The following is a 144,179-nucleotide window of genomic DNA, read 5'->3' as shown; positions in this document are numbered from 1 at the left end:
AATGACGCTGAATGCAGGAAGATCACAGACCAGTGGGTGGAAAGTCCTGTGGATCCAGTGGCGGTGGGAGCATCTCAACACTATTGTGGGTCTCCACATGGCTCCTCCAGCTCCAGGGCTCTAGCATACCTCTGGGTGTCTTGTTAGCAGGAAAATGAAGCAGAGAGTCTATGTGTATCTGGTCTCCAGTGAGCTATATATTTCCATGGCACCTCCAAAATGAAGTCATCAAGCTGTGACCTGATTGACAGGCTAGACTCCACCCCTTCACAAGTGGACAGCTTGTGTAACTGCCACAGATGCCGAGCCCGGTGCTATCCCCAAATTGGCTATGGAGTAGACCATTGTTATCAACAGAGGTTTTGTTGGCTGACTTTGGAAGTAGATGATGAGGTCTTTCTTCTTAATCTTTCTTAGTCTATGTGTCCCCCGGTACCTGTTCAGCATCACGGTAACATGTAAGTCTTCACTGATGGATGGGTAATGGCTACATAAAGGGGATTGGCCTGGAATTGAACCTGGGTCTTAAGCGTGGAAGGTAAGAAGTCTGCCACTGAATGCTTCCCACCTATAGAATCCTATCTCAGAGTTATTGCTGGTTAGGAATAAATGAAATAATGTAACCAAGTCAGTCTGATGAACATTTTGGTTTCCCAATGCATGTCAAAGCTATGCTTACACTACACTGTATGCAGCCTATTGTAGTTGAAAGGTGCGGATCCCTGGTGGCATAGTGGGTTACAAGTTGAGTCGCTAACCACAAGGTCAGCAGCTCTAAGTCACCAGCTGCTCCGTGGGAGAAAGATGAGACTTCTAGTCCCATAAAGAGTTACAGTCGAACCGAAAAGTGGGTGAAGGGAGACATTGGACAGGGCAAGATATGACAAAATAATAATTTATAAATTATCAATGAGGGAGGGGACAGCAGGGAGGGAGGGAAAAAATGAGGAGCTGATGCCCGGGGCTTAAGTGGTGAGCAAACGTTTTGAGAATGATGAGGGCAATGAATGTACAAATGTGCTTTACACAATTGATGTATGTATGGATAGTGATGAGTTGTATGTGCCCTAATAAAATGAATAAAAAGAAATAAAATAAAAACAAAGAGTTACAGTCTCAGAAACCCACAGGGATAATTCTACCCTGTCCTGTAGGGTCCCTATGAATCAGAATGGTCTTGATGGCAGTAGGCTTGGTTTTGGAGTTTACAACAAGCTGCAAAGGCTTGTTGTAAGTCAGAAGGAGCTGTGGTGGCTTCGTGGTTGCACATTGGACTGCTAACTACAAGGTCAGCAGTTTGAAACTACCAGCTGCCCCGTGGAAGAAAGATGAGGCTTTCAGTTCCATAAAGAGTTCTACTCTTAGCACCCCGGGAACAGTGAGACCCTGTCTTACCAGAGCCACTATGAGTCAGCTCAATGGCAGTGGGTTGAGAGGTTTTCTTATGAATCGGAATCCAGTCAATGGCAGTGGACTTGTTTTTGTTCTTTTTTCTTATTGTGCAATAGCATTATGTGGGCAATAGCATTATGAAAAACTTTGAACTAATGTGAAGATTACCAAAATGTGGCATCAAATGCAAAAAAAACTAAACTCCCTGTGGTTGAGTCTATTCCGACTCACAGGGACCCTTTACGCTGGGATAGACGTGCCCCTGTGGATTTTCCAGACTGTAAATGTTTACAGAGGTGGAAAGCCTCGTTTTTCTCCTGTGGAAAGCCTGGTAGTTTCATACTTCCAACCTTAAGGCTAACAGACCACCACAGTACCTGCTACAACACAGAAAGAAACAAAATTCCAGACCCACTGGCCATCGAGTTGATGCTGACACACAGTGACCCTATAGGAGAGGGTAGAACTGCCCCCCTGTGACTTTCTGGGACTGTAACTCTTTATAGGAGTAGAAAGCCTCCTCTTTCTCCAGCTGAGCGACTGGTGGTTTCAAACTGCAGACCTTGCAGTTAGCAGCTGAACACATAACCACTGCACCACCAGGGTTCCTAAACTATGACGCCTCTGACATGAGATGATCAGAGAGCAAATGAGCACAGGCTGTTGAAGAAAGGACGTCAAAGGAGTTGCCTGACCCAGGGTTGTCACAAAGGTTCAATTTATAAAAAATGCAATGAATCAAAGCCTGTCAAACGAGGCATGCCTTCGAAAATAGCCATGTTTACCACACAAACGGGTGCCAATTAGGATGCATCCACTTCATTTGGAGAGGTCTCCTGTTTGGGTGGACACACACACACACCCCTTTTCATAAATCCTGAATGGCCCACTTTGCCCTAGGGTAAGAGTCCCTTTTGACCGATTAGCTTTCTTAGGATGTCAATGCTGAAGGTTCTGCCTGCCATTACCACACGCCACTGAATGCTGAGAAACTGAGTCACAGATCTCTGTTACGCACGAAGGACTTCTTTCATTTCCAGGATTCCGACCCAGGTGGGTACCGAGAGGAAAGTGAAAGTGCAGGGACCTAGCCCCCCAGCAGATCTAGGGTTCATCTGAGCTCAACCCCCACCTCCCGCAATCAGTGTCCGCATCTGTGGCACAGCATGAGGGCGTCTTGTAGAACACACTCACGTGATTTATGACTTAAAAAAAAATAGGACGAGCATCATTTTAGAATAAGATATTTTAAAAATACATGTGTATGAAAATATAATAAATTATAAATTATCAAGGGTTCATGAGGGAGGGAGGGGGGAAAACGAGAAGCTGATACCAAGGGCTCAAGTAGAAAGAAAATGTTTTGAGTATGATGATGGCAACAAGTGTACAAATGTGCTTGACACAATGGATTGATGGGTGGATTGTGATGAGTTGCATGAGCCCCCAATACAATGATTCTAAAAAATACCTGTTTAACCTACCTAGACTACCTAGACTGACCTAGACTACCTAGACTGACCTAGACTACCTAGACTACCTAGACTGACCTAGACTACCTAGACTACCTAGAATACCTAGACTGACCTAGACTACCTAGACTACCTAGACTGACCTAGACTACCTAGACTACCTAGATTACCTAGACTACCTAGATTACCTAGACTACCTAGACTGACCTAGACTACCTAGACTACCTAGATTACCTAGACTACCTAGATTACCTAGACTACCTAGACTGACCTAGACTACCTAGACTACCTAGACTGACCTAGACTACCTAGACTACCTAGACTACCTAGATTACCTAGACTACCTAGACTGACATAGACTACCTAGACTACCTAGACTACCTAGACTACCTAGATTACCTAGACTACCTAGACTGACCTAGACTTCCTAGACTACCTAGACTGACCTAGACTGACCTAGACTACCTAGACTACCTAGACTACCTAGACTGACCTAGACTACCTAGACTACCTAGACTGACCTAGACTACCTAGACTACCTAGATTACCTAGACTACCTAGATTACCTAGACTACCTAGACTGACCTAGACTACCTAGACTACCTAGAATACCTAGACTGACCTAGACTACCTAGACTACCTAGACTGACCTAGACTACCTAGACTACCTAGACTACCTAGATTACCTAGACTACCTAGACTGACCTAGACTACCTAGACTACCTAGACTACCTAGACTGACCTAGACTGACCTAGACTACCTAGACTACCTAGATTACCTAGACTACCTAGACTACCTAGACTACCAAGACTACCTAGACTACCTAGATTACCTAGACTGACTACTTAGACTACCTAGACCAACCCAAATGGAACAGACTCCCAGTACAAGAAGTGAAAGGCGGTGATCAAGAAAAAGACGTTATCAGTGCAATCGCTTTGGGATGTTTGACGGTGCTGTTTTTTTTTTATTTGCTTCTATGGATTTTTGTTTTCCTGCCTTCACTTTCTCTCTCTCTCTCTCCTCTCCAGTTTGTTTTCTTGCTGGTTAGCTTTTTGCTGTTATTGGTGGAGTTGGTCTTATGGAGTTTTGATTTTTGTCATATTATGGCCGCCAAAGTAAGCCGGGGTCATGCACACCTCATAGGCATGCAGCTCCTGAGCTCCTACTTAATTCCAGCCCAATCCAAGAACAGCTTGTTCTGATAACATGGCCCTGCTCAATACTCAGCTTCATGAAATGATCACTGAAGATAAGGGTGCTACAGCAAAGTGCGATGAAGAAAGCAGATGGTGCCCGGCTATCAATCAGAGTAGTGTCTAAGGTCTTAAAAAGCTTGTATTCAAACAAGCAGCCATCTAAGTAAAGAGTCGACTAAGTCCACAGGGAAGAAGCACACCATCTTGTGTGGCTCAACTATGACAGTAACAAAATTCAAATATGACGAAGGGAAACTATCAGAGCTAAAAGTATGAACCCCCTTGCTAGAAGACTACGGAGGAAGTGGGAGCCCAAACCCATCTGTAGAGTAACTGGCTAGATTAAGCTGCTGGCAGACCCCCACTAGCCACAGGCAAGGATCTCCGGCAGCCTTACTATCAGACAGAGATCATCTTAATCTTGGTGATGCTGGATCGACCTTGAGTCTTGGTCAGCTGACCTCCCTGTTGACCCAACCTGCATTTCTTCTAGGTGTCTTTCTTTCCTTTTCCATGACAACACTTTCTTCCCGGCTTTAAAATACCGAGGGTGGTATTTTCCTTCTTATCAATTATTTGCATTTTTATCGTTATGTTATTATTATTTTATCCTTACCACTTTATTTTGATTTTGTTTTTATTGTTTCTATTGGGTCGTGCAGTTTGTGAAGCACAGGAGGCGTGGATCCACAGATATAATAATAACTGGTGAAAAGGCTTACAGGGGATTTAGGGTGGAGGCGGGGAGATAGGAGGGTGAGGGGATTTGGGGAGTAAACAATACAGGTGGGAGGTGGGAAGGCGCACCAGAACGATTGTGATGACACAACGCACTTTAAAGGTAATTTGATCATGGGGGGCGGTAAATGTTCTAAAATTGACTGTGGTAATTGTGTAATTCTTTAAAAACTTTTTTAATTAAAAGGTCGTTTTATTGGGGGCTCTTCCAACTCTTATAACAATCCACACGTCAATTGTATCAAGCATATTTGTACATATGTTGCCATAATTCTTTTCTGGACATTTACTTTCAATGGAGCCCTTGGTAACAGCTCCTCTTTTTTCCCTCCCCCACCCTCATGACCCCTTGATAAATTATAAATTACTATTATTTTCATATCTTACACTGACTACTGTCTCCCTTCCCCTATAGTTTCTGTTGTTTGTCCCCCTGGAGGGGTGGCGGTGGTGGTTATGTGTCAATCATTGTCATCTGTTTCCCCCTGTCCTCTCCTCCTCTTCCCACCTTCCCCCAACCCTTCTGTTATTGCTCTTCCCATTCCTGTTCCTGGATTCCGTGTGTTGCGAGCTCTTATCTCCTGTCTCTGCCTGTGCACATGCTCCAGTCTTCTTGATACAATTGAACCATTGAGTTGTATGAGATGTGAATTGGATGCCAATAAAAATTTAAAAGAAAAGAATAACAAGAAGGAAGAAGAACTTCCTGATAAAATAATTACTGGCCCCAATGACTTTGCTGGAGATTTTTTTTGTTTTTGCTGAAGAATTTTTCCAAGCATTCAGAGCAAAGCTCACACCCATACTGCTCACTTTATTTCAGAACATAGGGAAGGAAATCACACTCCTGAATTCATTCTATGAGTCAACATCACCCTGATACCAAAGCCAGGCAAATATGTCACACAAAAAGAAAATTATAGACCAGTATTACTCATGAATATCTGTGGGAGTTTCAAAAAGTTCATGGAAAATTTGAATTAGAAGATAAACAATTTCCCTGACTATTTAGGAAAAGTCTCACAGATGCAAAAATTCTCAACAAAATTCTAGCCAAACAGACTCAACAGTATATCAATAATACTAATAAAATGTTCATAATGTAGGACCAAAATGGATTCATACCAGGCATGCAAGGATGCTTCAACATTAGAAAATCAATCACTATCCTTTACCACATAAATGAATTAAAAGGAAAGAATTATATGATCACCTTAATTGACACCAAAAAGGAATTTGATCTAATCTAACACACATTCCTGATTTTTAAAAATCACAATAAAACAGGTATCGAGGGGAATTTCCTCAGTATAATAAGGGACTATTGGTTGATGTTGGTTTTACATAAACCAACAGTCAATATTATCCTCAATAGTGGGAAACTGAAAGCATTCTAGAAATGAAACAAGGATTCCTTTATCATCATTTTCATATGATTGCACTAGAAGAACTGGAAAGCAAGGACAACAATGGACATTCAAATTGGTGAGGAGGAAGTAAAACTACTCCTTTTCATAGACATGATCCTGTGCATAGAAAACCCTAAGAAGGCCATACGAGAGTTGCTGGAACTAATAACAGGATTCAGCCAAGTAATGTGATATGAAAGTATTATAAAAAATAGCAGGTGGATTCCTCTACCCCAACAATGAGAACCTTGAAACAAAATTAGAAAAATAACATGATTTACAATAGCCACCCCCAAAGAGAAAGTACTTAGGAATAAATCTAATCAGAGACGTAAAAGACCCATCCAAAGAAAGCTACAAAACACCACGGCAAGAAAACAAGAGACCCTATAAATGGAAAAATACACCATGCCCGTAGCCTTGTGAGAATGTCAGTACTATCCAAGGTGATCTATAGATATCATGCAATCTTAAGTTAGATTCCCATAGCATTCTTTAGCAAAAGGAAAAATCTAATCTCCAACAGTATATGGGAAGAAAAAAGGCTATGAAGAACAAAATTGGAAGTCTCAACCTTGTGTCAGAATTTATGACACAGAAACTGGTCATGGTTCAACAACAGTTGCACAGAGCAATGGAACAGCGTGGAGAACCTAGTCATAAATCTATCCACCTATGGACAGCTGATCTTTCAAAAAGGGCAAAGTCCAGTAAGTGGGGAAGAAATCATTTCTTTAACAAATGGTGCCAACAAACAGGACGCCTATCTGTAGATAAATGAAACAGAGCCCATACCTCCCACACCACACGCCAAAATTAACTCAAAATGGGTCAAAGATCCAACTATACAAAATGAAACTATAACTAGATGGAAGAATAAATAGAATAGCAAACATAACCGAAAATGCAACGACAGCAGAAGATGAGCTAGATAAATGGGACCTGTGTTAGTCTGGGAGACTGCAGAAAAAAGTCCAGAGAAACTCATATGAATACAAGAGAGAGTTTTATATAAAGGGGAAGTACACATCAAGAAAGCATCCCAACCCAGTGCTGCCCAAGCCCACAAGTCCAACATTAACCCACCCATATGTCCGACACCAATCCACAAAGTCCTCCTCCATCTCACAAAACAGACGCAATGATGCCGACTGCAGGAGAAAAGCCGAATCAGTGAGCGTGTAAGCATCTCAGCGCTGGCAGGGGTCTCCACACGGCTGCTTCAGCACCCATGGCTGCATGGGGGTAGGTCCAAGTGGCTTCTCCTTGGGGATGTCTTGCAGGACGTGAGCCTTGCCAGCTGAAGCAGGGAACTGGCTAAGGCAGCTGCACCCTAGTTCGACCATCAGAAAGCAAGAGACCTGAGAACTAGAAAGGCAAAGCTCACCGAGCCATTTATCTCTCCACCCTTCAATTAATCCCACATGTGTTTATTGGCCAGGTTGACACAATAATCCCTAACTATCTCACCTCTTAAAGATTTAACACTTAGACTTATTGGAAGACTTCTCCAAAAGAGTAAAAAGAGAGTCTATGGGCTGGAGTAAACTTTGGCTACAAAACATAGCTGACAAACACCTAGTCTCCAAAATGCATAGAAAACGTCAACACCCCAACAAAAAAGGAAGCAATCTGAAGAATAGAAATCGATACTTCACCAAAGAAGACAGTGTGGCTAGCGAATACATGAAGACATGCTTGCGATCAGTAATCATTAGAGATATGCAAATCAAAATTACAGTGAGATCTCGTCGTAATCTTGACATCTCGTTTTGACACTAATGGAACCGAACAACAACTAGAATATTCCAACTGCTAGTAAGGTTGTGGGGAGCTTGGAATTCTCATACACTGTTGGTGGAAATATAAAATGGTATAAGCGCTATGAAAAATGGTATGCTGCTTCCTTAAAAGTTAGAAAATAGAACTATCTTATGATCCAGCAATCTCACCCTTAAATTTACACCCTAAAGAAATCAGAGGCTCTCTGCTCCTGATGTCCCAGCATCCTGAAGACACAATAGTGAAATTTGGAGTAAACGAATTTGGCAGCATTGGGTGTCTGGTCACGAGCTGCTATCAACTCTGTCAAAGGGCTCTGTTGCCAACAGCGACCCCCTTCGTTGACCTGAACTACATGGTCTACATGTTCCAATATGATTCCATCCACGGTGAGTTCAATGGCACCGTCAAGGTGAAGAAAGGAAAGCTTATTGTATTAGTCCGGGTAGACCACAGAAACACATTCATAGACACACTCATATGTGTATCAGAAAGAGCTTTATATGCAACAGCAATGGCATATTCAGAAAACACCCAAACCCAGTCCATATCAAATCCATAAGTCCAATATTAGCCCATATATCCAACACTAGTTCATAAATTCCTCTTTAGACTCACACAGCCATGCAATAATGCTGAATGCAGGAACACCACAGGCCAGTGAGTGGAAATTCTTGTGGATCCAGTGGCAGTGGAAGCATCTCAGTGCTGGCAGGGGTCTCCACATGGCTCCTTCAGCTCCAGGGCTCTAGCTTAGCTCCATGTTTCTTCTCAACAGGATTATCTCGCAGGGAGTGAGCGTGTGTCCCACCTCCAGTGAGCTATTCAGGTCCTTAGCACCTCCAAATGAGGTTATCAAGTTGTGACCTGACTGCAGGCTAAACTCCACCCCTTCACTCTTCTGTCTCAAACTGACAACAGATTATGTAACTACAACACTTATTGTCAATGGGAAGTCCATCTCTGTCTTCCAGGATTGAGATCCCACCAACAACACATGGGGTGAAGCTGGTGCCAAGTATGTCATAGAGACCACTGGTGTCTTCACAACCGTAGAGTACATTGGGGCTCACTTGAAGGTTGGTGCCAAAAGGGTGATCATTTCTGCCCCTTCTGCCGATGCCCCCATGCTTGTGATAGGTGTGAACCACAAGAAGTATGACAACTCCCTCAAGATGGTCACCAATGCCTCCTATACCACCAACTGCTCAGATCCCCTGATCAAGGTCATCCATGGCAATTTTAGCATCATACAGGGTCTCACGACCACAGTCCATGCCATCGCTGCCACCCAGAAGACCATGGAGGGCCCCTTGGGCATGAAAGTCCTGGGACTTCCCAGAACATCATCCCCACATCTACTGACACTGCAAAGGCTGTGGGCAAGGTTATTTCACAGCTGAATGGAAACTCACGGGCATGATCTTCCATGTCCCCACTCCCAATGTATCGGATGTGGATCTCACCTGCCACCTGAAGAAAGCTGCCAGATACAATGACATCAAGAAGTGGTGGAGCAGGTGTCAGATGGTCCCCTAAAGGACATCCTTGGGTACACTGAGGACCAGGTTGTCTCCTGTGACTTCAGCGGTGACACCCACTCTTTTACCCTTGATGCTGGGGCTGGCATTGCCCTCAACCACCACTTTGTCAAGCTCGTGTCCTGGGATGACCGTGAATATGGTTCCAGCAACTGAGTGGTGGACTTCATGATCCACATGGCCTCCAAGGAGCGAGAGCCCAACTGGACCACCAGCCCCAGCAACAGCACTGGAGGAAGAGCGAGACCCTAGGCTGCTGGGGAGTCTTTGCCCCAACTTGATCCCCCAACACATTGAGAATATCCCATCATCTCGAGTTTCCATCCAGACCCCTCAGGAAGGGAAAGGGCTTAGAGAGACCAACCTTGTCATGTTCCATCAATAAAGTACACTTCACCCAGCCCCCCTCCAAAAAAGAGCCATGGCATAAATAGGTATGTGTACATCCTTGTTCATTGCAGCATTATATTCACAATAACATGAGATGGAAAATACCTAAAGCCTATCATCAAATAAATAGATAAATGCTATGCAATGATAATGAAATGCTATGTAATGATAAAGAATATTAAAGAATCTGTAAAACATATCCGAAGATGGATGAATTTGGAGGACACTACAAACTACTCAGTCACAAAATGACAAATATTGTTTGAGACTACTGTTATTTAAAACAAAAAGCAAGAAGAGGTTTACACACAGGAGGAAATCTTTTATGACTGCCAGGGAGGTGAGGGAGGGAAAATGACTAACTAGGTAGAAAAGATAGTTGTTAATAATGGCGAAGGGAAAGGTCATACACAATGGGGGGGGGGGTGGACAGTATAACCTGACCTCGTCACATGAAGACAATGAGAGAAATACAAGAATAAAGGGCAACTACGGCGATGAAAGGTGTGCTCTGAATAATTAAGATTGAAGGAAAATTGATGTGTTCAGTTGTGGTGGTGGTGGAGAATCATGAAAGCACCATAGGCTGCCGGAAGAACAGGCAAGTCTGGCGTGACAGAAACATACCGAGAATCTGGTGAGACACCATCTCACATACGTGGGCAGAAACATACCCAGAATATGGTGAGACGCCATCTCACATACTTGGGCAGAAGCATACCGAGAATATGGTGAGACGTCATCTCACATACTTGGGACATGTATTCAGGAGAAACCAGTCCCTACAGAAGGACATCACGCTTGGCAGGGTAGAGGGCTCGAGAAAAAGAGCCCCTAGGCAATGGATTGGCCAACATGGGCTCCAACCTGACCGATGGTGTGGCGAAAGCTGTGACTTTTGTTGCTCACATGGACACTATGAGTCAAAATTGACTCAAGCGCAGCTAAACAAATATGGTAATTGCGAAACACAAAAACACTACTATTGAGTCAATAGAGTTCCCATGACTGTAAGTCTTCAATTGTCTCCTCTTTCATCCATGGAAGGACTGGTGGTTTTGAACCACCAACCTTGGGTCAGTAGTCCAACACTTACCCAACACCGCCACCAGGGTGCCACATGACAATTGCTATAACATAAACGACCTACAACAATAGTATTAACAAACAATAATGTCCTAATGGATGCATAGGCATAGATAGGCATGCTAAAGAGGTGTGGGAGTACAAAGGTGAGCATCCTTACCTGTAGGTATAGATTTGGTTGTAGCTATTTCCACACAGATCATTGCAGGCTTACTGCGTATATTAATAAGGACCATAGAGCACCCAAGGCTGGGGTGCAGTTGTAGAAACTTCTCAGACATAACCAGACACCTCACAGGGCAGAACGGCTGGGCCTAAAGGCCATAGGTGTGGGGTACAACTCCCTCAATTGGCACAACACAGTTGGACAAGACATGGCTCTGCATTTCATGGAGGCCTGGCACCAGGGGTCTGCAAAGCTCGTGAGGGTTGTCTAAAGTATAACGACCGCTCTCTTCCCGTTGAGAACAAAAGAGTGAAGAAAACCGAAGCCTCAAGGGAGCCATCAGTCCCAAGGACAAATGGACCACAGCCTACGCCACCTTGAGATGATGAAGAGCTCGATGGGGCCTGGCTGCCAAAACAGACTGGAATCGCAATAGAGGGTTCACGACACACCATGAGAAAAATGTAGGAAAACAATTCAAATTCTTACCGGTCTGACAGAGCCTGGAGACAAGCCCGAGACTGCGGCCCCAAGCCCTCCTTCAAACCCAGAAGTGAAGCCATTCCCAGAAATCACCGTTCAACCGAGTCATGACAAGCTCCGAAAATATGGACCCTGAGGGGGTCACGCTCCTTAAATCAACCAATGATGTGTGATCAACATAACATTTCACCGAAAGCTCAGATGAGAAGACAAGAAAGGGTTGGATATTTGGACAAAACGGAACTGGGAAACCCAGGTGGACATGGGGAGAGCGCTCAAACACTGGGAGAGTACAACCGGTCTCGGATATTTCAGGCACACACCCCAGAGTGGGAAACCAATTCACTCTGCCAAGTTTCACAAAGAGAACCTTTTAGTCATACATTATTTTTAAAGTTCAGAATAAAAAGGAGGGAAAACATCATAATCATTCCACTGTAGTACACCTCTTGTTGGTATTTGGTGTTCCAATCCTCCAGTTATTATTCTACCCATTTCACCTTTGTTTCAAAAATTATGAAATATTTATTTTTGAAATTTCAATAGGTACATAAAGAGTGAATGGTCCCTCATTTCTGGACCACTCAGCCTTAATACTCAGGGGTAATGCTTCCTATTCTTAAGAAACACTATATGAAATAATATTTTCCTTTTTAATTTCATAATATTTATAACAAGTATTGGACAAAAGATGAGGCTTTCTACTCCTATAAAGAGTTACAGTCTCAAAACCCCACAGGGCAGCTCTCCCTGTCCTCTCCGGTTGCCAAGAGCCAGAATCAACTTGATGGCAGTGAGTTTGGAGTTTTTTATAACAGATATTTATTATGGTTGTACAATGTTGTATTAAATAGAAACTAGGCACTTACCAATTTAGTTAGACAAGTCTAGATATTTAGATTATTCTCCTAATTGGTCACTGTTATGAATCTATAATGAACAATCTTTTTACCCATAGCTCTTATCAAGGGGTGAGTTACTCAATAAGAAGGGCAACATGTGCTTAGAGCATAAACAAAGCAATGCTCCAGAGAGGCCAAGTAGACAGAACACAAGGACAAGTGAGCACTGCCATGGCAGGGAAGTGGCAGAAAACGAAACGAAATCGACACTATCTCTAGTGTATGAGAATGTGTTGGCCAGAAATAAAGTTCACACAGGGTCATGGGTGCACCTCAGTGCAAGGTTGTTTATCCATGAGCCCCTACTACTGCAACACAATGGCACGTTTCCCATGTTCCTTGATATGTAACTGAAACTCCTTATCTCGACAGGTGTCTTGGGATACACTACTTTAAATAAACAAGAGATTGGTGTGGGCTGTCATATCCAACTCTCTACATTCACCCAACATGAAAGTGGATCCAACATCGGCAGTCACTGCCCAATTACGGAGCATCTGGAAACAGAACAGGCCCCTGACCCATTTCAAGAGAATTGTTCTTTACACCCATGTCTGCTGATCCAGCAGCACCAGCTGGGAGGGCCAGCAGGGTTCTGTGCCATGAAATAAACACAAGTATATGCTCTTGTGCATGTCCCGGTAACAACCAGTGGGAACCCTACTCCCAGATGATAGCCAAAGTGGGAAAACTCAACTAAATTGACCACTACCACTGATCGGATCAGGTTGTTTTAAATGTACAGCATTTACTTACAGGTTACACTACAAGTTTTGTGAAGAATAATGCTTACAATTTTGAACCTTAAAATATGTTTGACATACATGTGGACACAATCTAGCATACATTTAATGTATTACTAACATGGGTAATAATTTAATATGGTACTAACAAAGCAAACATTCAAAAAGCCTAGAAATATTAATATTTATATAATATAATATTTTAATTTATGTATCAAGTTTTTTATCTATTCAGCAGCACACAGTGCTTGATACTACATATATATACTAATACATAAAAGGTTAGGCCCATTAAAAGAATAAAAACAATATTTATTATGCAAAATGTTTATTTTTCAACAATAAGTGTGTTTATAAATTCATCTTTAAGGAAAGCAACAAAGGGCATTAGTCAGAGCATTTTGTTTATAGTTGATCGGAATACTTACATATTTCCATATAAGGGAATTAAACAATTCCTCAAGGAGATAATTTAAATGAATATTTAATAAAAATACACACATGTATTTTATTTTCCATTTACCTTCAGACTGATTTTCTTTTAAGAAACCGATCGATACTATTATGGCTTGAAAACCAGATTTACTTGTTAAGAAGTAGTGCTGTTACTCTGGGCTGTTTCACCAGTAGCATTCTCTACTTTACACCTCAGTTCTCGTATCCATAGTGATGGTTACACAGCACTCACAGACAAAATCCACGATTGAAATATTTATTAAGGAAGATGACAGGTTGTAATGCAAGTGAGAAATGCTCAAGATAGAGTTGTTCATCAGGTCATATCACAATGTTCAGGGCTGCCAATAGATACCCAAAGGGCATACCACTCCACTATAAGCTTCCACCTGAAGGCATTCAGCTCAAGTTCTGTGGGTCAGCGAACCCAGCTCCCAGAGGCACTCCACTCCACAAGCCAGACCCCTCTCAAAAGCACTCAGCTTTACTTGCTTGGTGGGCTGACTTGTGATTGTCAACATCACAGTTGTCAAAATTCCTGGATGGTAAACAAATAAGGTTCTGTAGCCAAATCTATGTATTTTAGGATGTAAAACTAATGGCAAAATTATAAAAGAAGTGACTACTGTATTTACCATTGGTCAGCTCTGTATATATTTTTTGTTTCCTAATTATTCAATTCTAAATCATCTCATTTTCTATTTACTATGGATGGATTCAGCAATTGGTAACTATGAACACAGTTCAATGAACAGAGATGATATATTTTCATATCTAAGCTGACATGATTTGGGCCTCATTCATGAACTCAAAACACAAATTGCTGAACATGGATGATCTTTTAGAGGAAAAAAATGTAGTGTTTTTGTGTTAGGCTAGGTTGTCTAGAGAAGCAAAATCAGAGACACATACATGTATAAGAAAGAACTTTATACCAAAAAGTAATTTTATATCAAGAAGCCACCCCAGCCCAGTCCAGCTCAAGTCCCTAGGCCCAATACTAGCAGGACCCCAATAGCTGCAGAACAATAAAGCAGAAAAGTGACGTGGGGAGCAGGGAGCTATCACAGGCTAGTGGGTGCAGAGTTGGATGGACCTTAGATCAGTGGGAACATAGCAGATGCACACAGTTCCCAGAGTCAGTGGACTACTTGGGGCCACCGATGGAGGCAGACACAGATTCCAAGCAACCAGGAGCCAAAAGAGACGAGAGGTCTCCAGGTTCTCTCTTCTAAAAGGGCCATGCCTCCAAGGAGGCATCTCCAGGCTGTGAGTTATTAATAGGTTGGACTCTATACCTATTTTCACACAGGTTCAAGTTGACATCAAATCTAACGATCACAATATGGGTTCTCACCAAAATGGAACTTTTTGGTGTTTACGTGACCTTTTTGCTCAGTTTGATGCATTTTAAGTAGGTCACATCTCAAAGTATGTTAGCACAGGAAAGGACAACCTATTGCATGTGTTTTAAACAACGTGGATCCACAAGCCATCCACACGCCCCCGTTGCTCTTCCTGCAGTCAGGGATGGAGTGATATAGTGCCCACCCCACTCCCTGCTACACCCTTAGACTTTCAGTGTGGCCCCCTTGTGAATAACCCCCCAACCAGTTCTGATGAGGTGCCAAGTAAGTACTACACCCCGAGTCAGAAGTCTATAATTGGGATTCTTCAGGGATTTTGTGGCTTTGCTCCATTTACTGGTCTGTTGCTCTCATCTCTTGGTATGCCCCGTGTGCAGGTCAGACTGGCGGCTCTCCTGAACTGCAGCCTACATGCTGTCCTTTGTAGCGCTGTCATCCAGGGAGAGGACATCATGTCTCGAGCTGAAGCTGGCCCTGCAGACCTCTCTGAACAAAATGCTCTGAGCAGGAACATCACCCTCAAGGATTGGCTCACCAAGATGAGGTCTACTCTCTCTGCCTTTCCTGAGGAGATAGAAATAATACCCTCCCACTGGGTGGATTAGTGCCCTGGTCCCCCCTTGCCATCTTGTTTCTTCTTGCACTGCTCTGCGGGCCATAAGGGGGGCAGGTGTCTTTCAGAACAGGTGCTAGCTGCATCTTATTTATTCTCTCTCTCTCTCTCCCTCCCTGGTGAGATCTGCTCCTTTGGGCTTTGTCTGGCTCTTGCTAGACTATCTGTTCCTCAGCCCAGGAACTGTGCAATATGTGGATTTTCCCATATGCCTGTTCTGCTGTTTGAACTTATCTCAATGGACTCATTTGGTAATTGTTCTTTTGTGCTCGGCTAATTTCACTCAGAATAGTATCCTCCAATTCTTTCCACGACGAGGTGCTTCATCTTTTCATCATTGTTTTTTAGGGATGCATAGTATTCCATTGCATGTATATACCAGTGTTTTTTAATCAGTTCCTTTATCGAGGGAAATCTGGTTTGTTTCCAGTTCTTTGTGATTGTGAGTTGTGCAGCAATGAACATTAGAGTGCTGAAGTCACAGCATGGTCTATTTCTTATTTCTTCTGGGTATATGCCCAATAGGGGCATTGCTGGGTCATAAGGTAACTCCATTTCCATCTGTTTTAGGTATTGTCAAATCGCTTTCCACAGTGGCTGTACCTATCTACAAGACCACCAGCAGTGAATGAGAGTTCCTATCTCACCACACCCCCTCCAACATTTGTTGCTTTCTTATTTTTTAATTGGGCTTTCTTTGAGGGTGGTATCTGATAGTTGGATATTAGTTAGCCCATGTGTCTGGTACCAATCTATAAATTCTTCTTCAGACTCATGCAACACACACAGTGATGCTGAATGCAGGAGGATCACAGGCCAGTGGGTGGAAAGTCTTGTGGCTCCAGAGGCAGTGGAAACATCTCAGCATTGGCAAGGGTCTCCATGTGGCTCCTTCAGCTCCCGGGCTCTAGCACAGCTCCATCAGGCTCATCATCAGTAATGTCTTGCAGGGAGTGAGCCTATGTAGCCCGCCTCCAGCGAGCTATTTATCTCCGTAGCGTCTCCAAATGAGGTCATCAAGCTGCAACCTGATTGACAGGCTAAACTCCACCCCTTCAGTTTCAAGTTGACAACCGATTATGTAACTACCACAGTATCAGCTTCTCTTTTTTCCTCCGTCTCCCTCTCCTACCTTCGTGAGCCCTTAATAAATTATAAATTATTATTATTTTCATATCTTACACTGACCTCTATCTCTCTTCCCTCATGGTTTCTGTTGTTCATCCCCCTTGGGGTGGGGTGTGTGTGGGGAGGTGGTTATGTGTTGATTATTGTAATGAGTTCCCCCTTCCTCCTTTCCTCAGTCCACCTTCCCTCTACCCTCCTGGTATTGCTACACCATTTCTGTTCCTGAGGGGTTTATCTAACCTGGATTCCGTGTGTTGTGAGCTCTTATCTGTAACAGTGCACATGCTCCGGTCTAGCCCAAAGTGACAGGCAGGTCAGGGGTCATGACAGTGGGGGATGAAGAAGCCTCAAGGAACCAGAGGAATATTGTGTTTCATCATTGCTATACTTCACCCTGGTTCACTCATCCCTTCCTGGTGATCCTTCTGTGAGGGGATGTCCCATTGTCTGCAGATAGGTTTGGGGTCTCTGTTCCCACCCCCTTGTTCTCAACAATATGTTCTGTTTTGTTTGTTTGTTTGTTTGTGGGTCTTCTGATGTCTGATACTTGATCCCTTCGACACATCATGATCGCACAGGCTGGTGTGCTTCTTCCATGTGGGCTTGTTGATACTCCGCTAGATGGCTGCTTGTTTACCTTTAAGACCCCAGATGCTGTATCTTCTGATAGCTGGGCACCATCAGCTTTCTTTACCACATTTGCTTATGCACCGGCTTTGTCTTCCGCCATAGTGCTGGGAGGGTGAGCATAACAGAATGCCAGGTTGTTCTTGTGTTGAGGGAGGGCTTGAGCAGAGGCCCAAAGTCCGTCTACTACCTCAGTGTATTGCCATATAAATATATGTACATAGGCCCAAATCTCTATTTTTATGAGTTACTATATTTATATAGGTGCACACATATGTTTATACCTCTATCCATAGCTGTTTCCTAGATCTGTCCTGTTTCCTTTCTCCTGTCCCCCCATCATGCTCTCCTTTCTTCTTCCTCTGAGTAATTCCTCTCATCTAGATTGCTGTTGTTCCAACACCCCCAGGATCTCTACGTCCTCCTTGTTTTTGATTTTAATTTCTTAGTTGTTCCCCTGTTTATGGTGCTGTTTGCTCACCACTCCCTTTCCCTACCTCCTCCCACCAACATCCCTCACCCCACTCCCCGGAACCGCTGGTCCCATTGCTTTCTTCTCAGCCTTGCTTCCCATGCCTATCTTATATAGGTAGACAAACCAAAAATAACGGAGACAAATAAAAAGAAAACAAAAGATTGAATAAAAAGAGGGAAAAAAGTAGCAAAAACGCCCCCGAGAAAGCATATATAATTCCATGTCTGTCCGCTGACCTTTACGACTATCTCCTGACTGGTCCTGGAGGCTTCCAGGAACTGCCCCTCCTAGCCTGACATCTATTTGTGGGATTCTTCAGAGGCTTTGTGGCTTGGCTTTGCTCCCACTGCTTATAGGTTATGTTCCCTTCTTGGTTCACCCCACTGTGGGCGGTTCAGACTGGACTCACTCCCCGCTATGTGTCCCAGTACTGTCCTCTGTTGTGGTGTGCTCCGGCAAGGGGACATCAGGTCTCGAGCTGTAGTGGGCCCTACAGTCCTTTCGTTCCTTCGCCCCTCCATGCAGGGATGTTGACCTCGGGGCTCGGTGTGCCCATGTGGGGTCCAAACCCTCACTCTCTTCTTCCTTCTTGGTTTGCTTCCGTGTGGGCGTGGCAGGCCGGCCCCTCTCCCCAGCCTGTAGGTTTAGTGTGTCCTCTGTAGCACAGACTTCAGGAGTGTGTGTGTGGGGCAGTTTGGCTCCAACTGGGGCTGGCCCTGTAGACCTCTCTGTTTGTGAGTTGCTCCATGTGGTTAAGTTGCCCTCAAGGTTTGGTGCACAGTGGGGGGTCTGCACTCACACTCCTATTTCTGTGCAGACACAATACCTCCCCCTGGGTGGGCTAATGCCCCGCTCCCCCAGTGCCATCATCTCCCTCGTTTTATTCCCCACCTTTCCTCTCCTTTATGTTGGAATGACATGTACAACCTTGGGACTGACTGCCCCCCACCCAGCTGCCTGTACCACACCCTCATAGTGTGAGATAAGTGGCGTTTCTTCTATACCTACTGTGCTGATTATACTACTGGTCCTTTTGTGATTGGCTAACATCACTTAGTATAATTTATTTTTTAAATCATTTTATTAGAGACTCATACAACTCTTATTACAATCCATCTATCCATTGTGTCAAGCACATTTGTTGCCATCATCATTTTCAAATAGTTTTCTTTCTACTTGAGCCCTTGGTATCAGCTTCTCATTTCCTCCCCCCTCCCTCCTCTACCTTCCTTCTATCATGAACCCTTGATAATTTATTAATTATTTTTTTAATGTCTTACACTGACCAATGTCTCCCTTTACCCACTTTTCTGTTGTTCATCCCCCTGGGAGAGGGTTATATGGAGATGATTGTGATCAGTTCCCCCATTCCCCCCCCACCTTTTCCTTTCTCTCCTGGTATGGCTACTCTCAATATTGGTCCTGAGGGAGTTTTATGTCATGGATTCCCTGTGTTATGAGCTCTTACCTGTACCAGTGTACAGCTCTGGTCTAGCCAGATTTGTAAGATAGAATTGGGGTCATGATAGTGGGGTGGGGGGAGAGCATGAAAGAACTACAGGAAATTTTTATGATTCATCGTTGCTATACTTCAACCTGACTGGCTCATCTCCTCCCCACAGTCCTTCTTTAAGGGGATGTCCACTTGCCTACAGATGGGTTTTGGGTCTCTACTCCACACTCCCCCTCATTCACAATGATATGAGATTTTTGTTCTTTGATACGTCATACCTGATCCCATCAAAATCTTGTGATCATGCAGGTTTTTCCCATGTGGGCTTTGTTGCTTCTCAGCTAGATGGCCACTTGTTTACCTTCAAGTCTTTAAGCCCCCAGATGCTACATATTTTGATAGCTAGGCACCATCAGCTTTCTTCACCACATTTGCTTATGTACCCGCTTTGTCTCCAGTGATCGGGTCAGGAAGGTGCGCATCATGGAATTCCAGCTTAATAGAACAAAGTGTTCTTACATTGGGGGAGTATTGAGTGGAGGCCCAATATCCATATGTTACCTTAATACTAAACCTATAAATATATACACATAGATCTATTTCCCCATCATCATATGTAAATGTGTAGATATGTACATGCCTGTATTAAACCTCTATAAATATCCTTTGCCTCCTAGTTCTTTACTCTATTTCCTTTTATTTTCCTCTTGCCCCACTATCATGTTTAGCCTTCATTTGGGCTTCAGTAATTCCTCTCAGTTACATTGTCCTTGATCAGGCCCTACCAGGCATCCTACACCTTCCTCGCCATTCAATTTTGGTCACTTGTTGTTCCCTTGTCCCTGGGTTTGTTAATACCACTTACTTTCCACCACCTCCCCAATCCCATGTCTCCCGAACCACTGTCCTGTTGTTTTCGCCTTCAGGTTGTTTATCCAACCTATCTTATCTAGATAGACCTGCAGAGATAATAATATACACAAAAAAACAAGACAGAGCAAAACAAAGCAACAAAAGAAGTGTCGGCAATGGAGATCCCCTCATAGAGGGGTTTAGGAGAGAAGATGGGTTAATTAGGGTGCGAGGTAGTACCAATGAAGAACACAGCTTTCCTCCAGATCCTGGATCCTTCCTCCCCCCAACTACCATGATCCGAATTCTACTTTGCAGGCCTGGATAGGACAGAGGTTGTACACTGGTACATATGAGGGCTGGAGGTACAGGGAATCCAGGGTGGATGATACCTTCAGGACCAAGGGTGTGAGGGACGATGCTGGGAGAGTGGAGGGTGAGTGGGTTGGAAAGGGGGAACTGATTACAAGGATCCACATGTGACCTCTTCCCTGGGAGAGGGACGGCAGAGAAGGGGGGAAGGGAGACTCCGGATAGGGCAAGATATGACAAAATAACGATGTATAAATTACCAAGGGCACATGAGGGAGTGGGGAATGGGGAGGGAGGGGGGGGGGAAAGAGGACCTGATGCAAGGGGCTTAAGTGGAGAGCAAATGCCTTGAGAATGATTGGGGCAGGGAATGTATGGATGTGCTTTATACAATTGATGTATGTATGTGTGTGGATTGTGATAAGAGTTGTATGAGTCCCTAATAAAATGTAAAAAAAGAAAAGAGGAGAAAAAAATGATTAGGGCAAAGACTGTACAGATGTGCTTTATACAATGGATGTATGTATATGTATGAACTGTGATAAGAATTGTATGAGCCCCTAATAAATTGTTTTAAAAAAAAGACAAGAAAACAATAAAAAAGTTCTCTTGCCGCATTCTTTGATTCTGTTGCCTCATCCTTTAATGCTGTACTTCCTTTTGGTATGTGGACTCTGTCTTCTCTATTATTCCATACTTTTCCTGTTTTGATTCCCTTATATCCTGCATGACCCTAAGCAGCATTCTGCAGATTGTCCTGTGGTCGTTCAAAGAGTGCTTCTTCTATGTGTGTCGTTAAGTTCAGGTCCTCCTCAGACATTGCGTTTTGCTTCTCTTGCTTTCTTACAGAGTTTGCTGATGTGGGTTGTTGTCAGTGTATCATTTTGGTGGAGTTCAGTGCCACGTTCCTGGGAGCCCACGATTCCCGAGTTTTCTCTCTTGGAGGCTAGTAAGAATGATTCTAAGGACTACCTGGAGCCAACTGCATGGTGGGATCAGACTGCCTCTCTATCTACCTCGACTTTTACTTTCTCCCTACACAGCTGGGATTACCTTTTTGGAGGACAGCTTGAGTGTCTCTTTCAGGCATCTCAGGTGGGACTGGGCAGGTCGATCACATGGGAAACTGTGGCAACACAGGGTCCAGTGGCTGGGGAAGCTGCAGCAGCAGGCGGGGGCTGGCAGCAGTGGGAAACTATGGTGGTGTGGGTGGTGTAGACTGGGGTGGCCTGGGCATCAGGCCACAGGTCATGGCAGCTCTGCTGTGCATATGGGGAAAATCAGTACCAGGCAGAAGGTCAGTCTATTGTAACTCCCAGACCCTCCCCCCCACCACTCAGCCTCCCAGCCCCCAAACCCAACAATTACTGTGGAGCTTCCAACATGGCCACCCTAACTCAGCACCATCTTCCCTGTACCAAAAGGGATCTCTGGTAGAATAGTAGTCTATTCATTGGGCTTGTAATGGCAAGGTCAGTAGTTTAAAACCACCAGTAGCACCCTGGGAGAAAGGTGAGACCTTCTGCTCCCATAATAGTGATAGTTTCAGAAATTCACAAGGGCCAGTTCTGTCCTGTCCTATAGGGTTGCTATAAGTCAAGACCAACTCAATGACAGTGAGTTTGGGTTTTTAAAATTTCAAGAGGTAGCATATGAAAATTAAGTACCAATGGTATTGAGGGAAGAAATACAAGCTGTACTAGAGGCACGGTAAAAACAAGGCTGGAGGAACTGATAAAATACCAATTGAAGTGTTTAAGAAACCAGCTGCAGTACTGAAAGTATTCACGTCACTATGCTAAAAGAAATTGGAAGTCAGCTCTCTGAGCAACTGACTGGAAGAAATCCATATTTGTGACCATTCCAAGGAAAGAGGACTTCTTAGAATGTAACTACTCCTGGCCAAGACACATTTTGATGCCTCAAACGATAGACTTGTTTGGGGGCATATTTGACTTGCTGGTTCCAAAAATGGCACAAGGTTTCTGCCATCAGATCATATGCCATATATCACTCTTCACCCTGCTTGCCCATAAAATATCAAGCTATTTTAATGTAGTGTTAGCTAGCCTGACAAAGAGGACTTTAAAAAATCATTTTTTCTGAGGGCTCATGCAACTCTTATCACAATCCATACATACATCAATTGTGTAAAGCACATTTGTACATTTGTTACCCTCATCAGTCTCAAAACATTTGCTCTCCACTTAAGCCCTCGGCATCAGCTCCTCATTTCCCCCCTCCCTCCAAGCTCCCCGCGCCCTCATGAACCCTTGATAATTTATAAATTATAATTTTGTCATATCCTACACTGTCCAACATCTCCCTTTACCCACTTTTCTGTTGTCCATCCCCCAGGGAGGAGGTTATATGTAGAGCCTTGCAATCAGTTCCCCCTTTCCACCTCACCCTCCTTCCACCCTCCCGGTATCACCACTCTCACCACTGGTCCTGAAGGGATCATCCATCCTGGAGTCCCTGTGTTTCCAGTTGCTATCTGTACCAGTGTACATCCTCTGGTCCAGCCAGATTTGTAAGGTAGAATTGGGATCATGATGGGGGGGGAGGGGAAGAAGCATTTAAGAACTAGAGGAAAGTTGTATGTTTCATCTTTGCTACACTGCACCCTGACTGACTCGTCTACTCCCTGCGACCCTTCCGTAAGGGGATGGAGAGGACTTTTAAAAAAAGTAGTTTGTGTTGTACTAAAGACAAGTTCCACATGAGCCCAATGGAGTGTTTTGGAATTCCCATTCTTCTCAAGGCTGTCCAGAGTTTGTTAGGTTAAAAATGCCGAGTTCTATTGAACCAGTTATTCCACTTTAGGGGATCTTTCCATGGTTTTATCGCATAGTCATTAAGATAGGAATAAACATTTGTTTGGTAGTCTTTGCTTTCAACCAAGATCCATCAGATATCAGCACTGCTATCTCTTGTTCCACATCCTCTTCTGGATCCCACCCGAACCTCTGCCAGCTCCCTGTCAATGTACTGCTGCAAACGTTACTGAGCGATCTTCAACACAATTTTACTTGCATGTGATATCAATAATATTGTTCTATAATTTGCATGTTCTGTTGGGTCACTTTTCTTTGGTATGGGGACAAGCATAGATCTCTTCTAGTCACTTTGGCCAACTAGCTGTCTTCCAAAATCCCTGGCCTAGACAGGTTAGTTCTCCCAATGCTTCATCAGCTTGTTAATTGTAGGAGCGCCCAAGTTGCTGAGTAAGCACGGACACTAGCAATTAGTAAGACGATTACTGCCTCTCACCAATGCTTCATCTTAGTTGATGCCCAGACAGATTCAGTGCCCATCTCTTATTTCACACTTTTTCCATCTCCAAATTCTATGTTCTGTGTTTTGTCTTCTCTCTTATTTGGCAGAACTCCACCATGAACTGTTTTCAGTGTGATGGAATGCCTGAAATAGTTTATGCTAGACAATGTCTGCCTATTGTTCTTATGCTTCAACAACCAACCTGATCAATACTACTTCATCGCCTTCTGACTTTGAATGTTGCTATGAAGTCTGAGATGCTGGCCTCTTGTAGGTGACTTCTTTTTTTTAATCGGTTTGCTGATATATAATTCACATATCATACGGTTCAATAGTTCAGTTGCATCAAGAAGAGTTGCGTAATCATACTACAATCCATTTTAGACCATTTCCTTCTTTCTTGTACTCACTGATGTTGACTTTTCATTTCCTGCAACCTCCAAGCCATGTTCCTAGGAAATTATTAATCTAGTTATTGTCTCAATACGGACTTCCTTTTTATGCCTGAAACGAAACCTAACTTTTAAGATGGAAAGCAAGAACGATTCAACTCAAGAATTACATGGCTTTGCCAAGGCCCTAGACTGGTCACTTCATCCTGAGCTCAGCTCAGTTCAGCATTCACATTCAGATCTGGCTCTACAGCCTACACCTTCCCACCCACTACACGAGGACCTGCTGGTGAAAATACATCCAGGGAGCTTGAGGGGTGGGGTGAGGCGAAACTCAGCCTCCCTTAGCCTCAACATCCTATCTTGTGATATGCCTGGGTTGGGCCACAGCCATGGCTGCCAAATAGAAGAATTTCCAATACATGTGATGTATTGAAAACATTGATTATAGAATGGAGGGCCTGAGTTTCTGAGTAAGCATGGATAGTAACAAATAAGTAAGACTGCCACTGGGTATCACCATGGTTTCAACAAAGCAGAGAACATTTTTACAGCCAAAGAAGTAGGAAGGGCATCATCTCATAATGAAAGTCTTCAAATGTAGAAAACCCACCTTTCCCAAAAGCTTATTACTTGTTTTAAACATAGGCCTCCTCTTCGACCAGGCCTTCTTCCAGGACCAACTTTTCTCTGAGCGGGATTGAAACACTGCTGGCTAGAGAACCTCGCTACAAAGCGCCTCAGCCCTCACACTCTATGACAGTATGAGCAAAGGTAAAAGGTGTCCCCATTTTCCCATGTCAAGATGACACTATCTTGATCCCTTGATCTTTAGAAAGGAATCCATCTCAATGTGAAACGTGATCCACCCAGTATGGAAGTGCGGGACAAAACTGACACAGCTGGGAATGGCAGGTGTGGAATGGTAGGAAAGATGAACCTTGTTCCTTGATTGTCCTAGTTATCGCCAGGCTAAGTATAGATCAAGCTATATATAGGTTATGAAATTATGGCGTAGTGCCCAACATGACTCTTCTCTAATGAGTGCTATCATTACCACTGTATGTTCACAGCTGCGAAGTAGTCAGAGAAAGAAGGACAGAAGACTTCATATTCCCATGTTATATGTGACAAGATATCTGCCGACCGTGACCTCTGCTGTTAGGTTGAGTAGGCTCTGGTTCATAGTGGCTTTGTGCATCCAAAAAGCTAAAAACTCATGGCCAGCGAGTCGGTACTGACTCCTAGTGATCCGATAGGACTAGGCAGCACTGCCCGTGTGAGTTTCTGAGACTGTAATTCTTTATGGGAGTAGAAAGCTCCAGCTCTCTCTCACAGAGTGGCTAGTGGTTTTGAACTGCTGACCTTGTGGATTTCAGCTGAACTTGTAACCACGTTGTGTACAGCAGGACAAAATGTTTTTCTTTCCTGCGTTGTCTTCATGATGATCAGCACGATTAAGTCTATTCTTTCGGCTATCATGTCAATCTGTTTCATTGAGGGGTTCTCCTGTTTCCACCAACCCTCTGCTTTCTTAACACAGTGCTCCTATCTCGCTGTTGGTCTTGTATCATGACGCATCCGAAGTTACCTAGCTAAGGGCGCATCATGTGTGTGAGTCTGGGTACTTTTAGAGAAACAAATCCACAGAAACGCATATGAATAAGAGTTTTATATAAAGGTTAAGTGCACATCAAGAAAACATCCCAACCCAGTGCTGCCCAAGCCCACAAGTCCAACATTAGCCCATATGTCCGACACCAATCCACAAAATCCTCCTCCATCTCACAAAACACACACTATGATGCCAACTGCAGGAGGAAAGCCGAATCAGTGAGCGTGTAAGCATCTCAGCGCTGGCAGGGGTCTCCACACGGCTGCTCCAGCACCCAGGGCTGCGTCAGGGTAGGTCTATGTGGCTACTCCTCAGGGATGTCTTGCAGGAAGTGAGCCTTGCCAGCTGAAGCAGGGAGCTGGTTCGACCATCAGAAATCAAGAGACCCGAGAACTAGAAAGGCGAGGCTCACCAAGCCACTTATCCCTCCACCCTTCAATTAACCCCACATGTGTTTATCAGCCATGTTGGCACAAATAACTACCATCATCCTCACTTCTAGACACTGGATGTCTTTCTTCGAAGACTAATCTATTTGTTCTCTGGCTGTCCCTGATGGAGTTCATATTCTTGGCTCATGTCACAGTTCAAATGTATCAATTCTCCATCTGTCTTCCCTTTTCATTGTCCAGCTTTTGTAAGCATATGGGGCGATTGAAAAAAACCATGACTTGGGTCAGGTGCACCTCAGTCATCAATGTCACAACTTTGCTGTTTTATTTTATTTTAAATTTATTTGATTTTCCACTTTGCTTTTTAAAGGTTTAATAGGGTCTTTTGTAGAAGATCTGTCCATTGAATGTGCTGTTTGAGTTCTTGACCGACTTGCTCGGAGGCTGGTGGTTGGTCCGGGTAGCATGGCTTCTTTAGGGGCATGTGCACATTATTCAGTATGTTTCATGGCACCACTGCCATTTTAGAAGCAGTCTATCACTTAAGGATGCTTCGGACAAATTTTGCCAATTAGTCCCTCAACATCCCCTAAATTAGGCATCATCATTTCTATAAAGAGGCAATGACTGATCATATTGGCTTTGAACTTTGTGAAGGTCCTGCAGCTGAGCAGCAGTTGAGGTGAGATCCAAACTGATCTCCTTCTGGTTCAAAAGCCCATCCACATCCCAAAGCCCTACAGAGCAGGTGTGGAAAGTAGTAACCACTCTCTAAGTGTCTCTGATTTGGATTACTATAAAATAAAACACAAAACAAATCAAACCTTTAAAAAATGGTTGAAGTCCTCTGATAATCAGAAATGTTTCAAAGTCGTCAAGAAACTCACAACAACTGCAGTTAACTAGTGTGTTTTTAGAACGCTGTAGTAGTCAGGCTAGGTTAAGTGACGCTGCAGTAGCAAGTGAGCCCTAAATCTCAGTTCTTCAACACAACAGGGGTTTATCTTACAGTCAAGTCCAACCTTGGTTACCTATGTCCATCTCAGGGATTCTCTCAGCCAGCACCATATTCCTAAGTCGTTCTTTTGCTGAGAAAGGATAAGAGAAGGGATAGGCCACCTGGTCGCCTGCAACGTGCCCTTGCCAGAATTGACTCATGTCACTACCATTCCCATTTCTTTGGTCAGAGCAAGTCATGTGGCTACCCCTAACCTCCGAGGGCTGGGGCAGTGCATCCTGCCGCGTGCCCTGAAGGAGAAAAGTGGAATGTAATTGTTGGACACTAGAAACCCTCCACGCTACCTGCAGACAAACGCATGGCCTGTTTCCATCTCTCGAGGCTTGCCTTCCCTAAGATGCAATATCGGTGGAATCAGAGGCATGTATGTGCGCCTGCCGCGTTTCCCTGGGCACTGTGCTTATGCAATCCGCCCGTGCGGTTGTCGGCTGCCATTGGCTCTTGTTATTGCTGACTGGTGCCTCCTGCATGGTGAGTCTGTAATCTCATTATCTGATCCTGAGGAGGAAGGCCTTTCTGGTGTACTTTAAAGTGCTTTTCCCACAGGGCCTGCTGCAGTGTTACAAGAGCTGTTTGCTGAGGACTCCTGCTCAGTTATAGGTCATCAATGGGCCTGGGCCAGGGCCTTGCACTAGGGACCACTAGCTGTGTTGATCTGCCATAAGGGCATGCTCGGCTCACCTGCTCATTCTCTGTCTTAGAGAATCCTACTGAGGGACTGAGCAGACAACGTTCATCAGGACAGCCTTGACCCCTGTCCCCGCAGCCTTGACAATGGAGAGCCCACTGGCCCCCTCAAGGAGTGAAGAGTCCATGAAGACACTTGGACAGGAAAGTGTGTGATTATTATGTAGGATCATATTATGTCAGATTATGTCATATTGTCAGTTCTTTGGATGGAAGGGGTCTTGGCCGGGCTTCTCCAGAGGAGCAAAATCACCAAAGCAGATACAAGCAAAGAGAGAAATTTACTTCAAGGAAATGGCTTATATAACGGCAAGGAAATGGCTCTCTGGAATGCGGAGGTTGCCAGGTGCCAAGTCTGTGGATTAAGAAACAGGCTCAAGATTTCTGAGGGCTCCTGTGGTTGCAGGTGTTGGTGAACCCCAAAATCTGCAGGTCAGGTGGCAGGCTGGAGGCTTCTTTTGGCTCCCAGGATTACGGGGCTGGTGAATCCAAAATCTGCAGGTCAGGCAGCGGGTCAGAGACTTCGGCAGGCTTCCATCCTAAGATCTGGAGGTCAGGTGATGAGAAGAATGCATGCCGGATAAGCTTTGCCAGGACATCTGTTTATAAACTGGAGACAGGCCAAACCCTCAAGGAAACTTCCCAATCAACTGATGGGCCGCGCACATCAGATCACAAAATGGAAGATGGTTACATAACACCTAAACCAAACCCACTGCAGTTCAGTTGATGCGAATGCCAAGAGAGCCTCTTCTAGGCACAGTAGAACTGCACATAGGGTTTCCAAGGCTGTGCATCTTTATGGAAGCAGACTGCCACATCTTTCTCTCTTGGAGTGGCTGGTGGGTTTGAACTGCTAACCTTTCAGTTAGCAGCCAAGGACGTAACCACTGTCTGCCAACCCCCTGAGAACCATAGCTTAGCCAAGGTGAGGCATAGCATTAAGCATCAGAGCAGGGCACGGCGCAGAGACATTTGGAGAGAAAGGAGACAGAACCTTAGTTGGTTGCAGCTGCAAACGAGAAGGTTTCCTTCATAGCTGCACAGGAGTTTGCACCGGGAGACAGGGCAGCAGCAAGCTGGGGGGCAGATGGTGGCTTCAGTGTGGCAGACAGGATAGGGTTAGCTACACTTGGTGGCTCTCCTGTGGCGGGGGGAGGATAGATTTTGTAATCATTTCACTGTCCCTAGTTGTTTGTGCACCTGGGCCTGGAGTGTGAGGACTTGGTAATTGATGAGCTCATAAAAGCAGAACCAACCAACCTCGCTCCAGGAACTCAAATCTAGATTCAGACAGCATTTCAAAAATAAACAAACAAATAAATAAGTAAATAAATGTGGTCACTAACAAGTCAGCATTGAAATAACAGTTATCAGCCCTGAAATCACCTTTTCTTCTCTTGGTATACCCATCCACCACCCAACCACCCAAATATTCCCAAGTTCACTGCCATTACGTGGATTCTGATTCAGGGACCCTATGGACAGAGTAGAACTGCCCCCGTGGCTCTTTACAGAAGTAAAGCCTCATCTTTCTCCCACAGGGTGGCTGGTGAGTTCCAACTGCTGACGTTGGGGTTGGCAGTCCAACACATGTCACACTATGGCCCCTGTGCACTTGCTCCCCCCCACCCCCCAAGCCAGGGCTCCTTTCTTTCTGTATGGGGGAGGGATCTATTAAAGAGAACAACTATCTGTATGCTTCTTTGTAATTCACACGATGACTTCTCCCTTTTGATCTTCATGACAAACTCTTCAAGGCAACAAGTATTACCTCGCTTGACCCATCAGGGCACCAGGGAGCCAGGCAGACACCTACCTTTCACATCACAACCCTGGGCAAAGCATAAATATTATTTTTTGAAATGCTGTCTGAATCTCTCCATAAAAAGGGTAGAGCGTCTCCGTACCAGCTGTCAGAGCCCAGGTCTTGTAATGTTGCAGGGGTTTATGAGGGCAATAAAAAATGAACATTCACATCTTTATTCCTGCAGTTGCTCTTATCTCTTTCTGATCCGAAGTTCATGCTCCCCGAGTCAGGCAGCTGCATGATACTGTAATCTAGTTCAGGACACTGACAGCTGCCCCCGTCCTTCAGTATTCAGTGCAGGTCTCTAGCCTGCACAACCTGTGTCCTGAACCCCTGGCTTTCATTAGTTCCCAGGAAACTGAGCACTGTTGAAGTCTTTTAAGTCCAAAGGTCGAAAGAAGCATGAGGTGGAGGCTCGGCAATGCCAGCCAGCTCCCGGGCAGCTGGTCAATGGGCAGAAGGCCTTGCCTGCTGTTCCTGGTAATGACAGGATGACCACAGCCTTCGGCAGAGGCCAGTACTGGGCTCCTGCCAAGATCTCAGGTAACTGCAGGGTTGTGTAGATCTGAGTGGGAAGGAGCTGAGTTGGGAGAGGAGAGCTGCTGGTGATCTCCCATCAGCACTGTGGGACGGGCTGCATCCCCAATCTAAGCTGCCACCATGCCCAAGTCTGCCATTGTTGGCCGCCTCTAGGGCCAAGGTTATGGACATAAAACATCTCAGAGGCTTGGCTCGTAGATGCAAGACAGCGCCACCAACAGAACCAATACCTAGCCAGGCAGCAACGAGGATTCACCACTGTAAATGCAAGGAAGGCCCACCTTCCACAGTCACAAAGTTCCAGATGCTCTCCATCACAGAGCAGAGGTACACTGGCTTCCCCTGCTCCCCCGACACGTCAAGAGTTGGCACAGGGTGGCAGTGGGGGATGTCTGGAGGGACATTTTCAGTCTCTGAATCAGCTACTGACACCCTCCAACCCAGAGAGAGAGAGAGAGAAACACGTAATCAAAAGCAGGTGATAGCCCTGAATCAGTCATTTCATCCATGACGTCTGTCTACCTGCCCATCCACCCATCAGATCTGCACTTCCTCATTGTACTTGGCACTGAGGATATGGAATGGACTTGAGCCTCTCTGCACAGTGAACAGGTTCAGGGAGAGCCATTGGTGGCGACAAACCACCCAGAGGCTCCTGGGAAGAACGGCCTGGTGATCAATTCCCAGGGGTCTAGCCCCGAGGTCTGCACAGAGCACAGTTCTTCTGAGACCCTCTTGGAGTCGCCATGAGTCACAGTTGGCTCGGCAGCACCTGGTTGGTTGGTGGCTGCCTGCATTCACCCTGCAGGGACGCACCGTCTGCTTGGCTGGTCCTGTGACACCTCTTAAAGGACAATTTGTTGGCCTCTGGCCTGGTGTGTTTATTACTCAGAGAAAACACACACGCTGAAAATGATATTACCTTTATTGCATCATGTTACTGACTAGAACGCCAGACTTACAGTGGATGTGTATAAAAAATAACCACATTCTTACAAATAATACTTCGCTGCTACAGTACTGAATAATTAGTGGAGGTTGCAAGTATAGTACAACTTTAAATAACACTCTCGTAGTGGACTGAAACACAATCAGCCAGGGGCTACACTTGAAAGGTCGACAGAGAGAAACGGGGACAGTTCATATGCCAGCGATATGCTTCATGTAGGCATAACTCCAGCAACCCAAACACTAACAAAGCAAACAGCAACCCATGACGACAGGATCCATTTTCCGTTACAATAGGCCAAGGTGAGGCTGGAAAACCAGAGAGTGAAGCAATTGTCTGGAGGACGTTGGTTTGATCCCATCCCGACCCTGTCCTGTCCTGCCTACCCAAGAACCCTGCCCTTGAAGTGCGCGTCTGTCCGTGCGGGCGCCCTGCACACTGCGGAAGGACCCACGCCCCAGCCCTCGCCAGTCTCACCACCGGAAACGCATCAGATGCACCCCCAAAACTCGACTCCCTGGAATGTCCTCTTTCCAGCCGCTATTTTCAGCCGTCCGTTGACCCCTTTGGTCTCGCTGGCTTGTCTATGACAGTTGAGACCTTGTGTGCTGGTTGGAAACACTCTGAAGGGAGACTTTACAGGAGCCACGAAGGGGCATGTAATGGTCTCATGACCCTCGTATGTTAACACATGACCCTCGTATGTTAGTTAACAGGCCTCCTTTCCAGGGGGAAAAGAACCATGAGTGAACCCCTCACCAAAGACAAATCCCACTACCAAGTCCTGCCTCGGTTCCCAAACAGGCCAGGAGGCCCTCAGAGGGACACGTGGCCAAGGAGGGCGTGCCCCCCTCACCCGTGCGGAAGCCGCTCGACAGAAAAGCCCCTCTTGGGGTGAGGGCAGTCTAAAACAAGGTGCAACACTGTGAAACCGTCTCTCCCCTCAAACCTGGAGTAGCACAAGGGGTCACAACCCGTTTGGGCTATCAAGCTCAACACCCCCCCGCCCCCGACAGCTCTGGCTTCTGGTTGTTGGAGGCCAGGCAGAGGGCAGGGCACCTGGGCAGCTGCAGGTGGGCAAGCGGCTGCAGAGGGGCACCACCCAGCCACGTGGGAGGAGCGCTCCTGTGGCTGCCTGGGCCTTTTCCTGGGCAGCTCCCAAGACTCACGGTCTAAGGAAAGCACCCTTCCCTCTGGGGATGTGCCCGCAAGCCGACTTTTAAGGGTGACCGCTTCAAAGACCTTCCTAGGCGCACCTTCTACAACCTCAAGCCCTGCCGCTAGCGTGACACCATCCTTCTAGCAGTTTGGCTCTCCATGCCTCAACTGCTTCTGAAAACAAGCGTCCTCTCACAGGCGGAGGACGTGGCAGCATTTAAAACATCCCACTGGACTCTGCTCCCAACCCCGCCGGGAATGGTTCATAAACCTTTGTCTCCGTAGCTTTCTGAGGGAACCCGAGGGCCGGAGCCTTCCGGCCACGTTTCTAGAAAAGCCCGCCAACATCTCACACCTCCTGTGCCCGAAGCCACGTTACCCGACACTTCGACTCAGCACAGGCCAACCACTGTTTTCTTAACCACGACCACCGGTGTCAACAGCACGTGCAAAACCCAACCCGAAGGGCTTTTCCCCAAAAGGAGATTCAAGAAACGTTTTTCCTGCGCTTCATGCCATTCGGTTGGCTATTGCCTGGCGATTGAAAGTCCACTCTCTCTTGTCCTCCTTGGACGGCGTGTGCCTAGAGGACGAGGCAGGGAGGGGGAGAGGGAAGTGCAGTAGCGTGTCAGGCGGACTGGGTTTTGAACCCGTGGCTCTGACTTCTCTGAGGGTTTCTGTCTGAGAAATGGGCTCCCGTCAGCCTCCCTCTCTCGCATGGCGCTGCCCCATGACAGGGGCATGAGGGGTGTTAGCTGTATCCTTGTGGTGCCCTGCGCTGGCTCATGAGGGAAAGAAGAGAAGTCAGTCCCGATGGAGCATACATGCCCCGTGCTCCCTGGGCGGTACAAACAGTTCATATGCTCGGCTGCTAACCAGGTTGAAAGTTGGGAGTCCACCCACAGGCACTTTGGAAGAAAGGCCTGGCGATCCACTTCCCAAGGGCCCCAAACTTGTAAACCCTGTGGAGCCCCGTTCTGCTCCGACATGCGTGGGGCTGCATGACTCGGAGCTGGCTCTACGGCAACTGGTGGCGGTGGAGCTCACATCCACCCTCCCACACTGGGAGGGCAGAGGGTGCGTGTCTCTGCTGATAATCAGGGTGCCCCCCCCACACACGGTGCTCTTCCAGGCAGAAGCTTCAGCGTTCCAGGGATAGGTAACAGCCATTCCGCCCCTTCCCCCACCTTCTACTACAGTAAGGCCCCCACTCTACCTGAGTCACACATTCCATGCAGCGCCAGAGAGGAGAGTTCCCTGCTAGCTGTTAGCCCAGCCAGGCTGTGGGTCCACAGGAGGCTGCTGCTCAACAGGCCGTTCCCCTTGGCCTGGGCAGGCTCCTCCTGGAGGGGTGAGCCACTGCCCTTCCTCCCACAGCGGGCAGCTAGTGCTGGGAAGCTGGGGACACAGGAAACTGCTTACCTGCACTCTGGGACCCTCCTGACTCTCAAGATGTACCTCCGCTCCCTCTCACTGTCGCCCGACTGTGGGCGCTACGTCCGCCCAGCATGGCCCATGCTTCAGTCTTTCACAATTGAAAACGCACTACACTCTGAGCCTGCTCCACATGGACCAAACCTAGTAGCACGGAGGCATTCCTGGAACTCACAGGGCCCCTCCCCGGGCTGGGATTTTTCTCAAAGATGCTTTTGTGATAGAACGCTTCACTGTGTGGCATGGACAGGCTCCGAGCCCCTAGGCAGGGGTGACGGCATGCTCGCCTGCGTGTGTGTGTATGTGTGTGCGTGTGTAAACCACTTCAGCTGTGATGTCCGCTGAAGGAAGTGGGAGTGTGTGCCCGGGAACGAATCCCACACCTGGGCTTTCCTATAGCCGTGGGTCCTGGGAGGAAACAAGGTTTCACAGAAAGTGCCAACAAACTGGGTGGCCTCACAAAGGCGTCAAGTCGGTGAGCTGCAGAGAGCCGCCCAGGTGAGGGGATTAAGCAGAGAGGCAAGGTCTATGGTCTCCACGAGGTGGAATGCCACTCTGAGAGGTTCGCTTGGCATGGATGGGCACAGACAGGATTCTGTGAGTCCACTCCACAAGCTGAGTGCATCTCAGCACCAAGATGCCTGGCGCCCGACAGGCTTTCCTGCGCACAGGGTGGGTGGTGAGCAGAGGAGGCCATGCTGCCCAGGCAGGACATGCTCACATGGGAATGGCAACCTTGTCCTCACTGACAAGGCTGGAGATCTGTTCCCAAGAGCCGGACTGTGGTGAGCCACGCCTCACCCAGCCTCCGTGTGGGAAGGATTCTTTTTCCTCTGGGGTCTCTTGATTTCATTCCCACGCCAGGATGTCCTCCAAGTAGGTGGGGACTGACAATAAACAAGGAGCCCTGGGTAGACCTCCCCACCCCAGTCCACCCCACCCCACCCCACCAGTGTAGCATCCACCTCACAGGTATAAGGCCTAAGACCTGTGGAACGTCCTTCCAAGAGGCAACCTCTCAGCTCTCTAACTGGCCCGAAGCCTAAGTCATTAGTCCTGCGGTGCTGACCTGACTCATAACCCTGGTTCTATGGGGGGGTGACACAGTAGTACAAAGACGTCCAATTGTGGCTGACACGAGTGATTTCTTCCATGAACAAACAGCTCTGAGCAGTTGACAGCTGGTGCACGGGACTATGGGTACAAGCAACACCAGCAGGGAAGCAAACTCCTGCAGGGCTTTGCCCAAGCTCCTGTCCTTCCTCAGAATGCCCGCGGCTTGCCGTCCACCTCTCTAACCACCTTCCACAGCAGGACGCTCAACGGCTCTTCCCAGTTCAGACACCACCTGCAGATGCACATGCACCTGCACCCCAAGCTCCATTTCATCCACGGCAGCTCTGGCTTCCAAGGTGGGGGGCAGACTCCCGGGTCCCAGGCAACGCCCTCACTGCTAGAAAACTCCTCCCTACGTTCCAGCTCGCGAGGCCATCCACCAGGGCCAGACCCCCAGGCGCGTCTCTGTTGGCTCACCACAGGCCGGCTGGGCACCTCAAACCCAAACCCGATAGAAGATGCGGTTGTGCCCCAAGCCAGACTCACTTGCAGAAGGCTGATTTCACTGCAGAGGGAAAGAAACGACTTCAAGTAAACATGCTGGCTGGATGCCAGCACGTGGGGCCGTGCGCTGCGCCTCACCCACTCCCAGCCCCACGCACCGCGGCTGGGAAACGGTGGCATCCTCAGACCCAGAAACTATTAAAATGCCGCCCGTTAAGCTGCAGCATCTTCAAACCTGCGCCGTCCGGTTCGCATCAATGGTCGTTCCGCATGCAGGCACCAGGCAGGAAGCCACCGGAGTCAGGATTTTGCTTTCCAATTAAATCACCAAATTGCAATGACTCCAGGGTGGGAGGGGAAGAGGCCCTTTAGGATCCCGTCTGGACAGAGATCCGAAAGGAGCCCTCCCCCAGGCCCCCTCCAGGAAGCTTCGGGGTTTGCCTCAACGAACAGTCGTCTCGCGGGCGAGTGGCCACGTCGGAGTTACTCTGCGTGGGAAACGCTCTTTGTATTGGCCCAAGTTCACATTCACAGCAGCCAGGAAGGTCCCAGATGGGCAGCCCGCGGTGCCACGTCCTCAGGCCCCACCTGTGCCCTTCCACTGCGGTCACTCCCCTCACGCCTGTCCCGCTTTCTGCTTGCCACTGGAGGGTGGCTCGCACGAGTCCCCGGAGCGGCCAATGTGGCGCAGGCGCCAGGCCCTCCCGGCTCTTCTGTTCTCAGAAGTAGTCTCTCCGCCTGCTCTCGTCACTGACGAACAAGGGGTTACACTGCCCGGGGAAAATGCAAGAGTGCCGGGAGCCCGGCAGTCCAGTGTAGGCCGGGTAGAGTCCGTTTCGTTCAAGTTCAGGATTCCTTACACCCGGGGGCTGGAGGCCAAAGAGAAAAAAAGAGCTGTCAGCGGGTTAATCTTGGCTTTCAAGGCATCGTTAGAAAAGCATGCGACCTTTTCAGAGCGGCAGAGGAAAGCAGACAGAAATGGCAACGGCATGGCACGGCCGGAGCGAGCAGCCTGGCTCCTCATGGGCCTGTCTCTGGACGGAACCGGGGGTAGATGCCTTGCCAGTATTTCCAAGGAGACCTGAAGGGATATGGAGCAGGGGCAGCCCTGAGACTCCGGAGCACTGTAGGCAAAGACCCGAATTATTCCTGTGTGATGGTGGGGACAGGGATTCCCATCCTCTGACCCAAAGTAGCCTTCTTTGGAGGAAGCAGCCTTCTGACGGCCTCAAGCCGTAAGCCCCGGGCTCTGCTTCTAAGACAGCTGAGCCTCCTAATTCTGGTAAGTGAAGACTGAGTTCATTTAAGTCCTCGACTATATCTCTTTTACAGCAACTTTCTAGCTCGCACCATGGAAACATGCCGCTAAGGTGGGGCCTAGGATGCAGGTGCTGCTGAGCGCCTGGGCTGACAGTAGGGCTCAGGGGGGCCAGTGGAGGAGGGAACGTGTGTGTACACGTGAGTCAGATACCTGCTCAGCGATGCCTTCAGTAACGAGGCCTTTGTCCGGGAGCAGAAATGTCAGGGACAATACTTGAACGAGAGCTGAGTTGGGGTCTACACAAATGCTTTTCCCATTTTTCCACCAGATTCCATTTTTTCAAAACGAGTCCATCGAATCGAACAGCGCCTTGGTATAAAACTCTGCCCTCCAGTTTCAAGTGTGAGGCCGCATCATTAGTCCCCATAGCGACTGGAGGGATTGAGGCAGCCCAGGGGATTACCCAGAGCTATAAAGTCCCTAGGGGACAAAGTTCCCTGTTTACTGTTTTAGTTCAAACAGCTCTGCAGGGCATGGGACGTCCCCTCCCAGCCATTTACTCTGCAGCTCAGATAGCACCATGCCTGCTCGCCTTCAGGTTGCCGCAAGGTGAAGGGAGGTGAACTGGGCAGAGAAGGAGCAGAAGAAACAGGCATGAGACAGTGGGAATGGGCGCATCAAAGCTCCGAGGATCCGCTGCACAGAGGAAAGCGGAAGCTCTTGGAAATGTATGAATAAATGTGTGTTTGTGCTCAAATCCTGAGCACTAAGTTTACAGTGAAAGCCCTCTAGCCATTTTTTTGAGTCTCCACCTAAATCCAGTCTCCATCCAATAGCTTTGCTCTCGGGTCGAGTGAGTTTTCAAAGTGGAGGACTATTTCCCTCCCAGCCTGCTCAGGGAAGGGCAACCTGGTCCAGCTGGAGGACTTTCCTGGGTGTGCCCTGGATGGGGCAGTGTAGTGGAGCCCTGGTGGTGTACCGGTTACGGCAGGATCAGCAGTTCGAAACCACTGGCAGCTCCGCAGGAGAAAGCCTGGGCTTTTTCTCCGAAACCCACAGGAGATCGCTATGGGTCAGCATTGGCTCGATGACAGCGAGTTTAGATTTTTAGAGTGGATTATCAATTGGGCTGCTAACTGCAAGGTCAGCAGTTCAAAAACAATCAGCTTCCCCCAGGAGAAAGATGAGGCTTCCTACTCCCACACAGAATTACAGTCTCAGAAACCCACCGAGCGCACTACCCTGTCCTCATGGCTCCGCTAGTTGGAATTGGCTCCATGGCGGTGCGGTCACAAGCCTTACACAGACTGCCTGTGTGAAGGGCCCGAGGGAGCCTGTATGCTGTTCTATGCATCTCAGTCACGGGCCCTTCCCGCCGACAATGGTCATCATTTTGTGATAGCTCCTTTGGTACTTCATATCTGTGGCAGTTACATAATCATCCCTGCCAACTTGTGAAGGGGTGGGTCTAGCCTGTCAATCAGATTGCAGCTCGATGACCTCATTTTGGAGGCTCTAGGAGATAAATAGCTCACTGGAGGCCAGACACACACACACACTCTCTCTCTCTCTCTCTCTCTCTCTCTCTCTCTCTCTCTCTCTCTCTCTCTCTCTCTCTCTCTCGCTGCTTCATCTTCCTACTGACATGACACATGGAGCTGTGCTAGAGCCCTGGAGCTGGAGGAGCCACGTGGAGACCCCTGCCAGCGCTGAGATGCCTCTACTGCCACTGGATCCACAAGACTTTCCACCCTGTGATCTTCCTGCACTCAGCATCATTGCATGTATTGTTTGAGTCTGAAGAGGAATTTAGAGACTGGTATCAGGCATATGGGTTAATATTGGACTTACGGACTTGATCTGGACTGGGATGTTTTCTTAAGGTACAATTACTCTTTGATAGAAAGCTCTTTCTTAGACACATAGGAGTGTCTATGAATTTGTTTCTCTAGTCCACCTGGACTCACACAGTATCCTATGTAAGTGGTTGAGTGTCTATGAATCCCTGGACACCATCATGGCTTGGCTCCCCTCATCCAGATGAGGTGGCTTTGTCTGGGTTAAGCCTTCATAACGTATGTACCTCCATAAATTTTATCTGAGTTTGAAATCTCTTCCGCTCCCTGCCCTGACAACAATGGTACTGGCCCGGCATGATCAGGAAGGAGCCCTGGTGCCTGAGGTCCAGTGCTTGGGTGCTGCCTGAAAGGGAGGCAGGTTGAACACAGCAGCCACCCTGTCCAGCAGAAAGATGCGGCAGTCCTCGGAGACCACAGCCTGGGAAGCCAGCAGGGGGTCCTGATGCGTCTACAGGGCTGCTGTCGGCTGGAGTGGACTCAATGACTAGGGCCTCGGTTGCTTTGGGAGCGGGTCCTTGTCTAAAGCCCCGGCTGATGACTGCATCGAATTGTACTCTACGACACCGTCCAGGCTCCCAATGTTAACTGCTCACCCATGGGAGGTCAAGCACAGCTCTGGAGGCTTTCTGCTTCTCAGTTTCTCCTCCTATAATTTAGAAGCAGGATTGGCAACAAGGGGATGATTGCCCCGTGCTGTCGGAGGACTGTGTGTCTAGATGCACATACTCGTGGGGAAACCCCACAGTCTTCTCATTCCATCCTTCCAGTCTCCCAGGAATTCTTCCAAGGCCCCAGGTGCCCTTCACACCCCAAAGCCACAACTGGCAAATATGATGCAAATAGAAAGGCACGGAATGTGAAAACACGTAAATAAGAGATAGGAAGCTGCTCCTCTCCTTAAGGTTCCGCTCACTGGGACGCTCTGACTCTCACTGGCCCCAGCTGCGCATGCCCACCGAGTAGTAAACACCTGCATGCCCACCGAGTAGTAAGCATCTGCGTATACCCACCGAGTAGTATGCATCTGGCATCTGCAGCAGGTTTTTGGTACTTCCATTCTCGTGCATTTCAATAGCTTCTCGTCCCCACTCTTGTGAGCGAGGGTTCTTGGGATACTCGGCATAGGGGGACATTTGGAAATCCCCACTTTTGAAGATGAGCTTGCTTATGTCGTTCTTACTCTTTCTGTGGAGGAAGAGAAACATTGGGAACAGTCCGTGAGGGTGTTCTGTAAAGAAACAGTGCCCGGAGAGCCCCCACAGCCCAGTTATGGAGTGCGTTGGGCCCAACACGAATGGTGCCCCGGAGGTGGAGTAGCTAAGCATTGGCTGCGATTCCATCCGCATGGTCAGCAGCTCCGCGGGAGACAGACTGGGTTTTCTACTCCCATGTCAACAGCCACAGTCTCATAAACCCACAGGGTTCACTGTGAGCACTGACCCGATGGCAGGGAGTTAGAGTTTTGAGTAGGTGCAAGGAAAAATGAAAAACCATCCTTCAACCCAAGAGGCCTAGGTGAGGAAGGCGGAGCAAGGAAGTAGAAAGCTGGCTGGGAAGTACACTTAGATCAGTCATGGGGACAGGGGTAACTGGGCTTGGGGTGGCCAGGAAAACAAGTCATCACACCAGCAATGCTGGAGCCAGAGGGCCCTTGGACTCTGTATCTACCCCCATTATTCCCAACCCATCTGAGCATCAGAATTCACATGGAGCTTCTGCAGATCACCCCAAGTTCATGAATGAGGATCTCTGTGGGAGGGACAAGTCTGGTCCAGCGAGGAGAGGGGAGCTGTTCCCTGGGCCACATTCTGCTACAAGCAGAGCTGGGACCAGAACTCAGGCCCCACAATGCCCCAGACAGTGCTCTTTCTACCCTGAGATGTCGTGTTTACCAAACTCCCCATGTCCGCATCTATCTAGATAGAGTCTCATCTCAGCAGACGAGGATGACTTTGAGCTAGGCTTTCTACTGGGGAAATTTCACCGGTGTCGTATCTATGCTGGGCCTTGGATTATAAATTTCTAACGACATTGGCCTTCTACCTTAAAGGGAAGACACAATGTGACCCTGGGTCATAAAACCAAATAGCTGGAAAGCACTTGGCTTCTGCGTTGGCATTTCCTACAAGTCTGAAACAGACCTGCCACTGTTTTGATTCCTGGAGGATGGGTGTCTGATCTCAAACAATAACTTACTCATTTACAATTACCAACCCTTCCCAGTAGCCAATGGTCACAGGCTCCTTCTCCCACAGCTAAAGTCAGTCTACAGTGATGTCCTGAGCACTCATTCCAGCTAACTGGTATAGCCTGAGAGGCACAGTAGCTGAGTGAATCAACGACACACTGGCAGTGGGCGCCTGTCAGCAACTAGAGGGAGAGTCATGTGGCCATCTGCTTCCATAAAGACTAGAGTCTTGGGGACTCTTTGGGGGCAGTTGTACTGTGCTCTATTGGGTCACTATGAGTTGGAATTGACTCGACAGCAGATTTGGCTTGGGTAACTGCTTCTTGCTTCATGGCCAGAATTTTAGGAAACAATGGGGAAAGGCTTGGTGTGCTGAGAGGCATTTGCTCCTGAGTGGGTTGTTGCTGGTGCCGTGAGGTGTCATTGACTTGGTTCTAACTCACAGGGTCCCCGTGTCTTCTAAGATAGACCGGGTTGTCTTATTAGCACCCCACGGCACTTTCAATATTCATCTTCGCCACAATAAATCCATCAAGTCTTCTTCGGTTTTCCTTATTCAGACACCTCGTTGATTCTGACCCACAGCGACCTTCTGTGTCAATCCATTCGGTGGCTGCGACAGTGTACCCAAACACGGGGCCAATCGTGAGAGTGGTGCAGGACCGCGCAATGTTGCATTCTGTTGTGCAGAAAGTCGCTATGGGTTGGCATCGACTTGATGGCACCTGGCAACAACCTAATTCAAATGCATTTTCTTTATGAACTGTCCAACGTCTGAAGGTAGATGAGGTGATGAAAACAACATGGTTTGGGTCAGGTGCACCCTCGTCTTCAAAATGACATCTTTGCTCTCTAGTACTTCCAAGAGGTATTTGGTAAAGGAAGCTATCCCACCAGCAGATACTCCCAATGCAACATGCCATTTGGTTTCTTGACTGCAGTTTCTGTGAGCATCGACTGATTGTGGATCCTTGTAAAATTAAATCCTTGACACCTTCGATATTTCCTCTATCACGATGTTGCTTATTGGTTCTGTTGTGAGCACTTCTCGTGTCTTAGTATTGAGTTGTAATCTACATGGGAAGATGTAGTCTTTGATCTTCATCAGTAAGTGCTTCGAGTCCTCTTCATTTCAGCAAGCCATCAATATGTCATCTGCATATTGTAGGCGGCTAATGAGCCTTCCTCATCTGCATATTGTAGGCTGCTAATGAGCCTTCCTCCGATTTTGATGCTACCTTCTTCTTCATATAGTCCAGTGTCTCGGAGCATTTGTTTAAGTATATTGACTGAATGAGGAGGGTGGTTAGGGCAAACTGAGCCAAATCTCTAGCCTGACTCTCCATGGCCTCATCAGAGAGAGCTGTTAACTTGGAAGGTTGGTGGCAGAAAAGGGAACTTGATATTTTGGTAGGTTCCCTGAAGTCGATTCCTTCTATTTGTTAAGTCCTGGTAATCCCTATTTATTATCATCTACAAGGAACCCTGGTGGTGTAGTGGTTATGGGTTGGGCTGCGATCTGAAAGGTCAGCAGTTCAAAGCCACCAGCTGCTCCATGAGAGAAAGACAGGGTTTTCTACTCCCATAAACAGTTCTAGTCTTGGAAGCTCACGGGGAAGTTCTACCCTGTTCTATAGGGTCGCCATGAGTCAACCTCGATTTGATGGCAGTGAGTTTATTATCTATTATTTTTAAACCCAAGGGTCTAACTTTCCCTTACCTCAATAATCAGCGGGAAGGGAGACTAATCTCTCCTTCTCCTTTCCTTCTCCATACACGGTTGGGTTCCAGAAAGCCTAGAGCCAATTTTACTGTTCAATAGCCACTCACTTTAACTCCCATAATATTGTTATTATTTACAGTAGCTTATTGAGATGCAATTCCCACACCATAAAATTCATGCATTTAATGTGTGTAATGGCTTTTAGTCTGTTCACAAAGTTGTGCAACCACTGTAACAATTAAATTTAGAATACTTTAATTACCTCCCAAAGATACCTGGTACCCCTGAGTCACCACTTCCAATCATCTTCCCTTAGAATGCTAGCCCGCCCCCCCGCCCCCACCAGCCAGGCAGTCCTGCTCTATGACTCTAGATTTTCCTGTTTTATATAGGCCACGTAAATGGGATCTTGCAGGGGGTGCTCTTTCATGACTAGCAGTCATCTTCACTCGGTGTTAAGGCGTTTAAGGTGCATACAATTTGGCGGCCTGTATCACTGCTTCATTTGCTCCGATGGCCCAACAATAACCCTTGGCATGGCTATGCCACATTGTGCTTATCCATATCGTAGGTGACAGACATTGAGTTCTTTCTACCTTTTGGCTCATATGAGTAACTTGGCTAGGAACATTCGCATACATGTTTTTGTGTGGACGTATGTTTTATTTTTTGGGAGGGTATGTGCTCAGGAGGGCCTGGTCGGCCACAGGACCACTCTGTCTCATCACTGCAAACAGTACCAGGTGGTTTTCCGCAGCAGCTGCTCTTCTGTGTAATTGACCAGGAGGGCCGGAGCATTTCCATCTCTCCACATCCTCACTTGCCATTCTCTTTCTTCCCTTTTGTTTCCACAGACTGAACACTCGGAAACCACAGTGGGTGTGCAGCGGTGCCCCTGTGCTTCTGATTTGCATTTCGCGATGGCTCATCCCATCCAGCGTCCTTCAACTCGGAGCCCAGGCCCAATTTTGGGATCGGGGTGTCTTTGAGTTGCAAGAGTTCATTCTATTTTTTAGAAACAAGCCCCTCGTCGGATGCACGGATTGCAGGCATTTCCCCCATCTGGAGCGGTCTTTTCACCTGCTTACCAGTGTCCTTTCAAGCACAAATGTTTTTCATTTCACTGAAGGTCAGTCCAGCCCCCTTCTCTTCCTCCTTTTCTTTTTCTTCTTGTGTTTTGGACATTCGTTTTGAATAAAGAAAAACACAGTCTCCGAAGGGAGACGTCGGACAGTACAAGATATGACAAAATAATAATTTACAAATTATCAAGGATTAATGAGGGAGGGGGAAATATGAGGAGCCGATGCCAGGGGCTTAGGTGGAGAGCAAATGTTTTTTGAATAATGAGGACAATGAATGTACAAATGTGCTTTACACAATTGATATATGTATGGATTGTGATAAGAGTTGTAAGAGCCCTAATAAAACGATTAAAAAAAAGTCTCATTTGCCTCCCTTTCCTGTCCCCGCAGGCACCAACTGTCCTGAATTTCCTCTTCTCCTTTCTGTCAAACATGATGATTTAACACTGTAACTCCACGCCCCCCAGCTCCCTTTACAAGAGTCAAAAAACGGGCCCTTGCACAGTATAGGCAAAGACAGAGTTAAAGAGTGCGTGTGAGCTCTCCCCACTCACCTGCAACAGGTAACAATCAGGGCGATGCCCAGGATGAGGAGAAGCCCACCTCCGGCTGCTGCGATCACCACCGTGATGAGCTGATACGCTAAACAGTGTCATAGAAACAAAACAAGAAGGATGAGGATCGGTACTAAGCACTGTAGTGAGGCCTATGTACAGAAGAATGGGCCCCTCAGCCAATCCCAGTGCACACACACACACACAGACACACACACCCCACCCCACCCCACCCCCCTACCGCCTCAGCTGCTGAGCTCACTTTCCGCCTTCTGGGTCCCATCTAGGTGCATGCACATTGCTGAGCGTGACTGTGGAGTTGGTCTCGATGCCCAGCAGTTTGTGGGACAGAACAGAACTGCCCCTCGGGAGTTTTCCAGGCTGTTAACTTAACGGAAGTGGATCACCCCATCTTTCTGCCACCTCGCCTCGGAGCACTTCAAACAGCCAGCCTTTCGGTTAGCAGCCAGGTGCCTCACTGCTGAGCCACCACGGCACCTTATGCTGACGTACAGAGCAGACAGATCTGTAGCTGAGCGGACCAGAGGGGCAGCGGTCGAGAGAGAAGGCTGCCGGCTTCAATAAGGTTCAGAAACCTTATGGGTCGGAGTGGACTGGACCGCAGGGTCAGTTGTTGGTAACACCTCCAGGGGGTAGTGTCTAAACATCCCCAGCCGGACATGGAGAACCCCTACAGGCTTGTCCTCATCCCTTCACTGACCTAATCCTCAGTCTCTCCCGTTTCCTCCATTCTATCTTCAGCCACGGAGCCCTGGTGAGGTAGTAGTTACGCCTTGGGCTGTGGGCTGCAAGGTCCACAGTTCAAAACCACCAGCCACTCATAGGAGAAAGACAAGATTTTCTACTCCCAGCAGCAGTTACAGTCTGGGCAAGTCACAGGGGCAGTCCTGCCCTGTCCTGTAGGGTTGCACTGAGTCCGCTTGGTTTGGTTTTTAGTATTGAGTTAAAGTTTATTGTGTCAACCTGGCCGATAAACACATGTGGGGTTAACTGAAGGGCAGAGAGATAAATAGCTTGGTGAGCCTCGCCTTTCTAGTTCTCGGGTCTCTTGCTTTGTGATGGTCGGACCAGGGTGAGCTGCCTTAGCCAGTTCCCTGCTTCAGCTGGCAAGGCTCACTACCTGCAAGACATCCCCGAGGAGAAGCTGCATGAAGCTACCCCGATGTAGCCCTGGGTGCTGGAGCAGCCGTGTGGAGACCTCTGCCAGCGCTGAGATGCTTACACGTTCACTGACTTGGCTTTCCTCCTGCAGTCGGGATCACTGCGTGTGTTTCGTGGGACAGAGGAGGACTTTGTGAATTGGCGTCAGACATATGGGCTAATGTTGGACTTGTGGGCTTGGGCAGCACTGGGTTGGGATGTTTTCTTGATGTGCACTTAACCTTTATATAAAACTCTCTCTTATACATGAGTTTCTGTGTATTTGTTTCCCTAGTTTGCCCAGCCTAACCCAAGTATGCTCAGCCACATTCATCCAAACACCTCCCCCGGGTCCATATTTGACGTTAATGTGCTCCCTCTCCCCACACCTCACACTTTATTGTATTAACACTTGGGGAGACCACTGACACCCACTCACTTCACTGCTGACAAGCTGGTCAGTTCTTAGTAACCCGAGAGGGCAGAGAGGGTGGCAGACCTTACGGCAGCCAGCTGCCTCATATTTCTCCTCTGGAGCAGCTGGTGGATTTGAACTGCCAACCAGGGCACAAAGTTGCTTAGGAATGTGCGTATCTTCCCTACCAGGTCCTAAGGCCCTAAAGAGTGCTAATCAAGTCCATAACTTTGTTTTGCCCCACACCACCTAGCACCCAAGGGTGGGGGGTGAATGCAGGAGTCCTGGGGGGTACAAAAGGGACCAAGCCCAGCCCAGTGAGGCGCTAACATTTTGTAAACTTACGGTTTCCACAGTTGAGACCACCGAGGCCGAAGGGGCAACTGCAAGACAGCAAGCACACAACAAAGGACAAGAATCAATTTCCACTCTCAAAAGAAGGGAGGCAATTTACCGACGCCATTGCCAAAGGTGTGCCACGGCGGTAATAAACGCAGGGATGCCTACCTCATACAGGTTTTGTTCTCTAGCCTGTAGCCGTCTTCACAGGCTGAAAGAGAGAGGGGGAATCCATGAGAGGGTCTCGTGGCCCCCCTCTGCTCGAACGCTCAGTTAATTCAACGCCAGCTAGTCTCCCTGAGGTCTGCCAGCCCATTCTAGAATCAGAAGCCCACAGACGGCTTTAGGATTATCTACACCCTGCTGAAACACTGCTAACTGGCCCAACTCTTTCACAAGAAAACGCTCTGCACTTCCTTGTGGCTCAGTTTCCCCTCTGTAAAAAGAGGGGAATAGTAATGGTATCTACCTGATCAGGTTTCTGGGTGGGGATTAAGTGGGACAGACAGACAAATGGCTTAGCGGAACATCCGGCACTGGGTAAGCACCAAATAAATGTCCGACGTTGACAATTCCTACCCAGTAAGCGCAGCTCTTCATGTGTCCTCTGCTGACGGAGCCCGCCCTCCATGTGAACGCCTTCCTCACATGCAGGCGCTTATCCTGCCCACGGAGCCTGTGGCCCCGCTTCCGTGGGGGGGACAGGAGCACCAGGGGCATCATGTGCGCCAACGCCCGGGTTTTCATGAGCGGATTCTCTCCCCGTGGTCTGCGCAGGGGAGTGTGGGCAGAGCGGCACGTGCCTGAGAAAACGTGCTGCTCGCTGGCCGGGCCGCTCCCTGGGCGCTGCGTCACTAAGGGGTGACCGGGGAGCCATCCCCCTGGGTCAGCAGTGCCCGGTTAACTGGATGACAGGATCCTGTCAGCACTGTAAGAAGCTGACAGAACCCCCACAAATAGAAGATGTGCTTGGGCGACAAGATCATGCAACACAGCCTCGCAGACAACGTCACTGCTGTAAGGAATGGCACCAATTTGGTTGACGATGAAGGCAAGCAAACTCTGGAGGTACTGCGGGCTCCGATCCAGACCCGCAATAAAGCCAGTTCTAAAGAACTAATAAACAAGGCGAGGCCAGCAGCAAAGCTTCCCAGTGCGTGTGAACACATATCTACCTTGTCCTAGCGCCTCTGAAGCATGCAAGGACCCGGAAAACCTCACATTGCCAGCGGTGCCGAGATGTAACAAAGATGCAAAGTGAACCCAGGCTGTTGGGGAAAACAGAGCCCGCTGAATTATGGCTCAGTCGGGGAAACCATAAACCTTTCATTTATCAAAAGCACAAGCTGACTATGTGCAATAAAACAAGGTGTGCCCGTACTCAATACAGCCTGCGGGAACGAGCGCCTTTTGTACACCTGTAGGCCCCATGGTGTGTCTTGTGTGTGTGCTTTCTTTTGTATCCCTTAGGCTTGCCCAAGGCATACCAGTCTCTTCCTGAGGGTGGGGCGCACCGTTGTGTGTGAGTAATGCCGACACCTGGCAGCAGGCCTCCTTGGCTTTGCCTCCTTCGGCCAGGTCTAAGATCTGGCCTGAGCTGGTACAGGTATGGCCATGGCTGTGAAATGGAAATGTGGGTGTTCCCAGAACGGTACCGGCAATGGGGCCAGTTCAGGGTCTGAGCTGCGGGGTGTGAGACCGGAGGCAGGAGACACAATTCTCGCCACGGCCATGGAGAGCAACACATTCAAAGCATCACCATCTTTGAGCCGGGCACTGGACGCTTCCCAACGCTGCCCAGGGGTGGAGGAGGGGGTAAGGGGGTGGGGGGAATAAGTTTCCAGCAGGGTGATGATCTGTAATTTTGCCCATTTTGGTACACCTACATGTTATAGGCTTTGTTAGCCATCCATGGCTGACCCAGGAAGAACCAGCTCATGGCCCTGTTTCCAGCCCAGATGTGAGACTATCAAGAGGAACAAAGATGCCTAATGTCAAGTACAAACCCTGAGCAGACAACATGGGTGGGCGGCACGTGCAGCGAGGACCCCGCGGGCAGGTCTGCACTCTCCCTGCAGACATCCTGCATCCTCCATGGTGACAGCTGCTTGCTGTCCTTAGTGGGTGATCGGCCCCGACTCACGATGACCTCATGTGCAGCAGGCCAGAACTGTGCCCGGCCCCATCCCCAGACCAGAGGGATCCAGTCCTTAACTGGAGAAATGGATCCCCAGGCTGTCTTGGTCGAGGTTGTAACCATTTATGGGAGTAGAAAGCTCTGTCTTTCTCCTGTGGTTTTGAACTGCCAACCTTGTGGATCACAGCCCAACATCCAATACATGTTGTGGTTGTTAGATGTCAGGGTCAGCACCGACCCATAGCGCCCCTGTGCACAACAGAGGCAGCACTGCACGTCCTGTGCTGTCCTCACAGTGGCTCCTATCCCTGAGTCCACTGGAGCAGCCAGGGGGAGGAACTTACTATTTCTGTATGTGTTGGATTGTTATGGGCTCTGTGGAAGCTCCCTAACTTTCTGTGAACGAGTCTGAAGCACACTAAGCAAGTATTTGGAGAACTCTATGCAGTGGTCAGCTTCTCTCGGGCAGAAGGATGGTTAAGAAGCTGGGGCTGAGACTGCACAGTGCTTTGCTTTGGCTCCACAGAGTCCCATTGTCTAAGGGACGGTCTCTTTCTTGCAGCGACTTGCGACAAGAATCAGGAGCCCCTGGGTGATGCCAACGGTTAAGCGCTGGACCACTAGCTGAAAGGCTGGCGGTCGGAACCCACCCAGAAGCACCGTGGCACAGGGGTCTGGTGAGCTGCTTCCCAAAGGTCACCGGCTAGAAAGCCCACAGGAAGCCGCTCTGCCTGGCACACCTGGCGTTACCATGAGTCAGAAGTGACTCAACAGCAGTGAAACTCCCTCTGGTATTTATTGCAGGGCCGTCAGGGGCCAGACTGCCACACTATCGCCCATTCATCGCCGAATGAGATATCCCTGGGGCCTTGGCAGGCATTCCTGGTATGGGCCTTGACTCTCCTCCAGTTCTGGTTTCCCTCTTGGCCCAAGGGCCAAAGACGCTCAGAATTGGAATGGGTGCCTACCTTTAGCAAACACGCATGGTCTGATGGCGCTCCCCGCACACTCGTTTTTCTCCCCAGCCCCACCCACTTCTGTCCCCTTCAGGCACATGTGCCTATGAAACACTGCACAACCTTGTTTAATAGCAAGTTCCTTTCTTTTTTTTCATGAGGTGCCTCACACCCTCTTTTGGCAATGAGATTGTGCCTGTATAACTGCATCTCACTTAGGGATGGGGTAACAAGCCCCCCACCCCATCACTGACACCTTCTGGGTCCTCCACTGGCTGCCTGACCAGCCAGAGCCTTCTCTGAGTGCCCTGCCTCTCCTCCCACCACGCCTCTCTGCCTGTGCTAGGGCAGGGCATAGGGATCATGGGAGCAGGAAGAGCTATCCCTGGTGACACCTGGCCTCCATCTCGGGGCAGCTGCACAGGACCCCCTTCTCCAGGGACCAACCCGGGCATTGCAGCAGGCTGGTGTTAAGCCAGTCTGTTCTATCCTTCCTGAAAATGCTTCTCCAACGAAGCTGCCCACCCGCCCTCATCCATTAAGGGGGAAGTTGCCACTGCACGGCTGTCATCCAGCCAGGTCCAGCTGCGGTCCTTTAGCTTCCAAAGTGACCAGGCTCTCTGGTGTCATGATATTTCTTTTCAATGTGCTCAATGGGCTTCAAAGACCGCGGGCCACTCTGTGCCTGGTGCTGCTCTGAGAACTTACTGAGGGAGACTCAGCTCCTTGGCCCACACTACAGGGACATCAGGACGCTGGCGATGGCACAGGTGTGGCAATAGCCAGCAGGTATGCCCAACCTGGCATCCAACAAAACTAAACTAAATTAAGCTAAAAGCTCTTGTCTCCTTGCAGGTAGCCTGTCTCAAGAAATTGAAACTACAGCCAAGCTTTCCTGCCACTCATTCGTTCTCATGACAAACATCTGTTGAACCCTATGACATGCTAAATGCTATTTGAGATGCCGTGTCAGCTCTGACGTCTGCTAAGAGAAAGAGGAAGTAGGATTTATCTTGATGCTGGCTGGCCAGGTGGAAAGAAGTTAAAATCTTGCAGGAAGTCACCTCCTTGACTTTCGTATGGAGCTTTGAAAGCCTCCTAAGGAGACGAGGAATCATGTGTGCGAGTGTGCACACACACACACACACGAGAGTGAGAACGAATGCTATTGAGCCAAGAAACCCAGAGACAAGGGAGCAATCAGAGATCTAAAATCAGTGAGAAGGTATAGGACGCCTGGTGGGGTTTGATCAAGTGAAATGTAGCCAAGAGATTACTGAGAGTTGAATGAAGGTCAAACATGATAGTGGGACAGGAAGAAAGTAAAAGGAAATCGAGGAAAGAACTAGGAGGCAAAGACATTTATAGAAGTATAAACATAAGATTGTACATGTATAAATATGTTAACATATGACGATAGGGATACAGGTCTATGTGCATATATTTATAGGTTAAGTATCAAGGTAGCAGACGGACATTGGGCCTCCAGTCAAGTACTTCCTCAATGCAAGAACACTTTGTTCTAGTAACTTGGCATTTCATGATACTCGCCTTCCCAACATGATTTCTGAATTCAAAATGGGTGCATAAGCAAATGTGGTGAAGAAAGCTGATGGTGCTCGGCTATTAGAAGATATAGCATCTGGGGGTCTTAAAGGCTTGAAGTTAAACAAGCGGCCATCTAGCACGGAGGCAACAAAGCCCACATGGAAGAAGCACACCAGCCTGTGTGATCATAAGACGTCGATGGGATCAGTATCAAGGCAACAGAAGATCCAAAACAAACCATCATATCGGTGTGAACAAGAGGGCTTGGAGTGGAGACCCAAAAGCCCATCTGTAGACAGTTGGGCATCCCCTCACAGAAGGGCCACAAGGAAGGGACGAACCAGCCAGGGTGCAATATAGCACCGATAAAATAAAGAACTTTTCTCTAGTTCTTTAATGCTTCCACCCCACTCCACTATCGTGACCCCATTTCTACCTTAAAATCTGGCTCAACCAAAGCATGTACACTGGTACAGAGAAGCGTTCTCGACACACAGAATCCAAGACAGATAAACTCTCAGGTATAATGATGGGAGGGAGTAGTGATACTATGAGGGTAAGGAGAAGGGAGGGGGAGAGGGGGGTCCCATCGCGATGATCAGCATATAACACCCCCCCATCCAGGGGGACGAACAACAGAAACACAGGTGAAGGGAGACAGTAGATGGTGTAAGATATGAAAATAATTTATAGTTCATGACCGTGGGGGGTGGGGGAGGGAAGGAAAAAAGAGGAGCTGATACCAAGGGCTCAAGTAGAAAAAAAGATGTTTTTAAAATGATGATGGCAACCTATGTACAAATGTGCTGGATACAATTGATGTGTGGATTGTTAAAGCGCCCCCAATGAAATGATTTATTAAAAAACAAACAAACACAACTTGCCCGTGTACCCAGCTTGATACTTGCCCTCATGAAGACAACCCTGAAGGTGAGGGAGTTACAGCAGTGTGAGGAACGAAGCAGAAGGTGCCGGGCTACCAGAAAGAATAGTGTCTGGGGTCTTAAAAGACTTGTCTTAAAATAAGCAGGCATCTAAGTGAGATGACTGCTAAGTCCACATGGAAGAAGCACACCAGAGTGTGTTACAATCTAAGGATTGTCAACAATAAAACCCAAGTCCAGAGAAAGTAACAGTATCGGAATGGAAATTCTGAGCACCGTTTTTGGAAGGCTATGGATGACAGTGAAAGCCCCCAGTCCATTTGCAGGGTCCTCCCTTAAACTAAGCTTCCCGTGAATCCCCTCCGACCATCGACCAGGGAGGTGCACAGGCTTGCTGGCAGAGTATGTTGGACAGTGGACAAGTACAGATGCGGCCTATCATTTGTGTAGCTTATCAAGTGATGTACCTACCTTATCATTTGTTCCCCCTTCTGACCCATCTTACATTTGCTCTGGTTTTTATGATTTTCTGTTATCTTTTCAACCGATATTTTCCTATGCTATATTATGCTATTGGTTTGTTGTTAGCTATTTGCTTTTGTCTACATAAAATCCAGGATCGGTAAATGTATGGAGACAGTAAGTGGAGTCAGAGAGTCTTGGGGGTCATGGCAGGGGAAGTGGAAGTGGGATAGGAGGTAAGACTCATGAGTGCAAAATGACCATGCTCCCAAGGTGACCGTAGTGACAGCTACACGGCTCGTCGAGATGGTTCAACTACTGAACGGTGTGGTTTGTGAACTGTGTTGCTGTCGTCAGGTGCCCGCCAGTCCGTTCCAATCCATTGTGACCTGATGCACAACAGAGTCAAGCACGGCCCAGTCCAGCACCGATCTTACACTTTTACTGTGCCCACTGGGGCAGCCCCAGCGTCGCCTCATCTCCTCCAGGAGATGTCGCCTTCTTTGTCACCGCTCCTCTACTTTACCAAACATGAGATCCTTCCCCGGGGACTGGTCTCTCCCAACACAGCCGCACCATCTGTCTCTGAGGAGCAGCCCTGCTGGCTGCGCTTCTTCCGACAGCCCGAGGTGTCCTTTTGGCGGGCCAGAGTGCTTTCAGTATTCTTCTCCAGCACCGCAGTTCAGAAGCATGAATTCTTCTTCAGTCTTCTTTATTCACTGTCCAACTTTCCCATGCAGACGAGGCAAGCGGCAACAGCATGGCTTGGGTCAGATGCCTCCCAGTCCTCAAATGAACACCCTTGTTCTTCGATACTCCACAAGGCGATCCCTTGCAGCAGATTTGCATAGTGCGGCTCATCCTCTGATCTCTTGACTGCGGCTTCCGTGAGCATTGATTGTGGACCCACGCAGCTTCAACCCTTTCTGCATTTGTCACGATGTTACCAATCGGTCCAGTTGTGAGGGCTCTGGTCCTTTCTCGCTCACACCGTGATCCACGCGGAAGGCTGAAATCCTTAATCTCCACCAGTAGCAAGTGCTTCAGGCCTCCCACGCTTTCAGCAAACAAGCTTGTGTCGTCTGCATATCGTAGTTGTTCATAAGCCTTCCTCCAATCCGATACCACATTCTTCTTCATGTAAGCCGGCGAACGATGTGTCAACGAAACTGTCAACGATTCGACAAAAACAGACCTGACAGTGTAAAGCCACGACGGCGGTGCTCTATAGCAGACGTGCGTGTGTGTGTGTGTGTGTGTGTGCGGGCCTACAGGAGACTGACCCTGGGGTGGAGCTGCACAAACGAGAAGCTTCCTGTGCGCGCTCCAGCACCAATGGCCACAAGAGGTCACTGGTGACCCAGCACAGAACTCTGATCGCTGTGGACTGGACACCTAACCAACAAGGCTGCCTCTGAGCAGCAGCAGGCCCCAAAGCAAAGAGCCCACGGGTCCTTTAGACGGTTAGGGAGCTTTGCGGGGTTCCAGAGCGGGCTGCTAGTGGCTTTGTCATTGGCGTTTGGCAGATCGGCAGCTCGTGCTAACCTGTACGTGAGACGGTGCCGGAGTGGGTGCTTTGGAAGTTCAGAGGGCAGTCTCTCGGGCCACCTCAGCCGTAGGATTCTCGCCTTCCACAAGGGAGGCCCAGGTTCAATTCCGGGTCAGTGCGCCTCAAGCCCCACCATCCCCTGCCCGTTGGCGGAGGTTTGTGGGCTGCTGGGAAGCTGGCTGGAGTTCAGCAGTTTCCAGACTAAGGTGGTCTAGGAAGAAAGGCCTGGCAGTCTACGCCTGAAAACTGGCCAATAAGCCCCCATGGAGGACGAAGGTCTGGCCCACACGGAGTGGATGGGTGCAGGACCGAGCGGGGCATTCTTTCACTGTGACGAGACGGCACCAGGAATCGAGGGCTGGCTCGATGGCAGCTCATAAGGACAACGGCGGCTCAGGGCACCCAGGAGCAAAGATGGCAGGCGGGGTGGTTCTGAAGGCCCGCAGACACCCCGGGGAAAATGCTTCCAGGGACCAGCACTCCCACGCATGCACCCCTCCTGCTCAGTCCACCTTTCCCTCCTCACACACATGGATTTCAGAGCGGCCACCTTCCCACGGGAAACAGGGCTCAACCCCCCAGTTTCTAAGCAGGGCCAGAAACACTCTGTATTAAGCCACGTAAGGCGAGATTGGAGGCATTATCGCCTTGTGGTGAAGCGGGGACAGTTTTCCCTCCTCCCCACCCCCCTCCTCACGTAGCCAGTATATCCAGGGTCAAGGTCACCGCAAGCAGGGCAGCCTGGCACGCCACGGAGACACGCTGTGAAGCAGTCACATGCCTCCTTGGAAGGAGCGTTGCATGGCGGGTAACCGTGTCACAGGCTGGGGTGCCCGTGGGGAGGCCGCTGCCCCAGGGTAATTTTATCCTCTCCTGACAGAATGAGCCCTGGGAAAGGAAGTCCTGACAGAAAGAGGTGGCACATCACCCTTCCGAGCTCTGCAGTTGGACGCGGATTTCAGTGCGTCTGCCACCGGCCAGGTGTTGACGGAACAGGAAAATGGCCCCGTACGTCCTGAGGTGACACAGTGTCCTCTGATGCGCCAGCTTTGCTGGAGATCCGGAACTGCAGAGGGCAGTTCAGCGGGCTTTGCCACGGCAGGGTCCCCAGCGCTCTGGACCAGGCTTTAAGCTTATCTGGACCCAGTGTTCTAAGTCGTGCAAACGGTGCATGCACTCAGCTGCTAACGGGAAGGCCAGCGGTCTGAGTCCACCCAGGGGTGCCTCGGAAGAAAGGCCTGGTCGTCCACCCCTGAGGAAAAATCAACACCAAACGCCCTAGGGGACACAGTTCCACTCTGACGCACACGGGTCGTCAGCAGGCAGCATCACGCGGAGACAATTGGTTTGGGTTTATTCTTGTATTCCCCTGACTGAGCGGCGTTTATCTGAAGCGGGATGTACTTCAGCCTCACCTAAAAGGTTAGTAGAATGAGCTTTCTGTTTTCACACATTTAGGAGCATTTTAAAAGTCTAATGTAGTACTTCAGCAACCAGACTGAAAAACTCAGTGCCATCAAGTCGATTCTGATTCATTCCGAGATGGAAACTCTTTACCGGAGTAGAAAGACTCATCTTTCTCCTGTGGAGCAGCTGGTGGTTTCAAACTGCTGACCTTGCGGTGAGCAGCCCTACAGGTAACGCACTCTGCTTCCAGGGCTCTTGGGGAAAATACCAGAGCTGAGAGCCTCCCAAGTCCTTACATGGACCAGGGAGCTTCCAAAAGCCTTTGGACAACAAGGAACTAAGAGAGAGTGTTATTTTCCCACAAGCTTATTGTATACCGCCCCCCCCCCCCACATCCTCCCCTCTCCACCGCCTGCTGCTTTAGGACTCTGCACAGACGCATCGGGCCCATTTCACATTAGAGGAAACCGAGGCCAGAGGCAAAACAGCTTGCCGGAGACGATTTGCAATCAGTGCGGGCCGAGCAGGCCCTGCTCTGATCTTTGAGCCTCGCTGTGAAGTCCCAGCCTGCAGAGTCTCGGCTGCTTTAGCCAGATAGGGGGCCGGCTCCCGGCGAGGAGCCCACCCCCCACCCTTTTTAAAAGATTAGCGGACAATAGAATAAAGGGTTGGAATTAAAACAATCATTTCTCGAACTTCCTCTTAAACAACGAATCAAAAAGGCGAGCAAGCAAAGCTACTGGTGCCGCAGACGGTCCAGCCCCTCTCGCTTTGAATTGCACGTGTCCGACCAGCATGCACCGCTCCGATAATGCTATTATTCCAAGGAGATAATGTATCCAATCCTGCTGTGAGCAAAATAACAAGAGCCGGTTGCCCCCTGTTTAGAACAGCCCCACCTATGAGCGGGGGCGTAGGGGGCAGGGAGGGATGGGGCGGGGTGCGGAGTAAGCGGGAACGCATGCGCGAGCCAGCAGGGTGAGCCAGCAGGGTATAGCACCCTCCCGGGCTGGGGCTCAGCCACAGAACCCCGGTGGTGCTGCCGCCGGCGTGGGGCGGGCAGCAGCTCCTACCTCGGCAGGAGTGGTCCATCTTGTTGAACTGAAAGTAGCCCGACTTGCACTGGCACAGGGCGACGCCATCCAAATCCGTGCAGATGGAGGTCTCCCGGTCACATTCGGGGCTTTTCCGCTTGCACAAGCTGCCCGCTGCAACGGAACAACGGGGCGGTGAAGCAAAACAAGACGGCTCCACTTGGAACCTTTATGTAGCTCAAAGGGCAGCCTGCCTCAAGCACTCCTGTCCCCGTGGGTCCCCGTGGGTCCCCGTGGGTCCCCGTGGCACTGGCTTCTCCCACTCCTTCCCTAGGTCAGCTCCCCACAGCGATTTCCTACATCACAACACACCCTCCTGGCATGCCACAGGCACAGGGTGACATCAGACTGGGAAGGAACAGGCCTGGCCACCTCCTCAGAGCGTCCACTGCTAGTCCCCAGCCCTCGGTGCGTGGTGTCCCCTGTAATGTTGCTAAGTGATTACAGGTGGAGAAGCAGCACAGCTTAAAAAACATGGCCAAGCACTTCACAGGAAGCGGAGAGACTCAGACCAGGAACAACGCAGCAGAGGCCCAGCGTGGCTCCGGAGGCCTGCACTACCTGCATGGGGCCAGCACCTTTCTGTGGCTGAGCAGGTTGCTGTCCGACAACATGCTGCTGACCAGAACCTCAGCCGGGCGGGGGGATACCAGCACCCATGCTTCTCCAGGGCTGAGAGTGAGGATGTTTACCTGCCCACCTCCACCCATTCATCGCTGGCTCCCCATCACCTTGCTGAGAGGCCCATCCGCACAGTGCTCAGTGCCAATGTGCTGAAGAGGGCTGCCAGACTGACAGGTGCTGGGTCATCAAGCAGGCTGAGCAGGAGCACTTCCTGGGGTCTCCCTGCCGTATTTCTTCCCTGTGTGTCCACTGACTTCGTCCAGCCTGGGCATGTGGGCTCTACATTCTCAGGAGTGACCAACACTCATTTCATTCTTATCAAACAGTATTCCGTGTTGGGCACAAGGGCCTGCTCTGGGAGGTGGCACACAGTGGACACAACTAGGATGGACCTTACCATATCAACTGGGCCTCACGAAAGCACCTGGGTGTACACGGGGCAGCCAGACTGTCGGACAAAAACAAGAAGCCCTCTGGGCATGGAGCATCACAGTAATGTGTGTGTCTTGCGTACAAAGCAAGGCAAGAGGGAGTTTGGCTGGTGTTGAGCTGGTAGGAGCAAGTTAAGCCTGGGACGAGAGCCACATAAACACTCTGCAGAGAGGAAGGGCTGCCAATTCCGCAGCCACCGCCTGCTCATCCCACCAAGCCTCCTGAGAAACCAGGCACCACTTGGTGATGGTTGATTGGATGTGCCAACCTTGAGGGGCTATAGTGCCCAGTTGCTTGGTCAAGCATCGTTCTAGATGCTGCCAGGAAGGTATTTCGATGTGATTGGCATTTACAGTCAGTTGTCTTTAAGCAACGCAGATTACCCACCACAATGTGGGTGGGCTAATTCAGCCTTAAAAACAAAAGCTGAAGTTTCCCAAAGAAGGAAGGTCAGCTGCCTCTACACTCCAACGTAGAAATCCCAGCTAACTTTCCAGCTAGCTGGCCTATAGATTTTGGCCTTGCTAGCTCCTCACAACGGTGTAAACCAATTGCTTAAAACCAACCAGCCAACCAACCAACCAATCAAGCAACCAACCAGTTTCTCGCTGTATGTCCTCTGGGCTCTGTCTCTCTAGAGGACTCTGACATTAGCATTTGGGACACCACCCCCACACAGTCGAGTCAGCAGCAGACGTGGCACCCGGGCTCCTGGCTGCCCAGGGTTCCTAGCATCCCTTGTCTACTTTTGGAAGCCCTAAGAGCTCAGGCTGAGCCTGCCGCCTGGTCACAGGGAGGTGAGTTAGGACATCATTTTAGTTCTCAATACTGTATTTCCTGTCTCTATCAGTGGAAGTTGGTGTGCTAAATCAGAACCCCATTTTGTGTGTGTGTCACAGAATTTCCTTTGTTTACTGTGAAAAGTTTGTGTTCCAGGAAGAAAAATTTAAAAAGGGAAACCTCACGAGGCCAACCTGGAGAAGCTGGCACCAGAGAGGAATCTGGCCTCCCTGGTACCCTGTCTGTACCCTCAGAAGTCTTTACCCGTTGCCAAGCCTAAGACACAGGGATATTCCAGCCACAGCCATGCCTCACGGCCAGCCTGAGCCCCTGGCCCCATGAGTGATCCTCTGGGAATGGACACGGCATTCCCCCTCCACCCTCATGATTAATCCAGCTCCTGGCAGAAAGGTGCCCAGCAGCCTGCCGCGTGACTCCCCTCCCACAGAAGCAGATTAATGGGGAAGCAGGGAGAGCTGGCCTCACGGCTACAACAGAGAAGGAGTTGCTCTCCACCACATCCTTCAGGGGTAGCCATCCTCTCCAAAATGCATCCAACGTACCAATCGAACCCTATTTTCACCTGGCAGCAGTTTTCTCCATCCACGATGCCCATGATCTTCCCTGGGCATAACATCTGCCCAGAGGTCAGACAAGGAGATACTCCACTGGGGAGGTCCAGACTCTAACTCACAGCCCCCTCAGACCAGCAGTTACAAACGGCTGGCCCACAGGGGATGTCCCAGATCATCCAGACGGATAGCGCACCGGCCTGATACCTACAACTCAGGTCCAGCATCTGGGTACCAGGTGGGGAGGGTCGGACTGGCTTCTTTCCGCATGCAGCCCCAGTTTTGCAGTAAAATGAGTAGGCAGCGCCGGCCTCAATCACTGCTGATTCCAGTATGGAGTGTTCTCCAACCGAAATGCAACTTCCCCTCGGAGACCCGAATCTGAAACCTGCTGCCTCTGACCGTTTTCTTCATTTGCCTCATGCGAGCTGCATGGTGGGGGCCAGCTGCATGGTGGGGGCCTTTGACCAAGCAGATAAAGGGCAGTCTTCAGCCTCGTTTCTGTGTGCTGACAACTGACCAATCAGAACAACAATACAGCACGTGCCACCTGGGTGAAGGCAAGGCTTTCTGCTTCCGGAGAGTTACCAGTCTCAGGAGCCCAAGAGGGCAGGCCGACCGTGTCTTACAGGGTTGCTAGCCATCACAATCGACTCGATAACAGTAAGTAGCAGCACATACCAAGGATCAGGTGACTTCAAACCTATGTATACAGGTGTGTGTATGTGTGTGCGTGTCTAAGCACAAAGGTGCATACCTACGCAAACAAGTCTTTTGCTTAACACTCACTTCAGGGACAGATTTTGGGAGGAGCTTTCTTGGGCCGGAGCCCTGACTGCCCAGCTACGGTGGGTGGGCTCTTCCCAGAAAGCAATTCTCTTACCTCTAAAGATGCGCCTCTGAGAGCCCAGGAGCTGGCAGACCTCGGCCGAGGACCTGCAGGAGTTGACGCATTTCTGCATCGTGTCGGCCAGGTCAAACAGGGTCACATTGGAGGTCAGGGAGAAGGTGGTCTGCAGTGAGATGGCCACCACGCTGGACTCCCTGTGGATGACATCTGTAGGTGTTTAGTTGTTCAAAATGCAGGGGCTTCTGGAGAGCAGGACCAGCTCCACTCCCCAGTGAAGGGTCACTTGAAGATCGAGGGACCTTGGCAGTGGGTCACTCAACAGCTTGGTCAAAACAGGGACCGAGATATTGTTATCACCCCAATAAAACAGCATCCCTTTTTTAATGGGTTGGTTCCGAAGCACATAGAGTTCTGTTCCTTACCTGGATGCATGGACAGTGGATCGGGTGTAACCAGGCAACGGTGAAAAACACACGTTTAACTGAAAGGAAGAACAGGTTTGTCGTTAGCTGAATTAGACAAAAGCCTGGCACCTCGAACCAATGTCCTAATCTGATGACAAAGGAGACTTTTCAAGGACGTCAGGTGACCAGCAGGCAGCTTTCCCCAGAAGTGGGCTCCCGTTTTGGTCTCCCTTCACATGCGTCTCTGCGGCTCAGATTCTGTCCGAGGACAGCGGGAGAGAGGCAGAGAGTGAGTCCGCTGGGGAAAACCTTGGCAGGAAATGATGCTCCGAACAGGTGCCCTTGGATGCAAGCCTTCTGCAGAGGAGCATTTTCTCTCCCGAGACCCAGGGCTTCCAAACCCGCAGAGGCCACGATGATTTGGAAAGACAACCAGCCTCCTTGGAAAGGCCGGTGCTGTGTCCCTTCAGCTCCCCCCGTCTGGCCTTCGTCCCTACACAGGCCTGCGTCATGGACAATGAGCTGACCTCCCTCACAGACAGGGATCCACTGGTGGGTCAAGAGCCCTTTCATGGCAAGCAAATAAAGCGTGACTCTCCCTGGGCTTCCCTAGTGCCTTTAGAGAGAACAGAAACTCGCCCTGCCGCACAAAGAAAGCGGGGGTCGGGCTTCCTCACGACAGACCCACTGCCTCCGACAGAGCTCACGCTCCAGACGGCAGAGTCGAACCCTTCTGGCCTGCAGTACATGGATCTGCTTTCTGACAGGCCATGATAGATTATTTCATTGTTACCGTAAAACCTACGGAAGCCGGAATCCCGTGTCAGTCAGAAATGTGTCAGGGAAGGAAGACTCAAATATCTTTCACTGCTGGAGCCATAATCCTAAGAAGGCAGTTCTGGTAAGTTCGGCCCTCAGAGACTTCACTGTGTTAATTGAAACTACCCCCTTCCCAAGGTCCTTGGCAAAGCGAAATGAGGGGCTGAGAAAGGGCACTGGAGTGTTTGTCCTAGTCACTGGGTAAACGGTCACACTCTCTCCATGCTGGAGCAGTCACCCCACCAGTAAAGCACGTGTTGAAAGTGGCCGCAAGTTAACAGATCAGATCAGCCCCTTGGCGCGGTTACCAAGGCGGCGGAGGCCTCTGCCCAGCATGTCCAAGCCCTGTCCTACCTGAGAAGGGGCTGGAGTGAGTGACCCCGAAAGTAAGGTACGCACAGGCTTCCTTGTGCTTACTTATTCATCCGTAGTGTGGTGGTTCACTAGATGGGGTGAAATTCATGTGAAACTACTCACTGCGTGTTAGAAAGTAAGCACAAGTACGCTCGTGCTTACCTTGGGGACTCTGTTCCTGAACTGAAAAAGAAACCATTGATTATATAAGAATGTGCTGCCGGGTGAGAAGACAGACAGATGTCAGCTACACCTAGAAGCATCATTTTTAATGTGTCACAATTTTAATGTGTATATCGTTCACTACAGATTAGTAAGCAAGCACAGGTAAGTCCATGCTTACTTTGCTGACTGGGTAATCAGCTGTGAGAAGGAACTATTTCTTAGAGCACAACCAAGCTGTGGCCGGTGTACCAGAGGAGAGCTAGGCGATTCAACGCTGAAAACCCTGCTCTGTTTAACCGTCCCCAATATGGCATGGCCTGTACCTTTCTGTCTGTAGGAGAGTATGCTAAGATCTCTTTCAAGAGTGAGGCCCTGGCATGGTGCCCGGGGGTAAAGTAAGATGCTTGGTTGACACAGACACAGAATTTGGATCGATATCTGACACCAGTAAAGCCCACAGTCAACAGCACCCTCCTAGAATTCTTGGCTAGTGCACTAACTCTTAAGCAGATGAGCAAGTGCACCTGTCCCTAGAATCAATTCACCTCGAAAACAAATTTCCATGGAAAATGCCAATGTTCTGAACATCAGATTCTTGACTCAGAGGAGTTGAGAAGATGCTGGTTGGAATTTCACTCTCATCGCTTCTTTTTTTCTCCTTATTTTTTGGACAAAGCATAGGCAAAGAAGGAAAGAGGAGAAACTAAGGAACCCTGCAGAAGCCGTGCAGTAAAGTCTCGAACCTGGGAGGAGAAGGCGTGGCAGCCGCCTCCACCTCCACAGCACACCAACTACGATTGTGGTGCAGGATTGTCTGGTCTCCTCGGGATGGCAGAGGTCAAGCGCTTGACTGCCAACTCAAAAGGTTGGTGGTTCGAAACCACCAGTGGCTAAATGGGAGAAAGCAGTGGCCATCTGCTTCCATGAGGATTACATCCGCCCTACATGATCATGATGAGTCGCAATAGACTCACTGCAGCAGGTTCGGTTTGGTTGGTTGGTGTTCCTCTTGCCGACAACAGCCCTTAAGCCTTCGTGGAGGAGTGGGATCCACCTGGGGTTGCTAACCACAAGGTCTGTAGTTCAAAAACACCAGCTGCTCCACAGGAGAAAAAAGAGGCTTTGTGCTCCCGTAGACTCCCAGCTAGGGGGCAGTCCTGCTCTGTTGCGTGGGGTCTGTGTGCATCAGACTGGCCTCGATAGCCATGAGTTTAATAGCTCTTTCTGGTGCGTGTCAACTGCATGTCTCTTGACTACAAATTTGTACATAGGAAAAAAAACACCAGCGCACGATTCAGGACTGCAAATGGGACACGGGGAAGACGTGGGCTCCACTGGCTCTCGATATCCCTCCTCTTTGGGAAAGATCTTTCATGTTACCATTGAACTTATCCTCTACATGGGATCGATATGAACAGGTCGGAGCTACAGCTCAACCGAGGAAGTTCCTGAACCTGAATAAAACCCATTCTAGCAAACAGACAAGTGGGCACCCAAACAAACAACCCTTTAGGAAACTTACCATTTTGGTGAGCTCGTCTCCAGCTTCACGAACGTCTGAAAGTTTTTCCAGAGTAGCATTGAGAAAGGTTTTCTTTAACTTTAACTCTGTCACGAAAGTTCTAACTGAAAATGAAAACACGACCCATTAGACCCCATGTTGGACTGACCGACTCCGTGCTGTGTTAAAAAAAGCATTCCTGGACTGGCCATCCCCACAGGACAGTCTGTAGGCAGTGCTTTCTCTTGGAGGATGGAGAGTCCTCTCTGCCTTCTGAGTTTCCCCTCTATCAAAGCAAGCAGCTAACGGACTGAGCTGAAGGCTCAGACCGAGGAGACCTTTGGTTGACAGATGCCGGTCTGAAGGCCGGGGAGAGGTGACGCTGGATACTACAATGTTTGTCAGGTCTGCCACAGCTTCAGAGGGATGCTCTGGCTCTTCGAAGCCCTTTGCCAAGTTTACCCTCAACTGCAAAGGGCTGCTTCAGTTTTCCTTCTCGTGAGAGCCATCCCGTGCCTGTGGCTTGGAGGAGCCCACTTCCAAGCGGCAGAGATAGCATTCAAATGCATGGTGTTCCTCTTCCAAGCTCTTCTTCGCCCACATCCCCTCTGTTCCCAAAGGCGGCAGCCGAGGGCTACAGAGAAACAGACCCAACGGTGTGCAGTGGTCGCACCCTCCAGGGGCTGCCAGACTCCATGACCCTAAGCCAGACAACAAAACCACGCACAGAAGATGTTGTGGGTTCACAAAGCATAGGAGGCAGCCCGTTTGCAGGGCCCAGGTCCCTCATAACAGAACATCGTAGTTCACACCAAGATGTGCTGATTGGGTCTGAGGGCAATGGACTTATAAATGGGCAGGCAGCCAAAAAATGAATACCGCCTGCTTCATAGCTAGCTCTTAGCTCCCTTTGTCTTAAATTCTTATCTTCCTTGTGGAGGAACGGAAAGACTCCCTCCCCCCAAACACAAAAAGCCTGAGAAGCCGTTCTTCCACAGCAAGCTTGCATGCGGAATTAAGAAAAAGGCCCAAATGAGCCAGGGAAAACATTTAATACCTTACACTCACTGTCTAAAGCCCTTAATCCTTATTTAACATCTTTCTGCTTGTTCTACAGTTCAGTGCAGCCAGCTGCTTAGGACTCTTTCGGAGCAGCGGGGAGCTCTTTGAAAACATTCTTGGCCGAATGAAAGCATTTCAGCAGGCTCTAATTTGCATGTTCCTCTGATGTTTATGAACAAGGAAGCTAAATGACTTGGAACAGGAAAGATGATGGTTAGTGCAACAGAATTGCTCTCCTTCGGATCCAGACTACCTGTGGGACACTCCACCCACAGGCTTCCAAAGCAGCCACCCCACTCCTTATCCGCACAGCCCATCAGGCCATCGGGTGAGACCTAGCCTCTGAGGCTGCAATACCTGGACGACTGTCCTGAGAGCACATTGAAACCTTACACCAAAAATCGCCTCTGAAGCCCTACTTAAACCGACCAACAGTTGAGCTTAATTTTGAAAGCATTTTTAGATCAGGGTAAGTTATAACAAAGAATTGGAATTCCAGAACATTTCATTGTGCTCACGAAGAACCTGACCATAGACCACGAGGCAGAGGTTTAACTAGAACAAGGAGATCCTCTGAGGTTAAAAATAAGAAAGATGTGCACCAAGGCTGTATCTTTTCACAACACTTGCTCGACGCGAAAGTGGTTGTTGTGTCAGTCACTGGCAAGTCGGATCCAACAAATGTCGGCCCTATGCACAACAGAACAAGACACTCCCCAGTGCTCTTGTCCTCACACTTGCTCTTATGTTTGAGCCCATTGGGACAGCCACTGTGTCACTCCATCTTGTCCAGGGCCTTCCTCTTTTTCTCTGCCCCTCCACTTTACAAACATGATGTCCTTCTCCAGGGACTGGTCTCTCCTGACAACCAGTGTCGGCAGAGCAAATAATCCAAGACGTTGAAGAAGAATGCAGCATCCGGATCAGAGGAAGTTTCGTTAACAAACTGCTACATGCAGGTGACACGGTCACAGTCACCTTGCTGAAAGCAGAGAAGACTTGAACACAGATGAAGATCAAAGACTACACACTTCCGTATGGATGGCAACTCACTATCAAGAAAAGTCGTCACCAGGGGCCATCAGACAATACCAGGATAATGGTGAAAAGATTGGTACTAGCTAGGATTTAATTTTATTTGGAGCTACAATTAATGCTCATGTAAGCAGGAGCCAAGAAATCAAATGATATACCACATTGGGCAAACCTGCCGCGCAAGCAAGACCTCTTTCAACTGTTGCAGAGTATGGATACCATTTGAGGATCATGACCCAAGACATGGTATTTTCAATCGCCTCACACCCATGTGAATGTTGGGCAATAAATCTGGAAGACCACAGAAGATCCGATGCACCTGAATGAAGGTACTGGCCCAGAATGCCGAATGTACTATACGGACTGCCAGGAAAAATGCAATTTGACCGTGGGAGAAGTGAGCTTTTGTCTCACTTTGGAGATGTTATCAGACAGGACCAGTCGCTGGAAAAGGCTATCAGGCTTGATAAAGTACCAGGCGGTACCACCCAAAAAAAACGGAATTTCTTTTTTCAAAACTATGTGCTTGAAATTTTTTTTTTTTAACAAAACCACCTTATCGCCTTCAAAGTAATCTCCACTACACTTAATCCATCTGTCAAATCTGTGATTCCATTCTTGGAAACATTTTATGAATTCTTCGGTTTGGATGGCTGACAGCACCTCCCTCAATTTTTTCTCCACCTCCTCCTCTGTCATCAAATCGCTGTCCTTTCATGTCCCTCTTCATTCAGGGAAACAAAAAGAAGTCACATGGAGCGAGGTCAGGTGAGTAGGGCACGTGGAGCAAGAGAGGCAGAGGCAGGCTTTTTTTGCCCAAAATAGGAACACCGAGATGGCTGGGTAAGCAAGTGAATTGTTGTGGTGGCAAAACCAGTCCCCCATCTGCCCCAAATCAGGCCTTTTTTGGTCACACACTGTTACGTAGTCTTTTCAGAACCTCCAAACAGAAAGCTTGATTAACAGTCTGACCTGGTGGAAAAAACTCCAAATGCACTAGCTCCCTCACTTAAGAAAAACAAATGAGTGTTGTCTTAATCTTTGATTTCATTTGATGAGCTTTTGGGATGGCTTCTTCCACTGGCTTGATTGATTGATATTTGCACCATGTCTCATCACCAGTAATGACCTTGGGGAAAAATCTGGGTCGCTTCAGCACTGTTCTTTAAAAGCTAGTCACATTTCCTCTCAACGATCTTTTTCCTGGTCAGTCAGAACTCAAGGCACACATTTCTCAGTGACCCTTCTCATTCCCCAATCTTCCTTTAAAATGAGCTGAACTGAGCTCCAAGACAGTCCCGCTAACCTCCCCATCTCTTCAATGCCATCAGTCTTTGAGCACAAGTGCACCAACTGTCGACATTTTCGTCCATTCAGGAAGTTGATGGACGTTCAGAACAAGGTTTGAACAAGGTTCCCCACCCTTTCTTTTATATTTTTCAATCAACATTTCACCTTTTTTGAAATGAGAAAAACATGTGCACATTTGAGTTTTTCCTATAGTGCTGTCCTTGTAAGCTGTGTTCAACATTACAACAGTTTCAACGGCATTTTTCCCACTCAGGAAACAAAATGTCACAGCTACATGCTGTTCTCTTAAATCAGCCATCCCCCAAACGAGGCTCGAGTGAAACTGCTTTTATGAAAAAATTTACTGTGACCAGAGAGAACCTTCCCAGGTGATGCCACTGGGTGCACTAACTCAGAGTGAGTGGCTTAATGCTCATCTAGCAAGAAAAATGTGTACTATAAAACCTCAGTCCAGCAGAGCTTTTTCCCATTTTTGGGGGGGGGTACTTCCCCCCACCCGTAAAGGTCAGCTAAAAAAAAAAAGATGAGCAATGGGTCTAAGGAGATGGATGGATATGGTGGCTGCAACAATGAGTTCAAACAGGGCAACAGTTTTGCGATGGTGCAGGATCACACAGGGGTTGATTCTATTTTTTATTCTAGGATTGCTGAGTGTGATAGCCTGGGTACTTTAGAGAAACAAATCCACAGCAACTCATGTATAAGAGAGAGTTTTATATAAAGGCTAAATGTGCATCAAGAAAACATCCCAACCCAGTGCTGCCCAAGCCCACAAGTCCAACATTAACTCATTAACCCCTATGTCCAACACCAATCCACAAAGTTCTCCTCCATCTCACAAAACAGATGCAATGATACGGACTACAGGAGGAAAGCTGAATCATTGAGCATGTAAGCATCTCAGCGCTGGCAGGGGTCTCCACACGGCTGCTCCAGCACCCAGGGCTGCATCAGGGTAGGTCCATGCAGATTCTCCTTGGGGATGTCTTGCAGGAAGTGAGTTTTGCCAGCTGAAGCAAGGAACTGGCTAAGGCAGCTGCACCCTGGTCCCACCATCAGAAAGCAAGAGACCCGAGAACTCGAGAGGCAAGGCTCACTGAGCCATTTATCTCTCTTCACTTCAATTAACCCCACATGTGTTTATCAGCCAGGTTGGCACAATAAACTAACTACCTCACTGAGTCACTTGAACCAGCTCGTAGGCACTTCAGAACATCAAGGAGCTGCTGCGCTCTTTGAAGAGCTATGTATGGGATAAAACTGACAACAGCAATTTAAACTTGTTACTATTGTTGTGAGGGGCAGTAAGTTTATGTTCCTGGGGGAAGTACAATTTGGAAGAGGGGGCCTGTGGCTGCAGAGTTTGAAGAATGTAATCCAGGTCGCTGAATTGTACTCGTAGAAACTAATGAATGGGTGCATATTCTGCTGTGCGTATGTTCCAAAACAAATTATGAACATTAACAAGCCAGAAATGTACGCACTGTCAGCGTCAGGCACACAGTTCTCACGTGGATCCCGAGAGAGCCTGGCTCCAAGTGAACAGGGCCTCGGCTTTCACTGAATACGGAGTTACTCCATCTTCTCCCCATCCCTTCATGCCAGCAGTTGCAGCGTCTGGCTTAAAGTCCAATTATTCCCTCAAATTTAATTGCTGGTGCCCATATGGTATTGAAAATGATTTTTTTAAAACAAAAAGATCCATATTATTTATTTCCCCAGGAGTCTGTTGTTTTTATTGCTTTTAATTCTAGTCCAAGAGGTTGACGAACAATGTGAGACGATACCACACATCTGGAGAGCTCTTTGCCATTTCCAAAGCTTGTTCAAGTACTTATTTTCTGTGATCGTCATAGTAACCCTGAGTATAAAGCAGAACAGACGGCAGCCTGATTTTACAGGTGAGGAAACTGAGGCTCAGTGATCTGGGAGGGCTGGGGTTAGCAGCTGGTCACTGAGCACTTGGGACGGGTAACTTGACACCTTGTTTCAAAATAAGATTATTTCCATCTTCTTCCCTCTCGAGTAAGACTAAAACTGCTGGCATGCTTCTTACTGGGTGTGGCCGGATGGAACAGGTTATTCAAATTCAGCTAAGTTACTAGAATATAAAGAAATCTTGATTTTGACTGACGGTTGTATGTTTAGATTTTCCTTCTGTAAATACTGTTTTGACATGATCCTTAGACTTTTCATCAACTTTCAAAATTCTAGTTATCTCAGTAGGATCTTAAGCATCTTAGAAAGGTCTGAGGTCCCTTCCACTATAGGTTACAGAACCTCCTACAATTAGTGCTCTGAAAGAGCAGGCATTTGTCCTCTCAAAAATAGTTACTGAGCGAAATTGTTACCCACCCCCCTCTTTTTGTCAAAGTAACATTACAATTTATTTACTATTTAGTACCTTTAAAGGGCATACGTGGCATCGTTGTAAATTATGAAGCCTAAAAATAAGACTGATTTAGGAACTGTGCGGACTGGCCTTCTAATTCTGGAACAGAGTAGCCCCGTGGTTTCAAAACTACTGTCTGCTCTTCAGAGATTCTAATCCCTTGCCCGCTCTCTCTCTGTCCAAGGTTTCTACTCCGTTTGTTATTCTCGTGTTTGAAAAAGGAAAATTCCTTTTGTCGAATAGGTAAGAGTCAAAATGCACTCAATAGCAAGTGCTGTCTGTCTGTGCTGTCGATCCAGCTGACTCCTGGAGACCCCACGTGCATGTGCACAGGACTTTGTACCTGTGTTTCCTGTCTCCTTTTCTGTTTGCTTATTTAGTTGCTGACCATTTTTCATGTCTAAAGTGTTACTCTGTGAAACTTAAGATGATTCAAGTGTGCATCACGTCACCTGCCAGTTTCCTTAACCAGCTTGGATGACACTGATGGTTTTTCATTCTAATTTCTTCAGCGAGTTACGTCCTGAACTTGGCAGTCTCCCAAGGGCTCTGTCCTGGACGCAGGGAAACTCCTACACTCCATGTGCACTTGTGCCACGGAAACAACTGTGGACTGGAAATGAAGTGTCTCATCAGCTTAGTGGCAAGTTTAGCCCCTTAGCACCTTCATGGGTCTGTTTTCCGCTGGTTGTTTGTTTACTTTTTAACCCACCAAATGGAGAAGATGCTTCAAACCAACTAACTTCACAAAAGAGGGGACAAGTGCGATCAATCAGGAGGTACAACTACAGTGGCAGCTTTGTAAAACGCGGGTCTGTGGGCATTTTACAGTAAGATCACTTTCAGAAATGAAACGAATGTGTGAAGTGGCATGAAAATCGGGGTTTCCATCGCTTTGGTTCTCCCCCTAAAACTGGGGCAAGGGGGCTGTTTTATATTTTACTGAGATGTTAAAATTTCCCTTTGATGATATTCCTCCCCTAACCTCAGGTGGGACAATAAAGCATGGAAGGCCAGGCCCAAAGATGGCAGGCTATGAAGTCATTAAGATGCTTGGATGATATTTTTAATAACCTGGGAAAACGGAAAAGATAGTTTGTACACGGAGCATATGATTCCCACCATGTGTCAAACAGGAATGCACACCACAAAGGATGAGAAGGGAAAGGTCGGGGTTCGTAGGAAACGCCCCTACTTCTCTCCCCAGTCCTTGAGCTTATCCACTGGGCAAACAGTAATCTGAACTGGGGGGTGGGGCGAGCGGAAAGCAGTACATTTTATAGAACGTATTATGGGACAAAAGAAAATTCCCACATAAACCAAGTCTCTTACCCAGATTGCATATTCCTTTTTCCAACTGGTACCCAACCGGGCATGTGCAGGTGAAGGATCCCTGAGTGTTGTCGCACGTGGCGAGGGGTGGGCATGGGTTCAGCAGGCATTCATTCACATCTGCGGGGAGAGCAAACCAGAGCCGGTGGACATGGTGGCGGACAGCGTGGCCACAGCCTGGCCCCAGGAGCACGTAGCAAGGATCACTGGCACTAATGCTAGTGCAGTGGAGCCAGTGGGTGATGAGGAAGCCATCACCCTGGTCTTTAGGAGGCTGATCGTCCATTGAGGGTGTAGGCAGCCATGCAAATAACTAACAATAGAGCTATCAAGTCATGGCAACACCAGGGGACAGAGCAGAACTGCCCCATAGGGTTCCCCAAGGCTGTAACTCCTTTATTATTATTTTCTTTTAAAAATCATTTTATTGGGGGCTCGTACAACTCTTATCACAATCCATAAACCCATCCGTGTGTCAAGCACAACTGTACATTTGTTGCCATCATCATTCTCAAAACATTTTCTTTCTACTTGAGCCCTTGGTATCAGTTCCTCATTTTTCCCCTCCCTGGCTTACCCTGCCTCACTCACGAAGCCTTGGTAATTTATAAATTATTCTTATTTTGTCAGTCTTACACTGTCTGAGATCTCCCTTTACCCACTTTTCTGTTGTCTGTTCCCCAGGGAGGGGGTTATATATAGGTCCTTGTAATTGGTTTCCCCTTTCTACCCCACCTTCCCTCCACCCTCCCGGTATCACCACTCTCACCACTGGTCTTGAAGGGATCATCTGTCCTAGATTCCCTGTGTTTCTAGTTCCTATCTGCACCAGTGTACATCCTCTGGTCTAGCTGGATTTGTAAGGTAGAACTGGGATCATGATAGTGGGGGAAGAAGAATTTAAGAACTAGAGGAAAGTTGTATGTTTCATTGTTGCTACACTGCACCTTGACTGGCTCATCTCTTCCCCGCGACCCTTCTGTAAGGGGATGTCCAGTAGCCTACAGATGGGCTTTGGGTCTCCACTCCCCACTCCCCCTCATTCACAATGATATGATTTTTTTTGTTCTTTGATGCCTGATACCAGATCCCATCAACACCTCATGATCACACAGGCTGGTGGGCTTCTTCCATGTGGGCTTTGTTGCTTCTCAGCTAAATGGCCACTTGTTTATCTTCAAGTCTTTAAGACCCCAAACACTGTATCTTTTGATAGCTGGGTACCATCAGCTTTCTTCACCACATTTGCTTATGCACCCAGTTTGTCTTCAGCAATCGTGCTGGGAAGGTGAGCATCATGGAATGCCAATTTAATAGAACAAAGTGTTCTTGCATTGAGGGAGTACTTGAGTGGAGGCCCAATGTCCTTCTGCTACTTTAATACTAAACCTATAAATGTATGTGCATAAATCTATTTCCCTACTGTCATATAAAAATATATTTACATATGTACATGCCTGTATTTAGACCTCTATAAATGTCATTTGCCTCCTAGTTCTTTCCTCTACTTCCTTTCACTTTCCTCTTGTCCCACTATCATGTTCAGCCTTCATTTGGGTTTCAGGAATTCCTCTGGGTTACATTGCCCTTGATCAAGCCCTACCAGGACTCCTACACCCTCGTCACCACCGATTTTGGTTCACTTGTTGTTCCCTTGTCCCTGGGTTTGTTAACACCCACTTCCTTCCCCCCCCCCCCCCCCCCACCTCTCAGGCTGAATCTCTCTGTGGAAGCAGCTGGTGGATGTGATCCACACTCTTCCAATTAGCAGCTGCACTCGGTGCTCTTTAATGATAAATACAAGGCAGGATTTGGAAGCGTGGGCACAGGAGCAGAGTGTGATAGAGGGGCAGAATTAAAAAAACCAACAACAAACTGACTGCCATCGAGTCAATTCTGACCCATGGTGACCTGTGGGGCTGGAACTAGCCCGGCGGGTTTCCCAGACTGTCACCCTTCACGGGAGTCAGAGCTTCAACCTTCTCCCATGGAAGAGCTGGTGGATTTGAACCTCTCGTCTTGAGGTTAGCAGCCTAATGCTTAGCCCACTCCACCACGAGGGCTCCTGGGGGAGAATTAGGGCTGTTTTAATATCACCTTGACTAAGGCAAGGAGACTTTACTGAGTTGGGGGGTGGGGGACACTAGAGAGCTGCAGGGCTAGTGCAGTGGCTAGAACACAGGAAGCCAGATCATGGGGCATGCGTGTCAGCTGCATGCTGCGGTTGGTGTCCGACGCCATCCCACAGGGATAAAGAATCATGTTCACTAGCACCCCCACCCCCGGTGGCCCAGGAGCAGGAAACCTCTCTGCGCTCAATGGTGGAGGAGAATGGACTTTCCTGGCTAGCCGCGTGTGATCCTGCAGTGGAGACCACTGGACATACCCTCTGCTCTTACCCACACTGCAGTCATCCCCTTGCCAGGAAGGCGGGCACACACAGTGGTACCCTCGACGGGTGGCCTCCACAGTGCAGTTCCCATCATGAAGGCAAGGACTGGAGGCACAGCTGTCGACTGAAAACACATCCCGGGAATCCAGCAGTTAGTCATACAGGCGATGAAAAGACAGCTCCAAGTACAGGTCTAGCACTCCCAGCTAATATTTGATTCTTCTTTCTTTCTGTTTTGGCACCCTAAAAGCCACCCTCCTAGGAGACAATGTGCTTCCAAGAAGTACAGAAGGCAGGTGCCGTGGTCCCGGCCACCGCCACTAGTTTGCGTGTGCCAACTCTCAGAATCTAACTGGGTCTCCACACGCTGTACCGTGGTCAGAGTGGAGTGCTTCAATTGCCCTCTCTCATCACCTAACGGGAAAACCAGCCCCACCTGGATTCACTTAGTCCAAACCACCCGGGCTGTGAAGCATCTGGGACTCCCAGCCCAGTCCCCAGGGCAGTGATCCCAGCTCTGTATACCTGGCAAGAGCATGCGCCGACAACCGAACTCACCGCCATCAAGTCGATGTCGACTCAAGGCAAGGCAAGGCCCGCTCGCAAACCCAAACTCACTGCCAGGAGCCGGTGCTGCGTCCCAGCATCCCTCCCTAAAGGACAGCGTGAACTGCCCTGTGGCTTGCCCAAACTGTAACTCTTCACGGGAGCAGAAAGCCTCGTCTTTCTCCTGCAGAGCAGCTGGTGATTTCTAACAGGTGACCTTGCGGTGAACAGCCCAATGTGTGCCCTGCTACGGTCCTGGTGTACCATGCTCTAGGGGTCTCTTCATAAAGCGTCTAGAAAAGCCGAACCCCCCAGCATACATCTGCAGTCAGCAAGGAGCCAACCAGGGGTGTAATGAGAGAAGAGTCCAGAGTTCTTGCTCCAAAATGATCTCTCTGAGAGCCAGTCAGCTGATCCTCAGGTGGCACCGCCGTCCTCCAGGGCTACCTTAACGATTCCCTACAGACGCGCTGTCTCCCCCTGAGCACTCCCACGAAGCAGATGTGACTGGTCAGACACGGGCTCTTTATACGCGCCCACAGTTACCATCCGCCTGACTTCTGGCTTCGAGTCCCTGGACCAACTTCAGGGGGACTTGTGAAGTGTGTTCTGGTATGAGAATATATCTGGCCTCTCTGCTCTGACGTGGGACTTCACATTTCCCTGGAGAATGAGCCACCTTTTCCAGAAGGACAAAGAGGGGGCACTGGGCCTGCATGTATTCTGGGGGTGGACCCCCCCCCCCAAACCTCACTCCGCTCCTCACCCCACCCCCACCCCCTGCCGGTTGCTCGTGGTGGCCTGATGGAGACAGTCAATAACCGAGTGCCTGCCCGTGCGGACCAGCCGAAGGGCCAATTCTGAACGTGGCATCACGTGGCTGTCTCGGGCCGCTGCCCCTGCGTCTCTGTAGTGGCTCAGCATCGCCTGGAGGGCGGCATTTCCTCGCCCCTCCACACGCACACAGGGGAACCTCAAACACATTTGTACTCAGAGCAGCCCTGGAGAAGGGTGAGGTCACTGGATGGGTTTATGGGAGCTGCCCCTCTCCCCAGGCCTGCATTTCAAGGAGCAGCGTGACCGTGACTGGAGAGGCTTGGACTTCCTCTGGGTTGTAAGCAGTCTCCCTGGTGCGTGCCGGAGCCGCCCAAGGCAGACCCATCCTGAGCCTCACAGACAGGCTAGGCAGCAGAACTGTTTTACGGCAGTCTCCCCTCCCTCGGAGCCCACGCTGCTGCCCTTCTCTGACCTTGGGAGAGTGAAGGCCATGCTCGAACGCGCTTGCAATTACAGAGCATTAAAAGCTCCCTCTGCACTCTCTGCGAAGGTCCTATGAGCCAGTGTGTCCTCTCCCCTTCCTTCAGGGAGAAGTCTGGAACTCCGGGGTGAGACGGGCAGGCCCACCGGGACCTTATTTCATGGTTTAAGTGCTTCGACAGGAAGCACCTTCGATCAGGAAGAACCAGACACGCGCTTCTTCACACACTAGCTGCTTACACATGTTCCCATGCCACCCCGTCTCTGCACCGTTCTCCATGCTGGGTGCGGCTGAGTCTTACCCGAGGCTGGAGACGGCAATGCCCTTGGGGACTGCGTGCTGCCCTGAGCAGGCATGGCGGTGGGCTGCAGAGTCGATCCTGGGGCCGTGGGAGCATCTGTGGTTTGGGGAGGCAGCGAAGGCTGGGAGGGATGTGGAGCTGGGTTGTGTGCCTCTGTAGAAGCACGCCCCGTGCTGGCTTCTCTTGCTGACGCAGGGGCCCTGGTCAGAGGGACCGGGCTGGTGGTAGAATCTAGATGGACGAGGGTTCTTTCTGCGGTGACAGCCCCCTGGGTTGAGCTGTGAGGTGCGAGGGTCTCAGGACTGAGGGGGACGCGCTGTGTCCCAGCAGCCGTCTGTACTGTGGTGGGACTTCCCAGCAGAGCCGCTGTGCTGGACGGGAGGCCGACAGCGGTCACCGGAGGATGAGCGGTTTGGGGAGTGGGGACTCGCAAAGGTGGGGACACGCGGGCGAGGCTGGTACTCGTGACTGGGAGGGTCTGCTCCAGGGAGGGTTGTGTGGAAGCTGGGGCCAAGGGGACTCCAGACAGAGAGCCCGTTGTCACAGGTTCCGCGGATGTTGTCGGCAAAGACTTTGGCTCCGTCATGATTTCCTCCTGGTTCCTAGCGTCTGCTGTTTGACTGCTGTGGGCCACTGCCAGGGAAGATGCCACTGTCCATGTCCCAGCCGACATCCCAGAGGTCTCCTCTGCCCTGGGCAGGGCTTGGGTGCCAGCCGGATGTGAGACTGTTGCATGTGAGCTCGAAGATGAAGCCAGAATGGATACCCTCAAGGATGTCGGTAAGGATGGTGGCGAAGAAGACCAAGCCGCCTCTGAGGTAGACATTAGTGGAGGAGCAGAGGCCCCGGTTGACGGCGGGGTTGATGCAAACCATGGGTGGGCCTGTGATACCGAGGACAGAGGCCCCAGGGGTTCTGACGGAGAAAAGGAGCTACCAACCAACCCGGGGTCCACATTCAGAAGAACCAAGGTGTTGGGGACATTAACGGTGGGGGTGTAGGATGGAGGGTCGGTAGAAGGTACCACCAGCGACTCGGTGGAAGGCTGAGTGTATCCCCGATCGTAGGGTGGGGCATGGCTTCTTTCCGTCCGAGCATGAGATGAAGAAGGACGTTCCGAAGGCGGAGAGTTGGCAGTCTCGATAAAAGAGGGGGCGCTCCCCCTCGTGTCAGTGGACGAGGTGTTCTCGGTGATGGGCAGCAGCGCCCGCGCTCCTGTGGTAAAAACGGGTGAGGCGTAGGTGTGGTCCGCGTGGTCACTGGATGTCCTCTGGTCAGCGTCTGTGCCACTCACCCGAGCATCATGCATGTCGGTGGCTGTCAAGGGAAACACAGAGAGAGGTCACCTCAACAAGTAAGAGACACAAAAGGGACAGCCTTGCCGTGCCCTGAGCATGAATATAGGCGAGGGGGACCATTTCCTGAGGAGGAGGGTGTCCTCCCGAGAGACCCTGGTCATCCAATAGCAGTGGGGGCTGGAGCTCAAGAAGAGGGATTGGGTCCAAATCCCTTCCCCGTGCCGTGCGTGATTAACTCAAATCAGTATCAGAAAAGCTCTCCAGCTCCCAAAGAGAACAACTGTTATGCTCGAATGGAAAAAGGTAACCCTCCTGACATTCCATTCGGTAAGTTGAGATAGTTCTTTCCCAGGACACTGGCTTGAGCCGCATGGTGGCCGGTTGCCTTTTTACAAGCCTCCCGACAGGCACCTTCCCAAGTTCCTAGGCAAGTGTGCTGGGTGGGGGTGGGCATGAGGACTGGGCAGGGCTGTTCCTTTTCCTAATCGGGGAGAACCCAGAAAGTCCTCTTCAGAAAAGCACTCTCTGGGTGGACCGAAAACGTCATCCTTCTCGGGCTGAGTGAACAGACAATGAGCGGAAGGAAGGTGGGGACAGAGATTCTGGGGCGGACACATCACCTGCAAGGACGCGCGTGGCAGCCAGTGGACCCGAGGCCAGGCCTGTGTCCTCGGTCATGCCCCCGGGCCAAGCCGGGCTCTCGGTTTTCCTCAGCACGGAGGCAGGGCTCCCCACGTCCCCAGAAGTTGTGCTCCCATTGGTGAGATCAGGCAGCGTCCGCTCCCCACTGCCGGTGAAAGTCGCCGAAGTGTGTGGGCTCAGAGCGTGAGCCCTGGAGCCCTTTTCTGGACGGCCTCCCAGCTCGGGGCTGTCTTCCATGGCTGAGAGAAGATAGGAAAAACAGGGGCCCATAAATACAAGGACTGGTGGCAGCAGCCACCTTCAAGTCGGAACAAAACACAGCGTGAGCCACAAGGTTTTCTTTGCCTGTTTTTCAAAAGTGGATGACTGGAACGTTCTTCCAAGTCTGTCTTCATGTGGCCACCAGTTACACACACACACACACACACACACACACACACACCTCAGCAGCCTCCTGAATGCTCACCGCCGTGGAGGTTATGCTAGGCTAGGAGGAAACAGACATGAGGTTTCTCAGCATGCACAGCATCGTGGGAGCAGGCAGCCTCACCCTTCTCCCTTGGAGCAACTGGTGGCTTCGAACCCCCAACCTTGAGGCCAGCAGTCCAATGCTTGCCTGACAGTGCCACCAAGATGAGAACTCGACCACTGAACCACACCACGGCCAGATAAAGAACTACAGCCACGTGAAGCAGAGCTCAGAAAGAAGCCTCGCGGCTGGACGACGTCCCTGTGCTACCTCAGGGTCTTTGGCTGAGAGCGACAAGGTGGACCGTCAAATATGTGCTGTTCTTACAAGCACACAGCAGTGACGGGAGCCTCCAGGGGAACCAGCATTCTGTGCCGGTGACCTGGATTTATGGTCTGGTTTATGGCGTCAGTGAACACGATCAATGCTGAATTTCTGCCCAGTGACACATCATCAAGAGAGTTCAAGTCGGGCAAATTGGTTGTGTCTGCAAGAGGGGTGAGCGGTCCACACAAGACTAACACCCCTCTTGGGGCTTTCAATATCCCGGGGAGGCCCCCAGGGAGGCACGAGTTACTCAGAAGGCATTCATCTCTTGGTAAGTCCTGCAACACACGCATTAGCGAGGCCCGCTCACACTGCGCTATAAATATCGTTGAGAAATGGTCTTGCAGTTGGAGGTTAGAGGTGGTTTGCTTTGGCTTTGTTTATTGCTTTTCTAATGCGTTTGTTCTGTTTTACTGACAGGGAGGGAAAGGGGACAAGGCCACACGAATTGATAGCCTTCCTTTGGGGGTATATATTATGCTCCAGGCGTCAAGAGTCTTAGAATGAAAAGGGACAATGGATGAACAAAAAAACTCCTCTTTTCAGATATGAAAAAAATGGGTCCCAATTCCTTCTCGGTTGAAATACCTCACAGTTTGACTAAGAGAAAACAGGCTTTATTGTTTGAGATTCTTATTTCCACTCTCAGCCCAGGCCGGCCTGTAACAACCCATGGACACAGTTCCTGATGGCAGATGGATGTTCAAGTAAGATGATGACAGGTTAAAATCCCCTGACAAGCAGGGACGAAAGCAGGGACAGGGATGTGCAGTCACGAGAGCAGCTAAAGGTCTTGTGTCTGGTGCAAGAACTCCAGGCAAGCCGCCACGGCAGGGCCACAGACCACTGAGTAGAGAGTCAGCCCCTGAAGCGGGGACTGTGTCTGAACGAAACCATGGAACAAAGGTGGGCACTGTTGAGGGATCGCAGGATCATTCAGCTCTGGCAGCTTCTGGAGAAAGAAGCTACGCCCCGGGACCCCGCTGTGAGATGTTTCAAGAGCGAGGCAGGCTATTGCTTCTCGGGCCCTTCATTGTGGAGCTCCCAGATCCACTCTCATTAAAATCCCACTTCCCCGATGAACCAGCTGAGCTCGTAGTGTGGAGAGAAAGGGGACTGAAGAGATTTAGCAGTGGGACCCACAGTCGGGCCGTCTGAGGAGGTACAATTCCGAGCCCCACAGCGGTCGGGGTGGCAAATGACTCCTGTTTGGGAGACAAATACTGTGCTTCCCATGCACAGATGTGGAAGAGCATAACTCTGCATGGCCATTCTTTCATGATAAGCACATGCTTTCCCACTTCACCAGCTGGATAACAAATGCTAATTTTCCTCAGCAATTAGGACTTTCACACATGGGAAGTGGAGCTACTGTTATCAGTGGCAGAGAAGCAAGAATTTAAGCCTGTGATAAGCTTCAATGATAAGTCAATGAATTTTTGCTTTGGTCTGCACATGCTTTATATTGATAAGGTTGCTTAGGGTTGGGTTTTTTCCCCCTAATTATTTTATATAAACCCATTATTAAAGAGGAAACATAAAGCAAAACAGGGAAATTGGTCAACTAAGCTCACCTGGAAGAAGCACACCCAAATCCATGATCTAAGGATTGTAAATTATATACCCGTATATACTCGTGTATAAGTCGAGTTTTTCAGCACAAAAAATGTGCTGAAAAACTGGGGTTCGGCTTATACATGGGTCAGTGGCACCCCAGCGAGGTGTAACATCTTGCTGTGCCACCTCCCCCCCGCACCCCGGAGGTAATGGGACAAGCGTGCCCGCCCGTTGTCTCGCAGGTGATTGCTGACACTGCAGGGTTTTGAATGTTTGTTTATCACATCTAACCAATCAGAGCCGTTCTATGACATGTATCTTTGAATAAGCCTTTTAAAGACCATGTGTGAAGGATGTGGCATGAATGGATGTCATCTGGTCAAGCCCGACTAACAAAAGGAGGACATCTCATGAAGCCTGACATAGTTAATAGCAAAGTGGGTTCGAGATGCATGGGAAGACATTCCAGAAGACGTGGTGTGACGTGCCTTCCAGAAATGTAGTATTAGTAATGCTATGGATGGCAGTGAAGACTGCACTTTGTATGAAAATGACAGCAGTGATGGTGATGACGGCGATCTCAGTGAGGACAGCGTCTATGATGACCTCACACCAGCTGAAGCTCTGCATTGGGATATGGATGATGATGAGGAATACAGTTTTGAAGGATCTTAACTCTTTACATTTTAGCTTGGTTGCTGATTGAGCTCAGGGCATAGTACTCTTGAGGTATCATTGTTGATACCTTATTGTTTTTGTTGAACCTATTTTCCACTTACTGTGCTGGTTTACTAATGTTAAATGACTTGCCCTTTTATTTATGTTTTTCATTTAAAGTAACTATTTAAATACATTATTCCACTGATGTCTCAATTTTTAGTAATTTTAGTTTAATTTGTTTTGATTATTGAAACTCACCAGTGGCTTCTGCATTTCCCACCCTAGGTTTATACTCGAGTCAATCAGTTTTTCTGGTTTCCCAGGTAATAATTAGGTACCTCGGCTTATACTCGGCTTATATTCGAGTATATACGGTAATCCAAATCTGAAGGAGGGTACAGTATCAGAGTTTAAATTGTGAGATTCTGGTGGGCGTGCAGAAGGCTATGGATGACTGTGGAAGTCCTTTAAAATACGTCTGCAAGAACTACACAGGGAATAAGCCTCCGGTGATTTCCCTCTGACCATAGCTGAGTGATGGGAATAACCTGGCGTGATCAGACAGAGAGTATTACAGAGATGACTCTAATAGATTAGAATTATAAATCTGACTTGAATGGTTAAAACCTTGTCATCTGATCCTCTGATACACTTTGTGCTTGATATGGTTTTTATTACTTTATAGTTAGGGTTTTTCATATTGGGTTTTAATCTCTGTTGTATCTTGTCATTATTGGTAGCCTTCTTGACGGCTGTGTACTTTTCTATGTTTTTCGGTATATGAAACCCAGGATTGATGGATCTAGAGACAAGAACTAGACTAAGGGTGCCTGACGAGTGTGGCAGGGGAGGTGGGTGGGGTCCCGGGGAGCTGAGTTCCAGGCGTACAAGAAGATGTTTTGAAACTGATTGTGGTAGCAATTGTACCATACTGCTTGACACGAGTGAAGTATGCAATGATATGATGTCTGGATCAGGGCCTAATACAATGGCTTGAAAGAAGAAAAAACGAGAAATTGGACACATCAAAATGCAAAACTTTGAGGCTGCAAATGATAGCATCCAAAGGCCGGGAAAGCTACCCCATCAGGTGAAAGAGAGTATCCGCAAATCACCCAGGAAGACTGTCCAGACTATCTACCCTTACAACGAAACAATCAAACGACAACTCAGTGAGAAAACATGGGCTCTGAAGAGGCATTCCCAAGGAAGACAGATAGATGACTTCCAAACACATGAACAGATGCTCCAGCTTAGTCATTAGGAAAATGAAAATCAAAACTACAGTGAGCTATCACTTCATACGGGGCCTTCCGACTCACTCAAATTTTGAGGCCATGACCACTGGAAACAAGGGTGCTACGCATACGTGTTACATAGGAACAAAGTTTCTTGGAGCCAAGTACACAGTCATGCTCCACTTAAAGATGGCGGCAAACCACCACGCTGCTTGGAATGTCTATCATTCTCCACCATCCTGATAGTCATCTAGTGTTCTGCATCAGGGGACCCTCAGGAGCCCCTGGTGGGAGAGTAGATCATTGGCATATATTAGATCCACAGATCTAATTGAACCAGCCTCGGGCTGCTGTGGGACGGATTCTCCTCCCCAGGAAGCCAGCGGAGGTCAGATGTGGCTTCGGTGCCTTTTTCTCAATAGAGAGAGTTTGCTGCAGAAAGTGCCGACGAGGATCTACTTAGGTTTTTTTTTCCCTAGAAGAAGGTTTAAAAAAAAATCGATGGGGAAATGGAGTGAAAAGATAATGGGAGAATGGGGAGTTGGGGAAAGGGGAGTGGAATTCTTCATGAATTTTTTGAAATCCCTTGTATCTGTAACAAGCAGCTAGAAGACTGTCTTGGGAATAATAAAACGAGGGGGGGGGGGCTGACGATGCCACAGGAAGCCTGAGTTCCCAGACCCACGGAGAGGCTGGATGACTGCCCACCCGGAGGCTCTTGGAGGAAAGGTCTAATCGACTACACACAACCAGCACCACCAAACCCCCAGCCACCGAAAACCCTACACAGCCCAGGTCTGTCTGTCTGTCTGTCTTTCTGTCTCTCTCTCTCTCTCTCTCTCTCTCTCTCTCACACACACACACACACACACACATGATCGAAGCATGACGTTCCCTCTCCCCTGGGCGGGGCTCCATTTTGAGAGAAGAACACTCACTTGAACGTTCCCCACGTGATGCTGCTGAGAAATCCAGGCTTTCCGAGGACGAGGCGGACAGAGCCTCGGTGGACGGCTCCGAGTAATGCCTGACACGGGGTGTGCTTCCTTCCGACGGCGGAGCAGAGTCAGAGACCCTGGTCCAAGCTGCGGCCAGGCTTCCCGTCACGTGTCCAAGGGCCTCGCTGTGGGTCACGGACAACTGTGCTGTGCCCGCTCCACCTCCAACGGACGGCAGCGGTCTGGACACCGTCTCTGTCTGAGCAGCGGGGCGGCCACTGTCTGCATCCGAGCGGGTGGCGCGCTGGGGCCCTCCAAAGGCTGTACATTGTCAGAGAGAGAAAAGAAAGCCACCGCCCCGTGGACGTGAAAGGCTCGCTCTAAGGACTCCTCTCTCAGAAGAGACTCCGCTCATTGTTTCGGATAGGTGTAAGGACTCTGAACCATTATTTCAAAATCTCTACTGTCAACACTATTTTTTTGTTTCCACGGCCACCGAGTCAATGCTGACTGACAGCATTTCCCAGTGGGTTTCTGAGACTAGAACTAACTGTTCACGGTAGTAGAAAGCTCGGTCTTTCTCCCTCCCTCGAGCTGCTGGTGGTTTTGAACTGCCAACCAAGGGGATCGTAGCCCAGTGTTAACCACTACACTACCAGGGTGTCAACAAGATAGACATCCCTAAATAAAAGGTGGCGAGGAAGGGGGCTGGAGTTCGGTGATTTTCAATATGTGCCCAGTGACAGAGTAACACACAGGCACTGAGTGGGTTATTCTCTGGTCTACACAAAGTGGTTAATGGGTGAGTGCATCCTTAAGTCTAGCAAATGCGATATGCATACATTTCATGAACACTGGAGACCGCTTTCTACAGGAGTCTCAAATGGAACAGATCATTCTAATTCTCAAATACGGCAAAGGACAGTCAACTACAGTGAGTAAGCAGAAAGATCAATTTGGGAATTACATGTGTCCTCATCTATCAAAAAGTGGGAGGAGTGATACTCGTTTTAACTCCTGGACAGTGCTCTCAGGAAGATGAAAATCAAAATGCAATAACGTGGTATCAGCGATACAGGAAGTGGTATTATCTAAGGACATACTTATATTAGTTCACTGATACACAATTCACATGTCATACATTTCCATGGCTTATTCATATCAAAAGGAGCTGCACCATCATCAGCCCAATCGATTCCAGAACATTGTTCCTAGCTCCCCATTTCCCTCCAGCCTTCCATCCCATAGTCTCACTAAGCCATTAATCCAGTTACTGTAAGGACACACCTTTCTTTGGAGATTGCAGATGGTCTTGAAGCAACCTCTTAGGAAAATTCGCCTAGGTAAGAATGTTCATAAAGAGCAAATAAAGGTTGAGTGAACACTTACTTGGGGAATTGCTCTCCAAAAATCCCTTTGAGATCTTGGAAGATGTAAGCCCAAATCCGTTTTCTGTTGATGGTTCCACAACTTCTCCATCCCCTAAATTCCCTGTGACTCTGCTGTCCCTCCTCGATTCCTCTTCAGTGGGGGAAGATGGTGAAGTTAGGGCGATTCCAGAGTCATCAGGGAGGTGCACTCTCTCATTTACGGGCCCCAGGGGGACAGGTAGAGACTGGAGGATCCTGGGGGCACCAGCAGTGCGCAAGGCGCCATCATGCGCACTCTCCGTCTGACCAACTGAGGGGTTGCTGAAGGTCGTGAGGGTATTTAGCGCCGTTATGCTGCCAGATGCTAAAACAGAAGCAAAGAAAGCTTAACACTCAGAGCTTGAAGGAAACCAAGGACGTATCTAAATGCATATAATGATTATTAGATGTTAGAGGATAAATCTAGGGGCCGTGACTCAAGTGGCCACCAACACATGGAAGGTGCTCTGCATCATTAGCCATCCATCCAAACCACAATGAGCTGCCACCTCCCACCCCCTAGGATGGCTTAGATTTTAAAAATGCTAACAGAATGTAGGGGGAACTGTAACCTTCAAAATGACACGGCCATTGTACACATCAGTGTGATGGTTCCTTAGGACAAAAAATAAAAAATAATTCTAATATGACCAGCAATTCCACTGCCAGGTATATGCCTAAAAGGTCTGGCAGCAGAGACTCAAGTGGCGACTCAAATATGGTACCTACAGACAATGGACTACTATTCCGCCAGTCGGAGAAGCCAACGCCCCATACACGCTACAATGTGGATGGGGCTGGAAGGCATGCTTAGGTCAACCCTGAAAGGGCAACTGTTCTACAACTTCACTTACTTAAAAGGCAAGAAAAGGCAATTGTTGACAGACTAAAGTTTCTTAAGGGTGACCAGGAGGAAGGGAAGGAGGGAGGGAAAGGAAGGACCATATAGACTCAAGGCTGGGGTTGTATCACTGAACACTGGACCACTGCTGTCAATAAGGTGTACTCTTGGGAAAGGGTAGGTTGGCAAAAGTTGTATGATAGATATGTTTGTAACAGCGGCCCCAAGAGAGCCGCTGCTGAGGCTGCTTATATCAACCCATGTTCATGGGATTGAGGTCCACAGTCTGGGGTTTCAGGGTCATGGTTCTGTGGGGCATCCCAGTTAATTGACCGACTAACACATGTTGTAGTACTCCTAGTTGGTTGTGTAGTGCCTGGGGTCTTAGAGGCTTGCAAGTGGCCACCCGAAGCACAGAAGTTGATGTCCACACACTGGAAGCAGCAGCGGAAGAGGGAATTCAGGAGTTGGGGGGGGGGGCGCGATATGAAATGTGTGACTACACAAACAACCGGCTCCTTGCCAGGAGACCAGAATGAGATAGTGCCTAGCTGCTACTACAGAATAAGTCAGAGATGCTAAGGAAGAATCCTTATTTTAAAAGGGGGGAGGGTGTTTCAGAATAGAATATCAATTTCCCATGGATTCCAGACTTCCTAGAGCCACGGAGGTCAGAGGAACCCCTGAAACGCTTGCCCTGCTATAATCTCAAAGCCTTAAACCAAAAATATCCCTAGAAGGATTCTTAAAACCAAACAACCGTTTAGCTTAACTTGTGAAAAACTGTCTTCCCGGAGCGCTGTACTCTGCTCTTCAAGAATAGAACCAAATTGACAACAGCAACTGGAAAGAGCAGATGGGAACCTGGGGTGCTTAGAGAGAGGGAGGAAGAACTCGCTCAATGGCAGGGTCTGTTTTTCTTCTTTTGGTTCCTCACTATCAAGGACTCTATCATTTCTCCCCTAAAGGCTACGCGAGGAGCCCTGGGGGCGTAGTGGATGGTGTGTCGGGCTGCTACCCGTAAGCTCACGAGTTCAAAGCCACCAGCCAGCTGCTCTTTGGGAGAAGGTTGAGGCGTCCTACTCTCATAGAGTTACAGTCTCAGACACCCATAGGGGCAGTTCGACCTTTTCTTACAGGGCTGCTAGGAGTAGGTGTTGACGTGATAGCAGTTGAGTGGTTTTTGGTTTAAGGGTTTTGGGGTTACAGGTGAACCTTATGTACTGAGAGACTGTTAATGAAACTTCTCAGACTGATAGCAGAGCTTCTGAGCAGCAGGAGCTGCTGACTGTTAGCTCACTAGCACGATTTCATTCCACCGTCAAGCACAGGCTTCATGACTTCGGCTAGCCTCCTCAGACTCAGACCAGTCCGCAACACTAAGAGGCCCCTCAGAGACCACGGGCTTCCGGTTGGCAATAGTTTTTCCAACACTTAACTAAATGGATGAGAACGTATCAAGGCGCTCAGACTTACAGGCCCTGTACCTGCCTGGTCCAAATCCACATGGTGCCCTGCAAGACCATAGGCTCCCTTCCACAAAGACCCTTCCAAAAGGACACCTGAGAACCGACCCCCAGGAGGGGACAGGGAAATCCAAAGGGCACCTCGTTCCTATGCCTGGACCCAACTGCAGGAAAGCTGGTGAGCAGGCAGTGGCAGAGGCAGGGCCGGCCAGGCTCACAGGCAAGAAAAGAAGGTGTTTCTGTTTTTCGGGAAGCATCCCCACAGAAAGTACTCTATGCCTAGATAACAAAAGGCTTCAAGCTGTGAATGATGTCCCAAGCGAGGGACGAAGGGAGTGGTCCCGAAAAACCGGTCTCTGACGACCATTCCTACCTGCAGTTTGACCAAACGCACAAACGAAGTCAGCCAGAGAAGCGTCACGGAATGTAAAAGGCTCCTCCCCTGCTCTTGGCCAAAGAGGTCTCAAAGCAAAATCGCACGGCTCTGACGCACAGTGACCCTATAGGACAGAGTGGAACTGGCCTAGCGAGTGGCCGAGACTTTAACCCTTTTGTGGAGTAGACATCCTCTTCTTTCTCCCAGGGTACAAAGCCAGTGAACGCTAGAACACAGCCTGGGACTCTGGCCCCTGGACCTTACTGACCATTCCACATGATTCCATAAAAGTACTATCTGAAACGAACGGATAGAAAGACCTACACACACACACACACACACACACACACACACACGAATCCTAGGTTATCCAAACGCACACCTGCTTAAACCTGAGTATAAACCAGGGAAAGCATTGTTATGGTTGGGGGGTCGATTTCAAATCAGGGTGACCCCAGGTGACGTGCCGCCTCATTGGGTCTTCTCGGCTGGACTGTGCATGACAGTAGATATTGAGAGCTTTCTCCCATGGGACCACTGGGCGGGTTAACATTTAGCTAACATTGGAGTTTGTCACTTTTGTGTCCCCCCCCAAGGGCTCATGGGAGAAGATCGACTCTACCCATTCATTCCCAAGTCCTCGCTCAGCTGCTCAGGTTCTCACACCTAGCTGAGGGGAGCTGCTGTGGTCACCAAATTACCAGCCCAGGAGATTAGCTTGCTGGATGCTATTCCCAGTAAGCCGCACGATTCTGTTCACTCAGTGTGGCGAGCACAACCTCTGTTAGACTCGGCCTGCACACCCCACGCTTGTTCATCTCCACTGGTGGGTCTGAGCGAATCAGTGACCGCAAAACTACAATCATTGGCGACGTGACCACGAACAGCACGACAGGAAAATTAGTGTGTTCTCTCGCCCCCAGGGCTCCACGGAACATGGCTTCATCAGATCTCATCATTACCACCTTGATTGGCCAATTAGGATGTGCCACGCCTTATGCGGAGGAGGCCTGGTTAGGTGTTGGGCTGCGATCCACATGGTCGACAGTTTGAAACCACCAGCAGCTCTGAGGGAGAAAAACTGGGCTTTCTACTCCCATAAATAGAGTCTTAGAAACCCACCAGGGGTTGCTCTGCGTCCGGGATGGCAGTGAGTTTGGTGTGCTTTTGGAGGAAGCGTGCTACACCAATACTTTCTGTACACCCGTCAGCCCGAGGCCGGACGGCATGTCTGGTAAAGTGGAGGGGTGAAAAGAGCAAGGCCAGGCACAAGATGGACTGACACTGGCTGCAACAATGGGTTCAAGTGTAACAATTGTGAGGATGGCGCAGGACCTAGCAGTGCTTCATGTTGTACCGAGGGTCGCTATGGACCAGAACCGACTTGACGGTGCCTAAGAACAATGGCAACCACACACACACACATACACACACAGCTCAGTTAATTCCTCAGATCAAGACTATGAATTGGGTGTGAGTGCCTATGTAACATCAATGCCTCTCAGCCAAAGGAGTAAGCATTGCCTCAAACACATCTACCAACATAACTTCATTGTATTGTTGACAGTTTAAATGATTACCCTTCCTTGCACATCTCTATCCTTGAATCGGCCGCTCTAACATAAAACCAACCAGCACACCCCTTTGGGGGCAGAAGCAAGCCAAGCTCCCTAATCTTTTTTATTTATATATGTGCTAGTCTGGGTACTTTAGAGAAACAAATCCACAGAAACTCATAGATAAGAGAGAGTTTTATACAAAGAGTAAGTGCGCATCAAGAAAGCATCCCAACCCAGTGCTGCCCAAGCCCACAAGTCCAACATTAACCCACCCATATGTCCAACACCAATCCACAAAACAGATGCAATGATGCCAACTGCAGGAGGAAAGCCGAATCAGTGAACGTGTAAGCATCTCAGCACTGGCAGGGGTCTCCACACGGCTGCTCCAGCACCCAGGGCTGCATCGGGGTAGGTCCATGTGGCTTCTCCTCAGGGATGTCTTGCAGGAAGTGAGCCTTTCCAGCTGAAGCAGGGAACTGACTAAGGCAGCTGAACCCTGGTACAACCATCACAAAGCAAGAAACCCGAGAACTAAAAAGGCAAGGCTCACCGAGCCATTTATCCCTCCGCTCTTCAATTAACCCCACATGTGTTTATTGGCCAGGTTGGCACAATAAACTTTAACTATCTCATGGATGTATATAATTTTATTGGAGGTTCTTATAGCTCTTATCACAATCAATACATCCATTGTGTCAAGCACATCGGTACACATGTTGCCATCATATTTTCTTTCTACTAGAATCCTTGGTATCAGCTAATTTCCCCCCTCCCTCCCTCATGAGCCCTTGTAATTTATAAATTATTACTTTTTCATATCTTTTTCCCCCCTTTCCAACTAGCCCTCCCTCCACCTCTTTTTCATATCTTATAATGACCACTGTCTCCCTTCACTCACGTTTCTGTTGTCTGTCCCTCTTGGGGGGGGGTGCGGTTATACATCAATCATTGTGATTGGTTCCTCCTTTCTTCCCCTTCTCCCTTCCCTCATGGTATTGCTACTCCTATCACTGTTCCTGAGAGGTTTATCTGTCCTGTTTTCTGTATGTCCAGAGCTATCTGTACTAGTGTATATGCTCTGGTCTAGCCAGATTGTAAGGTAGAACTGTAGGGCACGGGGGGGAGGCGCAGGGGGAGGAAGCTTTAAAGAACTAGAATGTTATATGCTTCCTCGGTTGGCTCATCCCTTCCTTATGACGCTTCTGTAAGGGGATGGCCAATTGTCTATAGATAGGCTCTGAGTCTCCACTCCACCCACCCACCCACCCCTCTCATTTGCATCGATATGATGTTTTGTTCTGGGTCTTCTGATGCCTGAAACCTGACCCTGTGGACACCTCATGATCACACAGGCTGGTGCGCTTCTTCCATGTGGGCGCAGAAGCTCCCTAATCTTGATCATGGAGTGTGGAGGGTGGGGAGCCAGTTTATCAGGTAAAAAGTACCGGGGTCACTTTCCCAGCACAAGTGGGCCCTCATGCGCACATCAGAACGCTCATTCTGGACTCGGCTGCTGCTGGCACGTGCCCAGAGTCTAGCTGACGCAGCGGATGCGTGACAAAGACCCATGACAGCTACGGCCTTTTGTGGTGGTTTTCTGAAGCGTCCTCTCCCCTTGACAAAGTGAAGTCACCACAGAGCTTTTACCTGGACCACGTGAAGTCAGCTTCCCGCAGACACACTTTCCTGAGCTGAGATCCATCAGGCCACCCTCAGCTCCCTTTGAAGATCTATAGAGGGCTCACCTTTAATAGAACATTAAAGGGGGGCAGGCAGGCAGTGGAGGGCGTCGTCCACTATGACCGCCCGTGCTCCTTACGTCAGTATTCCTCTTGGAATTCGGGCCCACGACACATGTAATATGCCTGTGAATAAAGCCGACTTCGCCGGCAACAATCGCCCGCCTCACGCGGTTTCCCTTTGTGCCCTCGTTTCCAGGAAGCTCAGGACTAAATTTAGTGCTCATTGTAGCCACTCTCACACAATTCAGCACACACATATCTCTTTCCTCCTCCAAGAGAGCACCCCGCCCCGTCTGTTGTTTCATTCACCGCCCCACCCGCATCCTGTGCCCGGCGATCAATTGTCCGTGACAGAACGTATGACAAGGGGGGAGAGGAGAGAGACAGAGAGAGAGAGAGACAGAGAGAGAGAGAGACAGAGAGAGAGAGAGAGAGAGAGAGAGAGAGAGAGAGAGAGAGAGAGAGAGAGAGAGAGAGAGAGAGAAAACAGAAGAGAAACAAGTGTCAGAAGATTCCGATCCCTCCTATAAATCTGCTTTGGATGTCTGGTCCTACACCTGCTTCCACGCTGTCAACCATGTGCTCCGTCTCTGGAAGCAGAATCCCTGCTTCCCCAGCCAAGAAGAGGTGGGGGCTTGTGTTTCTGGGTAGCGGGCTGCCGAGGGAAAGGAGGCACCGAGCACAAAGGCAGACTGTGATCGGAATAACAGATGCCGAAACCAGAAAGGGTCTCTAAGCTCATCTGGCCTAATCCCTTCATATTACAATTAAGGCCCTTGTTTCCTAGCACCTGGCTCCCCACCCCGGCTCTCCCAAGTGGGAAGCATTTCTGACGTGACTGGTCTAAGGGCAAGGACCTGCACAGGTCACATTCACTATTAGACAGAGTGGCCGAGTGTCACATGCCCAGACCCACACTGCCTTCCTTCCTCTCTTCAGCCCTTCCACGTTGCTGGCTGGCTGGGTCAGAGCGACACTGGGTCTGCCTTTGGCACGTCCTGGCAGCTCTCGCTCAGCACCCCTGCCCGTAAGACTAGTAGGTGGTAACAGCTAAGGGGAGGTTGGAGGCAGACTCGGAGTCCCCGGTGAAGCAAGTGATGAAGCACAAACAGAAAGGCTGGAGGTTCAAGACTGCCCAGAGATCCCTTAGAAGAAAGGCCAGGCCATCTAGCCAGTCGAAACTCTACGGAGTCCAATTCTCCTGACAACCATGCAGTTGCTGTCCGGCAGAGTGACTTGATGGCTGGCCGCTGGCTTGCTTCTAGCCGGCCACCAGCGCTCTGTTTGGGGGGTGCGCAGGCACTAGCCCAGCTTAACAATGACGCACACCTTCAGTGTGGTTTCAGTTCCTAGTGCATGTCACCTCTGGGATCCCAGGGGGAAGGAGGCTCCTGGAGCTCCCGTTTATACTCTTCCCACACTGCTCAAGGCCTTCCCCAATGTCTTAAGAGGGACGGCAGACCCAACCTAGCTTAGAAACCCAGGTCACAAGGAAGTAAGGAAAGATGCTCACTGAAAGCATCCAGCAAGAGAGGAGCACTCCAAAAACGTCAGCTACCTGCTTCTAAAAGGACGGATGCCCAAAGAATATGTTGGGTTTGTTTTGTTTTGTTTTAAACAATGGAAAAATAGAGGCGAACGCAATACAAAGCTGGGAAAGTGGAAAACACACGGGCTGATTTTCAAGTACTCCACGAGTGGGCTGCCTTTAAAGGGCAAATATTAAATGGCCTTGGCCGGCATTGGTGCGCTGTCACTGGGGCTGTCGGGTCAGTTCCAGCTCCTGGCGACCCTGTGTGCAACAGCGCGAACCCCTGTGCGCCCCTTGTCGGCCGGCTTGTCGTGCCGTGGTGTCTGGGGAGTTGCTCCCACAGACGCTGTGTCACTGTCTCTCAAATGCCGGCAGGGTCACCCAGACCAAGAGCAGACGACAGCGAAGGGAGAGGCTGTCCCCTTCAGAGGAAGAAGACCCGGAAGACCCCATAATGGCACCACAGCTTAGCTGCCTAGAAAACGCTTCCTCCCGGCTTAGCAAAGTTGGTTGTCAAATCACTGAACCACAAAATGTTGGAACTGGAAAGGGTTGGGGCTTCCACCGGAGCCAGCCGATGCTTGTGAATAATCTTAACAAGCAAGCTCCTAAAAACACGAGCCAAGAATTATATCCGCGTCCAGTCAGCAGGAAATCATATACAGGGTGCGCAGCAGAGAAATTGGCTAATGTAAAAATAGGCTTTACAGAAAGGCCCTCTGGGTTCAGCTTTTGCTTTCATGACATAAACCCGAATGCCTCGCGTTGCAAAGTACTTCTAAACCTCTCTGACCTATAAAAGTTGGGAAACCGCCGTTTCTGAAATAACCTAACCTCTATTTTCCAATCATCTTTCCAACCCTCTCCGGCCTCTCCTGATGACACACAGGAAAACTAAAGCAGTACAGGCAGACCGAGTGAAAACTCGGGACCCAGACAGGACAAGGCGTTTCAGCATTCTCTGTGGCCCTGGCTGCAGCTGTCCTGAGAAGGTATGTGGGTACCGGCTACCCCCCCACTCCTTGCCCACGCTATTTATCTTCTCCCGAAGCACTTGTCCCTTGTGGTTGTACTTAGTGGCCACGGAGTTGGTTCTGGCTCCCAACGACCCTGCAGGCAGCTGAACAAAACACCGCCTGGCCTCGCCCCATGCTCACAGGGTTCTGTTGGAGCCGCAGTGGCAGCTGCTGCTGGGTCAACCCATCTTGTCCGGGCCTTCCTCTTTGCCACTGCCCCTCCACTTTCCCACGCACAATGTCCTTTCTCCAGGGAATGCCCAAGAGCGACACAAGGGGGCCTCAAAAAGTTCCAGGGAAAAAAGTCATTATCTTTTCACTTCCTACTCCCACAGATCTTTGGAAGCCCCTTCGCACAACCAGCGTGCGTCCTCAAAAGGATTCCAACGCATCTGGGCACACAGGACAAGAGCGAGCCAGTCTGAGGACCCACAGGGCTGAGAAGAGTCTCATGGACACGGAAGGCCTGAGCGGAGGCTTAAGTGGATTGGCAGAGCACGCCACAGATGTGAACAACATCAGGCCCTGCAAGCATCTGCATCCAGTGTCCTCACAGTCTCAGGAAAACAGATTCGTCTTCACAACCGAAGGAAACAATTTTGTAATAATGGGGAACATTAAAAAATCTAAGTCTTTATCAAATCCTTATCTAGCCCTGGGCTAGAATAAAATCCACGTAGACTAAGAAAAACTGACTCATGGCAATCCCTGTGCACAGAGAATTGTCCTCCACAAGGCTTTCAGTGGCCGATTCTTTGGAAGTGGGTAGCCAGGCCTTTCTTCTGCGATGCATCCAGGTGAACTTCAAGCCAACCTTTCAGCGAACAGCTGAGCTCATGAACTGCTGGCATCACCCAGGCATCATTCCTGCCAAAGAGTACACACCGATAGCAACCAGCCTTGGTTGTGTGTATGTATGGGGTGCATTTTTTTGGGGGGGGGAAGGTTATGCAAATCAGAGGTAGAAAGACCTCCAGTCGTTACCACACCAACTGCTGTTTTCCTTCTTCTTCAGTTGAGGAGCGTGTATTTTTATGGTGAACGTCACTCAGATTAAATGGTACAGGCAGCACTTTCACCCCTCACACTGGGCATTCTTGGAATGACCAGCAAGGAGCCCTGGGGCCTAGTGGACACCAGTCGGCCAAGATCTGCAGGGTCTGCAGTTTGAAACCACCAGCTGCTTACCGGGAGAAAGCCGGGGCTTCCTGTCCCTGTAAAGAGTGACAGTCTCGGGAACTCAGAGGCAGCTCTACCCTGTCCTATAGGGTCGCTCTGAGTCGGCATCGACTCGATGGCAGGGAGTTGAGAATGACCAACGACCAACACAAAACTCCGGTGCTGTCACGTGGACTCCGACTCTCAGTGACCCCATGGGCCAGGGTGGAATGACCCCACAAACCTCCACGGGAGCACAGTGCCACGTCGCTCTCACACAGATGGTCAGTCTTCTGGTTAGCTGGCTGGCATCAGGGTGCCTACACTACCGTGCCACCAGGACCAGCACAATGACAGCCCCTGTTATGAGGATGCCGCTAGCTAGCTGCACACCCGCCTGGTTATTTCTATTTAGGATGGGTCCGTTCCGGGCACAAAGCTGGCATGGGTGAACTCACAAGAAGCCTGCTCCGAGGAAGGGCTGATGGCTGGTGTCCTGGAGAAATGCGGCGCGGAGGGCCCTGGTTCCCAGGAGCGGCTCCCCCTGGCAGGCGTGCCCCCTTCTCCCCTCTCCATGGCAGGATGCAAGGACTGGCTCAACACAGAGGAGGCTGCCCCTGGCAGAGGCAAAGTCGCTTCTTCTTCGGGGAGCTGCTTTCCCCTGTCCAGCAAGCGCCGGGGGGTTCCACTCTCTGTTTGGGAAGGGGCGATCCTTTCTTCCGTCTCTTCTGACTCGGAGCTGCTACTGCTGGAGGACGGGGGAAGCTCGGCCAAGGCTGAAAGCAGACAGTTAAAGTTCCAACAGCGGACCTGGGAATTGTTTAGAGGACTCAGCGCTGAGCTCCACAAAATGTGTCGACATGGGAAGAAACCAGGGGCCATGATCCACTCTACGAAACATCAACCCCTGGAAGAGAGATCACAGACCAAGACAGGGACTGTTTCTGGATTTCATAAGCTAAGACGTTGGTAGCACAATGATCAGAAAGGGACAGACGTAATCAGATGGTCCAGGCAGTCCCTGCTGGCATGAAAGGTTAATGCTAGCCATTGGAAGTTCAAGGCCGTCTCGAGGCGGTGCGGGGGACAGGCCAGATGACCTCCTTCCCCAGCGCTTTGAAAAGCCTAAGAAGCATAGTCCTACCCTGCAGGCGTGGGTCGCCCATCCACTTGATGACAAAGAGCTACAACCGCATCAGATGCGATGGAATCAGAGGTGAGATTCTGGTTGACCTGGTTTGTCACCCGCATTCCACAAAGCGGGTCCGGGGATTTGCTTGAGGTTAACACGAACAAAACCATTAAGTGCAGGGCCGATGAGGCGGGCAGCACTGTGTGCGGCTATCAGGAACTCCACACCCATCATTCCTAGATGGGACACATGATACTTCCACGGGCCTTCTTGATGCCTTCATCCTCTACTTTCACACCCTTAGCAAGTCCATCCGGTTTCCCTGGTGAAGTCTCTCCTTACTTCCTCTCCATCCCTGTTGCCTGAGTTCAACGCCTGGCATCTGAGTGTGAGTTGGTACATGTTCCCGGGTGGTCTCCCGGAGTGCAGGATCCCTCCCCACCTTTTACGTAACTGCCAGGCAAGTCATTCCCCGAATGGCTTGAATCGAGTCACTCCCTGTTCAAAGGCCTTCCACGACCCTTCCCGTCCCACCCCATCTACTTTAGAAATCAAATCTGGTTTCTGAAGAGTTTCACGTTGCCCCTAACCCAACACGGTGGCATTTGCTCTTCTGCTCAGGGGGCAACTACGCCTTCCCCAGAGGAGGCTGCTGCCCCCCCAAAGGGCCCACCCTTCTCTTCCTCTCCTCTGTTCCTTCAGCCTCACTGTTGGGATATCTCACTGCTCAGACACCCTCCCCCTGGCTGTGATCCACGGCTCAAATCCCAGTGGGAAACCCTGTTGGCTGTTAGCTCTATGAGCAAATCTACACTCTCCCATCTGCTCTGTGCTTGCAACCCAATCAACTACAGCATGTCACGCGTGGAGGGTAAGTCACAGGTGTGGTCTTGTCCTTGGGTGGGCCCAGTGGGTCATGATGCTGGGGGGTGGGGAGCGGGTGATGGAGAGTGCGATGGAAATGAACTCACCTGAGGTGCCCTTCGGAACGTTCAGCGCTGTCGCTAGCTCAGAGGAGCCCCCAGCAGAGGAAATGGAAACGGCGTGGTCTATTCTGCTTGGAGGAGCGTACTGCCCCCCAGCATTTGCTGCTTCAGAATGGGGAGCGAACCTCTCTGCAACATCCGGGGAAGCTTGGCGCTCTCTGGGGACCGGAGTGGTCACAGGCTCTGTGGAGGCCCCTGTGGAGAAGTGCACTTGATCCTGAGGAAAGGTGATGCTTTCCAAGTGCGGCTCAGTGTTCCTCTCTGGCTGCTGGCTCCTTCCGGCAGCTGAAACAATCAGATAACGGACTGGTGAGATCGTGCAGGCTTCCGAAGAGGAGAGGCAACCTTCCGCAGAGACACCGTCAGTACCAAAAGGGATTCAAGTAAAATAACTTCGCCTTTGTCTAATTCCCCCATTCATCATCCCTGCAGTGCACTGGAGAAAACCATGCAGCAGCAACACGGCGCACAGTGAATGCGGCAGTGAGCGCGATCAATGATGGACATGAATGGAATGAGGTTAACACTGGGCTCAAGGAAGGGTACCTGAACCTCTGGGCTCAGGATCCCCAGGGGCTCAGAAAGGGGAAGGGAGGAATGGGGGGGGGGGGCAATCCCGGGGGGACGACGAGACAGCTCTTCATGAAAGCCAAGATGGGGAATCAGTGTGTCCTCTGAGGCGATAAGGCAGGAAAAGCCAGCAACACAAAGTTCCTGACATGCATTCCTGTAGCAGCGGGGCGTGTGCAACTTCTGGTAAACCATGTACACACCTGGCAATGCTATGAAAACCTTATGGGTGGCCATATTTTTATATATTTTAAAAGGTTTATTGACGTGTAATTCACCTATCACACAATTAAAACAGTTTACACATACTCAAAAGAGTTGTACAAGCATCACTGCAACTGTAGAACATTGTCTTCGTTCCTGAACCGTTTATTCTTAGCTTCCCTTTTCCCCATAACTTCCTGGTCATGACCCCAAGAGGCTATTAATCCAGTTACTGTCTCTACAGATTTACTTATCCTGGATTTCATACACAGAAAAATAAAAGTGAAAACTTTTTTAAATTTTTAAAATGAAAAACCTCACTTGGAGATAACAGAAATGGATGGAAATATTTTTTTTACCCTAAGGAAATATTCAAGAATGTGGGCAAAGATTTTGCTGCATGGATGTTCATGGCAGCAATGTTTACAATAGAAAAGAAATTTTTTAAATTGCAGCCCGAGGCCTAGGGCAATATTTTGTATCAATGGAATAGTCTAGATAAGGATAAAGCCCCGCCCAGTGTCTTGAGTGCTCAGAAGAGTCTAAGGTGAAGAGACTTGCCTAGGGGGCTGTTGACAGATTGAAGAAAAAAGAAACTAGTGATTTGTGCCTGCGTTTGGAAAGTTTTGGAACATGGAAGGAACTCTTGCTCTAGGACTGAGCTGTTAAAGGGAGCCTGCGGGCAGGTTGAAATGCCTGTGACCACATGGATGACAATGAAGGTGACTACCTGGATCCATTGTTGAGCGGAAGTGAGAGAATTCAGCAATAAAAAGACAGGTTGAGTCTGGCCACTGACACCAGGGACCACAGGAGAAAAACGAAAGCAGGTTGACTGGTCTGAAGTTCATGACCTAGCACAAGGGGGCAAGGGTTGAGAATTTGTGATGAGGCCCGTGGTCTAAAGGCAAGGCAGCCAATGGGCACCCTGGTGAGGCTAAATGAATTGACCAGAACCCAACCAGATGAAGAGAAGCTTTTTGAGCCTGTGAACTGGTGCATCTTGCTGCTGACTTTATGGATGGCCTGTCCTGATCTGACTTTGCTTATGGATGGGTTCCAACTCAAATGAAGATTCTTTACATTAAAGAATATGATTGTCGCCTCAGAGCACTGGGTGGATGTTAAGTGGGCAGTATAGAAATTGTATACCCCAAATGGGGAGGATCAAGGCACGAAGTGGCTGGCTTACAAACTTTCATAGGTGGAGGAATATATTCATAGGAGTATAGGACTAAGGTGGAGGTGTTACTTAACTGCTATTGTTAGGCATAGGATATTGTTGTGTTGTTCACTATAGAATATTATGTTTAAATGAGACTTTGGAACATATTGAATTGTATGCATTTTACTTTTATTCCGTTAGGTACAGATATGATTTTATTATTGTTTTGTTTAAAATTATGTATAGCTAAAGAGTTGTGTAAAAGTGTCAAGTTGACAAGGGGTGGTCTGTGGTAGTTACATAATCTCCTGTCAACTAGCAAAGGGGTGGGGTCTAGTCTGTCAATCAGGTCACTGTTTGATGAATTCATTTGGAGGCGCTAAGGAGATAAATAGCTCATTGGAGGTCAGATATGCTCTCTGCCTCTCTCTTTGCAAGACATTCCTGCTGACAAGCCACATGGAGCTACGCTGATGGAGTCAGAGTCCTGGAGCTGGAGGAGCCACGTGGAGACCCACACCAGTGCGGAGATGTTTCCACCACTACTGGATCTGCAAGACTTCCACCCACTGCCCTCTGACCTCATGTGTTGCGTTAGTCTGAAGAGGAATTAACAGACTGTTATCCGACATATGGGCTAATATTGGACTTATGGATTTGATCTGAATTGGGCTGGGATATTTTCTCAATATACAATTATTCTTTGATCTAAAGTTCTCTATTACACACATATGAGTATCTTTGGATTTGTTTCTCTAGTGTACCCAGACTGACAATGTGTCATATATAAGTATATCTTATATATAATTACACACTACCTAATATATATTTTATTAGTCAATAGTAAAGATATTATATGTTATATTGGTTAATATATTATGTATATTATAGATACATAAAATTGGAGTTACACTCGATTCTATTCTGAAGACTGTCACTTTAGCTCATTGTATATCTAATATATATATCAGCAAATGTGTATTGACTTTTTCCTAAGTATGTGCCCAACACTCTTTAAAGCAAGCATGAGCCTAATTTGCTTATCCTTGCACAAAGTTATCCTTGCGCAAAGATGAGCAGTATCATTGCCCCATTTTACAAATGAGGCCAAGGAGGCAGGGGAAGTCATGTACCGTGTCCAAGCCACAGTCAAAAAGCTACAGCCAGGGCGCCACCCGGCAGCCTGCTCCCAGGCCAGCCTCTCCCCTCTCAGCCATGCTCTGCTGGAAGGATAAAGTGCTGGGAACGAGTTTTAGGATGGATCCTCCTGTGGCCTCTCACTTCCAGTTTAGGGGTATTGGGGGAATATGTCACGTAAATGTATGGATTTTTAAGCACGCAGTTTAAAACTCAGGAATGTGCTTATATTAGAAAATATGCATCAATCATTCTTCTCGGTAATCCATCATACCCAAGATCTCAAAGGAGACATCAGCACAAAACGTTCCGAGGTCAAAACCCAAGTTGAGGACAGAAAGAAGAAATGATCTGTAGGATCAAGTGCCATTTGCTAAGGCAAGCAGTTCGGAGTCAGACTAGGTGGGCAGAGCGCCCAAGTCCAACCTAAGAAAGTTGTCTGGTAACTTGAGGGAAGTCTGCACCCAGCGAAGTCAGAGTTTGCAAGCAAAAGCTAACACCAAACACAAAGAGCATTCTGAGATCAGATCCAAAGGAACGTGGAAGCACACAGGAAATACGTACGCGAGCTGGATAAAGAATGAGGTCAAGGACCATTGGAAGTTACTGCTAATCTCATGGCTCCTTGAAAACCCCATTCTCCTTGCTGCCGCCACCCCCCCCCCCCCACCATTATATATTTTTAACTTTTTCATTGTGAATTATGTGAAGGTTGGCGGACCAGCCCATCGCCTTTTATTCAACAATTCAGACACCTTTTGTTCCAATCCACCCATTGCACCCCCTGAATGGACCCACTTCCTCCCTGTGTTCCTGTGTCCACTCCTCCTTTCCTAACCCTCTGAACTCTGTCCTTGGGTAAATGCTTCCCTGCTGGCCCCATTCGCACATGGAGGGGAGCTCCGTTCAGAGGGTGGTGAGGGGCCATAGTCTGGGAGGCCCCACCAGTCTCCATCTGAGCAGGAAGGCTGGTCTCCTGTGGTTTTGAGTTCTGTTCCACATTCTCCTCCACGCCAACCAGGACTGACTGAGACGGTCCTTTCAGAGCCATTGGTAGCAGCAGCAGCCAGACACCAACTAGTCCCTCTGGTCTCAGGGTTGTGGAGACCAATGTTTGCAGGACCCATTAGTCCACTAGACAAATTGTTTCCGTCTGTCTTTCCATTTTTGTCATGCTTCTTTCCTCTTACTCCTACACCTGTTCAGCCAGCACGTCTATTAATCATCTACTCATATTTCCCCATGAAAACTCCATTTGTGAATAAGGTTTCTCGTTCGACTTGGGATCCAGGACGGTGGGCACTGGTCAGAAACTTCCAATGGCGGAATCCAATAAGGCAAAAAAAAAGACAAACCTTTCGACAGGTAGGGGGGGTGACAGGGAGAATCTGCAGCTCAACTGGAAATGTCTGCTCTGCAAGCTTTCACCAAATTCACAAAAAAGCTTTTTAAAAATTATGTCACACAAACAACCAACTCCCCAAAGAAGTGTGTTCTCTTCTGGATCAGCACTAAGAAGTGATGCACAGTGTGCACCACAAAGGCCTCAGAGGTAACTTTTAATATTCCTAGTTGCTACATTCAAAATGGGTAAAACCACACCAGTGAAGTTAATTATAATAAATACTTTATTTAATCCAATTTATACCTTTCTAAAGCATCTAAAAGTATAACGCTGTCTGTCTGTCTGCAAGAGGGAAATACCCACTTGCTTATAGGGAAGACAAGTTAAGATGATTATTGCTCAATTTTACGTACCCATCGCTGAAACTAATGACGAAAAAACAGAAGAATTGTACCAACTTCTACAGTCTGAAGCTGATCAGGCATGAAATCAAGGTGCACTGAGATTTGCTGGTGATTGAAATGCAAACGTTGGAAACAAAGAGGAAAGATCAGACTCAAGACCCAGAGTCTCTGCTCTGAAGTCCGTGCCGACTCATAGCGACCCTCACAGGGCAGAGCAGAACTGCCCCCGTGGGTTTTCAAGACCGAAACTCTTTATGGGAGTATCAAGCCCCATCAGGAGTGGGAAAATATGACCTTAGTGAAAGGAATTAAGCTGGAGAGTCACATGGTAGAACTTATAGGACCAATAATTTATTCATTGCAAATACCTTTTTTCAGCAACATAAACAGTGACTATCCACATAGACAGTGCCAGAAAGAAGGCATAAGAATCTAATCAATTACATCGTAGGGAGAGAGAGTGGGGAAGCTCAATCTCTTCAGCCAAAACAAGGCCAGGCTCTGACTATGGAACAGACTGTCAATTGCATATATTCAAGTTCTGTTTGAAGCTGAAGAAAATTAAACCAAGTCCGTGGGAGCCAAAATACAACCTTGAGTAGATCCCATCTGAATTTGGAGACCATCGCAAGAACAGGTTTGGTGCACTGAACACGAATGCCTGCAGACCTAACTAGTTTGGGATGACACAAGGACATCACGCATGAAGATGTATGCACTTCCTTGAAAAGACAGGAAAGAAACAGCCAAGCAGGGGTCAGAAGGGACTCTGCAATGTGCTCTTGAAGGCAGAGTAGCTCTAGCACGTGGGAAACCGGTTCAGCAAAGGAGCAGAACCGAAAACTGCAAAGGGTAGCTAGAGAAGACAAAGTATTTATAATAAAATATGCAAAGCCCCAAAGGAAGAAAACCAAAAAAGAACACGTTCAACATTTCTCAAGTTGAAAGAACTCCAGGAAAAAAAATTCCCCGATTTGCAAACTATTGAATGATGCGGGAAGCAGTGAAAGAAGGAAGACACATCACTGTATCAAACAGAATTGATTGTCCCGTGGTCCACCACTTCAGGAGGTGGCACGTGATCAGGAAATGATGGTATCGAAGGAAGATGTCAAGCTGCACTGAAGGCTTTAGCCAACTGACCTTGTGGCCACTTCAAAGAAAGGAAGGTGACACCACCAACCCCCCCCCCCAATGAAGAAATTATCTCACCACAGCACTACTACCACATGCAAGTAAAACTATGCTGAAGATAATTCAAAATATGGTTACAGCAAAATACACATCCGCTGGAAGCTGCCAGGAAGTCAAATGAATTCCACTGTGGGTATAGAAAGGTGGGCAGCTTGCTGATGCCAGATGATATTCTCTGAAAGTACAAAATACCAGAAAAGTGTTCACTTATTAACGATGCAAACGCATTTGTCTATGTGGACCACACTTGGATAAGAGGGAGTCCCCCCCCATAAAAAACTGAGTTTTCCCCAAAGCTATGTATTTAAATATTTTCTATAAAACAACCTTATCGCCTTCAAAGTCCTCTCCATTACACTTAATACTTCGGTCTAATCTGCAATTCCATTCTTGGAAACATTCTTGAAACTCATCTATTTGGATGGCTGAAAGCACCTCCCTTGTTTGTTTCTTCACCTATTTTATGTTGTCAAATCACTGACCTTTCCTGTGTCTCACTTCATTCATTCTGGGAAACAAAAAGAAGTCCCACAGAGTGAGTTCAGGTGCGAGGGGCAAGAGGGGCCTGCTGTTTTTTTGCCTAAACCTAGCACCCTGAGACGGCTGGGTGAGCAGGTGCATTGTCGTGGTGGCAAAACCAGTCCCCCATCTGCCACAAATCAGGCCTTTTTTGTTGCACATTGTTATGCAATCTTTTCAGAACCTCTAAATAGAAAGCTTGATTAACAGTCTGACCTGGTGGAACGAACTTCAAATGCACTACAAGTCAACATTTTTGTCTGTTCAGGTAGTTGACGGACGTCCAGAATGAGGTTTTTCATCAATAGACATTTTACCCTTTTTGAAAGGAGAAAATGACTGGTACACTGGGGTTTTTCCCATAGCTCTGTCCTTGTAAGCTGTGTTCAACATCACAATAGTTTCTGCGGCAATTTTCCTGAGCAGGAAACAAAATTTCAGCATGGCACACTGTTCTCTTAAATTGCCCATGACAGAAAACAAGGTTGGAGAGAAATGCTTTTATGATAAAAACTCACAGTGACCAGAGAGAACCTTCCTAGGCGATGCCACTGGGTGCACTAACTCAGAGCAAGTTGCTGGATGCTTGCCTAAGGGAAACAATGCACCCTACGATGATCTGATCTGCGCTGCCCAGTGCAATTCCGGTTTTGGCGGGTACACCCTAGTGAACAAGGTCCAAACTCGGTCAAATGCAGGATGTGCAGGGGGTGACAGGATGGCAACTACCAAGGTCATAATCTCTACAGACGGCAGTGACCTGGAGGGCAAGTTCTCTCTGTTCCTCCTCTCTGAGCTGCAAAGGCTCCTCACGCTGAGGAGGTGAAGGGATTTGAGGATGCTTTCTCTGTCCTCTTGGTTAACTGGGCACAGTGAAAGAAATTCTTCTCGGTCATGGTGAGCGTGGCTGGACCTTTGAGAAAGCACCACTGTCTTCTTGAGGAAGCAAGGAGTGGATGTGCAGGTCCCAGTCAGTTCCGGGAAGGGATTGGCCGCGTGCAGATAGAACATGGCTAACTCTGAGCCGTCTTCTCGTCTCACGAGGGGAGGGGCAAACACATTCCAAACAAGTTCGAAGGCAGACAATTGTTCTGTTGTGTGTGGACGCTAGGGAGCAGGTCCCGGCTCTTCGAGACCCTGTGAACAGTCGAGCCAAGCCCAGGCCAGTGCTGTCTATGGCTCAGCCCACTGACGCAGCTCGGTGGGGGCCTGTGCGCCGCTATCAGGCAGAAGCTACGTCCCGGGGATTTCGAACACCAGCAGGGCCGCCCAAGGTGAACGGGTTTCTGCGGAGCTTCCAGACAGACTGGCTGTCCACTTCTTAGGACTCAGCCACTGAAAAGCTTCCTCACAGCAGCGGATCCTTGTCAGACAACGGCTTTCCAGCATCCCAAGGGACTCTGGCCCTGAACACCACTAAACATGCTGAAGGTGACATGGGTAAAGAGTTCTAAATGCATGGTTGAACTGACAGGAAATCGAATCTTTGGCGGTCAAAACGTAACCCAGAGCAGAAATGCAGAGAGGGGAGCGAACGCAAAAGCTAGCACATTCCTGGGGGCGCCTGGTCCGTGTTTGTGACCTTGACTTTCTATTCTGATAACATGGAATGCAAGAGAAAGGAAAACAAAAATGCCCGAGGAGAGAGACCTACAGGAACCCCATGCCCAAGTCTGCTAAGGCTTGTGGGGTAAAGCAAGCTCGTCCTGCAGAGGGAACCGCACGGAAACCTGGTCGTTCAACCTGGGTTTCAGGTGAAAGAAATTAATCTCACCTGAGAACCTGCAACCATGTGGATGCATAGCATAATTTTATATGACCTGTGTGGTCTAAACCTTATGAGTCTTTTAACATTAAAAAAAAATCTCTGAATGGTGAATTTTATGGTATGCGAATTACATCATATCATATATGATATACACCTTTAACGAGACAGGGGAGTGCTCCTGATCTGTAGGGCACGCAGGCACCTAAGAGACTCAATGGAAGTTCTTCCTAGTTTAACAGACCTTTACAACCCCATGTTATCAGTACTGGTAAAACTCGAAGAGATGCCAGTCAAAAATCACAGACTACCCAAGAAAATTCAGAGCAGAACTCAGCAGAAACCACAGAGTCAAATTAGCTGGGAAGACTTCAAATGCTGGACTTTATCAAACAAAGAATATATAATAAAAATACCAGGAAAAAGTCATTGCCCAGAGTTCATTTTGATGCCTGGTGGCTCTTAGGACAGAGTAGAACTGCCTCAGAGGCCATCCAAGGCTGTAAAGGCGGCAACCTTTACGGATACACACTTGACCTCTCTCTTCCACAGTGGCCAGTAGAGTTCAAACTGCTGACCTTTCTGCTGCTCAATGCTTACCTCTTGGGCAACCACGCTTCCTAAATAAGTGCACAACTAAGTTAAAATAAATGAAAGGACATGGGACATTCGGGGAAATGAGATGATAAATAATGACCAAGAGGATTTGAAAAAAAAACAAAATGGAAATTCTATATATGAAAAAGCCAAGCAAAAACCCGAACAACTCAAGAGCCTGTTAGAGATCAATGAAGAGAGAAGACTTAGAACATAAGAAGCAAACAAACAAGTGAATATTCAGAATAGCAACAGAAATTAAAGAGAAGATATGAAAAGGTTTGAGAGACAAGAAAAAACATAGTGAGAAAGCCCAACACACATATAACTGGAGTTCTAGCAGGCGAGGGCAATTGGAGAAGTAGCAATATTCGCTGAAGTATTGCTGCTGTCATGTGTCATAGAGTCAGTTCTGCTGACTGTATCAGCTGACTATCTAGGGTAGTCAGTCAGCTACCTACCCATGTACAACAGAACGCAACAATGCCCGGTCCTGCACCGTGCTTACAACCATTGTCACGCTTGACCCCATTCTTGGAGCCCCTGTGTCCATCTATCTTGTTGAGGGCCTTCCTGCTTTTCACTGCCCCTCCACTTTACCAAGCATGATGTCCTACTCCAGAGACCGACCTCTCCTAGCAACATGTGCAAAATAAAAGTAATGATTAGGAATTTTTGATAACTGGGGAAGAGCATAAATTATCAGGCAAAGGAAGCCCCATAAAACTAAGAAGGCTAAGAAATCTAAACCTGCCTTATGGGGAACTTGTAAAAATCAAAGAGAATATCTTTAAAGCAACCCCCAGGTATTTACCATGCACACATACAGAGTAATACAGAGAAAGTCAGTGGGGAAGGAAAGAGATAAGAAAAAGAAAATGAAGGCGGCAGTGGTGGTCAGCGTTTGGTTTCTTAAATAACAGCCTTACAGAACCCATTTGATTAAACTGGTGGTGGGTAAGGATTGGACTGCTAATCACAAGGTCAATGGTTCAAACCCACCAGCCATTCTGTAGGATCAAGATGAGGCTACCTGCTCCCATAAAGACGTAGAGCCTCGGAAACCCTACATAAGATCAGTATGAGTCATAATAAACTCAATAACAGTGGATTTAAGTTTGATAAAAATAAACCACATTTTAAAAGTTGAATAATATATCACATAAAAGTTTAGCATCATTAAGCGAAGAATTTTTTTTCAAATCCCTATGGTGTGTATCTCATAGAAAGAGCCCAACCTCATTGCCATCAAGTTGGTCCTGACTCATAGCAACCACAGTGGGCAGAGCTGAACTGCCTAGGTTTGCAAGGCTACATGTCTTTAGGGAAGCAGACTGCCAGATCTTTCTTCTGCAGATCCACTGACAGGTCAAACAGCAGACCACTTGGTTGGCAAGCAAGCCCTTAACCACCGGGCCACCAGCGCTTCTAGAAAGAACATGAATGTGTAATTACAAGACAACAACAACAAAAGGACAATAAATGTGAAAGTACTGGAAAACAAAGAAATGTAAACCCAAGCAAGAAATTATCTTATTTAATTTTTTATTGAGAGATTGTCTATCAAATTGGCAAATGTTAATATCTACTGCCAGCACAAATTCGGAAAATGGACAGTGATGTGGTTGGTAAGAATGTAACCGGGCCAGTATTTCTGGTGGGAAACAGTGATCTGTATCAAAAGTCATGAAGGTGGGCATATTTTTTTCAACAGGAATTCCATTCCTGGAAATTAATTCTAAGGAAAGTATTAAGGAAGTACGCAAGGTTTTAAATGTAAGGAAGTTTATCAGAACATTGTTTATAATAATGAAAATTGGAAAAAACCTAAATTTCTGCAGTTGGGAGTTGGCTGGCTTAATTATTATGAGACAACAACATTTTAAAAGCTTAACCAAAATATAATAATTATATAAAGCCTGGAATATGCATGATGCTCACTCTGCATTTTAAGTGAAAATTACAACATGGTATGTACCAGCTGATCCTATTCTCATGTTACTAAACATGTGTGTTTGGGGAGGGGGATGTGTGTCCTAAGAACCCCAAAAAAGAGGCTATCTTAGCAAGGCCACAATCTCTGAGGAGCTGGAGAAGCGACTTTGTAATGGGTTTTCTCTGGTCCCCAGCCTGTCCCCCAGTGAAGGCTGTATTCATTTCCGACAGTGGCCATAACAGATTTTCACCAACTGGCTGACTTCAAACAACCGAAATGTATTCTCTCACCATCAGGAGACCAGAATTCCATGCGCAGAGTGTTAGAAGGGATGGTTCCTCCCAGAGGCTCTGAGAGAGAGAAGCCTTCCTTCTCTGGCCGCCGCCCTCGCTGCTCTGGTGTTCACTGGCTTAGAGACACACCACTCCAATCTGTCTCCGTCTACACAGGGCCTTCCTCCCGGGGTGCCCATGTCCTTTCCTTTTCTTCAGAGGACTCCGGTCATTGGATTGAAGGTCCCCTCTGAAACCAGTAAAAACTTCGCTCCAGGTCCCTAACGAACGACATCAACGAAGATCCCATTCTTACTAAGGCCCTGCTTCCAAAGGAGGCTCTGTGTAGATAGGAACTTTATGGAAGCATTATTCAACCCCTACACAGCCTGAAGGCCTTGACCATAAAGTCGGTGCATGCAACTTGATAATGACTCCGTGGGTAGGTTCTGCCTCCAACGGTGCTTCTGGAACAAGAATGGGAGTTGATTTTGATGGAGTAGTTCAAAGATTGATAGTGACCGGGCCCGGACTCTTGAGTGCTGGGCATCTAACTGCTCTCAGGCCCAGTCATGGCCCCAGCTGGTGGCCTGGTCAGAAAGGGCTGCCCAACATGATCTCCCCAGGGCAGCCAGCGGCACCAAGGCACCCCCTGGCCTGTGCTGCTACTGCTGGGCCCTACTGAACTTGGAAACCTGCTGACTTTGCTGACACCTCCAGCCCTTACTGGTGCCATCACTACTGGGTGGGGGAGGCGGGGTGCGGCTAGGAGAAGCTCCAGCCTCTACTGCCCCTCTTTAGCAAGAGATCGTTCTCTTTCTTCCCTTCTGAGTATGAGACTCACAGGAGGCGACATTCAAGACGCGGTTTGTGTTACCCTGCCTTGTAATTGTGTGTTCTCAAGGTCTTCTGCAGAAGGGAAAGAACCTGCTTCCAGCTTCTTGCCTGAATCCAGAGATTCAGTTCTTAATGAGAGAGACACAGGGTTAGATCTCTGGACCCAACACTTACATACCCTGTGATACTAGGCAAGAGAGAGAATTTCTCTGGGCCTTGGCTTCCTCATCTGTAAAATGGGCATAACTACCTACTCCACTGGCTGGTGAAGGTTACTGGGAACATTTTCTGCATATCTATGTAAGCACAGCACAACAGCCAGTTCATAGTGAGTGTTACAGAGGTTGTAGCTAGTAAATAGATTTCGATTTATCAACTTTTCGCAAATAGATTTGGATATGCCCTTTGCGGGCACTTTGAATCTGACAGGCTGGGCTCCCCATCCTTCTCCCCGAAGTGGGTCAGAGCTGACAGCACAGGTGAAAACATCCGGAGTTCCCAGCACACTCTTGGCAGCTAAGAGTCCACCCGGACGCAAGGCCTGAGGTTGGGCGGGTGTGTGCACTCCACTCCGCGACACTTCCCTAGGTGATACAGGGAGAGCTTAGAGGGCACAACTGAGACTTTGGACCACCTCAGGCGTGCCAAGGTCCCCAAGAATGGCATCCCAGTGGCCCTTGTTTCCCTCTGAGTCCCCCTCTACTCTTTCATTGCCTGCTGACTGCTCCTCAGAAATGGGATCGACAAACCAAGCAGGCTGAGGCTGGCCGCTCCCTTAGCCCACCTCGAGTGCCAACCAGCCTCCTGACTGTGGGTGTTGGCGTGTTCAGTACCAATCCGTACAGCGTCTCAGGGAGCATGCTAGGTCCAGGGTCAAAACCCTTACTGAAGCCCAAGGCTTGAGCCTTTCTCCAGCACTGCACGATGAGGGCTGTCATGGGTGTGCTGTGCGGTGTCACTTCCTATTCAGGCCCCGTGGAAAACTCGAGCAGTAAAGCAAGGTGGGATGAAGTGTACAAGACTCAGCAGGGTCCTACCACTTGCAGGGAAAGGTACCAGGGGACCCATCCTTGCTCCCGCTCCTGGTAGACAACAGAACATGGCCCTGGAGAAGTGGCAAGGAGACAGGAGGAGCCCAGGAGGCTCTGCCCCACATACATTCACAGGGACTCCTCCTCTGGCAGAGCGAGGGCACCCTGCAGGCTCAACTGTGGCACGTCACCCAGGCCCTCTCCCCAGATGACCAGAGACCCTCATCCAAACCCCACTGGTATCCCATGGCCACCGGAGTCCCCAGCCTCATCCTGACATTTGTCCCAGTTCCTCCGACACCTCTGGAGCTGGAGATGCTCTTCCCTCTGGGTCAGCCCATCAGGTCCCTGGGGCTGTGGGGTCGCTGTCATTGCTGTTGTTGGTGCCAGGAAGTCTGTTCCAGCTCATCGCCACCCTCGGTGCAACAGAACAAAACACTGCCCCGTCCTGTGCCATCCTCATGATGGTCATGTTTGAGCCACTGTCCCAGCCACCAGGCCAATCCTTCTCCTTAGAGTTCTTCGTCTTCTTCACCGACCCTCTACTTGGCCATGTGTGACATCTGTGTTAGTCTGAGTAGACCAGAGGAACAAATCCACAGAAACTCATGTGTACATAAAAGTTTTAGGTAACGGGTAGGTATACATTAAGAAAGCATCCCAATCCAGTGCTGCCCGAGCCCACAAGTCCCACATTAGCCCATAGGTCCCACACCGATCTACAGAGTTCTCCTCAATCTCACAAAACACACACAATGACGCCGACTGCAGGAGGAAAGCCGAATCAGTGAGCGTGTAAGCATCTCAGTGCTAGCGGGGGTCTCCATACGGCTGCTCCAGCACCCTGGGCTGCATCAGGGTAGGTCCATGAGGCGTCTCCTCAGAGATGTTTCACAGGAAGTGAGCCTTGCCAGCTGAAGCAGGAATTGGCTCAGGCAGCTGCACCCTGGCCGACCATCAGAAGGAGACCCGAGAACTAGAAAGATGAGGCTCACCGAGCCATTTCTCTCTCCACTCTTCAGTTAACCCCACATCTGTGTCTTCTGTCTATTGGCCAGGTTGGCAGAATAATCCTTAACTATCTCAACACCCTTCTCCAGGGCCTGGCCTCTCCTGACACTTGTCCAAACTCTCGCCACTCTCGCTTCTAAGGAGCATGCTGGCTGTCCTTCTTCCAGGACAGATTTGTTTGTCCCTCTGGAAGTCCACAGTACTTTCCGTCGTCCTCACCGGCGCCTCAGTTCACACGCGCCGATTCTCCCACCGTCCTCCCGAGTCGCCGTCCCACTTTCACGTGCATGTGCGGTCTCCTGGTCCGGGCGTGAGGACTGAGGATTGTTTCCTTCACATGAGTTGCAATCTAGGCTGAAAGCGGCAGTCTCTGATTTGCATGAATGGGGACTAAATTAACAAGCGCGTTTTATTGCTTTGCCTGGTTTATTTATTTATTTTTGCTTTTGTTCCGCCCCCCCTCCCCTGCGAGTCCCCCCAAATTGGCAACTTTCTCTTCTGCAGAGTCTTAATGCTCTAGAACATCTGTTTGTGAACCAGCATCCTCAGGGATGCGAGCACGGCACGTGGAAGGAGCAGGATTTCCTAATTAGAAGCTGCTGGAGAGTCAAATCCTCCCCCTCCCCCAACAATGGCTTCAGGGTGCTTCGGTTTAGACTGCTTCTGAGGAGCGGAGTGGGACGGTACGGGGAATGTGTGGTGTCATCCAGTGGGGCCATTTCCCCCGGGAGGGCCTGTGCCACCCCCACAGGGTGCCAGGCGGCGGCAGGGCTGGAAGTCCAGTGCTGCCAGTACGAGCTTGTGCTTCTGCGGCCCAGGGTTGAAGAACGAGCCCTTTATTCTCCCTTCCTTCTACGCACAGTTCAATCTCCCTGACGCTGACTCCACGCTGACCAAGGGCCAGGTGTCTTCACAGCCAGGCTCTCATTTAATCCTCAGGACAGCCCTGCCCAGTAGGCATCGTCACCCTCACCCAGCACTCCGGAAACTGAGCACAGAAACACAATTTACCCCCAGGCTCCTCAGTCTTCACCTGCACCCAACCCTCAACCTGCCCTTCAATTGTACGGTGGACCACACTGTCCCTCTCTACAGAGAGGAAATAGAGGTGCCTGTCACACGGACTTTGGAATTAGATGGACTTGAGTTTGACAATAGTTTCATGTCGGCTGGAAGACTGAGCGAGATGGCTTCTAAAACCAACTTCTAACTTGAAGGTCATCGTATAGCTAACTAAACTCACCACCATAGAGTCAATGCTGACTCGTGGCAGTCCCATGGCACAGGGCAGAACTGCGCCGTGAGCGTCCAAGACTAACTGTGAGCCAGCACAGAGACAGTCTTTCTCCTGAGGGGCAGTGGGTGGTCTCGAACGGTAGATCTTTTGGATTGCAACCCAATGCGGAACCACTTGGCCACAGAGCTCCTATAGAGCCAAGAGAACCAGAATGGAGAATGAGTTTGAGGAATTAGACAAGTCTGTTTTTGAAATGTGAAGTTAAGAGTCGTATTTTACTTTCCAAGTTGAAGTGTCCAGTAAGCAGCTGAAGAGATGGGACTGGGCCTGAGGGGTCAACCCAAGGAGACGGCATGAGAAAGGCGAGGCAGGGACAGAGTCAGTAGACGGCTTGAACTAAGAGCGGAAAGCAGAGCCTGGGGAGAGCTTGTGACCACACAGCAAAGGCAGGATGAGATCACTCAACAAAGCATGCTGGGGCAACTGGACCTCCATCTGCTAAGGAATGAAGTTGTACCTCCTACGACATATATTCAAGCTCAAACTGGTTTCCCCCACTGCACATCGTATGGGTGAGAGAGCCTCGCCTTTCTACCTCGGAGCAGCTGGGGATTTCAAGCTACACCAGCAGGACTCCTCAGACCCAAAAACTCCAACCTTACTGCCGTTGAGTCAATGTCAACTCGTAGCACCCGTCTAGGTCAGGGTAAAACTGCTGCTCTGGGTTTCTGAGATCAGCCCTCATGTATAACAGAGAGTTTTATATAAAGGGTAGGTGCACATCAAGAAAACACCCCAGTGCTGCCCAAGCCCACAAGTCCAACATTAGCCCATATATCGGACACCAACCCACAAAGTCCTCCTCCATCTCACAAAACACACGCAATGATGCCGACTGCGGGAGGAAAGCCGAATCAGTGAATGTGTAGCATCTCAGCACTGGCAGGGGTCTCCACATGGCTGCTCCAGCACCCAGGGCTGCATCGGGGTAGGTCCATGCAACTTCTCCTTGGGGATATCTTGCAGGAAGTGAGCCTTGCCAGCTGAAGCAGGGAACTGACTAAGGCAGCTGCACCCTGGTCCGACCATCAGAGAGCAGGAGACCCAAGAACTAGAAAGGCGAGGCTCACCGAGCCATTTATCCCTCTGCCCTTCAATTAACCCCACATGTTGGCACAAGAAACTATCTCAGTTGGTAAGAGCCCTGACCCATTGGTGGTGTGGATGCAAAAAGGTGCAGCCACTGTGGAAACAGTTTGATTGCTCCTCAAAAAACTAAACATAGAAATACTCCTGTAGGTATCAACATAGCCACTGCCACTCATAGGTATATGTTTAAACTCAAAACTCCAACTCACTGCCACCAAGTCAAGTCCAACTCATAATGACTCTATAGGACAGGGTAGAAGTGGCCCCATGGCTGTCTGTGGCTGTGACTCGTTATGAGAGTAAAAGGGCCAGTCTTTCTCCCTCTGTGCAGCTGGTGGGTTCGAACTGCTGACCTTGCAGTTAGCAGCCCAACACATAACCACTACACCATCAGATTCAAGAGAATTGAAAGCAGGGACTAAAATAGGCACTTACATGCCCACGTTCCTAGCAACCTTATCCATAATAGCCCAGAGGGACAAACAATGCATGTGTCCTCCAAAATGTGAACGGATAAGCAAAATGTAGCATATACACACAAGGAAATATTACTCAGTCATCATGAGAAATGCAGTTCTATGCTTCTGATCCACAGCTCAACCTTGGCGGCATTATGCCAAGAAGTCAGACACAAAAGAGCAGATACTGTCCAATCCCACTGACATAAAATCGCCAGAGCAGGCAACCACTGGCTGGGGAGGAAAACTTGAAAATGATTACTTAATGAGTACTAACTTTATTCTTAGAGGGATGAACAACTTGGTGACTACTGTATAACATGATGAGTGTAAATAATGTCACTGAATTGTCCACTTAAAATGACAAAATTTTTGTTACCGCCCCACCGCACCCCGGAAAAAAAAAGTCAATAAGAGAGAGAGAGACTAGGCACCAGTACAAGGAAGGTGGTAGCGACTGAGAGAGGCAGCAGAGAGAGGCTCGGGTAACCCACACCTGCGTAAAGAGTCATGGGTAGTCACTAAGGTCTTCCCAGAGTGCCACACAGTGGATGGAAGAAGGGGTCAAATTAGAGCAATGAGGGAGAGGCTCTGAAACGGTAAGACACACCCACCAGCCATGGAATCTCTGTTGCCCAGCAACACCTCTCCTGAGCCAGTGCCAAGTCTCTCTCTCTGGTCCTTGCCACGTGGGCCTGACCTTGGGCCTCTGTTTTTGAGCTGCTCCTCTGCTCTGTTCCATAATCTCTGAGGCCCTGGCCTCAGCCTCCACCGCTCCCACAGCGATGTGGAACATGCTTTTCTTGTGGCGGTCCTGGGCTTTCTTTCTGGCTCTTATACACAGAGGAATGGCTTTGCAGATCATACCCCGGAGGAAACAGGGTGTCTTAAGTCACACCCTCTAGTAAGGTTACATCTACGAAGGATACGAAACCAAATCCAAACTCACAGCCATTGAGTCAATGCCGCCTCACAGTGACCCTAAGAGACAGGGAGGAACTGCCCCTGTGAGTTTCTGAGACTGTAATTTTTTGAAGGAGTAAAAAAGCCCCATCTTTCTCCTGCAGAGCTGCCACTGCGACACGAACCACTAGACCATCAGGGCTCCTTGCTGCAACAGGGATTTCAGCCGCAGGCATGGTATCACTCTGCCCAGACTCCAGAAACAAATCCAGGGAGACTCGTGTGTGTGTAAGAGAACGTCATATCAAAGAGTAATTGCCTATTGAAAAAACATCCCAGCTCAGTCCAGATCAAGTCCCTAAGTCCAATGCTAGCCCATATGTCTGATAGTAGGCCATAAATTCCTCTTTAGACTCACACAGCCATGCAATAATGCCAAGTGAAGAAAGATCACAGGCCAGTGGGTGGAAAGTCTTGTGGATCCAGTAGCAGCAGTGGAAGTATCTCAGCGCTGGCATGGGTCTCCATGTGGCTCCTCCAGCTCCAGGGCTCTGGCTACATCACCCTAGTTCCATGTGGCTTGTCAACAGGAATGTCAAGCAGAGAGTGTGTGTCTGGCCTTCAGTGAGCTATTTATCTCCTTAGTGCCTCCAAATGAGGTCATCTAGCTGCAACCTGATTGACAGGTGAAACTTCACCCCTTCGCTCTTAATAGTCTCGAGTTGACACCAGATTCTAAGTACCACAGGTATAGAGTCCAGAATTATAATACATCCCATCAGGAATTATGGCTAAAAGGGCCATGCTAATTGACTGTGTCCCCAAGGACCATAGCAGAGCACTGGTCTGATCCTTAGGCAGCAGAGCAGACCCCAAAAGATCTTGGAAGTAACAGCTCCAAATCCACAACACAGGCAATGAATTGAATTTATGAATTCAAAGACTATTCATTGAGCACCAAGCATAGGCAAGATGCAGTGCGTGTTACAAGGATGAATCAGATATGGAATCTGCCTCGAGGAGCTTGCTGCTTCCCGGAGAGCTGGGCCATGTAAATGTATCATTAGAATACCACTGGGATGTGAGAAGTGACCCAGGGTGCAGGCAGTGGACAAGAAAGCCAATCTCCCCACCCTCCGTCCCAGATAAAACCTGACCCCTTCAAGGCTGATGCCTGGTGCCTGGTCTGCCTGAATGCCTTCACCCAGGAGCCATCCTGGAGGGGATTTCTGGCCGGATGGCGGGGGCTGGATATTTTGGGGGCAGGCAGGAACCTTGGGGGTGTGGAGGATGGTGGCTGCGATCTCACCAGAAAGGCAGCCGGCCCCTCGCCCGCCCGTCTGCCCCGGGCTGTGTTTTGAAATGCTGCTGGCGGATGTAATGATTTTGGGTGGAGGACATTTGGGAGCCAAATGAGTCTGTGTGAACAAAGGCCTCGGCCCTCAATCTGGACTGCCCAGGGCTCCCAGGGAGCTCCGTTTCCTTCCTCATCCTTACCCTGAAAGGAGCCACTCTCAGAAAAGGCAGACTCACCGAGACAGGTTTGGGCCCGAGAGCAGATGGTGTGATTTTGACAAAGTATCCACGGAAACATGGGCCTCTAGGAAGGAAAGTTGGCGGGCATAGTGCCTCTGCCCGCTACCTGCCTGGAGAGAGAGTGGGCTTTGGTTCTGCTGAGCATCCTGGCGCAGGGAGAGGAGGGGGCACATGTGGAACTGAAGCCAGACCCAGGGCAAGGGAAGGGGGATTCAGGCTGCCTACAAGGTGCAGGAACTAGATATGACCTCGAGTTCCGGGATGTACAATTAATCCTATAGGCTTACAAATAAAAGCTTGGTTACAAGTGAATGATTGAATTGTATGTTTTATAAGTTCTATGCCAATAAAACCTTTTTTTTTAAAACAAAAAGCTTGCAGAAAGAGTGTCAGGGCTGAAGGCTAGAAGAGCCCAGTTGTGTGGGTGTCTGGCTGGTTTCTGTGCTCACCATGTTCTCTGCCCCTCTCGCTCTTGGGAAACACCGGCAGAGCTGCCCAAGAGGAGGCTCCTTAGCCAAGGGCAGGCTGGGTGGGGGCAGGGCCTGCACCCTATCGTCTGTGTTGTCACCATACATTCGCTCACACCCAGAGAGGAAGCCGGTGGCAGGCCTCCACCAAAGGAGGCCTGCCAGGTTAGTGAAACAATAAAAAGGCAAGGAAAAACATCCTGGCTCTGAGGAGGAAGAGGGGGGAGAGGGTGGGCCCGAGGAGGGGGCAGGAAGAAGCCGCCGCCACGGGGGCCTGTGCAGGTTGAACTGAATGAGCCCAGGTTCTGGGCCGTCACCATGGACACCGCACTGGCCTTGTCTAAGTTCTGGACTTCGCTTATCCCGCAGCCCTCTGTGAAGCGGCCTGGGTACTGAGGAATCACGGAGAGGCCATTTAACTGAATGCTGACCTGGTGAGCAAATGCACACACGGACATGGACCGCTGTCCACAGATGCACGCACCAGTGTTGACCGCCGTGAGCCAAAGCACAGAGAGCAACAACACTCCAGCACAAGATGCAGGCAGGTGCCCGTGCGCGAGGGGACCAGGGGCCGAGCTTCTCCAGTGACCCTTACGCAGGGCCAGGGACTCCCCATGGGGAGAAGGGGTCCCATCAGGGCTGGGGACACCATCTGTTGGGGCTCTATGAGTAAAATCCATTTTAAAGAGGTGAATACAAAGTTTAATGACATGCTTTTAAAATGAAGATTGGGGGCCTTCCCTCTCTATTCCCATATGACCAGTATTTTAAAGAATCAGCTGTATAACATGACAAAACTGAAACTCACCGCCATCAAGCCGGTGCCAGCTCATAACAACCCTATAGGACAGGGCCCCCACGGGTTCCGGAGACTGTTACCCTTTCCAGCTCAGAGAGCCTCCTCTTTCTCCAGCAGAGCGGCTGACAGGTTCAAGCAGCTGACCTTGTGTGTGGCAGCTCAGCAGGTAATCACTGCCTCGCCAAGGCTCCCTATGGACAGTCCACTGTAAAAGTTACATACACAGAAATAGAGGAAGAAAGGATAAGAAAGAACAGGGTGTCATGGTAAGAGTTGTACGAGCCCCCAATAACATGATTTTTTAAAAAAAGAGGAGCTGATCCCAAGAGCTCAATAGAAAGTACATGTGTAGAAATGAGCGATGGCAATATATGTACAATTGTGTCTGATCCAATTGATGTATGGGTTGTAACAAGAGTTGCAAGAGTGCCAATAAAATGATCTTTAAAAAAAGAAAGGACAGTGTGAAACAGCTCCAGTGACATGGTAACATGACGAACTCAAAGGAAAACCCAGAAGGGCCAGGGCAGGCTTCCTGCACGGGCTTCACAGTGCGTATGAGCACTCAGGTCCCGGTGGCCGTTTCCTGCTCTGGCTGGGATGGTGCTGTGACATCCTATGCAGCCCACGACCCAGAGAGAATCAACTGTAGTAAGCGAATATTAAAAAAAAAAAAAAAGACATTAGAAAGGGAAGGAGGGAGGGGGTCCCGTGTGAGTAAAGCAAACCAACCAACAAGGAGGCAAGAGACCAAGAGGACTGAGGCTCTGAGTGTGCGCCAGCCGCAGGATGGGGGCCCTTAAGAAGCAGAGGGGACCCGGGCTTGGGGAGAGGCAGGGGTGCCATTTGCATTGATGGGCTCAGAGTCCACTCATATCTATTTAGGGCCTCCCGAGAGCGGCCCAGTGACGATCTCATTGAACGTTTTCATGCCAACCCTGCCAGGCATCTGTCATCTGTGGTGCTTCCAGTGCAGCAACGTCCGGCTGCAGAGGCTGAAGGTACAGATGCGGATTTCGGAAGGAGAGAAAGGCTGCTCAGAGAAAGCAGGGGAGGCACGCCACATCATCCCCTCCATCCTTGGTCCCCCAGCTCTCCCCGGGCCCGCCTCCTCCCTTCCCCTTGCACTTCCAGCAAACCCTGATTCGCTCCTTACAAGCAGGTGGGGCACCTGTACCCCCACAAAGTCTTCTGCTGAGAGACTTCGCTCCTTCAGGTCTACTGTTTGGGCTGGGTAAACGATCGCACTTTCTTTTATCACAGTTCCATCTTCCTGACGAGGACGGGGCTGACTTTCATCTAGGGCTGGGTGGGGACCATCCGGCCATGAACTCATCCACAGTGCTCACATCACAAGCCTCACGAAAGAGGCGCATTTCCAGCCACCGCATCAGGGGTGGGTTCGGTAAATCTCAGCCCAGAATAGCGCAAACAGGAGGCTATAAATATCCAAAGGGCCTGAGGCGGCAGAAAATGGCCCTAGGAGGTGCTCGTCACTGAAAGAGAATGGGGTGTGAGCAGGGCAGGGAGACAGGGCCCAGGGCAGGACTGTGAGGACTACTCCCCACTCCGAGGAAGTGGGAGGAGATGGGAGACAGCAAAAGGTGAAGGGGCAGCAGGAAGCGCAGGCCCGTGGAACTGCCCAGCCAGTGGAGCACCCTAAGAACCAGAGGACAGTTTTGGGAGGAGGGCATTGATTGGTCCGGGGGAGCAGAAGCAGTAGAGAGGAGAAAGACATGAAAGGGGGAAAAGGGCCAGAGACACTTCCTAGAAATGTCCTCTCTTTCTGTCTCTTCTGCAACTTTCTGTTCTCATCCTCAGTTCAAACCTCCCTTCACAAAGCCGCGCCTCGATGGAGTCATGGGAATGACGCTGGGCGCATTCCCAGGAAGCACTGGTGCCAGACGGCGGTGCACGCGGCATATACTTGTTTGCAGAGCACATCCCCAGGGTCCCAGGCACTTGGCTCTCACACAGCCCAGGTCCTTTCATTGTCGTTTTGCAGAGAGCGAAACCGGGGCTCAGAGATGACACAGCTTGCCCAAGACTGTGGTCAGTTCCTTCCACTCTGGCTCAAAACGTGTGCTGTGTCTACACTGCAGAGCACTCTCACACACTTAAGATTTGCTCCTCCTTGGAAGTCCCATTAAGGAAGCAGGAGAGTTATTAGCTTCAACTTGAACGAGGTATTTAAGATCCAGGAAAGTAGGCAGCTGCCCAATGGCAAACACTCAGTGGCAAATTGGAAGGGCTAGACCCAAAGTCCTCTTGGGGGGTCCACAGCGACGGATCTTGTCTAGTTATCCCAGCAGCTCCCCATGTGGCACTCCGTGACCGCGCATGCCTCGATGACACACCAGGGTTTCCTGGGAGGTGCCGGGATGATCCAGGGGGATACCAAGCTCCACCCTGATGCGGGCCCTTAGTGCACACGTTCTTAAAGACCAGCAGGACACTGAGTACTGGTTGGTTTTGTTTTCTCTGAAAAAGAGGCAAAGCAGTTGGGAACATTTGCTCTAGGTCACTCCTAACACGCCACGAGCATTCACTTGCTCAAGTGGGCATGAGCCTCTTCAGAGGGGTCTCACCGCGATAATGCTTATTCCAATCGTGTGGTTCGTGTTCAAGCCATTTGCTAAAATCCCTTAATGTTCAGCAGCGCCTGCAGAGCGTCCTCTTAACCATCTTGGGGAAACGTCACATTCTCATGGAAACGTTACCCCTTGAAAAGGCGCTGGGCGTCTGAAGGAAACACACAGGCGTTCAAAGCCCCTCGGACAGGTGAGTTAGGAGAGATCGAGGTGGGTGACACCAGTGGTGGGTGCACGAGGAGGTTCCCCTGTGCTCCGCTTGTGTGCCCCTCCCCCCGCCCACTGGCTCTGCAGACGGACCCTCAGTCACGTTCTCGAGGCATGGGTCCACCAGGCCCAAAGGTTCTGACTCAAAGGAGACACTCCGTGGCCACAGAGGGCCGAGTAGGGTGGGTTGATTTGTGTTAAAGGCTCACTCCTTGGCACTCACCCTAGTGTACCATGCTTTACGGAGTCCTGCGTGCTTCGTGTGCGTGTGTCTAGTGTCCGCAGAGGACTGCAATCTCCTAGATCTGGAAGGGAGGGGGAGTTGTCGCTCTGGGGGGTTCTGACTTCAAATCTCGCTCTCTCTTCTCTCTGTGTTTGACGCTATGACGGACAGGGAGGTCTAGGATACCAAGAAGGGAGGTTGGCAAGGGTCCAGGGTGATGGAGGATTTGGCAGCAGAGGTCCCTGAAAGCTGGAACGTGCCCCTTGTCCAAATCTGGAAGCCTGGCAGGCTGGAGGAGAGAGGTGGCTGTAGACACAAGGGTGGGCATAAACAAGCGCAGGTTCAGCAGCATCACCGCTGCTAGTACCGATAGGGCCCCACTGCCCACACACCAGGCACTCTGCTTTTCAGGGTTAGATACCACTTATGTTGTCTGAACCACCACACACACTGCCATCAAGTCGGCTTTGACATAGACAAGATTTCGGGGGCTTGTAGAACTTTACGGGAAAAGGTAGCTTCATCTTTCTCCCAAAGAGGGGTCGGTGGGTTTGAACTGCCGACCTTGCAGTTAGCAGTCCAGTGCGTCCCTGATGGCATCATCAGAGCTTCTTGTTCCTTAAGTAGGGGTTCTGTTAGTAGCCCATTTGACAGATGAGAAACAGAACACACGCACACAAATCGAACTCACTGCCATCATCTCTCTCTCTCTCTCTCTCTCTCTCTCTCTCTCTCTCTCTCCTCCCTTCCTCAGCAGCCAGGGTCTCCAGTGGGCCAGAGCAGCCCCACCCCGAGTGTGTTTTATTACTCCAAAAGTAGGCGGTGAGGGATCACAGTCTTTCCTGCCTGCTATGCCATCTGAGCTAAACCCTTTGCACCGACTTTCATGGGGCAGGAAAGCCAGAAGAGAACCTTGAAGTTCAAGTACCCCAGAAGTGAACTATAAAATCAAAAGATACTCGTCTGTGTCAGACTTAGCAGCTGGTCTTTCCAGATGCCGAAGAGCTCTTGGAACAAGAGTCCTCGATCACATGCTGAGACGGGCCCTGCTGCCGTGCCCTCTGGGGCGGTGATCAGCTGCCGTCGGGCACAGGCTCCCTGGACTGAGTCCTGTGCTCGGCCAACTGAGGGGAACCGCGCGGGGCACAAGCCAGTGCTGTCTTTCAAGGAGCTGGGGGCCTGCTGGCATCTGGGGCCGTGGCTGCACGTCAGATCCAGCATCCTCCATCTTCAAGTCACAGCGACATGACTAGACGCCTGGTTTCTAGCCTGAGGGGACGGGCTCGTGGTGACCCTGCGAGCTCACCATGTCCTTGTCAGGTTGTGATGAGTCCACCCTCTCAGCCAGGCGAAAAACCAAGCGTTCGGTCTCCCCGCTGAGAAAGTGAGGCTCCACGTGGGTAGACGACACGGCGCTTTAGGCAGGGGATGGGTCTTTGTCATCAGTGAGTCCAAGTTAAAATAAACGGAGGCTAAGATTTCTCCAGAGTCATGCCGTGTCCCTGAACCTTTCCCTCGGCGCACCGCAGGCTGGAGGAGAATCGCCCCCATCGCGCCCGCCCCGGCTCTGTCCCAAGAAGAGTTATGAACCGGTCCCAGGAACTTTCTGCATGGCTGCGAGGCTCGCTGCCATCGCTGCAGACAGACCTGCCTGGATTTGTCAGGCAATCTCCCAAACGAAATGAACCTCGCATCTTGTCCTGAACTGAATGAAGGGGCTCAATGCAGACTCCTATCCTGACGCTGGCCAGAAACCAGCCAGGCTATCAGCTGAGAGAGCCCTAAAACTAAACTGAGTCTTCTTTGCCGTCCTGATTTTGGAAATAACCCTTTCATGAGTCAAGAAAGATCTTTCCCAGGCCTTTTGATTGCTGAATGACTGAGGTCCCCTGAACATGCGGAGCAGTCTCAAACTGTTCTTAGATGCCCCAATTAAAGTTTTGTTTTGCCCAATACCCCAACATGCACAGGCTCCATTATGGCCCATGAGATGGACCTCATTTAGAAGGCAGATGCCCAGGACTGAGGCAATCTTTTGCCCCATCCCAGACTTTGCATGCTAGCTCCTACTAAACCCCTGAGGTTTCCCTCCTGATAACTCAGAAGGAGCCACTTCCGGCTGCAGTGTGGACCAAGCTTCCTGTTAGTCGGACACCCTGCAAAATCAACCGCCCGCCGAGCAAGCCTCTCTTCAACTTGCTTCAGACCACAAATGCTTCAGGAAATGGAGTTAGCAGAGAGATGCGGTGATTGATACCCCCCCCCCCCCGCCTCTCTCTCTCTCTCTCTCTCTCTCACACACACACACACACACACACACACACACACACACACACGACCAGAGACATCATCTCGGTGAAAAACAAAAACAAAAAACCCACAACTTTTTAGAAAAGTGTTTTGCTTTGTGCTTCCTCGAACTATGTGGTGACAAACAGGGTGCGGTGCATGCAGTGCTGGGGACAGCCTCATCTGGATGCGTCTCCTTCTAAAGGACCATTTGACGATGCTGCCAAGCCATTTTCAATGCCCCCATCCATTAGGGGCACGAAGAGGCAAGCCACGGAGCGGGAGCAAGTATTTGCAAAGCGCACAGCTGATAAAGGATTTGCACCCAAAATATCAACACGGAGGGAAGGGGCAGTCCGGAAGTCAAGCAAACATCATGGACGTGCACGGAGCAAATCTGCCTCCAGAGCCCTCCTGGCAACGCTCAAAAGCAGAGGTGTCCCCCTGAGGATGACAGGGAGCCTGGTATTCTCAATCGCCTCCTCTGCATGGGGACGCCGGGCGATGAATAAGGAAGCCCACCGAAAGCCGCCTTTGAATGGTGGAGCTGGAGAGGCCGTGGAGCGCCAGCAACAAGCACGTCTGTCTGAGAAGGGCGGGTTGTGAGGCTTCAGTCACTTACTCTGGACGTGTTTCTCTCACTCCCACTAACCGGCATCGCCACTGAGTCAGTGCCGATTCACAGAGAACCCCGGGGGAGGGGGGAGGAGGGCGAGGCGGTAGCTGCACTGCTTCCGGGTGTAGAACGCCCAGTCTTCCTCCCTCGGAGCCGGTGGTGGTTTCAAACTGCCGACCATGCAGTTGGCAGCCCAACGCATAACCACGACCAACACCTCCATGGCTCCTTCCGGACGTGTTTTCAGGAGAGAACAATCCCTGGAGAAGGCCTCCGCTCACCTGCCAGCTTGTCACACTGCGGTGGTTTGCAGTGGTACTGGAAGCGATTCCACCCGCAGGTTTCAGTGGAACTTCCAGACTAAGACAGACTGACAAGCTACTTCGGAAAACGCTGGCCAGAAAAAAGCTTCTGAGTAACGAGTGCCAGAAGATGACCTCTCGGGGTGGGCGTAAGGCACTCAAATCCAACTGGGGGAGCACCGCCCACTCAAAGTAGAGTCAACCTTCACGATGGAGGAAAGCTTTGGGGACCTTCATTTGCTGCTGTGGCATGACTCCCCGGGAGAAGAACTAGCTACAATCCTCCATTCTTAAGAAAGAAGCCATGCCGACAGAGAACAGGCATCTGCAAGACGCTCAACACGAGTCTCTTCTCACTCATCAAATGTCGTTGAAGGAACTGAAAATTAGAACAGCAAGGAGGAGATACCACCACACACCTACCAGAAGGGCAACCATCTCAGACACTAGCCACGTCATCAAACGTGAAGTGCAAGGTTGGTACAGCCACCATGGAAGGCAGTTTGTCAACGTATGTCAGGTGAGAAGCTGCACAGACATGGAGATAGCAGCTTTATTCAGAACTGCCAACATTTGGAAGCAACCAGGGTGGCTTTCAATAGGCAATTGGATCAACACATTATGGTACGTCCATTCAGTGACAAAACATCATGAGCTATCCAGCAGCATAAGACATGGAAGAACCAGCATTCTGAAAAAGGCAAAACCACAGAGACGGTGAGAAGGCTGGAAGTTGCCGGGGTTCAGGGAATAGGGGTGGGGGTGGGGTGGGGGTAGAGTGGTGGGTGGATGTAGTGGAGCACAGAGCATTTTAAAGGCAGTAGAGGATTTTAAAGGCAGTGTGGGGTACAATCATTTAGCTACATATGATTACGCATTTGTCAAAATGGATGGAAATATACAACACAAAAACTGAACTTGACTGTCAACTACCGAGTTTGGCTGCTAATCATGTGCGGAAGGGCCTTTGGTCCAATTTCTGTAAGCCTAAAACTGCTTTTAAAAATGAAGTCTACTGAAAGGCCCGGTGCACTGGACCAGGAGAGCCCAGAGGAACTCGCAGGACAATCACATCAGGATCCTTGTAGACTTGGAACTCAAGACACGCTTGGAGCTCAGGCACCAGCCAAAAGACAGAGTGGTTCACAAATTAGTAAAATCCCCTGTGAGGACCGTGTCCTTAAACAACCACCTCAGTGAGGCTGAACAGTCAGCATTGACCCAAACCAGATGCAACGGTAAAGGGGGCTAAGGAAGCCAAAGCCAGCTGCCAGGAAATCTCACTCGCTCACTGCCATGGGGTCTCTTCTGACCCATAGCGGACCACAGATCCCGGCAGAACCGTCCCTGTGGGTTTCTGAGACCAATTCTTTCCAGGAGTAGAAAGCCTCATCTTTCCTCTGCAGAGCGCTGGTAGCTTTCAACTGCTGATCTTGCAGTCAGCAGCCCCAAACACAGTTCACTATGCTCCCAGGGCTCCTGGGACCCTGGCTAGACGGGCAATAGTAGTGAGAGAGCCTCAATCCCTGATGTGCTGGCCTGTACATTCTAGTCTCTATCCCCGTGGTTAGAATCCTATTTTGGGAGGGTTCTGTGATGCTAATGGACAGGGTGGAGGTGAGCCGATCAAGATGAGTCTCTACTTTAGAAATGGTTGTGAACTAAAGTCACCACCTTTTGTTTCCCTGGGGGTATGTTCTTTTGGTCTGAAAAGACTCCTCTATAAAAGAGAGCTATCTCAGAAGCAGAAACAGAGAGTGAGCCTGGGACCACCAGGGAAGCGGAGCCACCAGTGGAGCGCGTTAGAGATGTGTGTTTGAAGGGGCGGAGGCTGAGACCAAAGGCACAGAGACCATGGGTGGGAGCAGAGGAGCTAGGTGGAGGCCAGAAGCCGAAGCCAGGATATTGATAACAGCAGAGGAGCAGCACTGGGATCGTAAGACAGGGAGACAGGGCAGCGGGTGGGATTGCTGGCCCACGTTGGCAGAAGCATTGCTGAGAGGCGGAGGACTGGCTAGACGGACTCGGCTGCTGGCCGGGCATGGAACTGCTGTGGGCCAATGACTGTATTCCGACTGTTGACTGATGCTGACTTGTGGGAACCTGTTAGCTTCCCTAATGAACTCTCTGAATAGTGAGCACTGTCTGCGGCCATTGCACTGGATTGCCACACTCTGCAGAGGAGTACGGTGGGAGGAGCAGGTGCTGTCAGGACAGGGCTAGAGAAGGAAGGAGGGTGGGGGCATGTCTTAGCTCGGCCTTGTGGCATCTGGCCTTGGATTATGTGGAGAGGATCCTCCTCCTCCCTCGTGAAACCCGAGAGGGGTCAGATGTGGGCCTCCAGGCCATTTTCACATAAACACATCCAACTTTCAACCAGAAAAACAAACAGTATCATTTTTGTAAAGGATCTACAGAGTGCAGCTTAGAAACACCATGCTTTATCCTTAAGGTTTGAATCAACAGCATCTGCTCAAGGCTCCCGGTTTAGTATGTGCCGAGCTCAGCCTGGAAACTAGTGGGCAGAGCGGGACCTCTCTGGTCTGAGAGACGCTGGCCTGGCCAGGAAACAAAGTCAAGGAAGGTGGAAGGGCCACTGGTCTGGGCTGCATGCTTGCCCTCTGAGAGTTCCTGGGCTAACAGTGGAAACAGAAACGCGATTAACAAGCAAAAGGCAAATGCTGCAGAGATGTCCCCTTCAAACCTTGACTCGACAGCAGCCCTCACCAGCCAGGCCCCCCTTCCCACCCTCTCCCACACGTCAGCAGCAGAACAAGGGGCAGCCTCTGCTGTTTGGCCCAGCAGCCTCTCGGCCGGCCCCCTGGTGTCCTGCCATGCCAGGACAAGTAGCAGCAAGCAAGCATTCCTCCTCCCACCACCGACTTTTGCATCTGGACCCACTCTCCCCTTTGTGGCAAAGATTATTCAACAAATAGCACCTAGCATGGGCCAGGAAGGGAACTAGCCTGGCCTCCTACTCTCATGTCCTTACTTGTCTATAGTAATATAGTCAAGAAGGTCCCTGATTGGGTAAATGGTCTGTGCCCGGTAGTACCACGGAAGAAAGGCCTGGCAAGCTACTTCTGTAAGGCTGCACGACTGTAAACCCTGAAGGGCACAGTTCTATGCCGTCACATGCAATGGGGCCTCATGTGAGTCAGAATTGACTGGATAGTAACAGGTTCTTCTCGGCTTGCTTGAAAGCTTCCCCCCCGCCCGCCCCCGTGAGTCTTCTAAGAAGATCTGATGCTCCCCACCCCACCCCGTCCACAGTGGTTCCCCTGGCCGTACAGGATCCAGCCACTGTGACCTTCTTCCCAATGCTGGGGCTCGCCAAGTTTGGAGCTATTCCCAGTGCCGGGAAGGTTCTTGGTGCTACCTTGGTCCAGAAGGACACTGTGTACCAAGCCTGTGAGTTTGGCCTGCATATAAAAACCACCCCCAAAGCAGAAGCAGCCCAAAGGTCCACCAATAAACAGATAACCTGTCTGTTTATGTATAAAAGCAAACTCCCTGTCACCAAGTCAATTCTGGCTCACAGAGATCCTATAGAACAGTGCAGAACTGTAACTCTTCACGAGAGTAGAAAGCCTCCTCTTTCTCCCTCGGAGAGGCTGGTGGTTTCAAACGGCCGACCTCGCCGTTAGCAGCCCAATGCATAGCCGCTATGCCACCATGGCTTTGGTACTGCGTGTACACAGCAGGACAGCATTCGGTCATAAGAAAGGGACTGGAGAGCCTGCAGAGGTTACCATGCGGTTGAACCTCAAAAGCAGTGTGCTCCCTGATAGAAGTCACCTGTGAAAAGTCAGACAACGTAATTCAGCAGGGTGGCAGGTGCAGGGCAGGGAGAGGAGGCATAGGAAGCGACTGCTTACTGGGGCCAAGGTTTTCCCTGGGGAGGATCAAAACGTGTTGAGACTAGAGAGAAATTGGCGGGAGCGGGACCGCTCAGGTGAGAGTAAGAAGCCACGGAACGGCCCGCTCTGCCCTGGTGGATTCACATTACTTCCATTTCACCTCCATTAAACACACAGACCAACCAACCAAACCCCTGAACAGCAAGACACTGGCTGGGGGGTGAGCAAAGCCGAGGGAGCAGCGGCTGCAGAACGGGCAGGGCAGCGTGGGAGCCAGCCAACCTCATGTGCCACCGCTGGGAATCTGGAATCTGGATTTCAGTCTGCGTACAATGCAAAGCCCTTGGGGGTTTTAAGCCTAAGGGTGAGGTGACCTGAATTCCATCTTAAGACAGTCACTCAGCGTCTGTGAGCAAGGATTAGAACTTGAGTGGGTGCAGGGGGGCTAGGCCAAAGCCCCGGAAGGCAGGGCAGACTCATGGTGTACATTAGAGACAGGCTCAGCAGGAGGGCCCCCCACAGGTGAACATAGATGGTGAGAAGAGGAGCGGAATGGGGGGGAGGGGGGTGCCATCTGGATTTCCTGTTTAAGGAACTAAAAAAGTAGGAGTCGAAGATAGATTTCAAGGGCTTGGGGGTCAAGGACTGTGGCTCTGTCTTTTCTCCTTGGCTGGACTGTCTCCTGTTACAGGGAAGTCAATAGCTCCTCTCTCCAGTGCTCACCACCCTGCAAGCAGGCTTCTTCTGGCCCTCTCCAAAATCGCCAGAAGGCCTCTCAGCATCACATCCCATGGCCTCTGCTCTGGCCTCCTTCTGCCCCTCTCCTTTGTCTTTAGAACTTGGACAATACCCAGGTAAGACCGCAGATCCGTGCAGACCCATACTAACCTGCATGGGCCTTCACTGCAGTCTATGCAAAGAGCGTGTGCTAGATTCACTTCACCTGCCAATCCATAGCAAGGCCTCCAAGCTGCCCCCAGCCCCAGCTCGGTGTCTTGAGGCCAGGTTGTCACCTCTCCCTGCCCACAGTCTACCCTGAGGGCTCCCCGTTTGGCCATTAGCTTTCTCCCTCCCCTGTAGCTTCACCTCCTGCACCTCCAGGGTGTACCTAGCCCCGGCCTCTCTCTAGTCCACTTGCATTCTCCACGGGCCACAGAACCCTTTCACTGCAGCGTTTATCGTGGGCGTGCCTAAAACTGATGTAACCTCTTGAAGGATCGTCCAGGTCCTGGCCAAGCTCCGGCCTCCTCCCTGGTTCCTGGCCCTCCCGACTTGCTCGTTTAAAGGAAGGACCTTCAAATGTCCCCCTTTGATTTCCCCTATCTCATTCTATGTGGTTCCCCCAGAAGCCCTCCACACCAAGCACAGATGCACAGGGGACCGGCAAACTCCACCGCCCTGTCCTCAGAAGCCACTAGGAGCTCGGCCACATGAGCATGAACAGAGAACCAAACAGGCCTCTAAAGCCCTCCACAGCCTGCCTAATCTCCTCCCCAAGCGTGGCCTCAATTATTCTGGAAGCATAACTAGCCTCCCTAAGCCCCCTTCTCTGGCCGTTCCCAGGCAGGGACCACCTCCATTTGAAAAGCCTTGGGCTTTTCAGAATCTGCGATGTGGCTGCGGCCAAGGCCCAGCCTGCCTCTCTGGATAGCCACGCTGCAGTCAACTTTCAGCCACGACGGCGTCTCCTTCCTTCTCCGGAAGTCTCTCCCCACCCCCAGGCAGCTGTCCACCTCTAGACACGCCATTCCTCTGGTCAGCAGGATCTTCTTGCCATATTTATAAGAAAGGGGCCTCTTGCATCACGATCTCACTTTGTAAGCACTTTGACTTTTATGATGTCACCAAGCCGCATGCTCCCGGGGGGCCAAAAGGCTCTCCCCACAGGGTCCTTCCAAGTGGCCTGACACCGCTCCTCTGATACCGCAAAGATTTTCCGATTGACGAATCAGGCAAACGCAGCACAGACGGAGGGAGACATCACATCCGCCGCCCTCCAGCCCACGGACGGAAAAGCCAGGCTCAGTGTCCACTTTATGTCTCAAGAAGGGGGAGCGAGCAAACGAGGACCCCGATACAAAAAAGAAAGCAGCCACACAGCATCTGAATAGGAGTACTTTCCCCCTCGCCCACCACCAGGTCCTCCTGACAGCAGCCTCAAGAGTCTCAGCCAGTGGTCCCGAGATCCTCCCAGAAGCTGGTCCCTAACAGACTCGCCATCTCTCTTCAGCTAGGCAGAGCACTCATGCAGCGACCCTCTGGCATCAATAACCTACGGATGGACACATACATCGAATAAAGTTACAATACGTATACACACGTAATTTACAGATGGACCCAGACTGTGGTCTACCGCCGTTTCCAAAACAAGCAAACACGGCATATGTGGCTTCGCTGCACTTCCCCGTCACCAATTGAAGCTCTGTGGTTAGCCCTGCATGAGCGAGTCCCATGGGTGCCATGTCCCCCACGGCTAGTGCTCACTTCATGTCTCGGAGCCACGGTTTGGTCATCCTCGCGATACGGCAAGCTCTTCCATCACGTGACTGCCCACTTCACGGACCCCAGCAGACCGTCCGCATCACTGTCATATGCCTGGGAAGCCCAAAAACACACACGTACTGCACACCACCTCATGACACGGCGGGGGGTGGGGGCAGTGCTGAGTTAGTCACCCACAAAAGCACAGCAACTGGATGAGACCAGTATTATGAAAGAAAAAAAACCAAGAGACAGGTTTTTCATGCCAGAAGAAGCAGACTGGTGGCTCCCGGGGTGGCAGGGAGAGGGCGAGGGGCGAAGCAAGAGGATGGAGGGTAGAGCGGTGTTAGCTAAAGTGACAGGGAAGATAATGTTCTACACGAGGAAGAGGAGGGAGACAGGGGAAGTTATTAGCAGGTTTGACAAACTGTTTAAATCGGTGGGCACAAAAATGATGCTCTCAAATGGAAGTCCCCAACTAGTGCATAAGAAGTTTAAAAACACAACTCGCTTTATTGGGCTCTTTGCTTTCCTGCAGAGGTCAAGCACCCAAACATGTGACACGTCTGCGGGATGCCTGGAGACAGATGAACGCAGGCTCCCTCGGTGGGGTGCGAGCAGGTAGCGCCTGTGGTAGGTTCCTAAGTGTCCTGGTTTTGCTTCTCTAGAGAGCCTGCCTCACCCAGCGCCAGGCCACAGACGGAAAATCTGGTGGTTAGAACCTGCCGGGGCGCCCCCGACAGACGTCACTGCCAGGACAACTGACCCAAGGAGCACAGTGCCACGCTGCTGCACATGAGTCTGACTGTCCCCACCACCACTCTGTCTCTCCCGCACCTCGATCCTGCACCTTAGTCCCTTCCAAACAGGACTGGCTGGGGCAGGAGGGGGCCGAAGGAAGGAAGACAGGAAAGAGAATGATGAGGCGGAGAGGATCTTGGACAAACTACAGCCCCATTTTACAGAGTTCAGGATCCAGGGGAAAGGGCCAACGAACTTGGTCCAAACGGACTTAAATCCTGCCTCCTCCATTATGCTGGGGCATCCGCGTGCACACCTTGCTTTTCCACAGTGGCTTCTGGGGGGATAAATGGAGGGGACATGATGGGTGGGGAAGCACCAAGCCCACACATAGGTGCTCAATGTAAAGCCACCCAGCTGGGAAGGCGGGAATCCTTGCTCCTTCCCAGCTTTCTTGGAAGGGATGCACATTTATTAGAACCGAAACCTCTGGCTCACCAATTAAATTTTTAAAAAAAGTGGGGACAGAGGGAAGCCACTGAAGACAACAATGCGTGGCTAACAAACCCGCAACTGCCATCTGCTCCCTGCTTTCTTCCTGAGAGTGTGGGCAATGACAAGTTCAACCCCAGGAGCATTGTCTTCAGCCAGCTGGGCAGAGCTGCTGGCAGTGGGAGGGAAGGGGCCCCTGGCAGGGCACAGGACCAGGGAGGCAGTAACTGCCCGCTGGGCTTGAAACCCCTCTCCTTCCGCCTGGGCCACCGCCAAGCACTCTGGGCTCCCATGAAGGAGGGTCCCTGCCAGGTTAAAAGGATGGGGCCCACAGAGCAGGCGACCCTTTCCCCACAGCTCTCCTCTTTAGTGCACCCTCTGCAAGGCGAGCCGGCTGCACGGGAACCGCCCCCCCCTTCTTCCCCCAGCCTCCGCCAGGAGGGGTGCTGCCCTTGGAGGAGGAAAGCACTCAGCCTTCCCTGAGGGGCTGCCTCCTTCCCAACCGAGGGGTGCTTCTCCTGGCACCCAGGCTGCATGACGAGAAGTTGGCCCACAGAGTTACAGCGATTCAGGCAACTGCTATTTAACAGCTCAGAAGAGGCTGGCAGCTTGTTCCCAGTCAACTCACAGTGAGAGAGCCCTTGGGGCAGGAGGGATCTGGCCCCTGGGGTGTTCAAGGCTGTAACTTTTAAGGAAGCCGGCCACCACCTCCTTCTCTCAGGGAGCAGCTGGTGAGACAGAACTGTCTAGCCCTCCGTTAGCAGCTGAGCACTTCGCGCGGAGCCACCAGGGCTCCCGGTACTCAAGGGAGCCGCATTTTTCTGAGATAATCGTCCTTGGAAGGGCCGCTCCAGCGTCATTTCCCCTTTGGGTGGGAACGCGCTTTCCTTCTGCAGTGATTTTCATTATGATTTAAGCCTTTGTGTTCCCCAAGTCCGCAAGCCACTTAATTAAGGCATGGCCTCTGGATGGAGAAAATCAAAGCATAGAAACTCAGCGTCCTGTTAACAAATCTGCGGGTCAGACACCCGATTCAGTTCGCTGGCAAACAGTGAGAATAAAACCTCTGGGTTGCAGGCAGCATCTTCTGGAACACCGGCTGATGAGAGAGCAGGGTGGAAGGTGGGCAAAAACAATGGCCACTCAGATAGGGGCCTGTTCTCCAGGGACTCGTCTCTACAACATGTGAGCAACTCACACAGGGAACACATCAATGGCCGTGTCTTAACGAAAACAGCGGCATCTCTTATACTTTTGGGGGCCAACCTTGCCCTTTCCGTATCTCCAGGGATTTTCATAAGAACACGATGCCAATTTGTCCATTTTGCTTTTGGGAGCAACATGTTAAAAATAAATAGAGCCTATCACACTTACAAAAGTACGTGGGGTGAGGGAGGGGGCCGCGGTTGGCATGTTTAGCAAAAAAAATTAACCCATGTGATTTTTTGTATAAAAATACAGTACTCAACAGCTAGAACCTTGAACTACACACACTTGAGGAGGAAGGGGCTGGAAGTTACCCACAGAGAAGAAAGGGAGTCACAGAGTGGCCCCTGGAGCCATCGCCGGGCTGGACTGCTGAGTAGCACGTATCAGGAGCCTAAGCCACAAAGGCCGGGCACTTGCCAGCAGCGTCCCCACAACAGGCGGGGCTGCAGGCAGTTTCCCCCCAAACCAAGTGAAACACATTCTTTGTAAAAAGCACAGGATCCATGCCCAGCCAGAACAAGCGACTCCCTAATTGTCACAAATGCTGACTTGGAGCCTGGGTGACCACCTGTCCAGGGTGCTGTGGAGGGCAGATGTCTGCAGGGGCCACCTGTGGTGTGGACCAGATGACTTCCGGCAGCCTTTTCAGTGTTGAGACTTGTGGCTACTAAGGTGTTTCTGGCTGCTTCCTTTGTTCCCGAGTGACCTTGGTGGAGCCACCACCAGAAAACAAGTCGAGGGCAGTCACGCCTGTATCCTCAGCCACACCAGACATTTCCAGTGGTCTCCAACAGACAATAGAGTTCACCTCTTCTCCTCCCACCTTTCTAAAACCCCTGAAACCCCACCTAGGTCAGCCAAGGAGGGGGCCCTTCTTAGGTGGGACCCAAGAGAGATGGTGGTAGTGGGAGCAGGTTGGAATGACATTGGGTCCTCCTTCACTGCATTCTGGGGCTCTAGCATGCACTTCTCCCAGGGGTCCCAACACAGACGCCTCCAACAGCCTCTCTTTCCAAAGGACTTCACCTGGGAAGGTTTCGAAGCCAAGACTAGTAGCTACACCTGCTACAGCAGTGATGAGGGAGAGGTCGGTGATCAGGCAAAGAGCTTGCTTCCAATTCTTCTTACTTGCTGAACCCCTAAGCCAGGTGCCTCCAAACTCTCGGTAACACCTCTCTGACCTGTAAGAATTCTCATCAAGAGACTATCCCTACCAGGTCCCTCCACCACCATCGCTTCCCACCCCTCCTCGAGCAACAAAGTCAGGGGTCCCTCCGATAAAACAGCTTAAATTAAACCAGCCAGAGAAACCGGCTTTCTTTCCCTGGGTGTTTTCTCTGCGATGTGTATGGGACTGAGTCAAAAAGCACTCGAGAGAGGAATTGACACAAAATAACAGTATTCCTGGGTTACTGTTCTAGAGCAAGGTCAGGGAATATTATCTTTTACGTTCTCAATTCCTTCCCAAGGAACCTAACAACACAAACGCTTGTTGTGGATTATCCCAAGTTAGATACTGTGGGATATGCCTCCTAGGTCTTTAGAAGCTTCTGTTCCATCACTCTTCGATTAAACCTCTCTGGTTTCTGATTCTTGGGCCACCAGGGATTTGGAAGTTCACACTGATAAGGCGTTTTCTGCAAGGAAGGGGATGGCTGAACTTGTAGCATTCCTGGGTTTGAGAGCGTTGTAGGTGCCTCTAATAGGTTCCGCCAGGGCTCACACCTGGGTTTGATCAAGCAACCAAGCAACCAAGGAGCTGATGCATTAGGAGCAACTTCCATGAAGTGTCAGTTAGGCAAAGGAACTCGACCTTCGCCTACACTCAGAGTCAGCATCTAGTGTTTTCTGCAGCCCCATAACCCTGAGAGAATGCACACCCAGTGTCAGGCCACCAACGCTGGATGACTTTGTTTCAAAGCACATTCCATGTAACTTTTTACTTTCATTTTGTCACTCCCCCTTCACTAGGAAGCCAGGAGGGACTGGGAGCATCACTTCCACTTCACAGATGGAGAAATTGAGACCCCGGAGTGGGGGCATCTCCAAGGTCACAATGTTGTTATGGTGAAAATTCCATGCCGACCTTGGCATTTTCTTCCCACCCAGAGGCAGCATTGGCCAAGAACGTCCTGTGGCCAAGCGGTGGGTCCCCTCTGTGGGGTGGGGCAGGCGGAGGCGACCTCCAGGGAAGGCCCCTGCCCGTTTGCCTGAACCCTCCACTCCCAGGGACTCCGCTAGGAGAGGGGACCAGTAGGGGAAAAAACTCAATGGACCCGGGAAGAGGGCTTGTTGGAAACGGCCTCCCTTTGTTCGTTCCCTAGCGCTGGAACTCTCTTGGAAATCAGTCATTTGTCTTTGAAAGTCAAGCTCTGTGCCTGGAAAGGACAGTTTTGTATCTAAAGTAAAAAAGAACGACGGACTGGGGGATGCACTGCCCGCGTTAGCACCTCGGATGTGGGGGGCATGCTTAGGAAGCTCGCTTTTGCTTTTATTTGTTTGTTTTTTAAAGGGGAGGTGTGTGAGGCGAGGCGAGGCACCCCAGGGGTCCTAAGTTTTCTTTCACGGGGTGGGGGGCCGTCGGGTTGGGCACACCCCCGGGGCTGTCACTAGAGACCGCTTCTGGGAAATCCGCTGTCCGGCTCGACGCTGTCCCACCCGGAGCCCCCCACCAGCGCAGAGGGGCCTAGGCAGGGGAAGCAGCCCCGCCCGCGGCGACCCCCGTTCTCCGCTCTCACTCACCAGCTCTCGCGCTCCCGGGGACCCGGCCCGAGGGTCCCCGCCGTGTTGCGGCGCCCGGCCCTGGGGGCGGCTGCCCGGGGCCGGGGGTCGCGGGCGCGCGGCTTTCCCCGCGCGGCGGCGGCGCGCGCTCGGGACCGGGCTCGGGTGGCCGCCGCAGCCCCGTGCCCCCCGGGGGCGCCCCGCTGTGCTCGCGGCGGGCCGGGCCGGGCGACTGGCCCCGGGCCCCGGGGGTGGCGGGCAGCAGGAGCAGCAGCAGCAGCAGCAGCAGTGGCGGCGGCGGCGGCGAGGCCATGGTCTGGGCACGGCCCGCGCTCACATGCCCGGCGCGGAGCGAGGGTGCGGGCACGGGTGCCGCGCGGGCCGGGAAGTGAGCCGAGTGCGGCCGCGCGCCGTCCCCGCCTCTAAAGTTGTCGGGACCCGCGGGAGGGCGGCCGGCGGCGGCCCGCGGCGCCGCTACATGCTAATTCGCCGGGCGGGTCGCCGGGCGGGTGGCTCCTCCTCGGGTTGACATCACCCGCCGGCCGGGGGCGGGGAGAGGGCAGGAAGGGGGCGGGGGCCGGCGCCCCGCAGGTCGGCCAGCCCGCGAGCGTGCGGCCGCGGAGCAACTTTTGTCCCTCGCCTCGCCCCACCCCATCCCGCTTCCATAGAAGGGCCGTGCTTTTTGGAAAAGGCAAGTCCAGCCTTCCGAAGGAAGACCCAGAAGTTCCCAACTCGCTGAACACCCAGAGTCCGAGAGACGCAGGACGGGCGACGTGATGGCCGGAGAAAGACGTCAGTGGCACGGGTTCCCTCGGATGAGCATCGCCCACCACACAACCCTGCTGCACCACCCCCGCGCCCCGCGCCCCGCGCCAAGGCCCTCACCTCACTCACGCTCATCCACCCCAGGAGCCTTCTCCACTGAAGCCTTTCCAGCCTGAATTGTGTGATGCCACCAGGGCACCCAGACATGCCTCTGGGGAAAGAGAGCTGAACTCAGGCAAAATCGTGATCAGGAAGGGACTGCCCAGGCAAAATAAAACAAAAGGATGTGCGCAGAACGCTGCATGATACACCGAAGCCTTCAGGGAAGAGAGTCAAAGAGTCGGGATAAGCAAATGTTATTGGCAAATAACGTTCCATCCGCGTACCGATTCCCCACCCCGTCCCCCAGGAAAATAATAATAATAACAAAATGTCTAAAGTTTAGAGCTACAATTCCCTTCACTTGTATGTAAAAATAATCCCAAATCCCACTGCTACCAAGTGGATACTGATCCATGGGGACTCTCTGAGACAGAGAGAAACGGCACCATAGGGTCTCCAGGCTGTCGACCTTCACAGGAGCAGACTGGTGAGTTTGAACTGCTGGCTTTGGGGTTAGCAGCCCAACACTTAACCCACTGCTCCTACAGGGCTCCTTAGATGACAATAAAGGAGGCTCCTCCGGGCATCAGGATAATTTGTGATGACTTATGGGTTGTGCTACTAACTGCAAGGTCAACAGTTCAAAATCACCAGCTGCCCTGATGGAGAAAGATGAGGCGTTTAGCTGGGGGGCAGCTCTACCCTATCCTAGAGGATCACTAGGAGTCAGAATCGACAGGATGGCAGTGAGTTTAGGGTTTTTTTTATGGGTTCAAGCTGGGAATATAACTTGCTCACTGTTCTAAAGCTAAAAATTCAAGGGCATGTCTTTGAACGGCCATGTGACTTCACGACTTCTGCTCCCCTAGCTTAGAATTTGCAATGACTGAATGTCTCCATGAACATTGGAGCATCTTGGGAAATTTGTCAGTTCTGTTGAAGACCCCTGTCTGATCCCTAACTGTTCAGGAAAATGAGTATGGCCTGCCTCTCCACCCCATTTCTCTGACCCTCTCTGTGGCGGTCTGTAGCTCTCCTGGGGGACGAGCAGCTCTGGGTGTCCAGGGCAGCTGCAGGTGGACTGGAGGGCCACTTTCTCGAGACTCGGTAGACACCCTGTGTGTCACTGGCAAGGAGCATAAAGGATGCTCTGTATAAACAAGCTTATCTTACACAAGGGAAAGAGGAGGGAAGATTTGCTTTCATTTTCTTTTGAAAAGACTTCACTCAACACAGACGCGACTTCCCAGGGCTCTCCCATGGAATCTCCAGGTCTCGCCAAGAAAGTGCCAAACAATCATCCCCCTGTAAGTAACTCAGTTGGCTCTCATGGCCCCCACCCAGCTTCTCTGGACCCTATTCGCATATTAACAGGCAGATTTGTACAGCTGCCCAGACCCAGCCAGACAAGCCCCAGCAGGCTGAGACGCTGGGCTCAGAGGACAAGCCCTGATCACGGCTGCTCCGTCCCTTAACAGAGAAAGTCTCACACCACCCAGTTAGTTGCCTCATCGGCATCCAGCAAGTTTAATGACTTCGTGACCTTTATAGATTTACCTTGTATCTCACGGGAACCGAGTCCCCAGGAAGCAAGGCAAGCACACCCTTACTTGTGCTTCCTTTCTACTCTGGCTACTCCTTCCATGTCAGGATTGTAAATTCGAAAAGACGCTCTGACTCCGTAGGAAGGTGCTGTGGGCTGGGGAGAGAAATGGCTGTGGACCTGCTTAGAAGCAGAGCCTTCGACACGGGGAGAAATGCGAAATTGTTCACGATTGACTAGCAAGTAAGTACAAGTAAACCTATGCTTCGTTTGTTTCATGGGTAATCTGACCCTGGTATTTAGAGCTCCCCTAGAGAATCTGTCTTCACTGCCAAGGCCTATGGAGCAAGCATGAAGATACCACCTGCTCTCTCTCTAATCTTCTAGAAGAAATGACTGAGTGCACACTGGGCTTCACCTGAGCGCGACAGGAAGAGGCACGTGGAGAAGCTAGGAAGAAGATGAAGGGTGGTGAGGGTGGGTCCCGGCATCTTTCCATCTCGGAGAGGACCGGAGAAAGCAGGTGGCATCTCAGCTCTCACCGCCGTCGAGTCATTTCTGACTCAGAGCGACCCTATAGGAACCGTGTCGACGTAGTGGTTACGCGTTGGGCTCCTAACTGTAAGGTCAGCAGTTTGAAACCATCAGCCTCTCCAATCAGAAAGAGGAGACTTTGTATTCCCCTGAAGTTACCTTCTCAGAAACCCACAGGGGCAGTCCTATGGGATCATGATGAGTCAGAATCCACTCAATGGCAGAGAGTGTTTTTGAATGAGAGCAACCCATGGGACAGGGTGTGGCAGTTACAAAATCTCTGGTCAACTTGTGGAGGGGTGGAGTCTAGCCTGTCGATCAGGTCTCAGCTTGAGGACCTCATTCGGAGGCGCCACAGAGTTAAATAGCTCACTGGAAAACGGATACACTCAGACTCTTTGCTTTGTCTTCCTGCTGACAAGTCACATGGAGCTATGCTGATGGCAGCCAGGACCCAGGAGCTGGAGAAGCGACATGGAGACCCAAGCCAGCTCAGAGATGCGTCCACCACCACTGGATCCACAAGACTGTCCACCCACTGGCCTGTGATCTTCCTGCATTCTGCATCATTGCATGTATTGCATGAGTCTCGAGAGGAATTTAATGGACTAGTATAGACATGTGGGCTAATATTGAACTTATGAACTTGATCTGGACCGGGCTGGAATGTTTTCTTAATGTACAATTGATCTTTGATAGAAAGTTCTCTCTTACACACACATGAGTACCTCTGGATTTGTGTCTCTCGTCTACCCGGACTAACACTTAGAGTAACAAGGAAACCCCACGGTGCAGCAGCCTTGTCCCATAGATATTTGACAGTCTTCACGTATTAGTGGTAGGCTGCTGTTTATGGGAATGCAATGGCTCTTCTCACAGCCCTTCGGGGAGTCACCTTAAGGTGGCTCTGCCATTCTCTGACGGGTCTCTTCCAAAGTCGGTCTGGGTGTTGACATCCAGATCAGCCAGAAGGGGGAGAGCCTGGAGGTATGAGTATGTGGGAGGTTTTGACAGGCCAGGCCTGCAAGTGCAGACCTCAATTCCTCTTACGGTCCACTGGTGGGGACATGGTCACATGTCTCCTCGAGCCACAGAGAAGGCTAGGAAATAGGGATTTGGAGAGAAAGCTAACCATCTCTGCTGTACCACTTGACATTCAAAGAGTAGAGAAAGGAGCGTCTTCTCCCTGGCCTCAGCTTCCTCCTTTGTGAAGCAAGGGGAGGGGTGTGAATCAGATGATCTCCGGGCCCATCTACTTTATCATTCCGGGAGTCCCAGAATTGATGAAATGTCCTTCCCCTGCTTAAGTAAACAAGCCAGTCCGGCTCCTGCTGCAACGTGTCCTCAGCCCAAGGAGTCCTCCACTGCCCCTTGCCTGGCCTGGCTGGCGGCCCTGTGGTGAGAGCCTTGGGTTCTCTCCAAGCTTTGGGTTCTGTTCCTAAACCATTCTTGTTTCTTGGTCAAGTCAAGTGATCTCTGTAGACCTCAGTCTCCCGAACTCCCTGACAGCGGGAGAGAATCATCAAGGACATGAGGAGAGCCCCGTCCCAGTCTGAAGATACCAGGGACGCGACCTGATGGGAGTGTTGTGCAAGGCGTTCTGATTGAGCCGTGGATACCACCATGTTCTGAGCTGGCACTAAGTGTGCCCAGCTCCTGAGAAGGAGGCCTTGCAGGGCCCTGGCAGTGCAGTCAGTGGTGGCACTGCCATGGCTGAGATATACTGGTGACGACATCCCAGTGGTGATCCAGGAACCCCAGGGTTCTGGTCATTAGGTACTCTGAGAGCTGAGTGATCATTTTGACCAACACCTGAATTGGGTGCAGCAGGCCCAGCCATCACTGTCTTCTCCAGGGAGCCTGCCCGCGTCTCTGGGTGGCGGTGGCCGGCATACTCACCCTCTCATCTGCTTGTCTGCCCACTGCAGGCTGCGAGCTGCCCAACTGTGTGCTTTATCCCTCTTTGTATCCACAGAACTCCACATAGGGATTTCCCTTTTATCTGATCATTCAACAAATGCTTACTAAGGAGTTGTTCTTCAAGGGGCCCTGGTGGTGTAGTGGTTATACGTTGGGCTGCTAACCACAAGGTCAGCAGTTTGAAACCACCAGTTGAAACCAGTGTCTCCACAGGAGAAAGACAAAGCTTTCTACTCCTGTAAAGAATCACAGTCTTAGACACCCACAGGGGCAGTTCTACCTTGTCCTATGGGTCACTATGAGTTGGCATTGACTCGATAGCAGTGAGTTTTTTAGTTGTCCTGTGACAGGCACTCTGCTGGATTCGAGGTGAGTGCCTGACCTTAAAAAGTGTAAAGGTTTGGAAGGGGCGGGCAGTCATCAAAAGAGCATAAACGTAAACTTGTGGCTGTAGAGATGATCCTGAAGGCAAAGGCTGTTTGTTCATGCTCTGTGGATGTGACTTTGAGCCAAGGTCTGAAAACTGGGTGTGTAGGCCATTAGGGAGGCAAAGAAGAGTGTGTGTGCAAAGGCCCTGAAGCAGGTGCATTGGAATAAATAGAACCAAAGTAAGCAGGTGTGATGAGCCCAGAGGGCAAAAAACAGTATGGAGGATAATAGAGTTCGTTTATTGTGCCAACCTGGCCAATAAACACATGTGGGATTAATTAAAGGGCAGAGGCATGAATGGCTTGATGACCCTTGCCTTTCGCATTCGTGGGTCTCTCTTGCTTTCTGATGGTCAGACCAGGGTGCCCCTGCCTTAACCAGTTCCCTGCAAGACACTCCTGAGGAGAAGCCATATGGACCTACCCCGATGCAGTCCTGGGTGCTGGAACAGCCGTGTGGAGACCCCTGCCAGCGCTAAGATGCTTACACATTCACTGATTCGGCTTTCCTCCTGCAGTCGGCATCATAGTGTGTGTTTTGTGAGATGAAGGAGGATTTTGTGGATTGGTGTCAGACATATGGGTTAATGTTGGACTTGTGGGCTTGGGCAGCACTGGGTTGGGATGTTTTCTTGATGTGCACTTAACTTTTAAATAAAACTCTCTCTTTTACATGAGTTTCTGTGGACTTGTTTCTTTAAAGCACCCAGACGAACAGAGGGAGATGACACGAGATTTTGACAGCAGACAGATCAGGCAGACTCTAGCAGGCCACTTTAAAGAGTTTTGCTTTCGGTTCTGATTTTTTTAAATATATAGGCGCTTTATAGTTATGAACCCTGGGTAGCATAGTGGTTGTGTTCTGGGCTGCTAACTGCCAGATTCGCCGTTAGAAGTCACCAGCTTCTCCAAGGGAGAAAGATGAGATTTTCAACTCCCATAAAGAGTTACAAGGTTTGGAAACCTGTGGGGGGTAGATCTACCTGTCCTGAAGGGTCACTATGAGTCAGAATCAGTTCAGTGGCAGTGAGCTTTTGGTCTTGTATAGTCATTTATATATATAAATAATACTCAGAGAAACTAGGTTATATGAAGAAAAATGCAACATCAGGATTAGAGGAAGGCTTATTAACAGCCTTTAATATACAGAATACACAGCCTTGCTTACTGAAAGTGAGGAAGACTGGCTGATGAAGATCACAGATTGCAGCCGTCAATATGGATTACAACTCAATGTAGAGAAGACTAAAGTCCTCACAACTGAACCAATAGACAACATCATGATGAACGGAGGAAAGGTTGACGTTGCCGAGGATTTTGTCTTGCTTGGATCCACCATCAGTCTTCATGGAAGCAGCAGTCAGGGCACCAAAAGATGCATTGCATTGGGTCAATCTGCTGTAGAAGGCCTCTTTAGAGAGTTGAGAAGCAAGGATATTCTTTGAACACTAGGATGCACCTGACCCCAGCCACGGTTTTTCCCATGACCTCACATGCAGGTGAAAGTTGAACATCAAATAAAGAAGATAGACAAAGAATGGCTGCATTTGAATTGTGGCGATGAGGAAGACTATTGAAAGGACCATGGATTGCCAAAAGAACAGATAGATCTGTCTTGGAAGAAGTACAACCAGAATGCTCCTTAGAGGCAAGGATGGCGAGATCTCATCTTACGCACTTGGGACATGTTGTCAGGGGAGACCGTACACTGTAAAGCAGGGAGGCAGCAAACAAGAGGAAGACTTTTAACAAGATAGACAGACACAGTGGCTGCACAGACGACCCCAAACATGAGACCAATTGTGGAGCTGGTACAGGTTGAGGCAGTGTCGTGTTCTGTCGGACAGAGTCGCTATGAATCAGAGCCGACAGGGCAGCACCTGGAAACAACACATATTATATATAATAGATAAATAGCATGTAATATATATAATATATAAATAGGTAGTCACTGTAAGATTTTTAAGTCAACGAGGTGGGGTGATATGGGGTGGAGAAATGGGATGAGGCGTGGAGTGACATGATTTGAAATCAGAAACCATCAGGTCGTGATTTAGAAATAGAAAAGAGCTGATGTTTGGAGCCCAGGCAAGAAATGATAGCCTGGGATGAGGGTGATGGATTGAGTGATTTATAGCAGGTCAAATCCTTAAGATGTATTGATGGAACCATACAGAGGTGGGGAGTGGGGGGAACAACAAGGATTCCCTAAGCTCCTGTTTTGCATGATGCAATGGTTGGAGGTACACGTCCTGATGACAGGGAGCTGTATACAAGAATCAAGTCTGGGAGGTTCAGAGCCCTGCCTTGCTTTTGCAGCTGGGCCTCGGGTACCTTGGAGGTTTTCAGGTCTGCCTTTGGCTTTGTAGACCTGGAGCTGAGAGGATAGATCCAAGTTTAAGATATAGGTTGGGAAACCTTCTACCTGTCAGGGATTGAGATCACTTAGGGGACATAGTGAGTAGAGCCTAGAAATGGGCCCAATGGGAGATGGGGTGGCAAACCGAGAAGTGGGAGGAGCCCCCGTTTCCATCCCCAGGGCAAAGGGAAGGAAGTGATGACTAACTGCTTGGACTGATCCTGAAAGGTCAAGTAAGGTGAAGCCTGAGAATATGCATTTGTCTTAGCCACATGGAAGTCACTAGTGCCCACAATAATGGAGCGAGGGGCAGAAGCCGCAACTGAGCAAGGAGTGGGCGGTGAGGAGCCTGACCTAGTTGGGGTCCATTTTCAAAGGAGCTTGGCTTTGCAGGGGAAGCATGAGTTAGGCCAGTAACTCCGGGGCAATGTAGGAGCTGGGAGTTTTTCTTGTTTGTGGTCAGAGAATTCGAACATGGGATGAGTCCACGAGGCCAGGTCAAAGGTAGAAGGAAGACAAGAGGGTCAGCAGGGTTGTTTCTGAAGGCAGGAGCCCGTGTGGGATCCTCAGATGAGTCCACGAGGCCAGGTCAAAGGTAGAAGGAAGACAAGAGGGTCAGCAGGGTTGTTTCTGAAGGCAGGAGCCCATGTGGGATCCTCAGCACGGGAGGGAGCAGCTGCTTTGGGAGGTGAACCTGTAACTGAGGAGAGAGCGGTGCATCCAAGGGCCAAAGGTTTTTCCAAAGTTTCCAGTTTCTCTGTAAAGTAGGAGACCTGGTCGTTTGCTGATCTCCTGGTGCAGGAGATCAGAAGTGTCGGGGAACATGAGGGCGTTTAGAAATAGTTGGGGAGAGTAAAAGAAACACCTTAGAATGCTCAGCCCAGCCGAGGACCCAAGATTGGTGAAAATGCACCAGTAATGTCACGTGTCCAGCAGCATCTGCTGACCCCCAACGTGCTCATCTCTGCTGAGCCCCATCCAACATCCCAGACCTCAGCTGGGATACTGCCTCTCAATAGCTTTCCCTCCCACCAAGAACAAAGGTTCCTGACTTCTCCTGACTCTTCCTCCCTGAAGAGCCCCAGTCTCTACATCCATTAGATTCTTTTCTCTGCCCAGAGAAGCATCAAGAATCTGCAGGTGGCCCTGCTGAGCAACCCCAACTGACCCCACAGGGTACGATAGAAGGAACACTTGCTCCATTTGCATTGTTTTGTCCTGAGCCCCAGGAAGCATGGCGCCTTGGGATTATGACCAAGAACTGAAAGAAAACACTCCTTCTGCTACTGACCTTCCAAAAGAAGCCTGGTTGTCCCCTCTCTGGAGCTACAGGAATAGCATCATTTGGGGGTGCTGAGGGGACCCTCAGCCTAGGGAGTCCTTGCTGCTGCTTCTTATCACCCCACTGGTGCAGGGTTCCTGGGGTGTTTGTCCTGGAGGGCCAAGGTGAAGGTGTAAACACCCAAATCCCTCTGGAAGTGAGCTGGGATCTCCTCCAGGGAGGAAGGGTTGCTCACTGCTTGGCCAGGCTCCCAAGCATCATGTACAGCAACCCTGAATTCCAACTTACACAGCTTGGGGTGGGTCCTCGAATGACCTCCCATTTCTTGTCTACCCATCTAAAAGGACCATTCCATTCCAAACAACATTCCGCTGATAACATCAGTTACACACTGTAAATGTGGACGAGCCAGGAACATTCCCTGGCGCAACCGGGTTCCTGATAAAGCAGTCTTATTTTGCAAAACGAGTCGCCCTCAAACATCCTCCCCAGGGCAGGCAGGGAAATTCCTAGGATGCCAGGATACTGGGCAAACTGACCAAGGCTCCTGAGAAGAAGGTAGATGCCCAGTGTGAAGTTCTCACATGGTCAGAGGGTCTGAGTCTTCAATCATTAGTGCAATCATTCATTCTTTCCACACGTTTGTGGAGCATATTCCAAGCAGCAGGCCCTGACATGGGAATACAGTGTCGTCACAAAGTTCCCCTGATTCTCAAACATCATAGCTCCCTCTACACACACCATGTCCGTCAGTAGCAAGGCGTGATGGACAAACCTTCCCCTCTGAGTCACACTCTCCCTTATCCTGAGTCACCCCCTCTGTGAATCTGGTGGAGTTTTTTATCTTCTGCCATAGCCTGTTGACCCTCAATTCCGTCGGCTTTGCTCTACATCACTTTCTATTTGCAGGTTTCTCCTCCACAGAGCTGTTTCTGGGTCTCTGCCTCCGCCTTTCTTCATCCCCTGCGTTGGGTTACTGACGCCCCCTAGCCCATTCATTCCTCTGCTTTCTGTCCCTCCCCTCACCCCCCTCCACTACTTACATCTCTCTTCCAATCAACTCAGTCACCAATTCCCTCTCTTTCTCTTTCCCACTGGCTCTTAACATAGAACCGCGTTTGTGAAAGATACTTTTACATTCCCGCGTTTTTCCATTTTAAATCTGCTTGGGAATATGTGTCTCTTTCTGTGTTGTCTGAATTTTTTGTAAATGCACACATAATGTTTCATGAAAACTTTTCGTTACCATATGAGGTACTTGTGACAAAGGTATGGAGACACGGGAACCCTCATTCAGTGCTGGTGGGAATGGAAAACGGCGTGGCCAGGGCAGAAAACAGCATGGTGGCGCCCCAAACAGTTACGTGGAGAACTACTAGATAACCAACGATCTCATTCGTAGGTCCAAACCCAAGAATAGGGAGTGAGGACTCAAACAGACAGTGTGTGTGTTCAATGCAGCGTTCGTCACGGTAGCCCAGAGTGGAAACAGCAGGGATTCAATCATTTGCTGCCCACCAGAGGCTGGCAGCCCTAACCCACCAGCCACTCCACGGGAGGAAGGTGTGGCAGTCTGCTGCTGTCAACAAGCTCCGCCTCGGGCACACAGTGGGGCAGTTCTGCGCTGCCCTGTAGGTTTGCTAAGAGCCAGAATGGACTTGACGGGAGAGGGTTGGGTTTGGGGAATCCACACACATATGGCTTATCTTTCCGTCACAAAGAGAAATCAAAGTCTGATAAATGCCGCCACGGGGATTGTGAAAATATGATGCTAAAATCACTGCATGATCCCACTTATGGGAAATAACCAGAAGAAACCAAGGTTTCTTAGTGGTTACCCCAGGTGACTGGACATGGGGGGGGAGGGGAGGGAGCTCGTTACTCAGGGACACTGAGCTTCCTCCAAGGACGCTAAGCAACCTTGGAAATGGATCGTGACAATGAATGAATGTAATCAGTGCCATTGAACCCGACACAGAAAAGTAGTTCAAATGTGCAGTGTCATTGTTGCTGTGATAGCTATTTGAACAAAATTAAAAAAACAACAAACACTATAATGTACACTCAACGAAAGGGCTCAGGTCACAGTGCGCCGCGCCAAGCTCAGTGCACGTCTCTGCCCCTACATGCTGGGGTAACAGACATTCCCTGGAGAAGATGTTCCCGCTCCCTTCCCGTCATTCTGCCCGCACCTCCACCGCCCTCCACCGTGGGCTGCCGCCCTCCTGATTTCTCTCTGCACCGATTCATTTCACCTGTTCTGTATCTTGTATTTTTACCTAAACAGAATGATGTGACGTGAGCCCGTTTGTGTTCAGTATCCCTCGGCTCCTGCCTGGACAGCCTCCACTGGGCACGGTGCCCCTGATTTCGGTCCCTGCCTGGGGCTGCATCCAGATGTGGCCATTGCTGAAGCGCTGCTGTGGCCATTGGGAGGCATGCCCTACTTTTTCT

General features: G+C 49.7%; 1 protein-coding gene across 3 annotated transcripts; it reads right to left on the bottom strand.

The window, feature by feature from the left end:
• Nucleotides 1-28,232: 28,232 nt before the first annotated feature.
• On the bottom strand, nt 28,233-133,265 carry HEG1 (heart development protein with EGF like domains 1). 3 transcript variants are annotated; one of them, XM_075556306.1, is made up of 18 exons: nt 132,814-133,259; nt 94,507-94,806; nt 92,862-93,179; nt 82,692-83,036; nt 81,303-81,623; nt 76,092-76,352; nt 74,174-75,490; nt 72,076-72,192; nt 69,677-69,796; nt 62,566-62,669; nt 59,724-59,782; nt 59,335-59,495; nt 56,023-56,157; nt 46,175-46,217; nt 46,013-46,050; nt 44,092-44,179; nt 39,552-39,726; nt 28,233-28,516 (listed from the first exon to the last, which is right to left on the bottom strand). In XM_075556306.1, the coding sequence occupies exons 1-18, from the start codon at nt 133,103-133,105 to the stop codon at nt 28,442-28,444; spliced, it is 4,269 nt and encodes a 1,422-aa protein (XP_075412421.1). In that variant the 5' UTR covers nt 133,106-133,259; the 3' UTR covers nt 28,233-28,441. The 3 variants fall into 3 exon arrangements, with proteins under 3 accessions (XP_075412421.1, XP_075412424.1, XP_075412423.1); XM_075556309.1 differs by lacking the exon at nt 28,233-28,516 and adding an exon at nt 31,228-36,290 and having other exon boundaries at nt 132,814-133,265; XM_075556308.1 differs by lacking the exons at nt 28,233-28,516; nt 92,862-93,179 and adding an exon at nt 31,228-36,290 and having other exon boundaries at nt 132,814-133,251.
• Between the last annotated feature and the right edge of the window lie 10,914 nt (nt 133,266-144,179).

This window comes from Tenrec ecaudatus, chromosome 8, assembly GCF_050624435.1.
Source record: "Tenrec ecaudatus isolate mTenEca1 chromosome 8, mTenEca1.hap1, whole genome shotgun sequence".
In the NCBI taxonomy this organism is placed as follows: domain Eukaryota; kingdom Metazoa; phylum Chordata; class Mammalia; order Afrosoricida; family Tenrecidae; genus Tenrec; species Tenrec ecaudatus.
The sequence above is the reverse complement of the archived record's forward strand: the minus strand, read 5'-3'. Positions and strand labels throughout refer to the sequence as shown.

Coding starts and splice junctions, on each gene's coding strand:
- HEG1 (XM_075556309.1), bottom strand. CDS start 133,105: ATGGCCTCGCCGCCGCCGCCGCCACTGCTGCTGCTGCTGCTGCTGCTC. Junction 93,180..94,506: donor CGTTCCGAAGGGCACCTCAG/GTGAGTTCATTT, acceptor GTCTGCTTTCAG/CCTTGGCCGAGCTTCCCCCG. Junction 39,727..44,091: donor CTGATTGTTACCTGTTGCAG/GTGAGTGGGGAG, acceptor CTTCCTCCACAG/AAAGAGTAAGAACGACATAA.